Raw genomic sequence first — 135,094 nt, 5'->3', positions numbered from 1 at the left:
GCATGCATGTAGTCCTGTTTGCCTGGTGCTGCTCCTGGCATGTTCTCCTACACTCCTCATTAAACCAGGGGGCCTCGTTCCCTGATTTGATGGTAGTGGTATAGTAAGGGATATGCCAGGCCATCAGGTTACAGATTGTGGTTGAATACAATTCTGCTGCTGCTGATGGCCTACCACACCTCATGGATGCCCAGTTTTGAACTGCTAGTGCCACACAACATGATGGAGGGTGTCTTCAGTGTGAGGACCTTGTCTCCACAAGGACTGTGCGATGGTCACTCCAACCAATACTGTCATGGACAGGTGCATTGGTGACAAGTAGATTTGTGAGGACGAGGTCAAGCAGCTTTTTCCCTCATAAAATGAGAACAGAAAGTTCTAGAAATACTCAGCAGGTCTGGCAGCATCTTTGGAGAGAGAAGCAGAGTTACACTTTCAGATCTGTGACCTTTCACCTGTGTTCTGACGACAGGTCATAGACCTGAAATGTTATCTCTGCTTCTCTTTCCACAGATGCTGCCAGGTGTGCTGAGTATTTCCAGCACTTTGTGTTTATTTCAGAGATCAGGCATCCGCAGTATTTTGCTTTTATTTTAGGTTTTTCCCTCATGCTGGTTCTCTCATCTGCCAGACTGGGTGTGCAGCAGGTGGCATGTCCTTCAGGACCTCGGCACCTGAGTTAGTTGTGGTGCTACCGAAGGCTGAAGGAGATTATAAAGAAGGGGAGGGGCCATTGAGAGATTTGAAAACAAGGATGGGAATTTTAAAACTGAGGCATTGCTTTACTGGGAGCCAAAGGTGGTCAGCGAGCATAGGGGTGATGGGTGAACGGGACTTGGTGCAAATTAGGACACAGGCAGCAGAGTTTTGGATGACGTCAAGTTTACGGAAGGTTGAACATGGGAGTCTGGTCGGGAGTGCTTTAATAGTCAAGTCTAGAGGTAACAATGGTTTCAGCAGCAAACGACCTGAGGCAGGGGCGTAGTTGGGTAATGTTATGGAAGTGGAAACGGGCGGTCCTAGTGATGGCATGGATATGTGGTCGGAAGCTCACCTCAGGGTTAAATATGCAGTGTGATTCAGCCAGACAGTTGCCAGGGAGAGGGATGGTAGGTTAGTAGCTAGGGAGCTTGTGGTGGTGACCAAAGGCAATGGCCTTGGTTATCCCAATATTTAATTGGAACAAGTTTCTGCTCATCTGGTCATGGATGTCAGACAAGCAGTCTTATAATTTATAGACCAGGGAGAGGTTGTGGTGGATGTCACTAACTGAATCCTCACAAACAAAACTGAACAGAAGCTGTGTTTCACACCTTTTCTATAAATAGCTCAGCCTCCAAATGCAGTTTGCCTATTAGAGACCCTGCAAGTAGAATTTTCTTCCTCAGACACAAAACAGATCAGTGGTTAGAACAAAGTATATTCCAGTCTTATAAGAAAGATTCAGTACTTGAATTGTGATATTGCTGAAGTTGGAGCTGCTGATTACATGGAAACCCCTGTATATTGTCAGATTGTTAAAGTAATCCTTGACCTAGGGGGTTTACTGACCCACTGTCTTTTAATTGTAATGTTTCATGTTATTAGTTTTTGATATTTTGTGCATAACTTTTATTTTTAACAGTTTATGATGACAGTTTTTTAATGACTGCTTTTATCTTTAAATTGTAATGTTATCTGATATTTTATGTTTTTAGCAATAAAAGCAAAAGATTCAGTCAGGAAGCAGATCACCTGTTGCAGTTGGGATGCACTGATACCTGCCACATCCCCATTGGGGAGATTCAATTAAATAATTTTCAATGATGAGAGACTGTCATCAAGCTTTTTCTTCATTTCTAAAAAAAAAACTGCAAACTACTGACCATCCTTTTTTTCTTTCTTTTTCTTTTGGGCCTCCTTATCTCGAGAGACAATGGATACGCGCCTGGAGGTGGTCAGTGGAGTGACCTCTCCATGGCGCATGCCTGGGCAAATTTATGGAGGTTGAGAGTTGCCCAGTCGTCAAAACCCCCCGTGACCATCCTTTGCATCGATTGAATAAAGTAGCCCATGTGCTTACTTATTTAACCATTCTGAAGTTTCTCATTTCTGAAAGAGGCAACAAGTGCTCAATGATGAGAAAATAAAACTTTCTCTGCAAAACTTCAACAAAGATGGTCAAAAAATTAATTTCTAAACTGGGACTGAAGGAGTAAATTTCCATGGATACTTTTTCCCATTTTTAAGTCTGGATTTCAGCTGCTGGTAGAGTGGATGAGGGTTATGCAGTTTTAAAATCAATGTAATTCTGCACTTGAAGTAAAAGAAATGCTCAAATTTAATGATTAAATGTGTTCTACAGCAGTACCTGATCTCACTAATATATAAAAGGGCTGATTTTATGTGGAGAGCTTCACTGATGGTGGGTGCAAGCCAGAGAGTTAGGCCTTGGCTTCATATAGTCAATTTGTGGGCAGCATGCACAATTCGCAAGTCATGATTTTTGGGGTGAAGAAAAAGGCAAAACTAACTGTATTTACATAGATACGTTATTTAAATTAGGCTCCATGTTGAATGTCATCACTTCAGACAGGGCACCTTGCCCAATATTAAATTCACACAACAGCTCAACAGGTCTAGCCTGCTTTTCCTAAATTAGAGCAAGCTTGCTATTAGTTTAGTTTATTTGGTTATTTTTTTTTCTTTTTGGCAATGAGCATTTATCTACTTCTGCATTGAACATAGAACCATACAGTACAAGTGGCCATTCAGCCCACCATGCCTGTGCTTACTCTTTAAACAAGCTATCCAACTGGTCCCACTCCCCTGCTCTTTTCCCAGAGCCCTGCAAATTTTTCTTATGAAAGAAAAAGGCTTGCATGTTGATAGCACCTTTCATGACCTCAGAACATCCCAAAGTAGGAAATGTATCTAATTCCTTTTGAAAGTTCCACTACCCTTTCAGGTAGTGCATTCCAGACCATAAGAACTTGCTGTGTAAAAAAAAAGTTCTCATCTCCCCTATGGTTACTAACCCTTCTGCAAGTGGAAACAATTTCTCCTTATTTGCTCTAGTGAAACCCTGCACAATTCTTAACACCTTTATTAATTCTCCTCTTAAACTTCTCTGCCCCAAAGAGAACAATTCCAGCTTCTGCAGTGTCTCCAGTTCTGCATACTTTTTTCTCACCTATTTCTGCTAATGCTTTCAATTTTGTAGGCAAGACTTTCATGAAGTATTAGCATTGTCCCTGCACTGCAAGATGTAGCTGATGAAATTGGGAGGGGAGAAATCCCTTTGGTCATATCAACAGTGCTGCATAAATGGAAAGAGAAAAAGGTTGAATTCCTAAGACATCAAAGTCTTCAGGTTGAGTGATAGTTCAGGTTGCTCCTGTCAATACCTAAAGACCTTTGAGTAAAGAACTTTCCACCCTTATCCAAACATATTGGAGAAGGCCTGTCTTCACTACCACTGCTTCAGTGGATTTACATAGAATTTACAGCACAAAAGCAAGTAATTCAACTCAACTGGTATGTTTTTTTTAAATTTATTCATGGGATGTGAGCGTCGCTGGCCAGGCCAGCATTTATTGCCCATCCCTAATTGCCCTTGAGAAGGTGGTGGTGAGCTGCCTTCTTGAACCGCCGCAGTCCATGTGGGATAGGTACACCCACAGTGCTATTGACTTCGTAGCGGTTAGATACAACTGAGTGGCTTGCTAGGCCATTTCAGAGGGCATGTAAGAGTCAACCACATTGCTGTGGGTCTGGAGTCACATGTAGGCCAGACCAGGTAAGGACAGCAGATTTCCTTCCCTAAAAGGACATTAGTGAACCAGATGGGTTTTTACAACAATCGACAATGGTTTCATGGCCATTAGACTAGCTTTTTAATTCCAGAATTATTAATTGAATTCAAATTCAACCTTCTGCTGTGGTGGGATTTGAACCCTGTCCCCAGAGCAATACCCTGGATCTCTGGGTTACTAGTCCAATGACAATACCACTACGCCACCACCTCCTCTTAAATGTGCCGTTGTTTATGCTCCACAGAACCTCTGCTCAATTCTCTTCCTCTAACCCTATCAGTATAACCTCCTATTCTTCCTTTGTGATTAGCTTCCCCTTAATTACATCTGTAGTATTTGCTTCAACTACTCTTTGTGGTAGCAAGTTCCAAATTCAAACCACACTCTGGCTAAATAGGTTTCTCCTGAATTCCCTATTAGATTTTTTAGTGATTATCTTATATTTATGTCTCCTAATTTTGGTCTCCTCACAAGTGGAATCATCTCTACTTAAGCCTATCAAACCCTTTATAATCTTAAAGACCTTTATCAGGTCCCCTCAGCCTTCTCTTTTCCAGAAAAAGAAGCCCCCGTATCTTCAGTTTTTCCTGATATGTATAACGCCTCAGTTCTGGTACCATACTAGTATGTTTTTTTTTGCACCTTTTCCAGTGCCTCTATATCCTTTTTGTAATATGGCGACCAAGACTGTGCACAGTACTCCAAATGTGATCTAATTAAGGTTCGAAACAAGTTTAATAAAGCATCTCTGCTTTGCAGTTCTTTTTTTTAAATTCCTTCGGGGAATGTGGGTGTTGCTGGCTCGGACAGCATTTCTTACCCTGGAGAAGATGGTGGTGAGCTGCCATCTTGAACCACTGCCGTCCATGTGAGGTAGGTACACCCACAGTGCTGTTAAGAAGAGTGTTCCAGGATTTTGATCCAACGACAGTGAAGGAACGACAATATAGTTCCAAGTCAGGATGGTGTATGGCTTGGAGGAAAACTTGCAGCTGGTGGTGTTCCTATGCATCTTCTGCCCTTGTCCTTCTAGATGGTAGAGGTCGTGGGTTTGGAAGTGCTGTCTAAGGAGCCTTGGTGAGCTGCTGCAGTGCATCTTGGAGGTGGCACACTCTACTGCCACTATGCGTCGCTGGTGGAGGAGTGAATATTCGTGGATGGGGTGCCAGTCAAGCGGGCTACTTTGTCCTGCATGGTGTAGAGCTTCTCAAGTGTTGTTGAAGCTACACCCATCCAGGCAAGTGGAGAGTATTCCATCACACTCCTGACTTGTGCCTTGTAGATGGTGATCAGGCTTTGGGGAGTCAGGTGGTGAGTTACTCGCCTCAGGATTCCTAGCCTCTGACCTGCTCTTGTAGCCACGGTATTTAGATGGCTACTCCAGTTTAGTTTCTGGTCAATGGTAGCCCCCAGGATGTTGATAATGAGGGATTCAGTGATGGTAATGCCATTGAATGTCAAGGGAAGATGGTTAGATTCTCTCTAGTTTGAGATAGTCATTGCCTGGCATGTGTATGGCTCGGATGTTACTTGCCACTTATCAGCCCAAGCCTGGATACTGTCCAGGTCTTGCTGCATTTCTTCTCCTACTCCTCAGATACTGAAGTAGTCCGTGTGGTCCTGAACATTGTGCAATCATCAGTGAACATCCCTACTTCTGACCTTATGACTGAAGGAAGGTCACTGATGAAGCAGCTGAAGATCGTTGGGCCTAGGACACTACCCTGAGGAACTCCAGCAGTGATGTCCTGGAGCTGAGATGACTGGCCTCCAACAGGGCGGCGCAGTGGTTAGCACCGCAGCCTCACAGCTCCAGCGACCCGGGTTCAATTCTGGGTACTGCTTGTGTGGAGTTTGCAAGTTCTCCCTGTGTCTGCGTGGGTTTCCTCCGGGTGCTCCGGTTTCCTCCCACATGCCAAAGACTTGCAGGTTAATAGGTAAATTGGCCATTATAAATTGCCCCTAGCATAGGTAGGTGGTAGGGAAATATAGGGACAGATGGGGATGTCGTAAGAATATGGAATCAGTATAGGATTAGTATAAATGGGTGGTTGATGGTCGGCACAGACTCGGTGGGCCGAAGGGCCTGTTTCAGTGGTGTATCTCTAAAAATAAATAAAAAACCACAACCATCTTCCTTTGTGCTAGGTACAACTTCAACCAGTGGAGAGTTTTCTCCCTGATTTCCACTGACTGCAGTTTTGCTAGGGCTCGTTTGTGCCATACTCGGTCAAATGCTGCCATGATGTCAAGGGCAGTCACTTTCACCTCACCTCTGGAGTTCAGCTCTTTTGTCCATGTTTGAACCAAGGCTGTAATGAGATCGGGGGCTGAGTGGCCCTGACGGAAACCAAACTCAGTCACTGAGCAGGTTATTGCCAAGTATGTGTTGCTTGATAGCACTGTCGACGACACCTTCCATTACTTTGCTGATGATCGAGAGTAGACTGAAGGGGTAGTAATTGGCTGGGTTGGATTTGTCCTGCTTTTTGTGTGCAGGACATACCTGGGTAGATGCCAGTGTTGTAGCTGTACTGGAACAGCTTGGCTAGGGGTGTGGCAAGCTCTGGAGCACAAGTCTTCAGTACTATTGCCAGAATGTTGTCAGGGCCCATAGTCTTTGCAGTATCCCGTGCCTTCAGTCGTTTCTTAATATCACATGGAGTGAATCCTGAAGAACCAAGACAGCATGGAGTGAGCTTCGCCATCAGAAACTCTTTGCTCAGCATGATAGAGCCACCTTCAAATGGCTCAGAATGCATACTGCCCATCCGACTGCTCACCGCCTCTGGTCCTGTATACCTACTCAGCATCTATGCTCCATCACACTGCTCCCCACCTGAAGTTAAAGACAAATTCTACAAGGAACTCCATAATATCATTAGTAGCATTCCCAATACTGAACATTTGTTCCTGCTGGGGGACTTTAACACCAGGGTTGGGGCTGATCATGACTCATGGCCCTGTGACATTGACCACAAGTCGTGGGAGTCAGTTGCCAGTGATCGCCAGAGCTGGCGGACAGCCATCAAGGCAGGGCTAAAAGTGGCGAGTCGAAGAGACTTAGCAGTTGGCAGGAAAAAAGACAGGTGCAAGGAGAGAGCCAACTGTGTAACAACCCCGACATCCAATTTTATCTGCAGCACCTGTGGAAAGGTCTGTCACTCTAGAATTGGCCTTTATAGCCACTCCAGACGCTGCTTCACAAACCACTGACCACCTCCAGGCACTTACCCATTGTCTCTCGAGACAAGGAGGCCAAAGAGGAAGAAAAAAAGAATTGAATTGGCTGAAGACTGGCATCTGTGATGCTGGGGACTTCAGGAGGAGGCTTAGATAGATCATCCCACTCAACGCTTCTGGCTGAAAGTTATTGCAAATGCTTCAGCTTTATCTTTTGCACTGATGTACTGGGCTCCCCCATCATTGAGGATGGGGATAATTGTGGAGCTGCCTCCTCCACCCTTCACGACTGGATGTGGCAGAACTTAGATCTGACCCATTGGTTGTGGGATCACTTAGCTCTGTCTATTACATGCTGCTTCCACTGTTTGGCATGCAACTAGGCCTGGGTTGTAGCTTCACCAGGTTGACACCTCATTTTGAGGTATGTCTGGTGCTGCTCCTGGCATGCCATCCTGCACTCTTCATTGAACCAGGGTTGATTCCCCAGCTTGATAGTAATGGTAGAGTGGGGAAATAAGCCGAGCCATGAGGTTACGGATTGTGGTTAAGTACAATTCTGCTGCTGCTGATGCCCCACAACGCCTCATGGATGCCCAGTTTTGCATTGCTAGATCTGTTCGAAATCTATCCCATTTAGCACGTGGTAATGCCACACAACACGATGGAGGGTATCCTCAATGTGAAGACGGGACTTTGTCTCCACAAGGACTGTGCTGTGGTCATTCCTATCAATGCTGTCATGGGCAGGTGCATCTGCGACAGGTAGATTGGAGAGGACAAGGTCAAGCATATTATTCCCTCACCACCTGCCGTAGACCCAGTCTAGCAGCTTTATCTTTTAGGACTCAGTTGTGCTACTGAGCCACTTTTGGTGATGGACATTGAATTCCCTCATCCAAAGTACGTTCTATGCCCTTGCCATCCTCAGTGCTTCCTCGAAGTGGTGTTCAACATGGAGGAGTACTGATTCATCAGCCAAGGGGTGGGGGTCCATGGTAATCAGCAGGAGGTTTCCTTGCCCATGTTTGACCTGATGCCATGAGACTTTATCGGGTCCGGAGTCAATGTTGAGGACTCCCAGGGCAATTCCCTCCCCACTGCATATCACCCTGCCACCACCTCTGCTGGGTCTGTCCTGCCAGTGCAGCATATGTACCCAGGGATGATGGTGGCAGTGTCTTAGACATTGCAAGGTATGATTCGGTGAGTATGACTATGTCAGACTGCTGCTTGACTCATCTGTGGGACAGCTCTCCCAACTTTGGCTCAAGCCCCCAGACGTTAGTAAGGAGGACTTCTCAGGGTTGATAGGGCTGGGTTTGCCGTTGTTGCTTCCAGTGCCTAGGTCGTGCCGGGTGTCCATCCAATTTCATTCCTTATCAACTTTGTTGCAGTTTGATACAACTCACTGACTTGCTTGGCCATTTAAGAGCCAACCACATTGCTGTGGGTCTGGAGTCACATGTAGGCTAGACTAGGCAAGGACAACAGATTTCCTTCCCGAAAAGGGCATTCGTGAACCAGATGTGTTTTTATGACAATCGTCACCATTAAACTAGCTTTTAATTCCAGATTTATTAATTGAATTCAAATTCCACCTTGTGCCATGGTGTCTCTGGGTTACTAATCCAGTGACAATACCATTACACCACCACCTCCCCCCCAAGCTTTTTCTTTGCTCTTTTTTTATTGGCCTTATTAACCTGCGTCATTACTTTCAATGATTTGTGTATCTATACCCAACTAGAAAATTACTAGAAACCATTGTGAAGGACAAAATTCATTCCCTCTTGGAGAAGCATTGGGCTAATAAAGGACAACAAGCACAGATTAAATGGGGACCCCAGGGGTCAGTATTAGGAGCATAGATTTTCTCATTATATACAAGTGACCTGATCTTGGTATAGGAAATACAATTTCAAAGTTTTCAGATAATATAAAACTTGGCAATGTAGTAAACAGTGAGCAGGATAGTCACAGATTTCAAAGCATATGTGGGCAGGCACATGACTGATGCAATTCAATGCAGATCGGTGTGGAGTGATGCACTTTGGGAGAAACAACATGGAAAGGCCATATCACTGGTACTTTTTGAAGGGGTGCAAGGGCAGAGGAATCTGGGGATGCATATTCACAAATCTTTGAAGATGGCAGGCAAGTTGATCAGATGGTTGGGAAAACATGGGATACTTGACTTTGCAAATAGGGAAATTATATACAAAAACAAGGAAGACATGCTCAATATTTACAAATCTCTGGTTAGCCCTTAGCTGGTGTATTGTGTATAATTCTGGGCTACACACTTTAGAAAGGCTGTCTAGCCCTGGAAAAGGGTATAAAGGAGGTTTACCAGGATGATTCTAGGGATGAGGGTCTACAGTAATGTGGAGAGATTGGAGAATCTGGGATTGTTTTCTTTAGAGCAGAGAAGGTTAAGGGGAGACCCAATAGACATATTCAAAATTATGAAGCATTTTAATAGAACAAGTAACGAGGAACTGTTTCATCTGGCAAGTGAGTCGGAAACCAAAGGTCATAGATTTAAAATAATTGGCAAAAGAATTGGAGGGGAAAAGAGGAGAAATTTCTTCGTACAGAGGGTTGTTAAAATCTGGAATGCAGTATCTGAAGGGGTGGTTGAATCAGATTCCACAGGAACTTTCAAAAGGCACTTTGACAAGTGCTTGATGAGAACTAATTTACAGGATTATGGGGAAAAGCAGGGGTGTAGAACCAAATTGGACAACGTTTTAAAGAGTCGGCAGAGACAACTGGCCAAATGGCCTCCTTCAGCGCTGTAGGATACTATGATACCCCTAGATCCCTTTTGCCCTTCTACCCCATTTAGACTTATTTTCCAAGTAGTATGTGACCTCTTATTCTTCCTACCAAAATGCACCACCTCACATCTATGGAAAGTGAAATTCATTTGCCAATTACACACCCATTCTGCTGGATTATTAATATCTTATTGTATCTCGTCACAGTCCTCCTCGGTATTAACTATAGCACCAATTTTTTGTCATCCACAAATTTTGAAATTGTGCTTCCAATTCCCAAGTCCAAACTGTCACTGTAAATGGTGAACAGTGGTCCCAACACCAATCCTTTTACCACCATTTGATAGTCTGAACAAGTAATTTTAACCCCTACTCTGTTTTCTGTTTTGTAGTCAGCTTGTTATCCATTCTGCTATTTGTCACCTGATTCCACATAGGAGTTTCAATGACTAAGCGACACAACCGGTTTTAGGCTGATTTACAGAAAGGCACAGCTCTTCCCATAGCTGTGAAAGTCTCAAAAAATAAAGGTTCATCTGTATGTGGCCTTACTATATCCTCAGGATAGCCACAAGTATTTCACAGCCAATGGATTACTTTTGAAGCATAGCCACTATTATTTTGGAAAATGCAACAGCCAATTTAAGCACTACAATATCCCTTCAACAGATGAATGGCCAATTAATTTACCTTTTTTGTTGTTAAGGGAATGAATATTAAGTAGGATATTAGCAATATTCAAAGAAGCACAAAAGAATTTTCCTAAGGGATTTCTTTTTGGTCCACCTGAACAGGTAGGCCGAGCCTATAAGCACATTTCACATTCTCAGGATGTCTCAATTTGCTTTACAACTAATGAAGTACTTTTGAAATACTGGACGGAATTTTACATCCCCAAATGAGCGAGCTGGAGGAGAGTGGGGGGCATAAAATTGAGTGGGAGGCGGGGAGGGGGCCGCCCCCACTGCAATTTTACGCAGGGTGGCAGCGGCAAGAAACTGCCTGTCCGCCCCAGGCCAATCAAGGCCCTTAATTTTATTTTTTTTATTTAGAGATACAGCACTGAAACAGGCCCTTCGGCCCACCGAGTCTGCGCCGACCATCAACCACCCATGTATACTAATCCTACACTAATCCCATATTCCTATCACATCCCCACCTGTCCCTATATATTTCCCTACCACCTACCTATACTAGGGGCAATTTATAATGGCCAATTTACCTATCAACCTGCAAGTCTTTGGCATGTGGGAGGAAACCGGAGCACCCGGAGAAAACCCACGCAGACACAGGGAGAACTTGCAAACTCCACACAGGCAGGACCCAGAATTGAACCCGGGTCACTGGAGCTGTGAGGCTGCAGTGCTAACCACTGTGCCACTGTGCCGCCAATTAACTGGTGGCCGGATGGAGGAAGCCTCACAACCTGCCTGGTGAAGCCAGGCAGCCTTCTTGTGGGCTGGTTGGGGGGGGGGGGGGCCCTCTTGATCGGGCACCCTGTTGCCCACAGAGGGCCACCCCCAAAGCACAACACTTCCACCTCAACCCCTGCCACCCTAACCTCACCAGGGCCCGACCAGTTGTCCTTGGCGAGGCCCTAAAATCTTACCTTCGTTCTGGCGCCGCCCTTCATCTTGCTTGCAATGGCTGGGTCTAATCCTACCAGTGGACATCACTCCTGGGACGAAGACCTGCCTGCTCGCTGATTGGCTGGCAGCTCCATTAGGCAGGACTTTCTGCCTCAAGGGAGATGAAAGTTGCGCCCAAGACCAATTAAAGGCCTGGGGAACAAAAAGTCCCGGTCTGGCTCCCCAGGCCCAGCAGAGAAGGGCTCTCCACCAACTTTTCAGCCAGTGGACAGGGTCTCCCACCCAATGAAAAATTCCAGCCATAGTTTCTGTTGTAATATAGGAAACGTGGCAGCCAATCTATTACCGGCAAGGTCCCACCATCATGCTGAGATCATGGCTAGATAGTTAATTGAGGGATAAATATTGGCCAGGAGACTGAGAGAACGCCCTTGATCTTTGAATTGTATCATGGGATATTTACATCCATCTGACAGGGCAGACAAAGTCTTGGTTTGCTGTCTCATCTGGCAGATGGCAGCATTCCCTCAGTACAGCACTGAATGCCTACCTAGATTTTGTGCTCAAATTCTAAAGTAGGACTTGAATTGCAACCTTCCAATTTAGAGACAAGCATATTATAGAATTATACAGTACAGAAGGAGGTTATTCAGTCCATCGTGCCTCTGCTGACTCTATGATGGAGCTATCCAATTAATCTCACCCCTTGCTATTTCTGTAGCCCTGTAATTTTATGCCAGTTGAACCTTTTGTCTTTTAATTCAATAAGACCTTTGCCTCCACTACTCCTCCCTTTCCATTTCCTTTCCTGCTCCCCCTCTTTTACCCCTTAGCATCCTCCATCCCTCACCTCTCCATTTCCCCCCTCCCTTAATCTCTCTCCATCTGCAGCCCTCCACCTCTCTGTCTCCCCCTTTCCATCCACTACCTCCAGTCCTCCTTTTCCCTGTCCTTTAACTCCACTTGACCTAAACAATACACTTCCCAGTGGAAATGACACTGTGACGAGAGAGGGCACAGATTTAACATCTGGCAGGCCTCCCAATGATCTAAAGAGGATAGAGCTAACTAGGGAACACTAGGCAATTTTTGAGGGCTGTTGGAGACTCGAGCTACTATGCTCAGTCAAGGCTCATGATACCGATTCAAAACCCTCACACAGGAACTGAGCGCACATACGATCAGTCGAAGCCATTACCAAAGGGATGTGAAAACAATTAACTCATTGTTGGAACCACTCAGGCAGGGTGCTGCTCTACAGTCTAGTCACAGTCTCAAATATAATCAGGATGTGCTGCATGATGAATAAGAAAATAGATACCACATACCCTAAATATATCTCTTGATATATTGCGGAGCAACTCTACTCTTATTGTCCATGTATTTAGTAGTTAAGGATACTAAAAGGTGGGAAGTGATGTTTCATAAGAATCATTGCTGGTGCCGCTGTTGACAATTTACATAAACAGTTTGGACTTGAAATTGGAAGTACAATTTCAAAATTCATGGATGACACCAAGTTTGGGGGGGGGGGGGGGGGGGAAAGAGGTATAGTTGATACTAAATAAGACTAAAAATACAAGATGATATTAATAAACTTGCAGTGGGCTCACTATGACAGTAGTGAGGTAGCACAATAAAATTTCCATTTCCTACCTCCGACCAGGTGCCCCAGTAGGGAAAGGCACTCATCCAAAGTATTTAAGTTGACTTCAGGATTTTAGACAGGGGCAGCGATGTAATTAATGGGCGATAAAAAGTTGCACTCCGCCATAGATCCACCCTGCTTCCAATGTATTCCTAGGCATTAGATACCTGCTTCAGGTCGGGAAAAAGCAAACCCGGCCCAAGTCCCTCCGATTTTGCCCCGACCCGACCATCCCTTTACTTATCTTCCTGACACCGCAGCTGCAGTGGATGCTCAGTGACGTCACTCGTTCACTGCGCAGTTTCAGTTTTGTCTGGACTCCCAGCTCAGGTAAGTTTTTTTAAATTTCAATACTTACCAGCAGAGTATGTACCGTGCGTATCTGGGCCAACCTGCACTCGTCCCGAAAGATGGGCCCGAACTAGGTTCTGGTAGCAGGCCTCTACCAGGAATTAGAGGACCCATTTGTCTTAACACCCACTTACTATTCTTCACATTTCAAATATCAACCATACTGCAGATGTCACACAGCCCCTAATGCAAATTTGTTTCATGTTTTTTAAAAAAGAACGAGAATTACAGAAAAACTTTCAACAACAAAAGGTACCATAATTATTTTACCTTCCCATAAACAAAGCCGCTGTTCTGATATACAAACTGATCTACAACTAAGCTGAACATTTACTTCAATTCAGAACGGTTACACAGCTGCATTTTTAGCGATTGGTGACTGGACATATGGGAAATTGGGAGATTTGCAGATTGCTTCCATAAATGTTTCCATAGTACTCCATTATACCCCCGGTCGTCCATGAAAATCCTGCATTCTTGAGGGAGTTAGTCTGCCCCTAACTTCAGTAGCAGAGTAATGCATTGAATTTTATAGTCCAATCTTTTTGAACCGACATATCATCTGGCTTGCCAAAGGTATAATGTCGCTGCTGATTTGTTAAAATATATTGTCTGGTTGGTTGAAGTGAGAGCTGATTACGAAATTCAGTGGGTCATGAGGCCTCAGTTGAAGACGGTTCATTTCTTATTACCAGCAATTGATGTGCCAAAGTGACTGGCCTGACATGAGCAGAGGAGTCTATAGTGTTTAATGTATGACAAACCTGTGCATATAAAAACAGAATAAGGCAGAAACACATTGCAGGACTATCAGTATCTGTTAAGTGAAAGATTTGTTAACTCGTCATTGAATAGCTAGTCGTGATTGAATGCCTATTGTTGAGTGTTTTGATGAAATGCCTGTTCTTGCTGTACTTTGAACAATGAAATAGCAATTGAAATAATGTTTTCAATTATTTTTAGCTAGGATACTTTATAACTAAAAAACATGAAAATAAAAAGAATTGCCTTTATATAGTGCGCTAATATGTCCTAAGTACTTAACATACAATGAGCTATGAAGTGACATTTATGTGGGTAAATGAAGCAAAGTTTGCACAAGACCACACAACAAAAAAAAATGTAAATTAAACGTCAGTTTCCACATTGCTTATAGAAAAACACATGCACCAGGTCACTATCATTGATATAATAGAGTTTTAAGGACAGGGACCATTTTTAATGATGGAAGTTATTGTATAAGAGGCATTCTCATATTCGGATTTAATAGGTCGCCGCTTAAACAGAACAAGATTAACCTTGTGCAGCTTCTTGTATCTGATGAACATTTAAACATTTTAAATGCTGTGTACTTCTGAATAATTGTAGTTGCACCTCCTCTATTGTGAGATACTTCTGAAATTTAAATTTATTTATCTTATAGCTTGTACTTCCTGTAAGTGGTACACTTACTAATGTAACACTTCTTATCACAATATGACGTAAAAGCACGTTAAAGGCGCTGTATTGTTGTAGGTTTAAGACATTGTTATAAAATTATGTATTCGCTCGCTCACTCACTCACAGCGTACCGCGACTGGATATTTGATAATACAGTTGTTTTCAACTTCAATGCACGCTAGTTAAAATGGCAGGTATATTACCCGGGATGTAGTGCATGCCAGAATGCCCCCTATTGTTAGTAAGCAGCGCAAGCGCGGAACAGACTTTCTGTCGGCGATGTTCGTCCAGCCTTTCACGAGTTGGTCTGCTGTGGTGGTGCATGGTGGGGTGATGTGAAGGACGCATATGCGTCTACTGGCTAGTCCGCAGCAGGTAGGTAACGATCATTATGCTGCCGGGAATCAGCGTGCTGTTGGTATAATAGCTGTTTAGTGCGCCTACTATGAATGTCCATTTTGGCAGGAAGAATGAAAAAGAAGCATATCCTCTAAATGGTGAGCGAATGCAGAGGGATCTGGGTGTCCCAGTGCATGAATCACAAAAGCTATAGCAAGTAATTAGGAAAGCTAATAGAATGTTATCATTTTATTGTGAGGAGAATTGAATACAAAAGTAGGGAGGTTAATCTTCAGCTATACAGGGCATTAGTGAGACCACATCTGGAGTACTGTGTACAGTACTGGTCTCCTTATTTAAGGAAGGATGTAATTGCATTGGAAGCAGTTCAGAGAAGGTTTACTAGACTAATACCTGGAATGGGCAGGTTGTCTTATGAGGAAAGGTTGGACAGGCTAGGCTTGTATCGCTGGAGTTTAGAAGAGCATCAGGCGACTTGATTGAAACATATAAGATCCTGAGGGCTCTTGACAGGGTGGATGTGGAAAGGATGTTTCCACTTGTGGGAGAATCAAGAACTAGGGGTCACTGTTTAAAAAAAAAAATAAGGGGTCGCCCATTTAAGACAGGTGAAGAGAAATTTTTTCTTTGAGGGTCATGAGTCTTAGGACCTCTTCTTCAAAAGATGGTGGAAGCAGAGTCTTTGAATATTTTTAAGGCAGAGGTAGATAGATTTTTGATAAGCAAGGGGGTGGAAGGTTATTGGGGGTAGGCAGTAACGTGGAGTTGAGGATGCAGTCAGATCAGCCACGATCTTATTGAGTGGTGGAGCAGGCACGAGGGGCCGAGTGGCCTTTCTCCTGCTCCTGATTCGTATGTTCGTATGTACCAACTGGACATTGCTAGCAGAAACTCACTTAAACATCACATGCTGGGTCGGGAGAGAGTTGGGCTGAGTGTGTGTATAATGGAGGGTATGGCTATTCATACAGTCTTAGAGCTGTGGTCTTTATAAGTCTCTTTGAAACAGTTTATATTTATATAGCACATTTCACAACATTAGCATGTCCGACAGCAATTCACGGCCAATCAAATGCTTTTGATTATCGTCAGTGTTGTGATGCACGGCCTACTTGTGCGCTGCAAGGTGTCTCACAGAAATAAGATAATTGGTTAATCTGTCTTAGTGATGGTTGAGGGGTAGGTATTGGTCAGAACACTTTGAGAACTCCTTGGCTTATCCTCAGATAATGCTATGGGACCTTTTACATGAATATCAAAGGGCAGGCAGGATCTCAGTTTAAGGCCTCATTGCTATGAATACCTTCATGAATTACCAGCTTCACCTAAATTCCTTCCCACAGTCATAGTTTTACAGCACAGAAACAGGCCCAACGCAACGGCACTGACCATCAAGCACCCGTCCTAACTAATCCCATTCCCTGCACTTGGCTCATAGCCTTGTATGTTATGTGTTTCAATGGTTCATCTAAATACTACTTGAATGTCGTGAGTGTTCCTGCCTCTACCACTCCTTCAGGCAGTGTGTTCCAGATTCCAACCACCCTCTGGGTGAAAAAATTCTTCCTCAACTCCTCTCTAAACCTCCTGCCCCTTACCTTAAATCTATGCCCCCTAGTTATTGACCTCTCCGCTAAGGGAAAAAGTTTCTTCCTATCCATCCTATCAATGCCCCTCATAATTTTGTATACCTCAATCAGGTCCCCACTAAGCCTTCTCCGCTCCAAGGAAAACAACCCCAGTCAGTCTGTCTTCATTACTGAAATGCTCCAGCCCAGGCAACATCCTGGTGCATCTCCTCTGCACCCTCTCCAGTACAATCACATCCTTCCTAAAGTGTGGTGACCAGAACTGTACACAGTACTCCAGCTGTGGCCTAACTAGCGCTTTATACAGCTCCATCATAACCTCCCTGCTCTTACATTCTATGCCTCGGCCAATAAAGGCAAGTATCCCGTATGCCTTTCTAACCACCTTATCTACCTCTGCTGCTGCCTTCAGTGATCTATGGACAAGCACCCCAAGGTCCCTCTGTACTCCCTAGGGTCCTATCATCCATTGTATATTCCATTGCCTTGTTAGACCTCCCAAAGTGCATCACCTCATACTCCTCAGGATTAAACTCCATTTGCCACTGCTCCGCCCATCTTACCAGCCCATCTATATCGTCCTGTCGTCTACGGCTTTCCTCCTCACTATTTACGACACCACCAATTTTTGTGTCGTCTGTGAACTTACTGATCATACCTTCTATATTCATGTCTAAATCATTAATGTACACTACAAACAATAAGGGTCCCAGTACCGATTCCTGTGGTACACCACTGGTCACAGGCTTCCAATCGCAAATACAACCCTCTACCATCACCCTCTGCTTCCTTCTACTAAGCCAATTTTGAATCCAATTTGCCAAATTACCCTGGATCCCATGGGCTTTTACTTTCTTAACCAATCTCCCATTTGGGAACCTTATCAAAAGCCTTACTGAAGTCCATATAGACTACATCAACTGCTTTACCCTCGCCGACACCTCTAGTCACCTCCTAGAAAAATTCAATCAAATTTGTTGGACACGATCTCCCCCTGACAAAGCCATGCTGACTGTCCCTGATTAATCCCTCCCTCTCCAAGTTACAGTGTATAAGGTGTTTCTTTCTTTTTTCATGGTTGTGCACAGGCCATTCGGTTAGCCGTCAGATTAAATTCCATCCCAGTCAGTGCCACTAAACATTTTCTGTCCTGTATGAATAAGAGTCCAGCTTGTAACTCAATCCCATACAATAAACATTTTCACCCACAGAAATTCAAGTAACCGCCATACCAAACAGTCCCTTATAGAGCACTGTATAAGAAGATGTACACTGGATCGTCATACCTGAATGAATTCACACTCAATACAACCATTTAATGTTCTTTCTCTGGATAAAGCCACTGCATGTGGTACATCATTCAACATGACAACACATTCAGGGCAGAATTTAGTTTTTATATGCTTCTTATAACTTCAAGCTACAGCATATCTCAAGGCTGACTGCACTTGTTACTGGGCTTTGAAAGATCCAAACACCTGCTATTGCCAATAAATTGTTACTGGGAAGGACAAAGAGTTTGGCAATCTAAGAAAATAGCATGTCTCGAGAGCGATTGTCTGATAATTCTGATAATGTTAAACACGTGGTGGTTGAGTATGTCATATAATTGGATATGTATTGAACAAAGGGAGCCTAGCCATGAAGGTAATGCAATTAATTTGGACTGATCATGGCTGAGAAATGGAGGATGCAAGTTGGAAAATGTCCTGAAACACTGACCCAAGCAATAATACAGACAGACAAATTATCTTCTCCCATTCCATTTGAATCCAGTTCCAGAAGCAATGGTGGAGAGTGGCTGTTCATATTTAATATATTCACGCCCTAGATTTTGAACATAGCACCAATCCGAAGTCCTGCTGAATAGGACCGTGAATCTTCTAGTTGGTGCTGAGGTTTAAATGACCTGATTGTATTTGCCAGCTGTACGCCACATGCTGCACTCTCTATGTTCTTGTAACTCAAGGCTCATTCGTTCTTGCTGTCTCTCTCTTTTCCCTCCCCCTATATTCTGCACACCACTTGTTTTGTGACGGTGAGAATTCTTGTGGTGGATTTTCTTTTCAGCTGCCATGTTTGGATTGAAAATGGTCTACCAATTTTTCTCATCTTACCATTAGAATCGAGGGCATACTTTTACTGTGTGCCTTTCATTTCCCTCCCAACACTACTAAAGCCATGTGGTGAGATTTGGACAGTTCCCACTATTCAACTCCCAGCTGACTTGCATGTGTTTTGTTATTGGGGTTTATTTATTTATAGATACAGCACTGAAACAGGCCCTTCGGCCCACCGAATCTGTGCCGACCATCAACCACCCATTTATACTAATCTTACATTGATCCCATATTCCTACCACATCCCCACCTTCCCTCAAATCCCCTACCACCTACCTATACTAGGGGCAATTTATAATGGCCAATTTACCTATCAACCTGCAAGTCTTTGGCTGTGAGAGGAAACCGGAGCACCTGGCGAAAACCCACGCGGTGACAGGGAGAACTTGCAAACTGCACACAGGCAGTACCCAGAATCGAACCCGGGTTGCTGGAGTTGTGAGGCTGCGTTGCTAACCACTGCGCCACTGTGCCACCCAAGGGTTTAACCCCTTGGTGTTTTATTTGTCAAATAAACAGATAGTGACAGGTTTTCTTCTAGGTTTAAAACAGAATATCAATTATTTAGTTATCAATACGCCTTAACCCAAAATTGTCACAACCGCATCCAGTCGCATTCACTCGCACACACACATGCACAAGAAGAGACAGAGAGGAAAACGGGGTAAGCGATTATAAGTGGGTATAGGTTTCGGGGGGGAGTGGGGGGGGCCACAGTAAACCTATTGAATTCTCTTGGAAGTCAAGTTCTCGGTTGCAGGCCTGAGGTGTTTGTAGATTTCTCTCTTGGTTGAAAGTTCAGTTGAAGGCAGTGGATCATTTCTAATTCACTGTTGTATGAAGTGTAGATGTAGAATTCTGCAGCAGGTTGCGTCCCTTCTACCTTGCTGGAAACAAGCTTCTTGGATGCTGCTTTCTGGGTGTCTCTCTAGGCTTTTTAAGGTAAAGATGTGTTACAGCTCACCTTTGCTGGAAAGACGGGTAACTTCTTCCCTGTAGTGATCAACAATGGCCTAGGATATGGCTGTTTCACCTATCTTTGTTTTAGAAGACCCCATTCAATGCAAAAGGGCATCTTGATGGGTTAAGGATGAGAATAATCTGGTTATGATGTTTCCACTTCATGCCTTCTTTGTTTCAGAAGAACCCATTCAATTCAGGAAGTTTCAGTAGAGGAGTAGGATGGATGCAATTGACACCTCTTAGCTTTGAAGATTTCCTTTGTCCCTATCAGCTAGTTTGAATATATAAAGGCCAAGTCCTTCAGTGGTCATTATGGAGCATATTGTTCACTTTTTAAAAAAAGTGTCAGTTTTTGTCCATAATCTTTTATCATCGCAATTCTTGAATGCCTGACAACTGGTACTAATTCACCAGTGATGATGCTTGTTTTGGAGCTGTGTCTCGTTCACTCCACAAGATGGGAGCTTTGCTTTAGTCTGATTATTAATAAAATATCACACGATATTTAAGTCCATTCATCCAGTAATGGGTGACAATGTTTTGTACTGTAGGTTTTATTAGAGAAGTCACTGAGCATAAATTAGATTTTCCTGTAATGGATCAAGTTCTAATCTCACTTTTAAAATACACTTTCTTGATTTATTTTAAACTTCAACCAATCTGGATTTTTTTTCATAAAACCCAGCTGAAAAAAGTGGTTCAAATCAGAAAGAAAGATACCTCAAATGAATTCAGCTTTGTCAGATTTAGGCCTTGGTTACATTGAAGTCTCTTGGTGCTGTTTTTAATTCAGGTTCCAGAAGCCTGACATTTGGGAGCCAGCTGCTACCAGTCACAATCCATTATCCCAGTGCCGAAAGCTTGGCCAAAGACATAGGTTTTAAGAAGCATCTTAAGGGAGGAATGAGAGGTTTGGGGAGGGAATTCCAGAGCTTAGGACCTTGGCGGCTGAAGGGATGGCCACCAACAATGGAGCGATGAAAATTGGGGATGCTGAAGGGGCCAGAATTAGATGGACGCAGATATCTTGGAGGGTTGTGGGGTTGGAGGAAATTAGTGATGGGGAGGAGTGAGACCGAAGAGGGATCTGATGTTGAGAATTTAAAAATAGAGGTGTTACTTAACCAGGAGGCAGTGTAGGTTATAGGTGATGGGCCTTGGTGCAAGTTAGGATACAGACAGCAGAGTTTTGGATGGGCTTAATTTTAAGGGGATAGAATGTGGGACCCTGTCAGGAGTGTTTTTGAGTTGGCGAAGTCTGGAGTTAATGGGAATGAATGAGCGTTTCAGAAGAAGTTGAGCTGAGGCAGAGGTGTTGGCAGGCAATTTTAGAGGTGGAAATTGGCGTTCTTGGTGATGGATGGAAACTCATCACAGGGTCAGATATGACGCCATGGTTGCAAACAATCTGGTTCAGCCATACATTTGTCAGGGAGAGGAATGGAGCTGGGGCCTAGGGAACAGACTTTGTGACTGGGATTGAAGACGATGGCTTTGGTATTCCCAATATTTAATTGGAGGGAATTTCTCCTTCTCCAGTATTGAATATCAGATAAGCAGTCTGATAATTGAGACAGTGAGGGATCGAGGGAAGTGGTGAGGTACAGCTGGGTGTTGTTGTCATAAATGTACAAATTGACACTGTATTTTCAGATCATGTCAACAAGCAGCAGCATGTAGAATAGGAGGAAACACAGGATAGATTCTTGGACACCGGAGGTAACAAGTGGGAAGAGAAGTCATTGCAGGCAATTCTCTGGCTACGATTAGGTAAGAATGGAATCAGACGAGTGCAGTCCCACCTAGCTGGCAAACGGTGGAGACACATTGGAGGCAGGCAGCCAATTCTGGAATCCTGTGGCAAAATTCCTCTCTAGCTACTCATAGGTGATCAGATAAACCAGACCCAGTAGTTGTCCATAAATAATTTACTCTTGCCTTCTATTTGTCATGAATCCCTCCTTTTTGAAATACATCTAACACATATTGAAGCACTAAGAAATCAGTCTCTCAGCACCTCATCTGGGATTTAGTTCAACCGGGTGATCACTTTCTGGGAAAAGGAAACATCCGGCCTCACTCCCTACTTCATATTGTATGGGTGGATCCCAGTTCTAACCAACACCACTGCTTCAAACATAGTATCTGCATAATGCCTAATAAATGCCTGGCTAAGCTCCCTTCCAAGTATCTGTATTTACTACATGTGCAAACCACAGGCATCATGCTCAGTGATCTCAGGCCTTATTGTCCTCAGCATTTTCTCCAGTCGCTGCCCTCCTGAGGTGGGAGGGACTAAAACAGTACACAACATTCCAGATGAGGTTATACTACAGTTTTATATAGTTCATAATGGGATCCTGGTTTTGCATTGAATCTTTTGGGCAAGCTGTCACCTTGTTTGCTCATAGAACTGAAGGCAAACTCTTGACCTGGTTAGGAAATGGGCTGAGTGGCAGAAGATAATGAGGATAATCTAATTGCCTCAACTATTCATATGTATTAATGACTTAGACAGTAGGATAGAGAACCACATATCAAGTTTGCCAATGACACTAATATAGGTGACATTTTAAGCAGTGTCAATGGAAGCATAAAATTACAAAGAGATATCGATTGATTAAGTGAGCGGACAAAACTGTGGCAAATGGATTTCCATGTCAGCCACTTTGGACCTAAAAAGTATAGGTTAGAGTACTTTCTAAATCGTGAAAAGCTATAAACAGTAGAGGTTCAAAGAGACTTGGAGATTCAAGTACATAGATAATTAAAATGTCACAGACAGGTACAGAAAATAAAAAGGCTCATTTTTATATCTAGAAGCCTCGAATACAAGGGGGGGTAGAAGTTGTGCTGCAGGTATGTAAATCCCTGGTTAGACTACACCTGGAGTGATGTGTTCTGTTCTTGGCACCACACCTTAGAAAGAATCAATTGGCCTTGGTGGGAGTGCCATGTAGATTTACTAGAATTATATCTGGAATCCAAGCGTTACATTTTGAGAGGTTACACAAACTAGGGTTGTATTCCCTTGAGTTTACAAGGTTAAGGGGTGATCTGATGGAAGTTTTCAAGACATTAAGTGAACTATTGAATCATAGAATGGTTACAGCACAGAAGGAAGCCATTTAGCCTGTCGAGCCCTTGCCCACTCCATGCAAGAGTAATTTAGCTGGTCCCATTCCCCAGCCCTTTCCTCATAGCCCTGCAAATTTTTTCAAAAGCCATAATTGGATCAGCCTTTCAGACAGTACATTCCAGATCATAACTTCTCGGTGAATAAAAAAGGTTTCTCGTTGTCTTTGGTGCTTTTGCCAATCGCTTTAAATCTATGCCCTCTGGTTCTCAACCCTTGTCAATGGGAACAGTTATCTGTCTAGACCCCCCGTGACATTGAGTACCTCTATCTCCTCTCAGCCTTCTCGTTTCTAAGGAAATAAACCCCAGTTTCTTCAATATATCCATATAGCTGAAGTCCCTCATCCCTGGAACCATTCTCTTAAATCTTTTCTGCACCCTCTCTAAAGCTTTCACATCCTTCCTAAAGTTCAATGCCGAGAATTGGGCACACTACTCCACTTGAGGTCAAATCAGTGTTTTTTAGAGGCCCATTATAACGTTCTTGCTTTTGCACTCTATGCCTCTATTTGTAAAGCTCAGGATCCAAAATCCCTTTTCAACCACTTTCTCAACTTATCACATACCCGTAGGTCTCTTTGATTCTGGATCCCCTTTAGAATTGTGCCCTTCAGTTTATATTGCCTCCCCTGGGTTAAATTTTATCTGCCATGTGTCTGCCCATTCCACACCCTGTCTGTGTCCTCTTGACGTCTTGATAGGGTAGATAGAGAAACTATCCCACTGGTTAGGGAATATAGACTAGACAGCATAGTGTAAAAACTAGAGCCATGCCTTTCAGGGTGAATTTTAAGAAATGCTACTTCACGCAAAAGATGACAAGGGTTTGGAACTACCACAATTGGCAGTTGATGCTAGGTCAATTGTTCATTTTTAAATCTGGGGTTGAGAGATTTTTGTTAACCAAAGGTGTTAAGGGATATGGGGCAAAGATGGATATATGAATTAGGACACAGATCAACCATGATTTTATTGAATTGTGGAACATGCTTGACCTGAATGATCTCCTTTTCCTATGTTTGCTTTGGCTGTGGCTGCCTAACAGAGCCTGAGCCTTGAGGGAGTAGTCAATGATCACTCCCAAATCTCTCTCCCTCCAATTATCTTAAACTAGCACTCGCTTATGATAAATCCCATGCCCTTATTAGTCCCTGTCTGCATAAAAGCACACTCATCGAGTTCCCAGTCTTGGACCCATTTCTTCAATCTATTCAAATTCAGTTGCAATCCTCCATTCCAGCCTACTCAATTTTCCACACAATTTGGGTATCACCTGCAAATGTAATCACCTTTTGAAGGTGAGGAGAAATGTAGCAAAATAGATCAGTTTAAAAAGAAAATTCCAAAGTGTGGATGAACAATGGCTGAGGTCTCTGTCATTGAGGTGGAGTGGAGTTAGGCCAAGATGCATAATGGATGACAGTCAGAAGAGCATAAGGTTCAAGTGGGGACATAGAGCTGGAGGAGGTTGCAGAGCTTGGCTAATGTAAGAATTATGTAGGCTGACATTAAACAATGGTAGGATCTATGAACGTGGACAATAATTGTGGTTGCAGAAGGTGGCAAAGGGATCTGTAAATGAGGGTTATTATTGGGACTAGAGAAGGTTGCAGAGGAATCTGTAAATGGGGACATTTGGGGCTGAAGTGAGGCCCTGAACAGATCTATGCATGAAGGAGAGAGTAGGAGCTAGAAAAGGTTGCAGAGATGGGGTGGAGCAAGGCCACAAATGAACCTGTAAATGTAGATTTTTTTTTTTTCTTTTTATTCATTCCTGGGATGTAAGCGTCTTTGTCCATCCTTAATTGCCCTCAAGGAGGTGGTGGTGAGCTGCCTTTTTGAACTGCTGCAGTCCATGTGGTGAAGGTATATCCACAGTGCTGTTAGATAGGGAGATGAGGACTTGGTTGGTAGAAGTGAACAGAACATAAATAGGAGCAGGAGTAGACCATACAACCCCTTGCAGAAATAGGATGGAGCGAAGCCACAGATGATGGAAGCTGGAGAAGGTCGTAGAAATGGAGCAGTGCGTGACCACAGAGGGATTTGTAAAATAAGGACTTTTTTGAAATCCAGTATTATGGAGGATGAGGAGTACAATGGCAATTGGTATGAGGGATTCTGTAGGGGATGTGGTTGGTTGAATAAATTAATAAATTAGAGTTTGTGAAGAGTGAAACTGGTGAAGAAATTGTTAAAAGTTGAGCCTGGAGGAATCATGCCTGTGAACAAGGGTTTCAGCAGTAGAAGAAACAGGCAGGTTAGTTTGGAGGTGTAAATAGATGATGCACTGGATGTGAGGTTTCAAGTTCAGCTGGAATTGGAGGCAAAGGTACAAGGTTTCAGGTGAAAAGGAGAAAAGAATGGCTTTGGTTTTGCTGATGTGAACTGGAGAAAGTTCTGGTTTATTCATGACTTCATTAACCTGACAACTTACTGTCTAAACATGAAGAGTGACCACTACAGTAAGGTACCAGAAGCTTGTCCCAGAAGGAGTAAACACCTTCAGAGGTAGCAGTAGACTGAAAGTAAATGTGAAAAGAATGAATGAACTTTCTTTAAATAACAGATTTTTAAAATTGTTACCATCCAAACATAATTTTTTTGTGCATCAGGATATATTTTATATTTGGACATATCAAAATGATTAATATGCAGTTTGTGAATCAACATTGCTTCTCTAGTGGGACTGAGGGATAGTCAGATGAGATCAGTGCGAGTACAGGTGTTGCATGCATTGCACCCATCCAGAGCCATCAATACGTGGGAAGAGTGGTATTGGAAGATCTCTAACCTTGAATTTGAGATCCCATCTTGATAAGGCTTCTTACTTCATAACAATGTTACAGTTCCAGTGCGTTGAGCAAATGCATTTTCTGAATGGGGAGTGGGATGCAAATGCTGCATCTGCAATTTCTGAACAGTGCGTTACCCGTGTCGGTGTGATGTTATAATCATCAGGAGAGACAGTGACTGATAATTTTAGTGTTTTGGAGCAGACGACCTGTCTATAACTTGAGCCAAGGAATTTTGTTCGGAGGGAGTTGAGGATAAGGGAAAAAGTCAAGTGGCAAAGAAGCCAGGCTGTAATTCTATAACACTGCAGTTTCAAACTGCAGTAAGACCAAGGAAGGAAGCTTCATACGAATTTTCCCAACAAAGGATGTCCCTTGATGCTAAATCACAGCTTTTGTACTGTAAACCTGTACTCTATGATCAAGGTTTAATACCCTCAATCTTACATAGGACTCTTATATCTATTATAAAGGCATGTTCATTCCATCTGTCGGGGCTGGATTTAAACCCACTGCAGTCCTGTCATCTGTCAGACTACAGTAGGAACACTGTGTTTAGTAGATACAAACACGAGATAAAGAAAAGCAAGTTGTTATGAAAGTGCTTCCATTTTTAAAAACATTTTTTGAGGACTCGTGTTTTAGAATTGTGAAGATGGATTAATTGAAGCACTAAGAAATCAGTCTCTCCTGACTATAGGAGTTGTTTACAAGAGAGTGACATGTCAAAACTTATGGTGCTCAAGAGTGAGTTTTATTTGGCGGGTAACCATAAAGATGGGGCTAAAGTGTGGAGGGTCGAAGAGAATTCACAAATACTTTGGCCAAAGCATCTTTATTTTCCTTTAACCAGTGTGTGGGAGTGTGTGTATGTGTTGGGTATTTAGAAGGGAATATATTTACTGTCATATTTCAAACTGTGCAAAAGCTTTACATCTTTATTGACTGAGTCTTGTTTTATAATAAATTAATTGTTTATTAAAGAAACCTGGTTGGTGGATTTTATTCTGAAACTAAAATAGACAGAGTATATAAATGGCCATATCGGTAACTGGGTAAATGGTTAAATATATGTTGTGACCCATAGAGAAGTGGAACTGGAGAAAGACCGTGCACTCCTCCAGCCTCTGTTGTAACAAGTGACTGCTCCCCTATAAGTTATAATCAAAGGTGACAAACTTGGAAAGAGGTTAGAAACATTTTTTTTAAATTGATAATGTAAACCCAGATTTGTACTTCACAGTAACTTAGAGTAGGGCTACAGGATAGATAAAAATGACGAAGAAATAAAGTTAGAAGAGAAATTCTTCACTGGAAGAGTGGTAATTCAACGATCTGCCTGGTGGAATAGGATAGTTATAAAGTATGGGATATGTATTACAGGCAGGATTCTAACTGATCAAGTACAGGCTGGAATCTAATGATTCCAGTGGGTTATATGACCAGGAGGGAATTGCAGATGGGAGCGAGAGGGACGGGGGGTGGGCACCGGGAGCGAGAGGGGAGGAGGTGATAACGCGGTGGGGGACGGGGAGAGGAGGGAGACAGGCAGAGGAGGGGTGGAGCAACAGGTAGTCGGAGAGGGGTGGAAGGAGGGAAGGGGGTGCAGAGAGTGGGAAAGAAGGGGCCAGAGAGAGAAGAAGGGAGGAGTTGCGCAGAGACAGGGAGCGCGAAGGGCAGGCAGTGCAGGCGGGTGAGAGAGGGGCAGGCGGTGCAGGCGGGTAGCGAGAGGTGCAGGCGGGTAGCGAGAGGGGCAGGCGGTGCAGGCGGGTAGCGAGAGGGGCAGGCAGTGCAGGGGGCAGCGAGAGGGGCAGGCGGTGCAGGCGGGTAGCGAGAGGGGCAGGGGGCAGCGAGGGGGCAGGGGGTGCAGGGGGCAGCGAGAGGGGCAGGCGGTGCAGGCGGGCAGCGAGAGGGGCAGGCGGAGCAGGCGGGTAGCGAGAGGGGCAGGCGGAGCAGGCGGGTAGCGAGAGGGGCAGGCGGAGCAGGCGGGTAGCGAGAGGGGCAGGCGGTGCAGGCGGGTAGCGAGAGGGGCAGGCAGTGCAGGGGGCAGCGAGAGGGGCGGGGGTGCAGGGGGCAGCAAGGGGGCAGGCGGTGCAGGCGGGCAGCGAGAGGGGCAGGCGGTGCAGGGGGCAGCGAGAGGGGCAGGCGGTGCAGGGGGCAGCGAGAGGGGCAGGCGGTGAGGCGAGAGGGGCAGGGGATGCAGGGGGCAGCGAGAGGGGCAGGGGGTGCAGGGGGCAGCGAGCGGGGCAGGCGGAGCAGGCGGGTAGTGAGAGGGGCAGGCGGTGCAGGGGGCAGCGAGAGGGGCAGGGGGTGCAGGGCGGCAGCGAGAGGTGCAGAGGGCAGGCGGTGCAGCGAGAGGGGCAGGCGGTGCAGGGGGAGAGAGAAAGGGGGAGGGGAGGCGGCAGCGGAGGGGGAGAGAAAGAGGGAGGGGAGGCAGCAGCGGAGGGGGAGGGGAAGCAGCAGCTGAGAGAGAGAGAGGAGATGGGGAGGCGGTAGCGGAGAGGGAGACAGGAGGAGGGCAGGCAGCAGGGGAGAGGGAGGGAGGGAAGGGGAGGCGGTGAGAGAGGGAGGCAAGGGGAGGCGGTGGAGGGAGGAAGGGAGGGAAAGGGAGGCGGTGGGGAGAGGGAGGGAGGGAAGGGGAGGCGGTGGGGAGAGGGAGGGAGGGAAGGGGAGGCGGTGGGGAGAGGGAGGGAGGGAAGGGGAGGTGGTGGGGAGAGGGAGGGTGGGGTGGGGAGAGGGAGGGTGGGAAGGGGAGGCGGTGGGGAGAGGGAGGGAGGGAAGGGGAGGGTGGGGTGGGGAGAGGGAGGGTGGGAAGGGGAGGCGGTGGGGAGAGGGAGGGAGGGAAGGGGAGGCGGTGGGGAGAGAGAGGGAGGGAAGGGGAGGCGGTGGGGAGAGGGAGGGTGGGAAGGGGAGGCGGTGGGGAGAGGGAGGGTGGGAAGGGGAGGCGGTGGGGAGAGGGAGGGTGGGAAGGGGAGGCGGTGGGGGGAGGCAGGGAAGGGGAGGCGATGAGGGAAGGGGAGGTAGTACAGAGAGAGAGAGAGAAGGGAGGCGGTGCAGACAGAGGGGCAGGCGGTGCGGGGAGGGAGGGACGGGGAGGCGGTGCGGGGAGGGAGGGACGGGGAGGCGGTGCGGAGAGGGAGGGAAGGGAAGGCGGTGCGGAGAGGGAGGGAGGGAAGGGGAGGCGGTGCGTGGAGGGAGGGAAGGGTAGGCGGTGGGGAGAGGCAGGGAGGGAAGGGGAGGAGGTGGGGAGAGGCAGGGAGGGAAGGGGAGGAGGTGGGGAGGGGCAGGGAGGGAAGGGGAAGCGGTGGGGAGAGGGAGGCAGGGAAGGGGCGTCGATGCAGGGAGGGAAGGAAGGGGAGGTAGTACGGAGAGAGAGGGCAGGCGGAGCGGGGAGGGAGGGACGAGGAGGCGGTGCGGAGAGGGAGGGAGGGAAGGGGAGGCGGTGCGAAGAGAGAAGGAGGGAAGGGGAGGCGGTGCGAGGAGGGAGGGAAGAGGAGGCGGGGCGGAGCGGGAGGGATGGAAGGGGAGGCGGTGGGGAGAGGGGGGGAGGTGAGGGAATGGGAGGCGGTGGGGGGCAGGGAGGGAAGGGGTGGCGGTGGGGGGAGAGAGGGAGGGAAGGGGGAGAGGGAGGGAGGGAAGGGGAGGCGGTGGGGGAGAGGGAGGGAGGGAAGGGGAGGCGGTGGGGGAGAGGGAGGGAGGGAAGGGGAGGCGGTGGGGGAGAGGGAGGGAGGGAAAGGGAGGCGGTGGGGATAGGGAGGGAGGGAAGGGGAGAGGGGGGAGGCGGTGGGGGGGAGGGAGGGAAGGGGTGGGGGTGGGGAGAGAAGGGGAGGCGGTGGGGGGAGGGAGGGAGGGAAGGGGGTGAGGGAGGAAGGGAAGGGGAGGCAGTGGGGGAGAGGGAGGGAGGGAAAGGGAGGCGGTGGAGGGAGGGAACGGGAGCGGGGGGGAGGTGAGGGAAGGGGAGGCGGTGGGGGGGAGGGAGGGAAGGGGTTGCGGTGGGGAGGGAAGGGGAGGCGGTGGGGGTGCAGGGTGGGAGGGAAGGGGAGGTGGTACGGAGAGAGAGATTGAGAATGGCAGGCGGTCCGGGGAGGGATGGGCGGGGAGGCGGTGCGGAGAGGGAGGGAGGGAGGGACGGGGAGGCGGTGCGCAGAGGGTGGGAGGGATTGGGAGGCGGTGCGGAGAGGGATGGAGCGATGGGAAGGCGGTGCGAAGAAGAGGGAGGGAAGGGGAGGCGGTTCGAGGAGGGAGGGAAGGGTAGGCGGTGGGGAGAGAGAGAGAGGGAAGGGAAGGTGGTGCGGGGAGGGAGGGAAGGAGAAGGGGTGCGAAGAGAGAGGGAGGGAAGGGGAGGTGGTGCGCAGAGAGAGGGAGGGAAGGGGAGGCGGTGGGGAGAGTGAGGGAGGGAAGGGGAGGCGGTGGGGAGAGTGAGGGAGGGAAGGGGAGGCGGTGGGGAGAGTGAGGGAGGGAAGGGGAGGCGGTGGGGAGAGGGAGGGAGAGAAGGGGAGGCGGTGGGGAGAGGGAGGGAGAGAAGGGGAGGCGGTGGGGAGAGGGAGGGAGAGAAGGGGAGGCGGTGGGGAGAGGGAGGGAGAGAAGGGGAGGCGGTGGGGAGAGGGAGGGAGAGAAGGGGAGGCGGTGGGGAGAGGGAGGGAGAGAAGGGGAGGCGGTGGGGAGAGGGAGGGAGAGAAGGGGAGGCGGTGGGGAGAGGGAGGGAGAGAAGGGGAGGCGGTGGGGAGAGGGAGGGAGAGAAGGGGAGGCGGTGGGGAGAGGGAGGGAGAGAAGGGGAGGCGGTGGGGAGAGGGAGGGAGAGAAGGGGAGGCGGTGGGGAGAGGGAGGGAGGGACAGGGAGGCGGTGCGCAGAGGGTGGGAGGGATTGGGAGGCGGTGCGGAGAGGGATGGAGCGATGGGAAGGCGGTGCGAAGAAGAGGGAGGGAAGGGGAGGCGGTTCGAGGAGGGAGGGAAGGGTAGGCGGTGGGGAGAGAGAGGGAGGGAAGGGAAGGTGGTGCGGGGAGGGAGGGAAGGAGAAGGGGTGCGAAGAGAGAGGGAGGGAAGGGGAGGTGGTGCGCAGAGAGAGGGAGGGAAGGGGAGGCGGTGGGGAGAGTGAGGGAGGGAAGGGGAGGCGGTGGGGAGAGGGAGGGAGGGAAGGGGAGGCGGTGGGGAGAGGGAGGGAGGGAAGGGGAGGCGGTGGGGAGAGGGAGGGAGGGAAGGGGAGGCGGTGGGGAGAGGGAGGGAGAGAAGGGGAGGCGGTGGGGAGAGGGAGGGAGAGAAGGGGAGGCGGTGGGGAGAGGGAGGGAGAGAAGGGGAGGCGGTGGGGAGAGGGAGGGAGAGAAGGGGAGGCGGTGGGGAGAGGGAGGGAGAGAAGGGGAGGCGGTGGGGAGAGGGAGGGAGAGAAGGGGAGGCGGTGGGGAGAGGGAGGGAGAGAAGGGGAGGCGGTGGGGAGAGGGAGGGAGAGAAGGGGAGGCGGTGGGGAGAGGGAGGGAGAGAAGGGGAGGCGGTGGGGAGAGGGAGGGAGAGAGGGACGGGGAGGCGGTGCACAGAGGGTGGGAGGGATTGGGAGGCGGTGCGGAGAGGGATGGAGCGATGGGAAGGCGGTGCGAAGAAGAGGGAGGGTAGGGGAGGCGGTTCGAGGAGGGAGGGAAGGGTAGGCGGTGGGGTGAGTGAGGGAGGGAAGGGAAGGTGGTGCGGGGAGAGGGAGGGAGGGAAGAGGATGCAGTGGGAGAGGGAGGGAGGGAAGAGGAAGCGGTGGGGAGAGTGAGTGAGGGAGGGAAGGGGAGGCGGTGGGGTGAGTGAGGGAGGGAAGGGGAGGCGGTGGGGTGAGTGAGGGAGGGAAGGGGAGGCGGTGGGGAGAGGCAGGGAGGGAAGGGGAGGCGGTGGGGAGGGGCAGGGAGGGAAGGGGAGGCGGTGGGGAGAGGGAGGGAGGGAAGGGGAGGCGGTGGGGAGAGGGAGACAGGGAAGGGGAGGCGGTGGGCAGAGGCAGGGAGGGAAGGGGCGGCGGTGGGGAGAGGGAGGGAGGGAAGGGGCGTCGATGCAGGGAGGGAAGGAAGGGGAGGTAGTACGGAGAGTGAGAGAGAGAGAAGGGCAGGCGGAGCGGGGAGGGAGGGACGAGGAGGCGGTGCGGAGAGGGAGGGAGGGAGGGAAGGGGAGGCGGTGCGAAGAGAGAAGGAGGGAAGAGGAGGCGGGGCGGAGCGGGAGGGATGGAAGGGGAGGCGGTGGGGAGAGGGGGGGAGGTGAGGGAATGGGAGGCGGTGGGGGGCAGGGAGGGAAGGGGTGGCGGTGGGGGGAGAGAGGGAGGGAAGGGGGTGAGGGAGGGAGGGAAGGGGAGGCGGTGGGGGAGAGGGAGGGAGGGAGGGAAAGGGAGGCGGTGGGGATAGGGAGGGAGGGAAGGGGAGAGGGGGGAGGCGGTGGGGGGGAGGGAGGGAAGGGGTGGGGGTGGGGAGAGAAGGGGAGGCGGTGGGGGGAGGGAAGGAGGGAAGGGGGTGAGTGAGGGAGGGAAGGGGAGGCGGTGGGGAGAGCGAGGGAGGGAAGGGGAGGCGGTGGGGAGAGGGAGGGAGGGAAGGGGAGGCGGTGGGGAGAGGGAGACAGGGAAGGGGTGGCGGTGGGCAGAGGCAGGGAGGGAAGGGGCGGCGGTGGGCAGAGGCAGGGAGGGAAGGGGCGGCGGTGGGGAGAGGCAGGGAGGGAAGGGGCGGCGGTGGGGAGAGGCAGGGAGGGAAGGGGCGGCGGTGGAGGGAGGGAGGGAAAGGGAGGGCGTTTGGGAGAGTGAGGGAGGGAAGGGGAGGCGGTGCGGAGAGGGAGGGAGGGAGGGACGGGGAGTCGGTGCGGAGATGGAGGGAGGGAAGAGGAGGCGGTGCGGAGATGGAGGGAGGGAAGAGGAGGCGGTGCGGAGAGGGAGGGAGGGGAGGAGGCGGTGCGGAGAGGGAGGGAGGGACGTGGAGGCGATGCGGAGAGGGAGGGAGGGACGGGGAGGCACTGCAGGGAGGGAGGGAGGGAAGGGGAGGCACTGGGAGGAGGGAGGGAAGGGGATGCGGTGGGGGGATGGAGGGAAGGGGAGGCGGTGGGGAGAGGGAGGGAGGGAAGCGGATGCGGTGTGGGGAGGGAAGGGCAGGGAGGGGCAGGGAGGTGGTGCGGAGAGGGAGGGAGGGACGGGGAGGCGGTGCCGAGAGGGAGGGAGGGAAGGGGAGGCAGTGCGGATAGCGAGGGATGAAGAGAAGGGGAGGTGGTGCGAAGAGAGAGGGAGGGAGGGAAGGGGAGGCGGTGCGAGGAGGGAAGGAAGAGGAGGCGGTGCGGAGAGGGAGGGAGGGACGGGGAGGCGGTGCGGAGAGGGAGGGAGGGAGGGACGGGGAGGTGGTGCGGAGAGGGAGGGAGGGAAGGGGAGGCGGTGCAAGGAGGGAGGGAAGTGTAGGCGGTGGGGAGAGGGAGGGAGGGAAGAGGAGGCAGTGCGGAAAGGGAGGGAGGGAAGAGGAGGCGGTGGGGAGGGGGGGGGGAGAGGGAGGGAGCGAAGGAGAGGCGGTGGAGGGAGCGAGGGAAGGGGGTGAGGGAGGGAGGGAAGGGGAGGCGGGGAGGGAGGGAGGGATGGGGAGGCGATGGGGGGAGGCAGGGAGGGAAGGGGCGGTGGTAGAGAGAGAGAGAAGGGAGGCGGTGCAGAGAGGGAGGGAGGGACGGGGAGGCGGTGGGGAGAGGCAGTGAGGGAAGGGGAGGCGGTATGGAGAGAGAGAGAGAAGGGAGGCGATGCAGAGAGAGGGGCAGGCGGTACGTGGAGGGAGGGGCAGGGAGGTGGTGCGGAGAGGGAGGGAGGGACGGGGAGGCGGTGCCGAGAGGGAGGGAGGGAAGCGGAGGCAGTGCGGATAGCGAGGGATGAAGGGAACGGGAGGTGGTGCGAAGAGAGAGGGAGGGAAGGGGAGGCGGTGCGAGGAGGGAGGGAAGGGGAGGCGGTGCGGAGAGGGAGGGAGGGAAGGAGAGGGGATGCAAAGAGAAAGGGAGGGAAGGGGAGGCAGTGCGAGGAGGGAGGGAAGGGTAGGCGGGAGGGTGGGAAGGGGAGGCGGTGGGGAGAGGGAGGGAAGGGGAGGCGGTGCGGGGAGGGAGGGAGGGAAGGGGAGGCGGTGGGGAGAGGCAGGGAGGGAAGGGGAGGCGGTGGGGAGAGGGAGGGAGGGAAGGGGAGGCGGTGGGGAGAGGGAGGGAGGGAGGGAAGGGGAGGCGGTACGGAGAGAGAAAGAGAAGGGAGGCGATGCAGAGACAGGGGCAGGCAGTGCGGGGAGGGAGGGACAGGGAGGTGATGTGGAGAGCGAGGGAGGAACGGGGAGGCGGTGCGGAGAGGGAGGGAGGGAAGGGGAGGCAGTGCGGATAGCGAGGGATGAAGCGAAGGGGAGGTGGTGTGAAGAGAGAGGGAGGGAGAAGGGGAGGCGGTGGGGAGAGGGAGGGAGGGAGAGAAGGGGAGGCGGTGGGGAGAGGGAGGGAGGGAGAGAAGGGGAGGCGGTGGGGAGAGGGAGGGAGAGAAGGGGAGGCAGTGGGGAGAGGGAGGGAGAGAAGGGGAGGCGGTGGGGAGAGGGAGGGAGAGAAGGGGAGGCGGTGGGGAGAGGGAGGGAGAGAAGGGGAGGCGGTGGGGAGAGGGAGGGAGGGAGGGAAGTGGCGGCTGTCGGGGGAGGGAGGGAGGGAAGGGGAGGCGGTGGGGAGTGCGAGGGAGGGAAGGGGAGGCGGAGAGGCAGGGAGGGAAGGGGAGGCGGTGGTGAGAGGGAGGGTGGGAGGCGGTGGGGTGAGTGAGGGAGGGAAGGGGAGGCGGTGGGGGAGAGGGAGGGAGGGAAGAGGATGCAGTGGGAGAGGGAGGGAGGGAAGAGGAAGCGGTGGGGAGTGAGTGAGGGAGGGAAGGGGAGGCGGTGGGGTGAGTGAGGGAGGGAAGGGGAGGCGGTGGGGGAGAGGGAGGGAGGGAAAAGGATGCAGTGGGAGAGGGAGGGAGGGAAGAGGAAGCGGTGGGCAGAGTGAGTGAGGGAGGGAAGGGGAGGCGGTGGGGTGAGTGAGGGAGGGAAGGGGAGGCGGTGGGGGAGAGCGAGGGAGGGAAGGGGAGGTGGAGAGGCAGGGAGGGAAGGGGAGGCGGTGGGGAGAGGGAGGGAGGGAAGGGGAGACGGTGGGGAGAGGGAGACAGGGAAGGGGAGGCGGTGGGCAGAGGCAGGGAGGGAAGGGGCGGCGGTGGGGAGAGGGAGGGAGGGAGAGGGAGGGCGTTTGGGAGAGTGAGGAAGGGAAGGGGAGGCGGTGCGGAGAGGGAGGGAGGGAAGAGGAGGTGGTGCGGAGAGCGAGGGAGGGAGGGACGGGGAGGCGGTGCGGAGAGGGAGGGAGGGAAGAGGAGGCGGTGCGGAGAGGGAGGGAGGGACGGGGAGGCGCTGCGGGGAGGGAGGGAAGGGGAGGCACTGGGAGGAGGGAGGGAAGGGGAGGCGGTGGGGGGATGGAGGGAAGGGGAGGCGGTGGGGAGAGGGAGGGAAGCGGAGGCACTGGGAGGAGGGAGGGAAGGGGAGGCGGTGGGGGGATGGAGGGAAGGGGAGGCGGTGGGGAGAGGGAGGGAAGCGGAGGCGGTGTGGGGAGGGAGGGGCAGGGAGGTGGTGCGGAGAGGGAGGGAGGGACGGGGAGGCGGTGCCGAGAGGGAGGGAGGGAGGGAAGGGGAGGCAGTGCGGATAGCGAGGGATGAAGGGAAGGGGAGGTGGTGCGAAGAGAGAGGGAGGGAGGGAAGGGGAGGTGGTGCGAAGAGAGAGGGAGGGAGGGAATGGGAGGCGGTGCGAGGAGGGAAGGAAGAGGAGGCGGTGCGGAGAGGGAGGGAGAGACGGGGAGGCTGTGCGGAGAGGGAGGGAGGGACGGGGAGGTGGTGCGGAGAGGGAGGGAGGGAAGGGGAGGCGATGCAAGGAGGGAGGGAAGTGTAGGCGGTGGGGAGAGGGAGGGAGGGAAGAGGAGGCAGTGCGGAAAGGGAGGGAGGGAAGAGGAGGCGGTGGGGTGAGGGGGGGGAGAGGGAGGGAGCGAAGGAGAGGCGGTGAAGGGAGGGAGGGAAGGGGGTGAGGGAGGGAGGGAAGGGGAGGCAGAGAGGGAGGGAAGGGGCGGTGGTAGAGAGCGGGAGAGAAGGGAGGCGGTGCAGAGAGGGAGGGAGGGACGGGGAGGCGGTACGGGGAGGGAGGGATGGGAAGGCGGTGGGGAGAGGCAGGGAGGGAAGGGGAGGCGGTATGGAGAGAGAGAAGGGAGGCGATGCAGAGAGAGGGGCAGGCGGTACGTGGAGGGAGGGGCAGGGAGGTGGTGCGGAGAGGGAGGGAGGGACGGGGAGGCAGTGCCGAGAGGGAGGGAGGGAAGCGGAGGCAGTGCGGATAGCGAGGGAGGGAGGGAAGGAGAGGGGATGCAAAGAGAGAGGGAGGGAAGGGTAGGCTGTGGGGAGAGAGAGGGAGGGTGGGAAGGGGAGGCGGTGGGGAGAGGGAGGGAAGGGGAGGCGTTGCGGGGAGGGAGGGAGGGAAGGGGAGGCGGTGGGGAGTGGCAGGGAGGGAAGGGGAGGCGGTGGGGAGAGGGAGGGAGGGAAGGGGAGGCGGTACGGAGAGAGAAAGAGAAGGGAGGCGATGCAGAGAGAGGGGCAGGCAGTGCGGGGAGGGAGGGGCAGGGAGGTGATGTGGAGAGCGAGGGAGGGACGGGGAGGCGGTGCGGAGAGGGAGGGAGGGAAGGGGAGGCAGTGCGGATAGGGAGGGATGAAGCGAAGGGGAGGTGGTGCGAAGAGAGAGGGAAGGAAAGGGAGGCGGTGCGGAGAGGGAGGGAGGGAAGGGCAGGCGGTGGGGAGAGGGAGGGATCGAAGGTGAGGCGGTGGGGAGAGGGAGGGGGGGAAGGGGAGGCGGTGGGGAGAGGCAGGGAGGGAAGGGGCGGCGGTGGGGAGAGGGAGGGAGGGAAAGGGAGGGCGTTTGGGAGAGTGAGGGAGGGAAGGGGAGGCGGTGCGGAGAGGGAGGGAGGGAGGGACGGGGAGGCGGTGCGGAGATGGAGGGAGGGAAGAGGAGGCGGTGCGGAGATGGAGGGAGGGAAGAGGAGGCGGTGCGGAGAGGGAGGGAGGGGAGGAGGCGGTGCGGAGAGGGAGGGAGGGACGTGGAGGCGATGCGGAGAGGGAGGGAGGGACGGGGAGGCACTGCAGGGAGGGAGGGAAGGGGAGGCACTGGGAGGAGGGAGGGAAGGGGATGCGGTGGGGGGATGGAGGGAAGGGGAGGCGGTGGGGAGAGGGAGGGAGGGAAGCGGAGGCGGTGTGGGGAGGGAAGGGCAGGGAGGGGCAGGGAGGTGGTGCGGAGAGGGAGGGAGGGACGGGGAGGCGGTGCTGAGAGGGAGGGAGGGAAGGGGAGGCAGTGCGGATAGCGAGGGATGAAGGGAAGGGGAGGTGGTGCGAAGAGAGAGGGAGGGAGGGAAGGGGAGGCGGTGCGAGGAGGGAAGGAAGAGGAGGCGGTGCGGAGAGGGAGGGAGGGACGGGGAGGCGGTGCGGAGAGGGAGGGAGGGAGGGACGGGGAGGTGGTGCGGAGAGGGAGGGAGGGAAGGGGAGGCGGTGCAAGGAGGGAGGGAAGTGTAGGCGGTGGGGAGAGGGAGGGAGGGAAGAGGAGGCAGTGCGGAAAGGGAGGGAGGGAAGAGGAGGCGGTGGGGAGAGGGGGGGGGGAGAGGGAGGGAGCGAAGGAGAGGCGGTGGAGGGAGCGAGGGAAGGGGGTGAGGGAGGGAGGGAAGGGGAGGCGGGGAGGGAGGGAGGGATGGGGAGGCGATGGGGGGAGGCAGGGAGGGAAGGGGCGGTGGTAGAGAGAGAGAGAAGGGAGGCGGTGCAGAGAGGGAGGGAGGGACGGGGAGGCGGTGGGGAGAGGCAGTGAGGGAAGGGGAGGCGGTATGGAGAGAGAGAGAGAAGGGAGGCGATGCAGAGAGAGGGGCAGGCGGTACGTGGAGGGAGGGGCAGGGAGGTGGTGCGGAGAGGGAGGGAGGGACGGGGAGGCGGTGCCGAGAGGGAGGGAGGGAAGCGGAGGCAGTGCGGATAGCGAGGGATGAAGGGAACGGGAGGTGGTGCGAAGAGAGAGGGAGGGAAGGGGAGGCGGTGCGAGGAGGGAGGGAAGGGGAGGCGGTGCGGAGAGGGAGGGAGGGAAGGAGAGGGGATGCAAAGAGAAAGGGAGGGAAGGGGAGGCAGTGCGAGGAGGGAGGGAAGGGTAGGCGGTGGGGAGAGAGAGGGAGGGTGGGAAGGGGTGGCGGTGGGGAGAGGGAGGGAAGGGGAGGCGGTGCGGGGAGGGAGGGAGGGAAGGGGAGGCGGTGGGGAGAGGCAGGGAGGGAAGGGGAGGCGGTGGGGAGAGGCAGGGAGGGAAGGGGAGGCGGTGGGGAGAGGGAGGGAGGGAAGGGGAGGCGGTGGGGAGAGGGAGGGAGGGAAGGGGAGGCGGGGAGGGAGGGAGGGATGGGGAGGCGATGGGGGGAGGCAGGGAGGGAAGGGGCGGTGGTAGAGAGAGAGAGAAGGGAGGCGGTGCAGAGAGGGAGGGAGGGAAGGGGAGGCGGTGGGGAGAGGGAGGGAGGGAAGGGGAGGCGGTGGGGAGAGGGAGGGAGGGAAGGGGAGGCGGTACGGAGAGAGAAAGAGAAGGGAGGCGATGCAGAGAGAGGGGCAGGCAGTGCGGGGAGGGAGGGACAGGGAGGTGATGTGGAGAGCGAGGGAGGAACGGGGAGGCGGTGCGGAGAGGGAGGGAGGGAAGGGGAGGCAGTGCGGATAGCGAGGGATGAAGCGAAGGGGAGGTGGTGTGAAGAGAGAGGGAGGGAGAAGGGGAGGCGGTGGGGAGAGGGAGGGAGGGAGAGAAGGGGAGGCGGTGGGGAGAGGGAGGGAGGGAGAGAAGGGGAGGCGGTGGGGAGAGGGAGGGAGAGAAGGGGAGGCGGTGGGGAGAGGGAGGGAGAGAAGGGGAGGCGGTGGGGAGAGGGAGGGAGAGAAGGGGAGGCGGTGGGGAGAGGGAGGGAGAGAAGGGGAGGCGGTGGGGAGAGGGAGGGAGAGAAGGGGAGGCGGTGGGGAGAGGGAGGGAGGGAGGGAAGTGGCGGCTGTCGGGGGAGGGAGGGAGGGAAGGGGAGGCGGAGAGGCAGGGAGGGAAGAGGAGGCGGTGGTGAGAGGGAGGGTGGGAGGCGGTGGGGTGAGTGAGGGAGGGAAGGGGAGGCGGTGGGGGAGAGGGAGGGAGGGAAGAGGATGCAGTGGGAGAGGGAGGGAGGGAAGAGGAAGCGGTGGGGAGTGAGTGAGGGAGGGAAGGGGAGGCGGTGGGGTGAGTGAGGGAGGGAAGGGGAGGCGGTGGGGGAGAGGGAGGGAGGGAAAAGGATGCAGTGGGAGAGGGAGGGAGGGAAGAGGAAGCGGTGGGCAGAGTGAGTGAGGGAGGGAAGGGGAGGCGGTGGGGAGAGCGAGGGAGGGAAGGGGAGGCGGAGAGGCAGGGAGGGAAGGGGAGGCGGTGGGGAGAGGGAGGGAGGGAAGGGGAGGCGGTGGGGAGAGGGACAGGGAAGGGGAGGCGGTGGGCAGAGGCAGGGAGGGAAGGGGCGGCGGTGGGGAGAGGGAGGGAGGGAGAGGGAGGGCGTTTGGGAGAGTGAGGAAGGGAAGGGGAGGCGGTGCGGAGAGGGAGGGAGGGAAGAGGAGGTGGTGCGGAGAGCGAGGGAGGGAGGGACGGGGAGGCGGTGCGGAGAGGGAGGGAGGGAAGAGGAGGCGGTGCGGAGTTGGAGGGAGGGAAGAGGAGGCGGTGCGGAGAGGGAGGGAGGGACGTGGAGGCGATGCGGAGAGGGAGGGAGGGATGGGGAGGCGGTGGGGAGAGGGAGGGAAGCGGAGGCACTGGGAGGAGGGAGGGAAGGGGAGGCGGTGGGGGGCTGGAGGGAAGGGGAGGCGGTGGGGAGAGGGAGGGAAGCGGAGGCGGTGTGGGGAGGGAGGGGCAGGAAGGTGGTGCGGAGAGGGAGGGAGGGACGGGGAGGCGGTGCCGAGAGGGAGGGAGGGAAGGGGAGGCAGTGCGGATAGCGAGGGATGAAGGGAAGGGGAGGTGGTGCGAAGAGAGAGGGAGGGAGGGAAGGGGAGGTGGTGCGAAGAGAGAGGGAGGGAGGGAATGGGAGGCGGTGCGAGGAGGGAAGGAAGAGGAGGCGGTGCGGAGAGGGAGGGAGAGACGGGGAGGCTGTGCGGAGAGGGAGGGAGGGACGGGGAGGTGGTGCGGAGAGGGAGGGAGGGAAGGGGAGGCGATGCAAGGAGGGAGGGAAGTGTAGGCGGTGGGGAGAGGGAGGGAGGGAAGAGGAGGCAGTGCGGAAAGGGAGGGAGGGAAGAGGAGGCGGTGGGGTGAGGGGGGGGGAGAGGGAGGGAGCGAAGGAGAGGCGGTGAAGGGAGGGAGGGAAGGGGGTGAGGGAGGGAGGGAAGGGGAGGCAGAGAGGGAGGGAAGGGGCGGTGGTAGAGAGCGGGAGAGAAGGGAGGCGGTGCAGAGAGGGAGGGAGGGACGGGGAGGCGGTACGGGGAGGGAGGGATGGGAAGGCGGTGGGGAGAGGCAGGGAGGGAAGGGGAGGCGGTATGGAGAGAGAGAGAGAGAAGGGAGGCGATGCAGAGAGAGGGGCAGGCGGTACGTGGAGGGAGGGGCAGGGAGGTGGTGCGGGGAGGGAGGGACGGGGAGGCAGTGCCGAGAGGGAGGGAGGGAAGCGGAGGCAGTGCGGATAGCGAGGGAGGGAGGGAAGGAGAGGGGATGCAAAGAGAGAGGGAGGGAAGGGGAGGCAGTGCGAGGAGGGAGGGAAGGGTAGGCGGTGGGGAGAGAGAGGGAGGGTGGGAAGGGGAGGCGGTGGGGAGAGGGAGGGAAGGGGAGGCGTTGCGGGGAGGGAGGGAGGGAAGGGGAGGCGGTGGGGAGAGGGAGGGAGGGAAGGGGAGGCGGTACGGAGAGAGAAAGAGAAGGGAGGCGATGCAGAGAGAGGGGCAGGCAGTGCGGGGAGGGAGGGACAGGGAGGTGATGTGGAGAGCGAGGGAGGAACGGGGAGGCGGTGCGGAGAGGGAGGGAGGGAAGGGGAGGCAGTGCGGATAGCGAGGGATGAAGCGAAGGGGAGGTGGTGCGAAGAGAGAGGGAGGGAGAAGGGGAGGCGGTGGGGAGAGGGAGGGAGGGAGAGAAGGGGAGGCGGTGGGGAGAGGGAGGGAGGGAGAGAAGGGGAGGCGGTGGGGAGAGGGAGGGAGAGAAGGGGAGGCGGTGGGGAGAGGGAGGGAGAGAAGGGGAGGCGGTGGGGAGAGGGAGGGAGAGAAGGGGAGGCGGTGGGGAGATGGAGGGAGAGAAGGGGAGGCGGTGGGGAGAGGGAGGGAGGGAGGGAAGTGGCGGCTGTCGGGGGAGGGAGGGAAGGGGAGGCGGTGGGGAGTGCGAGGGAGGGAAGGGGAGGCAGTGCGAGGAGGGAGGGAAGGGTAGGCGGTGGGGAGAGAGAGGGAGGGTGGGAAGGGGAGGCGGTGGGAAGGGGAGGCGTTGCGGGGAGGGAGGGAGGGAAGGGGAGGCGGTGGGGAGTGGCAGGGAGGGAAGGGGAGGCGGTGGGGAGAGGGAGGGAGGGAGGGAAGGGGAGGCGGTACGGAGAGAGAAAGAGAAGGGAGGCGATGCAGAGGGAGGGGCAGGCAGTGCGGGGAGGGAGGGGCAGGGAGGTGATGTGGAGAGCGAGGGAGGGACGGGGAGGCGGTGCGGAGAGGGAGGGAGGGAAGGGGAGGCAGTGCGGATAGGGAGGGATGAAGGGGAGGTGGTGCGAAGAGAGAGGGAAGGAAAGGGAGGCGGTGCGGAGAGTGAGGGAGGGAAGGGCAGGCGGTGGGGAGAGGGAGGGATCGAAGGTGAGGCGGTGGGGAGAGGGAGGGGGGGAAGGGGAGGCGGTGGGGGGAGGGAGGGGGGGAAGGGGAGGCGGTGGGGGGAGGGAGGGAGGGAAGGGGAGGCGGTGGGGAGAGGGAGGGGGGGAAGGGGAGGCGGTGGGGGGAGGGAGGGAGGGATGGGGAGGTGGTGGGGGAGGGAGGGAAGGGGAGGCGGTGGGGAGAGGGAGGGAAGGGGAGGCGGTGGGGAGAGGGAGGGAGGGAAGGGGAGGCACTGGGAGGAGAGAGGGAGGGAAGGGAAGGCACTGGGAGGAGGCGGTGAGGCAGGGATGGAAGGGGAGGCGGTGGGGAGAGGGAGGGAGGGAAGAGGAGGCGGTGCGGAGAGGGAGGGAGGGAAGAGTAGGCGGTGCGAGGAGGGAGGGAAGAGGAGACGGTGCAGGGAGGGAGGGAAGAGGAGGCGGTGCGGAGAGGGAGGGATGAGGGAAGGGGAGGCGGTGCGAGGAGGGAGGGAAGAGGAGGCGGTGCAGAGAGGGAGGGAGGGACGGGGAGGCGGTGTGGAGAGGGAGGGAGGGAAGGGGAGGCGGTGCGGAGAGGGAGGGAGGGAAGAGTAGGCGGTGCGAGGAGGGAGGGAAGAGGAGACGGTGCAGGGAGGGAGGGAAGAGGAGGCGGTGCGGAGAGGGAGAGATGAGGGAAGGGGAGGCGGTGCGAGGAGGGAGGGAAGAGGAGGTGGTGCAGGGAGGGAAGAGGATGCGGTGCGGAGAGGGAGGGGAGGCGGTGCGGAGAGGGAGGGAGGGAAGAGGAGGCGGTGCGGAGAGGGAGGGAGGGAAGAGTAGGCGGTGCGAGGAGGGAGGGAAGAGGAGACGGTGCAGGGAGGGAGGGAAGAGGAGGCGGTGCGGAGAGGGAGAGATGAGGGAAGGGGAGGCGGTGCGAGGAGGGAGGGAAGAGGAGGCGGTGCAGAGAGGGAGGGAGGGACGGGGAGGCGGTGTGGAGAGGGAGGGAGGGAAGGGGAGGTGGTGCACAGAGAGAGAAGGGAGGCGGTGCAGGGAGGGAGGGAGGGAAGGAAGTGGAGTCAGTGGGGAGAGAGCGAGAGTGGGAGGGAAGGGGAGGCGGTGGGGAGAGGCAGGGAGGGAAGGGGAGGCGGTGCGGAGAGAGAGAGAGAAGGGCGGCAGTGCAGAGAGAGGGGCAGGGAGGTGGTGCGGAGAGGAGGGAGGGACGGGGAGGCAGTGCGGGGAGGGAGGGATGAAGGGAAGGGGAGGTGGTGCGAAGAGGGAGGGAAGGGAAGGCGGTGCAAGGAGGGAGGGAAGTGTAGGCGGTGGGGAGAGGGAGGGGGAGAAGAGGAGGTGGTGCAGGGAGGGAAGAGGAGGCGGTGCGGAGAGGGAGGGAGGGAAGAGGAGGCGGTGCGGAGAGGGAGGGAGGGAAGAGGAGGCGGTGCAGAGAGGGAGGGAGGGAGGGAAGGGGAAGCGGTGGAGGGAGGGAAGGGGAGGCCGTGCGGGGAGGGAGGGAGAAGGGGAGGTCGTGCGGGGAGGGAGGGAGAAGGGGAGGCGGTGCAGAAAGGGTGGGAGAGTTATGGGGTAATGGGTATATTTGATGCTGTTCCTCAAGCTTGCATTGTTGTTCACTGGAACACTGTCGCAAGCCCAGGACAGAGATGTGAGCATGAGGATGTGGGGCAATGGTGGGGGTGGATGGTGTTGAAATGGCAAGCGACAGGAAGCTCGGGGTATGTTTTCGGACTGAGAGAAGGTGTTCTGCAAAGTGGTCACCCATTCTGCGTTTGATCTCCGCAGTGTAGAAGGGACCGCATTTTGAGCAGCAAATACAGTATACTAAATTGAAAAAAGTCGAAGTAAATCGCTGCTTCCCCTGAAATGAGTGTTTGGGGCCTTGGATAGTGAGGAGAGAGCAAGTAAAAGGGCAGGTATTACACCTCCTGCAATTGAATGGGAAGGGGACGAGGTGTCGGGGGTAATGGCGGAGTGGACCAGGGTGACACGGAGGGAACGATCCCTTTGGATTGCTGATGGGAGGGGAAGGTGCGTTTGGCAGTGGCATCACGCTGGACATAGCGGAAATGGCGGTGGATGATTAATCCGGGATAGTCAGCATCGATTTGTTATGGGAAGGTCGTGTCTTACTTACTTGATTTGAAGTTTTTAGGGAATTAACAGGGAGGATTGATGAGGATAATGCAGTGGATGTGGTCTACATGGATTTTAGTACGGCATTTGTCAAGGTCCCACATGGCAGACTGGTCACAAAATGAAAGCTAATGGGATACAGGGGAATGTGGCAGGTTAGATCCAAAATTGGCTCAGTGAGAGGAAACGAAGGGTAGTAGTCAGTGGATGTTTTTGCGAATGGAAGGCGGTTTCCTGTGGCATTACACAGGGCTCAGTGTTGGATCCCTTGCTGTTTGTGGTATATATTAATGATTTGGACTTAAATATGGGAGGCATAATTGGGAAATATGCTGATGACACAAAAATTGGCCATGTAGATTATAGTGAAGAGGATTGCTGTACACTCCAAAATGATATCAGTGGCTCAGTTGAGTGGGTGGAAAAGTGGCAAATGGAATTTAATCTGGGGTAATGTATTTGGGGAGGGCAAATAAAGCAAGGGAATACACAATAAACGGGAGGATGTTGAGAGGGGTAGAAGTAAGACCTTGGGATGCATGTCCACAGGTGCCTGAAGGTGGCAGAACAGGTAGATAGAGTGGAGATGAAGGCATATGGAATGCTTTCCTTTATTGGCCAAGGTGTAGAATACAAAAGCAGGGATGTAATGCTGGAACTATATAAAACACTGGTTAGGCCACAGCTGGAGTATTGCGTACAGTTCTGGTCACCACATTACAGGAAGGATATAATTGCTTTGGAGAAAGTACAAAGGTGATTTACAAGAATGTTGCCAGGACTTGAATGGTGCAACTATGAGGAAAGATTGGATCGGCTAGGGTTGTTTTCCTTAGAACAGAGGAGGCTGAGGGGTGACTTAATTGACGTGTACAAAATTATGAGGGGCCTAGATAGATTAGACAGGAAGGACCTATTTCCACTAGCGGAGAGGTCAATTCCCAGAGGGCACAGATTTAAGGTTTTATGGTAGAAGGATTAGAGGGGACGTGAGGAAAAACTTTTTCACCCAGAGGGTGGTGGGTGTCTGGAATTTACTGCCAGGAATGGTGGTGGAGGCAGAAATCCTCAACTCATTTAAAAGATACCTGGACATGCACCTGAAGTGCTGTAACCTGCAAGGCTACGGACCAGCTACTGGAAGATGGGTTTAGATTGGGTGGCTAGTTTTTTTTGGCTGGGGCAGACACGATGGGCTGAATGGCCTCTTCCTGTGCAATAATTTTCCGATGGTTGTGATTGGTCTTCTCATTTAAAGCTTTACAAAAATGGACATTTGTTGCTGTTTTGTTAACAGATAATTTTTTAATGCCTTTATCTTTCTGAAATTGTCTCACCTGCCCTCTATGTAAGACATTATTTTGACTAAAAGATTGATAAAGAAAGTAAAATTAGAGTACGAGAGGAAGCTAGCTAGAAATATAAAGACAGATAGTAAGAGTTTCTACATTTGCTGATGACCCAAAGATAGGTAGGAAAGTAACTTATGAAGAGGGCATAAGGAGGCTACAAAGGGATCTGGATAGGTTAAGTCAGTGGGCAAAGACCTGGCAAATGGAGTATAATGTGGGAAAGTGGGAAATTGTCCATATTATCTTACTGGTGAGAGATTGCAGAGCTCTGGGTGTCCTAGTGCATGAATCGCAAAAGGTTAGTATGCAAGTACAGCACGTAATTAAGAAACTAATATAATGTTATCGTTTATCGCGAGGGGAATTGAATGCAAAAGTAGGGAGATAATGCTTCACTTATACAGGGCATTGGTGAGACCATATCTGGAGTACTGTGTACACCATTGGTCTCCTTATTTAAGGAAGGATGTAAATGTGTTGGAGGCAGTACGGAGAAGGTTTACTCGACTAATACCTGGAATGGGCAGGCAGTCTTATAAGGAAAGGTTGGACAGGCTAGGCTTGTATCTGCTGGAATTTAGAAAAGTAACAGGCAATCTGATTGAAACAAATAAGATCCTGAGGGGTCTTGACAAGGTGGATGTGGAAAGGATGTTTCCTCTTGTGGGAGAATCTAGAGCTAGGGGTCACTATTTAAAAATAAGGGGTCGCCCATTTAAGACCGAGATGAGAAATTTTATCTCTCTGAGGGTCGTGAGTCTTTGGAATTATTTTCCTCAAAAGGCGGTGGAAGCAAAGTCTTTGAATGTTCTTAAGGCAGAGGTAGATAGATTCTTGATAAGCAAGGAGGTGGAAGTTTATCGGGGGTAGGTGGAATTGTGGAGTAATCAGTTCAGCCATGAACTTATTGAATGGCGGAACAGGCTCGAAGAGCCGAGTGGCCTACTCCTGCTCCGAATTCATTTGTTCGTATGTGGCCCTGCTACGCGAAAAGGTTGGACACCCCTGATGTAAACTAATGGACATCCAGGAATGGGTTAAGGCCTATATTATTAATTGAGCTCTTTCAGTGGTTTATGTGAAGATATATGGATACTTAGTAGTGAGATTTCGATTATACACTGAAGCATGCCCAATTTGCATATTTAAAGAGGATTGAAATATTGCAGCTCGAGTCTGTCACAGGTTGTTTACAATTTTGTGTTCTATCTGACCCAAGCTGAGCTTTTCCTCTATCACAGTGGCGCAGTGGTTAGCACCACAACCTCACAGCTCCAGGGACCCGGGTTCAATTCTGGGTACTGCCTGTGTGCAAGTTCTCCCTGTGACCGCGTGGGTTTTCTCCGGGTGCTCCGGTTTCCTCCCACTGCCAAAGACTTGCAGGTGATAGGTAAATTGGCCATTGTAAATTGCCCCTAGTGTAGGTAGGTGGTAGGGAATATGGGATTGCTGTAGGGTTAGTATAAATGGGTGGTTGTTGGTCGGCACACTCGGTGGGCCGAAGGGCCTGTTTCAGTGCTGTATCTCTAAATAAATAAATAAACATTGCCTACTATTACTTTCATAGCACCATCTGTCTCCACATCTGCCTCTGCCCATCGACAACCAAAAGCCTCATCCATGCATTTGTAACTTCCAAAGTCCACTATACCGATATCCTCCGGCCCACATTCTTTTTCTCCAGCCTCTAGAAACTTCAGCTCATCAAAATAACTGTTCTCCTTATCCTATTCCACACCAGGTCATGTTCAGTCATTGTCCCTGTCCTTACTGACCCTCATGGTCTTCTGGTCCCCAACAGCTAAATTTTTCATCCTCATGTTTAAATTTCTTCAAGAGCTTGCCACACCCTTCTCTGACATTCCCTAATGCTCATCCACCCCAAACACTATGTTTTACCACTCCTTTTGTGGACATACCTTTTGCTGCCTAGGTGCCATACACTGGCAATCCTTCCATGTTAACCTCCCTCTTCTCTTGGGCTCTACTTAAAAATCCCTCTCTTTGATCAAGCCAATGCTCACCCCTCCTAGTATCTCCTTTGTCTCGGCATTCATTCTTGTCTGATTACGCCTCCTGTTTTTGAGGTGCATTCCTATGTTAAAGCCACTATATAAATGCAAGTTGTCACTCAAGGCCCCCACCTGCCAAGAATGAGGCACATTAATTTTGTTATGGACATTGATTTTTAAACTGTTACTGGAGTGAGGGAAGGACTTGTTGAACAGATCAGCTATGGCTGGAAAAGATATTTGCATATTAATTAGACGGTGTTTGGAAGAACAAAGCAACCATTCCCTGACATTCAACCCACAATGGACTTTTGATCACCAGACGTTGAAGGTGGGGGAGTTCACATTCCAGTTTGACTGCTAAGATGGCCGAATACACAAATGGACATGGTCAAACCAGCTAGTCACTTGACTAACCTGCTGGGCAACCTGAATTTTTTGAATTTGTACAAACAGTTTGGGCAGAAAGCTGTTTGCTGCTGGATTGATGAGATCTCTCTCCTGTCTGCTCCCATCTCTTTCTCCCAAGCCTCTGAATCCACTGAAGACACATGAACCCAAAGAGAGAAAAGTCTCCTACGGTGAACAAGGTTTAAGAAGAATACTGAGCCCCAACAAAAAGCAAGATCTACCTACAATCAATCTTGGCCACTATCCCCTATTTGTGAAGCCCAGGATGCTATATGCTTTATAAACTGCTTTGTTAACCTGTCCTACTACCTTGAAAGATTTATGTACAAACACTCCCAGGTATTTCTGTTCTTGCATCCCCTTTAAAATTGTACCATTTAGCTTGTATTGCCTCTTCTCATTCTTCCTACCATAATGTATCACCATATGCCATAGATTCATTACGGTACAGAGGAAAGCCATTCAGCCCATCGAGTCCATGCCAGTTCTCCGTGGAGTAGTCCAATCTCCCATTTCCTTGAAATCCCCATAGCCCTGCAAGTTCAGTTGCTTCAAGTACCTATCCAATTTCCTTCTGAAATCATTGATCGTCTCAGTTTCCACCATCTTCCTAGGCAGCAAATTCCAGATCATTAGCACTCGCTGTGTAAAATAGTTTTTCCTCACATTCCCCCTGCATCTCTTGCCCAAAATATTCCATCTTTGTTCCCTAGTCCTTGTGCCATCAGCTAATGGGAACAGCTTTTCTTTGTCTACTAATGAAGATTATGTATTTCAGTGTTTTGTTAGCTTTTTTAAAGTGGTTTGCCACATTGTCAATGTCCACTACTTCCCTGTCCCAAGGGTATGGATTTCAAAGTTCTTATCTTATTTACACCTCTCACTTGTGTTGCCTCATCCTATATCTGCTGTCTGCTGCACACTTTGCTTCTCTGATTCTGGTCTGGTGTGCGTGTAGCCTCCCTCTGCTCCAAACAACAGACCTGAGGATTGGGAGAAGTTTAGAATTCAGCAAAGGAGGACCAAGGGATTGATTAAGAAGGGGAAAATAGAGTAGGAGAGCAAGCTAGCAGGGCACATAAAAACTGACTGTAAAAGTTTCTGCAGGTATATGAAGAGAAAAAGATTGGTGAAGACAAATGTAGGTCCCTTACGTCAGAAACAGGAGATTTTATTATGGGGAGCAAAGAAATGGCTGACCAACTAAATGCATATTTTGGTTCTGCCTTCACAAAGGAGGACATAAATCAAGTGAGTCCCTCGAGTAGTATAGGCGATGTAGGAGTACACTTAAGGCAATTAGGAGGGCGAAAAGAGGCATGAGATTTCCCTGGCAGATAAGATAAAGGAGAATCCTAAAAGATTCTCGAAGTATATTAAGATTAAAGGGTAGCAAGGGAGAGAGTAGGTCCCCTTAAGGATCAGTGTGGCAATCTATGTGTGGAGCCACAGGAAATAGTCGAGGTCTTAAATGAATACTTCTTGTCTGTATTTACCGTGGAGAAGGCCATGGAAGCTAGTGAATTCAAGAGAGGGAACAGCGATATCCTGAAGCGTATCAACATTACAAAGGAGGGGGTGTTGCAGGTTTTGAAGTGCATTAAGGTGGATAAATCCCTAGAGTCTGACTAGGTGTATCCTAGGATGCTATGGGAAGCAAGGGAGGAGATTGCTGGGGCCCTGGCAGAGATTTTTGTATCATCGTTAGCCACGGGTGAGGTACCGGAAGATTGGAGGATAGCTAATGTTGTGCCTTTATTTAAGAAGGGCAGCAGGGATAAGCCAGGGAACTACAGGCCGGTGAGCCTTACATCAGTGGTGGGAAAGTTATTGGAAGGGATGCTGAGAGACAGGATTTATATGCATTTGGAAAGGCAAGGTCTGATTAGGGATAGTCAGCATGGCTTTGTGCGTGGGACATCATGTCTCACGAATTTGATTGAGTTTTTTGAGGAGGTGACCAAGAGGATTGATGAGGGCAGGGCGATGGACATTGTCTACATGGACTTTAGCAAGGCCTTTGACAAGGTCCCGCATGGAAGGCTGGTCCAGAAGGTTCGAACACATGGGATCCCGGGTGAGCTAGCCAATTGGATATAAAATTGGCTTGGTGATGGGAGGCAGAGGGTGGTAGTGGAGGGTTGTTGTTCAGATTGGAGGCCGGTGACCAGTGGTGTGCCGCAGGGACCGGTGCTGGGCCTTCTGTTGTTTGTCATATGTATTAATGACTTGGATGTGAAATGTAGGGGGCATGATTATTAAGTTTGCAGATGACACCAAAATTGGTAGTATAGTGGACAGTGAAGATGGTTGTCTAAGGTTACAACAGGATATAGATCAACTGGGAAAGTGGGCAAGGGATTGGCAAATGGAATTTAATGCAGACAAGTGTGAAGTGATGCATTTTGGGAAGTTAAACCAGGGTAGGACATATACAGTGAATGGCAGGGCCCTGGGGAATGTTGTTGAGCAGAGAGACCTTGGGGTGCAAGTACATAGTTCCCTGAAAGTGGCAACGCAGGTAGACAGGGTGGTGAAGAAGGCGTATGGCATGCTTTCCTTCATCGGCCGAGGCATTGAGTACAAGAGTTGGGACGTCATGTTACAGTTGTACATAACTTTGATTAGGCCGCATTTGGAGTACTGTGTGCAGTTCTGGTCGCCGCACTACAGGAAAGATGTGTTTAAGCTAGAGAGGGTGCAGAAAAGATTCATAAGGATGTTGCCTGGTTTGGAGGGCTTGAGTTATAAAGAGAGGTTGGATTGGCTGGGTCTGTTTTCCCTGGAGCGAAAGAGGCTGAGAGGGGACATGATAGAGGTATATAAAATTATGAGAGGCATAGATAGGGTAGATAGCCAGAGTCTGTTTCCCATGGTAGGGGTGACTAAAACTGGTGGGCATAGATATAAGGTGAGAGGGAGGAGGTTTAAAGCGGATCAAAGGGGTACATTTTTCACACAAAGAATAGTGGGTATCTGGAATGAGCTGCCTGAGGAGGTGGTGGAGGCAGGAACAGTAGCGACATTTAAGAGGCATCTGGACAGGTACTTGAATGAGCAAGGCATAGAGAGCTATGGAATTAATGCAGGCAGGTGGGATTAGTATAGATAGGCATTATGGTCGGCATGGACGCGGTGGGCCGAAGGGCCTGTTTCTATGTTGTATGACTCCATGACTCTACTTAATCAGATTAGCATGCTGTAGGGTTAATCCTCACTTTATGGTAACGACCATTGGCTGGATGACACCGATAAACACTGTCAGTTCTAGAGCAGAGCCATTCTACACCCATCTGCAAACAGCAGTTGTGGATTGTTTACTCTTTTGCAGTTTTTATCTGATGTACAGTTTGTTTTCCCTTTTTATTCGGGATCTGGATCAAGTACATAGCAGGCCAGGCTCAGTCCACAATTGCATAGGGTCCCACCCACTTCAGTTCAAAGGCATGCTCCTTTCTTATATAGTTTGGGACTATGACCACGTCTCAAACCTGATGTTCAAATGGCTGAACCTTTTTTGTCAAAATATTTTTTGATTTGTTGTTAGCTTTTCCCAGTGTGCCAGACCACAAACTCGTTCATCTTCTGAATATGTTCGATCATTGACTCTAGCCATTTCTGATTGGCCATCCCTTGTAAGAGTGGGGTGAAAGATGAAATGAAAAGATTGGCACGCGTATCATTAACTGTCCCATCATAATCTGGTAAATTGAAATACGTTTGTTGCTTTGAGGGGTTGCTCTCATGGCCATCAGGCATATGAGTAACATGTTGATTCTTTGCGTGGGGCAGTCTGCACAGTCTGGGCGGCACAGTGGCGCAGTGGTTAGCAACGCAGCCTCACAGCTCCAGCGACCCGGGTTCAATTCTGGGTACTACCTGTGTGGAGTTTGCAAGTTCTCCCTACGTCTGCATGGGTTTTCGCCGGGTGCTCCGGTTTCCTCCCACCACCAAAGACTTGCAGTTGATAGGTAAATTGGCCATTATAAATTGCCCCTAGTAGAGGTAGGTGGTAGGGGAATATAGGGACAGGTGGGGATGTTGTAGGAATATGGGATTAGTGTAGGATTAGTGTAAATGGGTGGTTGATGGTCGGCACAGACTCGGTGCACCGAAGGGCCTGTTTCAGTGCTGTATCTCTCAATAAATAAAAAAAAATTTTGAGCATTGTTTCAAAGGTTTAGTTGCCCCTGTTCACCACCCCCGATGAATGCAGGTGATGCACAACATGCAACTTATGAGTGATTTTCATGAGTTGTTGGAATTCTTAAAAGATTTTCCCAGTAAAGTGCAATTCCTGGTTGCTATCTACCTGGATTGGGATTCCCCATCTGCAGACCACCTCACACAACTGTTTTGCTGCTGTGAGGGCAGTGTTCACCTTACAGGGGAAGGCCTCAATCCATTTTGTGAATTTGTCTATCTGGATCAGAAAATATTTGTAGCCCGAGGGTGCTATGATGAGAGGGCCTATAAAATCTACCTGAATGTGTGTCCAACACCTGTCCGGCAGGGAAGGTCTTTGCAATAGTGCCCAGTTGGAATGATTACCCGAGTAATGCTGGAAAGCTGGAAGACACCTCTGAGTTTCTGGTCTCAAACTCCTTCATGGCCCAGGTACCTAAGTCATGGTGGATAATTTAAAGGTGGCCTTTGCTGAATAATGACCCCCTACGTAGTGAGTATGCAATAGTTCAAATAATTTGTTTCCCCATAGCTGGGGGTACACAGGCAATGCAAAACCCATGGGTACTACCATACATAAGGTGGGTGTCAGAGTGCCAGTTACATCCTGATAGCGGGAGGTGAGTTAGGCCCAAGTGGTCAGAGCCAGAAAAGACCGACCTTGCTGATGATATGCAATGACAATTGATTAAGGATCATATGTGGCGTGCCAGAAGGCTAGGTCACTGGCCAAGCTTCCAGATGATCAGATAGTGGGTCACATGGCACCTGTAGTGGCCTGCTTTGCGGCCTTGTCTGCATTGAATTACCCTTGGCGTGCAAGTTCTGTGGAGAGGGAGTGTGCTGTAACTTTGCCTACATAGCCAGGCACTGTTCACTGTTGGGAGAACAAAAATTACTCCACATAAACAATGGTAAGGACAGTGTTGATAGCATAGGCACTGTCAGACCAATGTTAATGTTTTGAGAACTGGTAACTTGGATGGCAGTAACAAGTGCAGCCACCTTGGCATATTGTGCAGAGTGAGAAATGCACCTGCACTGGATAATCTTGTTACCAGACCTGGTATACAGTTTGCCAACCCTGTGATCGATGATCTGTCAATGCAGATGTCGGTGCCTCTTTAATCGGTTCTGCCAGACTGAAGGCGCGTGAAAGTCCAATGGGGGGAGTGGATATTCATACAGCAGTCCATCATTCAGAAGACGCTGAGGCAGCAAAGTCGTCTGTTTGGAAGTGACTTCCAGGTCACGTTGGGTCATATCTAATGGCTCAGCCAAGCTGATGACACCAGTGTGTCCCCTGCTCAGAGCAGCAGGTTTAGGGGAGTATGTGGATTGTGCAGTATCGCTCTGTTGAACCACATGATGTCGGTGAAGTGTTTGACAGCCCAGAATGTGGCTAACAAGTGTCTTTCGTAGGCAGAGTAAGTTAGTTCAGCACCCCCCCGCCTGAGGAATTTGGAGGCATATACAATTGGTAGTAGTCTGCGTTTTCTTGGCATAGGATGGTAGCCAGGCCCCACCCTTCCATGTGGAAGAGCTTGTCAGGATTAGGTGAGATAAGACACCTGGCTTGGGCAACAGCTTTCTTGAATTATGCTACTGCTTCCATGCACTTTTCAGTCCAGCAGGTTGGACCGGCTTTCCATCACCTTTCAGTAGCTCATACAGTGGTCCGACAGCCTCTGCAAATGGAGGAATGAAAATCTGCTGATACCCCACCAGTCTGAGAAAAGAACGCAGGACAGTCTTTGAGGTGGGCAGGGATAGACGCTGGATTTTCTCAACATTATCCCTGGTCTGGACTGATGCCGGACAATCCAATCTGGCCACCTAAAAAGATGACACAATCTTTCACCACTTGGGCCTAATGCGGATGAACCTTCAATCTGGCTCTCAGATGTAGCCGCAATAGTTCTTGTAAAAGGGTTTAATGTTGGACATGGTCTGTGGTGGCAAGGCAGAGATCATCAACATACTGGAGCCAGCAGGAGTGCCCCTGCCTTACATTTGTCGAAAATAGTGGCATTATGGAACCCTTGCGGCAGATACGTCCAGATATACCTCTGGTCCTCAAAGGCGAATGCAAATTTTGAATTGATTCTCTTGTTTTTTGGGATACTCCAAAAACCAATGGAGATATCCATGATGGCGAACACAGTACTGCCACTGGGAATTTGGGAAAGTAGGATGGGTGTCTCTTGGATCACCAGGGCACACGTGGGGGTGACTGAGTTAAGTTTGCAGTAATCAGTCGCCAGCTGCCAACTGGCCAAATCCGGGAGTTAATAGTGAATGTGCCTTTGTGAACAGTATCCTGCTTTAAAAATCCCTCAATGGTGGCTGGAATATACAGTATACTCTTGGCTTGGTAAGAGTACTGTTTAATGGGAACATGTTTCAGGTCCAGTCATTTTTCCATGATCATATTTATGGGTTGTACACCCATAATACACCCAACATTGACTCTATGATTGCCTGTACCTCTGGATCATCAGAAGTGGCTAGTCTGTACTCCTCTGATTTTTTTTTTTAATCGCAAATACAGAGTGTATGCTAGGCACAGGAGTAGGCAGTTTATTTTTAAGGTTCCACCAGATACAATTCTTGGCATAATCAATTACTGCCTGATAACTATTGAGCACAGCGCTACCCAATAATCCCTGTCTATTTTGCATGGCCATATAAATGGGTGACTGGACTGTGACTTGAACATGTCAGTGTCTAACTGTAGAGGAAGAGATCCGAGGTCACTACGCCAGTAACTGCCACAATACGCAGTTGAGACAGCAATGGTGATCAGTGCTATTCCCCCAAGACAAATGGGTCCTGTCCCTGTCAAGCAGTGGCTAGAGAGGATGGAGGCAACAATAGGGCGCGTGCAGATTAACTAGGAGGTTTGGCTGGTTGTCACAGTGCATCAGTTGTCTGGATTGAATTGGCAAAGCCTGATAAAACTTAGGGCACACTATCTGGTTGGAGGAGCTGATGTCGTCAAACATGAATTGTTGATGGCCTCCAGTATCAGCAGTGTGGATTACTGGTCTCCCACCACCATTATGTTGTAATGGGGAGGTCATCTCTCCCTGAGAGACCTGCTGAAGTCACTGGGTACCTTGAGCCATTTGCCTGGGTTGCTAATGCACTGTGGCAACCAGTCAAACCTCCTAATTAATCTGCATGCGCCCTATTGTTGCCTCGATCCTCTCTAGCCACTGCTTGACAGGGACATGACCCATTTGTCTGGGGGGAATAGCACTGATCACCATTGCTGTCTCAACTGCGTATTGTGGCAGTTACTGGCGTAGTGGCCTAGCCGGTAGCAATAAAGCAGTGCACCGGGGCACCCTTCCCTGGCGCAGGTGTTTAAAATGGTCCTGATCTCTGGCTGGGTAGCAGGTCCTTGATAGCTGCTACTTTATCTTTAAGTGGGTGCTCTGGGAACAGTAGCACAGTTCTACTTCCAAGCAGTTCCAGAATGGGTGCGCAGTTGTACCCAGGGTGTATTTTGTGGTGATGTAATTACCCAGCGCATTACAAACTAATGGTTGGAGACCATTCAAAATGAGGGTTTTGAAGCCTGTGAATTAAACTGGTTCCTTCTGTCATCCCTAGTGCGCCAGAAGATGTCATGGAGCTTATCTGTGAAGGCATTTGTGCTTTCAGCAGGACCCTGCTTGGTATTGGCCAGGACTTGGTGGAAGTCAATGCCCTCCTCCTCACACTCTGCACAGGTCAGCCTCAATATCCTCAACCGTGTCCTCGCCCAGGATTTCCTAGTCCATCTCGTTTTAACTCCGAGAAGCACACAGCCAGGATGACCTGTTTAAGGTCGTTCCCTTATAGTTCTGGATGAGTGACCTTAAAACTCCTCCGCTTTTACATGAGGTCAAGGGAGCTGGAGTTCAGGTCCACCATTCACAGGTTGTCTTTTAACATCTGACCTCAACAGAGGTAAGGAACGTATGCGTAAATGTGGTGATCTCTCCCTCGTCATCAGTCATCATGAATGATTGGCCATTGGCCCCCTTTTGGTCAGACCCATTCCTAGGCTGCTGTGCCGATCTGGCTTGGGTGACCACACATATTAGTGTTTTCTCATTTGTCTTGTCATGCCTGCTAAAAGGAGGCAGAGCAGAGATGGTGAGGTTCTCAACTACGTTGATCCAACAAGGGCTGGGGTCTACTGCTCTGGTTTTGGAGGTAGCAGCTGCAGTTGCCTGCTGTTGTCCAATTTGTGCCTGAAACCATCGGATTTTAGCTCAAGGCGGAGCATGGTCTGCTCTGGGGGAGTTGATGGTTTGGTGCCGATCTAACTCCCTCACAGCCCTCCTTGCATCTTCTAACTCCTCACCTAGTCTGCTATTTTGTGCCTCTAACTCAATGTTTTGTTCCAGTACGCATATCACGTGACCTACCATGCACTTCCAGTTCCTAGTGTAACTGCAGGATGGCAATGTTGTTCTGCCAACCTTCACTTTCCTTTTGTAACATGTCTACCTGTTCCTTCAATACTTTATCTTTATTTTTTCCTATGTAATTGTAAGGCTCACAAGTGTGCCCCATAGGCCAACTTATCTCGGCCTTTTTTTAAAAACTTATGTTAGTGTTTCTGGACGTCCTCAGAGAGCCTGCCGAGAATGCAATCATAATTCCCATTACAGTCCTCTAAAATCCTTAGGGTGTCTGTCACCCCAGGCATGTCTGTTTGTCTGCTAGGCTACCTATCAACTGTTCGCTGTAAAATGCCAATGCTGTTGTAGCTCTGATTTCACTTATTTGAATTACTCGGTGCGCTCTCTCTCTTCTTCGCACTCCCGCCCCCCCCCCCCACCCCCGGCAAGGTTTCCTACCCAGTCTTAGCAATGATCACGTGGTTAACCGAGTCTGTCAATTTTGACAAACCAAGGCTCCCACTCTGACACCACTGTAAGATTTGATCACTGGCCACAGATTACCCAAAAAGGTCAGTAGTTGCAAGCTGTTTCAATTGAGGAGTCACAGTTCAAATGCAGCACATAATCAGAATAGTGTTACGGCCACATGGTGTGACGTTGATGACTCCCACTATTCAACTCCCCACCTGACTGCAGCAAATGTATTTGTATTAAGAGTTTAACCCCTTGGTGCTTTATTTTTCAGATAACCAGACAATAACAGGTTTTCTCCTTCAACTCCACGCACTTCCTTCAAGTAAAAGGTGTTGCTATGGGTACCCGCATGGGTCCTAGTTATGCCTGTCTTTTTGTGGGATATGTCGAGCATTCTTTGTTCCAGTCCTACTCAGGCCCTCTCCCCCAACTCTTTTTCCGGTACATTGATGACTGTATCGGTGCCGTTTCCAGCTCCCGCCCCGAACTGGAAAACTTTATCAACTTTGCTTCCAATTTCCACCCTTCTCTCACCTTTACATGGTCCATCTCTGACATTTCCCTTCCCTTCCTCGACTTCTCTGTCTCCATCTCTGGGGATAGGTTGTCTACTAATATCCATTATAAGCCCACCGACTCCCACAGCTACCTTGACTACACTTCTTCGCACCCTACCTCCTGGAAGGACTCCATTCCATTCTCCCAGGTTCTCCGTCTCCGACGCATCTGCTCTGATGATGCTACCTTCCATGACGGTGCTTCTGATATGACCTCCTTTTTCCTCAACCGAGGATTTCCCCCCACTGTGGTTGACAGGGCCCTCAACCGTGCCCGGCCCATTCCCCGCACCTCTACCCTCACCCCTTCCCCTCCCTCCCAGAACCGTGACAGGGTTCCCCTTGTCCTCACTTTTCACCCCACCAGCCTCCATATCCTCCGCCATTTCCGCCACCTCCAGCGTGATGCCACTACCAGTCGCATCTTCCCCTCCCTTCCCCTGTCAGCATTCCGAAGGGATCGTTCCCTCCGCGACACCCTGGTCCACTCCTCCATTACCCCCACCACCTCATCCCCGTCCCATGGCACCTTCCCCTGCAATCGCAGGAGGTGTAATACCTGCCCATTTACCTCCTCTCTCCTCACTATCCCAGGCCCCAAACACTCCTTTCAGGTGAAGCAGCGATTTACTTGTACTTCTTTCAATGTAGTATACTGTATTCGCTGCTCACAGTGTGGTCTCCTCTAAATTGGGGAGACCAAGCGCAGACTGGGTGACCGCTTTGCGGAACATCTCCGCTCAGTCCGCAAGCAGGACCCTGAGCTTCCGGTTGCTTGCCATTTCAACACTCCCCCCTGCTCTCATGCTCACATCTCTGTCCTGGGATTGCTGCAGTGTTCCAGTGAACATCAACGCAAGCTCGAGGAACAGCATCTCATCTACCGATTAGGCACACTACAGCCTGCCGGACTGAACATTGAGTTCAATAATTTCAGAGCATGACAGCCCCCCATTTTACTTTCATTTTTAGTTATTTTTTCTTCCTTTTTTTACATTCTTTTTTACATTTTTTACAACCTTTTTTTTTTTGCATTTATTTCATTTCATCTTAGTTTGTTCAGTTTGCTTACCCACTGATTTTTTTTCAGGTTTGCACTTGCTGCTGTTCAATATTCAGTGTATTAACACCTAATCTGTACTAATGCTTTGTCTTTCAACACACCATTAACATATTGTTTGCCCTTGCTCCGTGACCTTTTGGTCAGCTATGTGGCCTGGTCCAATCTAGACCTCCTTTGTTATCTCTTGCCCCACCCCCACCTCACTTGCTTATAACCTGTGACTTTTCTAATATTTGTCAGTTCCGATGAAGGGTCACTGACCCGAAACGTTAACTCTTTCCACAGATGCTGCCAGACCTGCTGAGTGGTTCCAGCATTTCTTGTTTTTATAAAAGGTTTTCTTGTCGGTTTTAAAAATAGAAAGTCTATTGTTTGTTGATCAATACGCCTTATCCCAAAATTATCTCAGCCTCATTCACTCGCGCGTTGTCACGGATCTAATTATTTTTCTCCTCAGATTTAAAAACAGTGTGTGTGCCTTTAAGACTTTGTCAAAACAGTACACCTTTAAGGGAGAGAACATTCTGGAGAGACAGTGTGCCACAGCTGCATTTTTTGTTACCCTGGGCAACAGCAGGAGAGTTCACATGGTATGATTCCACTTTGTGTGTGGAACTGGTAGAAACTGGCTGAAACCAGTTAGTTCTGAGCGACTTTCCAGCGAAGAAAAGGAGCTGTTTTACTTTCTCTCAGAAATTTTTTACAAGGCGCTACAAGCCAATTCCCTGAGTAAAGAAGAAAAGCCACCTTTGTTGAGAAACCGTTTGAATTGCTGTGCACATCGTTCAAAGAACTGTTTAATGCTTGCTGTAGCTGAAGAGTTTAATGCCTATCTTCTGATGGACTATTTTCATCAAATCCACATTAGAAGACCTCATTCATCTGGAACGTAACCTACTAAAACTTAAGTTTATTTATTCTTAAGAGACAGCTAATTTTTAAAAACTCAGCTTTTAAAGCCGGTTAACTGTTAGTTTTTGAATGTATGTGTGTGAATGGAGAGTTAGATTAAAATAAGAAGTTATAAGATCTTTAGACACAAGTTTATCTCAATAGTGTTTAAGATTTAGTTTTTTAAATCGCACAATGGCCCAGGACATGGCTACTTCACACCACCTTTGTTTTAGAAGAAGACATTCAATTCTAGAATGTTTATAGGATTGGTGTAAGATGAGTTTCATGAACAATTTTTGACTTTGAAAATTTGTCCTTTGTCTTTGTCAGACTGTTTGGATGCACAAAAGGCTAATCCCCTTTTCTTTAGCCATTTTGGACCATTGTTCACTTTTTAAAATAAAGGTTTTATTTTAAAGACAATGCTGGTTTTTTCATGACTCTTCAGAGTTAGTCTGTGACTGTTGTATCATCGCACTTCTGATGTGCGTGACAATAGACACAGTAAACATACGATTCATAACAGGTGAGAGCAGTATACTGGCCCCGGATCAGATGGACAGACGACGAGGTGGAACATTTGATCTGTACAACCAGCAGTGATGAACTCTTCTTGGGCCATGTCTCAAGCTGTCTGATGTGTTGAGCTGAAGCTAGCATGGATCCATCTCAGGGAGCTGCTCTCCATTTGTTTTCCTTCCCGTTGTGACTGCCTGTTTATGTACCTTTATGTTGGGGACAAGTGGTTATCTCACATCAATCATTCATTTAATTATATTTGCCCAGTCAATTGTCCAATTACAGGGGAATAGATACCCAAGGCGGACCCCTCCTAACCTAGACTTATCTCTGTATGGATATCTTATTACCTTCTCCCATACAGGGTTTAGGTTCATTTCCCAACCTCTTATCAGGCCCAGCTCTGGCTCCACAACAGCCTGTTTCTACGTTACGTCCTTGACCACATAACAGACCTTTGTGGAAAAACCTCATCTAACGTGATTAACACAGTTCTGTATCAGCTCAGGTAGATTGCTGAAGAATTTCCCTTAACTTGCTTGCGATCCAGACCTGAGCCCATCACTTGTCTTCATTTTTGCTTTTTTCTAAACTTTTCTCTTTACCCCTCCTAGATCCCTCTCTTCTATCATCAAGGAGGGAGAAATTCAGGGAGGAGGTTGAGGGGTGACTTAATTGAGGTGTACAAAATTATGAGAGACCTAGATAGAATAGACAGGAAGGACCTGTTTCCCCTAGCGAAGAGGTCAATTACCAGGAGGCACAGATTTAAGGTGATTGGTAGAAGGATTAGAGGGGACATGAGGAAAAACTTATTCACCCAGAGGGTGGTGGGTGTCTGGAGTTCACTGCCAGGAACGGTGGTGGAGGCAGAAACCCAAAATTATTTTAAAACATACCTGGACATGCACCTGAAGTGCTGTAACCTGCAAGGCTATGGACCAGGTGCTGGAAGGTGGGATTAGATTGGACGGCTAGTTTCTATTTTTTTTCTTCACGGCTGGCAGGGACGTGACTGGTTGAATGGCCTCCTTCTATGCCATAATTTTTCTACGGTTCTATGTCTTTCAATTCTTCCCTCTCCGGTACTCTGCTCTCCCAGTTCCCTACCCCCAGCTCTTCAGTACCCCTCGACTTTTCTGCTCTTTTGCTGCTGTCCCCTCTATGCATCTCCCACCAGAATATCCATTCACGTGTGAACAATGCCCTTGTCATCTGTGAACGTATTGTGGGCAATTGCATCAATATCATGGCCTTAACCGAAATCTGGTTGACGGGCGAAGGCACCTTTTTCCCCTTAATGAAGCCTTCCCGCCTGGCTATATCTTCCACCACTTGCCCCGCTAACAGCGCCACGGTGAGGTGTGGTGCTTATCACCAGATCACACCTTGGCCTGACTCCCTAGTCCTCTGGCATCTTCTCCTCCTTTGAGCGTCTCACTTTGTTCCGCCCCCTCACCTCTCATTCAATCTCATTGTTCTCAGCCGCCCTCCCATTTATGATGACTTGCTTACCAAGATATCTTCCCCACTTTCCTCCTTCAGCCTCTGCAGCAAATGACTTCTCATCCTCGGTGATTTCAACCTCCATCTCAACTCATCATGCTCTGTCTCCACTGAGTTCACTGCCACCTTCTCCTCCCTGAATCTCTACCTCCATGTAGTCACCCCAATCTATATTCACAGCCACCCCCTTGGCCTTGTTAGTCCCATCGCACCAATCTGCAAAAGAAAATTACTGCGGATGCTGAAAATCTGAAATAAAAACAGAAGGTGCTGGAAGTACTCAGCAGGTCTGGCAGCATCTGTGGAGAGAGAAAAATAAGCTTAACATTTTGGTGGATGACCTTTCATCCTTCTGTATCTGCCCCTGGAAAAAACTATCCCCCCAATTCACCAAAAGCTGCACTGTTAATTGTGTATCAATCATTTGATTATATGCAGGGGGAGGGTGTTAATTGGGGTCTTCCTTGAGCACTTATAAGCAGACATTTACTGAGACTGGTGGAGGGTTTTGAGTGAGGAGCTACAAGTTTGTCATCCTTTGACTGTGCACAATAAATGTGAAACTGAATAAAGATAGGTTCTGGCATCATCTTCCCATAACCAGCTTTCTGGGGTTTAACAGCACTTTCAAAATCTTAACTTGCCTTGCCTCTGGCCGTCCTTTCAGCACAATATTTCTGCAGCTACTGATTTGCTGAACTGCACCCTCACGTCCACCTTTGATGCCCCAGTCCCCAATAAAACCATTACTCTCTCGCCCTGGCCATTCCACCCTGCCCCGCCCCAAAACCGTTATGGCCCGCACCTGTGCTCCCTTAAGTTCAAGGGAAGCAAACAGTGGACAATTGGTTCAGCCATCCACTGCCAGATCTTGACAGACCACATAAATCACTATCTGGTCCTGGTCTCATCTGCTAAAGTTGCTCACTATTCCAGTATCATCTTGGAATGCAAAGATAACCCTAGGCTTCTTTTCTCTACTGCAAACCATTTTCTTAAATAAAAACAAAAAAATGCTGGGAAATACTCAGCAGGTCTGGCAACATCTGTGGAGAGAGAAGCAGAGTTAACGTTTCAGGTCAGTCACCGGTCATCAGAAACATTTTCTTAAACCCATCTCCCCATTGTCCTCCACCCTCATCAACAATAAGTGCGAGGAGCTCATGTACTTCTTTGTCACTACGATCAACACCATCTGATCAGCTACCTCTGACGTGTCTCTTCCTTCCACTAGCCCACCGACCTGACTTCCTATAATATTCCCCCCTGTCCTCGCCCTGAATTCTCATCTTTCTCTTGTTTCACTTCTATCTTTCCCTTATGCCCTACCCGAGCTCACCTTGTTCGTGAGACCCACCTTCTGCTCCCTCAACCCTACTCCCATTAAAATGCTGACCACGCATCTTCCCCTCCTGGTTCCCACGTTAGTCAATGTTGTTAATGTTTTCTCTGTTCAGGTGTTTCCCTTTCTCTAAATCTGCCATCATCTCTCCTCAAAACCTACCCATGACTATGCAGTCCTTGGAAACTACCACCCCGTCTCCAACCTCCTTTTCCTCTCCAAAGTCCTTGAATGTGTTGTCGCCTGCCAAATACATGCCCATCTTTCCCAGAAGTCCATGTTTGAATCCCTCCAATTCGGTTTCAGCTGCTGCCAGAGTACTGAAACCCGTCTCATCAAAGGAGCAAATAACAGCCTTTGTGATTGACAAAATTAGGCTATCACTCTTCATTTTTCTTGACCTCACTACAGCCTGTGTCATGGTTGACCATACCATCTTCATCCAGTGCTTCTCCACTGTCCTCCTGCTGGGTGGGACTGCTTTCGTCTGGTTCCATTCTTATCTATCTAATTGTATCAAGAATATGACTTGCAATGGCTTCTCTTCCTGCTCCCACACCGTTACCTCTGGGGCAATCCTTAGCCCCCTCCTATTTCTCATCTACATGCTGTCCCCTGGCAGCAGCATCTGAAAGCACAATGTTAGTTTTCACATATATGCTGACGACACCTAGTTCTACCTCACCACCTCTCTTGACTGCTCCACTGTTGCTAAATTCAGACTGCTTATGTGACATCCAGTACTGGATGAGCAGAAATTTTCTCCATTTAAATATTGGGAAGGCTGAAGCCATTGTTTTTGGTCCCCATTCCAAACTCAGTTCCCTGGCTACTGACTCCATCCCTCTCCCTGGCAACTGTCTGAGACATAACCAGTCTATTCGCCATCTTGGTGTTGTATTTGAGCCCGAGATGAGCTCCCAATCACACATTCATATCATCACTAAGACTGCCTTTTACCACCTCCATAACATCACCTGACTTTGCCCCTGCCTCAGCTTATCTGCTATTGAAATTCTCATTAATGCTTTTGTTACCTCTAGACTTGACTATTCCAATGCACTCCTGTCTGGTCTCCCACATTCTACTCTGTCTAAACTTGAGGTCATCCGAAACTCTGCTGCCCAAATCCTTACTCACATCAAGTCCTTTTCACTTATAACCCCTGCTCTTGCTGACCTACATTGGCTTCCGGTCAAGCAACATCTTGATTTTAAAATTCTCATTCTTATTTTCAGATCCCTCATAGCCTTGCCCCTCCCTATCTATGTAATCTCCTGCAGTCCCTACAACCCTCCCAGATGTCTGCATTGCTCTAATTCTGACCTGTTGAGTATCCATGATTTAATCGCTCCACCATTGGTGGCTGTACCTTAAATTAGGCCCTAAGCTTTGGAATTCCCTCCCTACACTTCTCCAGCTCACTTACCTCTTTTCAACACTCCTTAAAACCTACCTCTTTGACCAAGGTTTGGTCATCTGACCTAATATCTCCTATGTGGCTTGGTGTCATTTTTTGTTTTTAATGCTTCTGTGAAGCGTCTTTTGATATTTTGTTAAAGGCACTATATAAATATAAGTTTTTATCATACCATTATTTCTTGCACTTCCACTATCATTTGTGAAAAAAATTGCAAAATATTTAATATTTATACCATAGCTTCATCCTGCACAATTGGACTTCCTCCTTTATTTCTGCTTTTCTTCAACCATTCTTTTACTTATGTGCTTATAAAAGCCCTTACTATTTCCTTTTATGCTGCCATTTTGAAATTCACTTTTAGCCCTTCTATTCTCCGCTTTCACCTCTACTGCACTTACTATATTTCTTACTATCATTCTGTCATGTACCTTTCGTTTAAGTTTCAGTTTAATTCTAGTCTCTCTATCCATGAAGCTCTATACTTTGCTCTCGCCCAGTTTTAACCTTTAGTATGTTTTTATTTTGTACTTTATGCCCAAGATTGCATCCATGGCCCCCTTCTATTACTCATCTGCAACATCCTAAGGCACAGCTCAGGCTCCACATGTACACTGATGACATACGGCTGTACCTGTCCACCATCTCTCTCCATCCTTCTTCTGCATGTGTTGCCAGCCAAATGGTCTGAAATCCACTCCTAGGTGCACTGCAATTTTCTCCAGTTAAACATTGGAAAGGCGAAAGCAACGGTCTCTGTTTCTTGTCGCAAATTCATTTCCTCACCACCAATTCCATCCCCCTTCTCCACCACAGTCTCAGGTTGAAGCCAACAGTTTGCAACCTTAACATCTGATTTGAACCTGAGCTGAACTTTCAACTCCATATTCTCTCCATCACAACGACCTCCATCTTTGTTGCATCGGCTATCTCTGCCCTCGCCTCAGCGTATTTGCTGCAACACCCTCATCCATACTTGTATCTCGCCTTCACACACAACTATTTTGAAGCTTTCTTGGGCAGTTTCCCATCCTCCCAACCCTGTAAACTTCAGCTCATTCAAAATCTGCTGCCCACCTAACCTGCACCAAGTCTCACTTATTATTCTTCTGTTCACTGCTCCATTAGCTCCAGGTCCTCCAACATCTCCAATTTAAAATTCTCATCCTCGCATTCAGATCTCTTCCTGACCCCTCTGTTCCTACCTCTGTAACTCCAACAGGTCTGCAACTCTGAGCCCTTTTCCTCCAACTGTAGACTCTTCCTAATTCCCAACTTCGCTTTGCTCCACCAGTGGTGGCGATGCGTTCAACCATTCTAGGTCTAAGCTCTGGAATTCCCTCCCTAAAATCTCCAACACTCCTTGCCTTTAAAATCTTCCTTTAAAATGTACCTCTTTGCCCCAAGCTTCCAGTCACTCTCAATATTTCAATAAATAAAAGCAAAATACTTCAGATGCTGGAAATCTGAAATAAAAACAAAGTGCTGGAAATACTCAGGTCAGGCACCATCTGTGAAGAGAGAAGCAGAGTTAACGTTTCTGGTCTATGACCTTTCAACTCATAATATTTCCTTCTTTGGCTCTGTCAATTTTTGTCTGCTTATGCTTCTGTGAAGCCCTTTAGGACATGTTTTCTATATAGCTGTATGTGCATCTCATTTTTGTTGATTTGGAGCCCCTTTTGTTGTCGATTTGTGCTGGATCAGGGATAGATTTGGTGCTGCAAATTTACACTTACTGTAAAGTATAGGTTTTAGGCAGACAGTGGAGACCTTAATGCCATCAGCCAAGTTTGCACTTTAACTTGGGTCCCAGAGGTATCGAAGATAGTGTCTTACCCACTGCACCATATGGTCCTTTCAAATGGAAATTTAAGGGCACAGTATCTTGACATGGGTACAATTGCCATCTCTGGTTGGAATTATTTTTCTGGAACTTTTATCATGTCCTTCCATCTCCAATTGCCCTATCCTCCATACTCCAGATATTCTTCGCCTGACATGTCCATCTTCACTGTGCACCCCCTTCCTACCCCTGGGAAACAATTAGACTTTTCACTGATTTTTAGCTGTCAGTGAAATAGTCTTTTTTCCCCCATCTCCAATAATTTATATGCAATTATTTTTAATGTCCCACAATTTTTCTCCCTGGTTGCCTGTAGCAGTGAGTGTCCTGGAGATTAATTCCTGAGACTCCTAAGACAGTCCTGGAGGGTTGGCAACTTTCGATGCGGCATCTAAAGTGTGGAGAAAAAGTAAATATGGGGAGGTCAAAATGTGGAGAAACATGTTTGATATAAATGTAATGTAAGTGTATAATGTGTGCAAGATGGAAAGCTGTGTAGGCTCTCAGCCCCTGCAGAAATCGACAGCAGAGGGAGGAGCTAACAAAGGAACAAATCACTTCCTGGGTTAAACTAAAAAAAAAGCAGGGTTTGGCTGTCAGCAAGCACATCAGGATACAAAGCAGCCAGGAGGAAAAAACAATGTACAGATTCTGCAGGTCGTCGAGTGTAGATTTTGCATGGGAACCAGTAGCTATGGAGTACAAGTAAGAAAAGAACAAAGAAGGAAACGAATTTAAGAAAAAAAACAAGCAGGAAGATCCAGGCCTTTAAACAAAAGGAGTCGGGGCAGGAGAGATTAGGTAAGTCTAATAAAGGAGAGAGGAGCATTGGAAAGAACAAACAGATTGATGCCAAATACAAAGGGCATGAGCTTCCAGGAATGATAACAAACAATTGGGCTTTGCATTCTGTATAAAGAAAGCAGTCATTGGAGAGGGGAGGGCCCAACTGAAATATATAAAATATTAAAAATAAACCAGGAAAAGACGAGAGGGCAGTAATAGAAACTAGAAAAAAGTACATTTTAATAAGGTTTCTCGTGATTCCGTTTTCAAATTTACTTTTCACAAGTAAAGTGTTTGGAATAAGCTGCCAGATAGGGTAATCAAGGTAAAAACACTGAGGCCTTTCAAAATAGTCATGCTGTGATTGGAGAGTTAAAAGAGAGATGGACGTGTGGCTTTCAATGTTATCAACATTTCCAATTCATGAAATGGATCAGGTAGATGAATTAAATGTGGTGACCATATTATGATATGGTTAAGGTCCTAATAGAAAGGGGGGAAAGGTTAGTACAAAAACAAGAGCAACCAGATTTTTTAAAATTCGTGAACTAGCTAAGGTGAGTGAATGAGAAATTAGTGCATGGGATTTTTAAAAGAGACTGATGTTGCAGAATAAATATCTATCATTTAAAGCGAAAAGGAGACTACTTCAAGTTTCAACATGCTGTGGATAAAAGAGACTAGAAATTAAAACTGAAGGAAAGGGTATTTGTAGCCGAAAGGTAAGAGTAAAAATGAGTGAGAAAATGAGTAACAAAGTTAAGAATGAGATAAGGAAAGCAAGGTGGGAGTATGACAATAGAATCACAAAAATATTAAAGAATAGTAAAGTATTCTCTGAATATATCAGTAAAAAGAAAATTATTAAATGTGGAGGGTCTCAGAGGAGAGCATGGTGATGTAGTAGAGGATAGAGGGTGAGTGGAGGATAAGCAGAAATTGATAATTGAAATTGATTGCAACAAATACTTTATTTCAGTGTTTATGAAAGAGAAAGATGTTGGGGAGGAGCTAAATCCTGAATTGGTTAAAAGTGGGTTGAAATATATTATCAGAGGTGAAATAAAATTAGTTAAGCTAAAGGAGGGCAAAGTGACAGGACCTAACTGGGGGGATAAATCGAAAAATCACATGGGAAATGGGAGAAGAAATATTTTCCTGGAAATTATATTTCAGGGTTCTTTTGAGAGTTTGTGTAAGGATGACTGGAGAATGGCCAATGTAATAATCATTTTCAAAAAGAGAAACAGCTAACCTAAATAATTACAGCCAGTTATTTTAATGTTTGTGGCTGGGAAAATTTTAGATCCTTTAATTAAAGATGAAATTACTAAGTACCTAAATGAAGGAAAAATAATTAGAAGCAGTGAACATGGATTTCAGAACGGAAGGTCGTCTTACAAATCTGAAAGTTCTTTGAAGAGGTGACCAATGTATTAGATGGGGGAAATTGACTTTCGGCAAGCCTTTGACAAGGTACCACACAAGACTGTTGGAGAAGATTAAGGGGTAAGGAATTAGGGGAAGGTAGCAAATTGGATTAAAAATTAATCAGAAAGGAAAAGACAGAGAGGCTGAGTTCTGTTCCAGGATCACTTCTCCTCACTGTGTACGTTTGTACTTATATATACATATGGCTAGACGGAGTGGTCTTGCAAACGATAATAAAATAAGAGGCACAGTAAATAAGGGGCATGGCAGTCTGGATACAAAATTGGCTAAGGGACAGAAAAATGGAAGTCTTTTTCAGACTGGATGGAAGTGTACATAGGTGTTTGCCAGGGATCGGTGTTAGGACCACTGCTCTTTTTGATGAACGTTAATGACCTCGACCTGGGTGTACAGGGCATAATTTCAAAGTTTGTCAATGACACAAAACCCAGAAATGTAGTAAACAATGAGGAGAATAGGAACAGACTTAAGGAGGACATAGGCAGTGAAATGGCAGGCACTTGGCAGACAGAATTTATCGCAGAAAAGTGGGAACAAAGAACAGCACAGGAACAGGCCATTTGGTCCTCCAAGCTTGCGCCGATCTTGATGCCTGCCTAAACTAAAACCTTCTGCACTTCCGGGGACTGTATCCCTCTATTCCCATCCTATTCATGTATTTGTCAAGATGCCTCTTAAACGTCATTATCGTACCTGCTTCCACCACCTCTCCCGGCAGCAAGTTCCAGGCACTCACCACCCCCTGTGTAAAGAACTTGCCTCGCAAATCCTCTTCCACCCTGAGAAAAAGCTTCTGACTATCCACTCTGTCCATGCCGCTCATAACTTTGTAAACCTCTATCATGTCACCCCTCCACCTCCATCGTTCCAGTGAAAACAATCTGAGTTTATCCAACCTCTCCTCATAGCTAATGCCCTCCAGACCAGGCAACATCCTGGTAAACCTCTACTGTACCCTCTCCAAAGCCTGCACGTCCTTCTGGTAGTGTGGTGACCAGAATTGCACGCAATATTCTAAGTGTGGCCAAACTAAAGTTCTGTACAGCTGCAGCATGACTTGCCAATTTTTATACTCTATGTCCCGACCGATGAAAGCAAGCATGCCATATGCCTTCTTGACTACCTTATCCACCTGCGTTGCCACTTTCAGTGACCTGTGGACCTGTACGCCCAGATCTCTCTGCCTGTCAATACTCCGAAGAGTTCTGCCATTTACTGTATACCTCCCACCTGCATTAGATCTTCCAAAATGCATTACCTCACATTTGTCCGGATTAAACTCCATCTGCCATTTCTCCGCCCAAGTCTCCAACCGATCTATATCCTGCTGTATCCTCTGACAATCCTCATCACTATCTGCAACTCCACCAACCTTTGTGTCGTCTGCAAACTTACTAATCAGACCAGCTACATTTTCCTCCAATTCATTTATATATACTACAAAGAGCAAAGGTCCCAGCACTGATCCCTGCGGAACACCACTAGTCACATCCCTCCATTCAGAAAAGCACCCTTCCACTGCTATCCTCTGTCTTCTATGACTGAGCCAGTTCCGTATCCATCTTGCCAGCTCACCTCTGATGCCATGTGACTTCATCTTTTGTACCAGTCTGCCATGAGGGACCTTGTCAAAAGCTTTACTGAAGTCCATATAGATAACATCCACTGCCCTTCCTTCATCGATCATCTTTGTCACTTCCTCAAAAAACTCAATTAAATTAGTGAGACACGACCTCCCCTTCACAAAACCATGCTGCCTCTTGCTAATAAGTTTGTTTGTTTCCAAATGGGAGTAAATCCTGTCCCGAAGAATCCTCTCTAATAATTTCCCTACCACTGATGTAAGGCTCACCGGCCTATAATTTCCTGGATTATCCTTGCTACCCTTCTTAAACAAAGGAACAACATTGGCTATTCTCCAGTCCTCTGGGATCCCACCTGTAGCCAGTGAGGATGCAAAGATTTCTGTCAAGGCCCCAGCAATTTCTTCCCTTGCATCCCTTAGTATTCTGGGGTAGATCCCATCAGGCCCTGGGGACTTATCTACCTTAATGCTTTGCAAGACACCAAACACCTCCTCCTTTTTGATAATGAGATGACTGAGACTATCTACACTCCCTTCCCTAGGCTCATCATCCACCAAGTCCTTCTCTTTGTTGAATACTGATGCAAGGTACTCATTTAGCACCTCGCCCATTTCCTCTAGCTCCACACATAGATTCCCTTCTCTGTCTTTGAGCGGGCCAACCCTTTCCCTAGTTACCCTCTTGCTCTTTATATATGTATAAAAAGCCTTGGGATTATCCTTAATCCTGTTTGCCAATGACTTTTCATGACCCCTTTTAGCCCTCCTGACTCCTTGCTTAAGTTCCTTTCTACTGTCTTTATATTCCTCAAGGGATTCGTCTGTTCCTAGCCTTCCAGCCCTTACAAATGCTTCCTTTTTCTTTTTGACTAGGCTCACAATATCCCGCATTATCCAAGGTTCCTGAAACTTGCCAAACTTATCCTTCTTCCTCACAGGAACATGCTGGTCCTGGATTCTAATCAACTGACATTTGAAAGACTCCCACATGTCAGATGTTGATTTACCCTCAAACAGCCGCCCCCAATCTAAATTCTTCAGTTCCTGCCTAATATTGTTATAATTAGCCTTCCCCCAATTTAGCACCTTCACCCGAGGACTACTCTTATCTTTATCCACAAGTACCTTAAAACTTATGGAATTATGGTCACTGTTCCCGAAATGCTCCCCCTACTGAAACTTCGACCACCTGGCCGGGCTCATTCCCCAATACCAGATCCAGTACGGCCCCATCCCTAGTTGGACTATCTACATATTGTTTCAAGAAGCCCTCCTGGATGCTGCTTACAAATTCTGCCCCATCTAAGCCCCTAGCACGAAGTGAGTCCCAGTCAATATTTCTTCTTCTTTCTTCTTTTGGGCCTCCTTATCTCGAGAGACAATGGATACGCGCCTGGAGGTGGTCAGTGGTTTGTGAAGCAGCGCCTGGAGTGGCATTGGGGAAGCTAAAATCACCCATCACTACAACCCTGTTACTTTTACATCTTTCCAAAATCTGTCTACATATCTGCTCCTCTACCTCCCATTGGCTGTTGGGAGGCCTGTCGAAAACCCCCAACATAGTGACTGCACCCTTCCTATCCCTGAGCTCCACCCATATTGCCTCGCTGCACGACCCCTCCGAGGTGTCCTCCCGCAGTACAGCTGTAATATTCTCCTTAACAAGTAATGCAACTCCCCCACCCCTTTTACATCCCCCTCTATCCCGCCTGAAGCTTCTAAATCCTGGAACATTTAGCTGCCAATCCTGTCCTTCCCTCAACCAAGTCTCTGTAATGGCAACAACATCATAGTTCCAAGTACTAATCCAAGCTCTAAGTTCATCTGCCTTACCTGTTATACTTCTCGCATTGAAACAAATGCACTTCAGACCACCAGTCCCGCTGTGCTCCGCAACATCTCCCTGCCTGCTCTTCCTCTTAGTCTTACTGGCCTTATATCTACATTTTGGTAGGAAGAATGAGGAGAGGCAATATTATCTAAATTATACTATTTTAAAGAGCGTGCTGGAACAGAGACACTTGGGTGTATATACAAATTTTTGACGGTGGCAGAACAAGTTGAGACGGTGGTTTTTAAACAAAAAGCTTTATTGATAGAGGCATAGAGTACAAAAGCAAGGAAGTTATGTTAAATCTTGAGAAAAACCAGAAGCAAGATGGTGCACAGAAAAAAATTAAGATGATTAGGAAAGTATTCTCCAAATATCAGTAATAAAATCGTTAAATGTGAGATCGAACCTCCTGAGAGGAGAGGATAGTAGAGGATAAGCGGAATTAACTAGTGTTTCAGAAAACACTGAAAATATTTGTTAGCAGGTCAGGCAACATCCGTGAAGAGAGAAACAGCTAACATTTCAAATTGATGACCTTTCGTCAGAACAGTTCTGATGAAAGGTTATTGACCTGAAACAGTAACACTTTTTCTCTCTCCACAGATGCTGCCTAGCATGAATATTACCAGCATTTTCTCTGTATATTTCAGATTTCCAGCCTCCGCATTTGTAACAAGTATTTCACTTCAGTCTTTACAGAAGCAAGGAATATTCGAGAGAAGATGCATCCTGATTGGTTGAGTGAAATGAGATAATATAAATAAAAGGAAAGCATTAGAGGTTAGTTAAGTTAAAAGAATGGGAAATGGTGGGACCTGACAGGATATTCCCAAGAATCCTAAAGGAAATTGGATGGGAGGGGGGGGGAAGGGAAATCGTGAAGACCTGAGAACTTAGACTAAAAGTGAATGTGTGTGGGAAGACTGGAAAGTAGCCAATGTAATACTCATTTTTAAAAAGAAAAACAGATCTAACTGTTAACCTGGATAATTACAGGACAGTTTTTGTGCTAGAGAAAATTTTGGGATCATTAATTAAAGATAAAATGACTAAGTATGTAGATGAAGAGAAAATAATTATCAGCAGGCAACATGGATTTCAAAAAAGAACATAATTCTTGCCAAAACTGTGAAGAGATTGGATATGGTGATGACACGGCCTCCAATGGTGGAGCAGTGGAAAGCAGAAATGTGCAAGAGGTCAGAATTGAAGGAATCACAGTGGTTGGAAGTGGATAGCAGTGTCCCGTGGGTCTGTTCTTAGGCTGCTTCTTTTCACTGTGTACATCAAAGATTTGGACACAGGGCTAGAGAAAGCATAGGAACAGGAGTAGGCCATTTAGACCATCAAGGCTGTTCCGCCATTCAATGAGATCATGACAATGTACCCACTTTTGCCCCATATCGCTTAATACATTTGGTTAACAAAAATCTATCAATGTCAGTTTTAAAATTAACAATTGATCTAGCATCAATTACCATTTGCAGGGAAAATTTTTTCCAAATTTCTAACGTTCTTTGGTGGGGAAGTGTTTCCCAATTTCACTCCTGAAAGGATAGTTATAATTTTTAAACTATTCCCCTAGTCCTAGACTACCTAACTATGGGAAATAGTTTCTTCCAATCTACCCTATCCCCCTTATTATCTTCAAGACTTTGATCAAATCACCCCTTAACCTTCTAAATTCCAAGGAATACAGCCCTTGTTTTGTTTATTCTCTCATTGTAGCTTAACCCTAGGAGTAACATAGAAACATAGAAAAATAGGAGCAGAAGTAGGCCATTCAGCCTTTCGAGCCTGCTCCGCCATTTCATACGATCATGGCTGACCATCCAAACCCAGTACCCTTTTCCCGCTTTCTCCCCATATCCCTTGATCCCTTTAGCCCTAAGAACTATATCTAACTCTTTCTTGAATATATTTAATGATTTGGCCTCAACTGCTTTCCGTGGTAGAGAATTCCACAGGTTCACCACTCTTTGGGTAAAGAAATCTCTCCTCACCTCAGTCCGAAATAGCTTACTCCTTATCCTTAGACTGTGACCCCTGGTCCTGGACTCCCCGGCCATCAGGAACATCCTTCCTGCATCTAGTCTGTCCAGTCCGGTTAGAATTTGTAGGTTTCTATGAGATACCCTCTCATTCTTCTAAACTCTAGCGAATACAAGCCTAATCAACTCAATCTCTTTTCATACGTCAATCCTGCCATCCCAGGAATCAGTCTGGTGAACCTTCGTTGCGCTCCGTCCATAGCAAGAACATCCTTCCTCAGATAAGGAGACCAAAACTACACACAATACTCAAGGTGTGGTCTCACCAAGGCCCTGTATAATTGCAGCAAGGCATCCTTGCTCCTGTACTCGAATCCTCTCGCTATGAACGCCAACATACCATTTGCCTTCTTAATTGCCTGCTGCACCTGCATGCTTACTTTCAGCAACTGGTGCACAAGGACACCCAGGTCTCGCTGCACCTGCCCCTTTCCCAATCAGATAATCTGCCCTTCTGTTTTTGCCACCAAAGTGGATAACTTCACATTTATCCACATTATACTGCATCTGCTATGTATTTGCCCACTCACTCAACCTGTCCAAATCACACTGGAGCTTCTCAGCATCCTCCTCACAGCTCACACTCCCACTCAGCTTTGTGTCGTCTGCAAACTTGGATATATTACATTTAATTCCCTCATCTATATCATTACTATATATTGTGAATAGCTGGGGTCCTAGCATTGATCCCTGCAGTACCCCACTTGTCACTGCCTGCCACTTGGAAAAAGACCGCTTTATTCCCACTCTTTGTTTCCTGTCTGACAACCAGTTCTCTATCCATGTCAGTACGTTACCCCCAATCCCATGTGCTTTCATTTTGCACGCTAGTCTCTTATGTGAGACCTTATCGAAAGCCTTCTGAAAGTCCAAATACACAATATCCACTGGTTCTACCTTATCTATTCTACTAGTTACATCCTCAAAAAATTCCAGTAGATTTGTCAAGTATGATTTCCCTTTCGTTAATCCATGTTGACTTTGTCCGATCCTGTCACTGTTTTCCAAGTGCTCTCTGCTATTACATCTTGTATAATGGACTCTAGCAATTTCCCCACTACTGATGTCAGGCTAACCAGTCTATAATTCCCTGTTTTCTCTCTACCTCCTTTTTTAAATAGTGGGATTACATTACCTACCCTCCAATCCATTGGAACTGTTTCAGAGTCTATAGAATTTTGAAAAATGACCAGCAGCGCTTCCTTAAGTACTCTGGGATGTAGATTATCAGGCCCTGGGGATTTATCAGCCTTCAATCCCGTCAATTTCACCAACACCATTTCCCTACTAATACTGATTTCATACAGTTCCTCCTTCTCACTAGACCTTATGTTCCCCAACATTTCTGGGAGGTAATTTGTGTCCTCCTTTGTGAAGACAGAACCAAAGTATGTATTTAATTGGTCTGCCATTTCTTTGTTTCCCATTATAAATTCTCCCGTTTCTGACTGTAAGGGCCCCCCCACATTTGTCTTCACTATTCACTTTCTCTTCACATATCTATAGAAGCTTTTACAGTCAGTTTTTATGTTCTCTGCAAGCTTACTCTCATACTCTATTTTACCCTTCTTAATCAATCCCTTTGTCCTCCTTTGCTGAATTCTAAACTGCTCCCAATCCTCAGGTCTGCTGCTTGTTCTGACCATTTTATATTTCTCCTCCTTGGATCTAATATTATCCCTAATTTCATTTGTAAGCCACGGTTAAGCCACCCTTCCTGTTTTATTGTTGCGCCAGACATGAAAGAACAATTGTTGTAATCCGTCCATGCGCTCTTTAAATGCTAGCCATTGCCTATCCACTGTCAACCCTTTTAAGTAACGTTTTCCAATCTATCATAGCCAACTCGCGCTTCATACCTTCATAGTTTCCTTTATTTAGATTCAGGACCCTAGTCTCGGAATCAACTCTCTCACTGTCCATCTTAATGAAGAATTATATCATGTTATGGTCGCTCCTCCCCAAGGGACCCCGCACAACAAGATTGTTAACTAATCCTTTCTCATTACACGATACCCAGTCTAGAATGGCCTGTTCTCTAGTTGGTTCCTCAATGTATTGGTCCAAAAAACCATTGCGTACGCACTCCAGAAATTCCTCCTCTACAGTCTTCTTGCTAATTTGGTTTACCCCATCTATATGTAGATTAAAGACACCCATAATTACAGTTGCACCCTTATTGCATGCGTCTCTAATTTCCTGTTTAATGCCATCCTCTACATCACCACTGCTGTTTGGGGGTCTATATACACCCCCCACCAATGTTTTCTGCCCCTTGGTGTTCCTTAGCTCCACCCATACAGATTCCATATCCGGATTCTCTGAGCTAATATCCTTCCTCACTATTGTATTGATTTCCTCTTTTACTAACAACGCTACTTCACCTCCTTTCCCTTTTTTGCCTGTCCTTCCTAAATATTGAATACCCCTGGATGTTCAGTTCCCATCCTTGGTCACCCTGCAGCCATGTCTCCGTAATCTCAACTATATCGTATCCATTTACATCTATTTGCGCGGTTAATTCGCCTACCTTATTGCAAATGTTCTGCGCATTGAGACACAATGCCTTTATACTTGTCTTTTTAGCATTCTTACTTATCTTAGCATTATTTCGCACTATGGCCCTATTTGTTTCTTGCCCTTGATTTCTATGCCTTCCACTTTTGCCTTTTTGTTTCCTGTCTTTCGTTTCTGTCCTTGTTTCCTCCTCCTCGGTCTCCCCGCTCAGGTTCCCATGCCCCTGCCATTCTAGTTTAAATCCTCCCCAGCTGCACGAGCAAATGCCCCTGTGAGGACATCGGTTCTGGTAATGCCTGGGTGTAACATTCTCGCTTGTACAGGTCCCACCTTCCCCAGAACCGGTCGCGATGTCCCAGGAATCTAAATCCCTCCCTCCTGCACCATTTCTGCAGCCACGCATTCATCTGGTCTATTCTCCTGTTCCTATACTCACTAACACGTGGCACAGGAAGTAATCCTGAGATTACTGTCTTTGAGGTCCTGCTTTTTAATTTAGCTCCTAACTCCTTAAATTCATCTTGCATGACTTCATCTCTTTTTCTACCTATGTCGTAGGTACCGAGTAGAGGTATCAAACTGGTAAATCTGTGCTGTACTCCCTCCAAGGTCAATATATCCTTCCTAAGGTGTGGTGCCCATAACTGCTCGCAGTGTTCCAGGTGTAGTCTAACCAGGGCTTTGTATAGCTGCAGCATGATTTCTACCTCCTTGTGTTCTAGTCCTCTGGGTATAACGGCCAGCATTCCGTTAGTCTTTTGGTTATTTTCTGTGTACCTGGTCCCCCGAGTCTCTTTGGACCTCCACTGTTTCTAACTTTTCACCATTTAGAAAGTATCCTGTTATATCCATTTTAGGTCCAAAGTGAATGACCTCATATTTGCATATATTGAAATCCATTTGTCCTAGTTTTGCACATTCACTTAATCTATCATATAGAACATAGAACATAGAACATACAGCACAGAACAGGCCCTTCGGCCCACAATGTTGTGCCGATCCTTTGTCCTCTGTCAAGGACAATTTAATCTATACCCCATCATTCTCCTTTATCCATATACCTATCCAAAAGCCTTTTGAAAGTCCCTAAAGTTTCTGACTCAACAACTTCCCCGGGCAAGGCATTCCATGCCTCGACCACTCTCTGGGTAAAGAACCTTCCCCTGACATCCCCCTTATATCTCCCACCCTTCACCTTAAATTTATGACCCCTTGTAACGCTTTGCTCCACCCGGGGAAAAAGTTTCTGACTGTCTACCCTATCTATTCCCCTGATCATCTTATAAACCTCTATCATGTCACCCCTCATCCTTCTCCTTTCTAATGAGAAGAGGCCTAGAATGTTCAGCCTTTCCTCGTAAGACTTATTCTCCATTCCAGGCAACATCCTGGTAAATCTCCTCTGCACCCTCTCCAAGGCTTCCACATCCTTCCTAAAATGAGGCGACCAGAACTGCACACAGTACTCCAAATGAGGCCTTACCAAGGTCCTGTACAGCTGCATCATCACCTCACGGCTCTTAAATTCAATCCCTCTGCTAATGAACGCTAACACCCCATATGCCTTCTTCACAGCCCTATCCACTTGAGTTGCAACTTTCAATGATCTATGCACATAGACCCCAAGGTCTCTCTGCTCCTCCACATGCCCAAGAACCCTACCGTTAACCCAGTATTTTGCATTCATGTTTGTCCTTCCAAAATGGACGACCTCACACTTTTCAGGGTTAAACTCCATCTGCCACTTTTCAGCCCAGCACTGCAACCTATCCAAGTCCCTTTGCAGACGACAATAGCCCTCCTCGGTATCCACAACTCCACCAACCTTTGTATCATCTGCAAATTTACTGACCCACCCTTCGACTTCCTCATCCAAGTCGTTAATAAAAATCACAAACAGGAGAGGACCCAGAACTGATCCCTGCGGCACGCCACTGGTAACTGGGCTCCAGGCTGAGTATTTACCATCTAAGACCACTCTCTGCCTTCTATCAGTTAGCCAATTCTTAATCCAACTGGCCACATTCCCCACTATCCCATGCCTCCTGACTTTCTCCATAAGTCTACCATGGGGGACCTTATCAAATGCCTTACTAAAATCCATGTACACCACATCCACTGGTTTACCCTCATCCACTTGCTTGGTCACCTGCTCAAAGAATTCAATCAGGCTTGTGAGGCAAGACCTACCCCTCACAAAACCGTGCTGACTGTCCCGAATCAAGCAGTGTCTTTCCAGATGCTCAGAAATCCTATCCCTCAGCACCTTTTCCATCAACTTGCCTACCACCGAAGTAAGACTAACTGGCCTGTAATTCCCAGGGTTGTTCCTATTCCCTTTCTTGAACAGGGGCACAACATTTGCCACCCTCCAATCACCTGGTACCACCCCCGTCAGCAGAGAAGATGAAAAGATCATTGCCAGCGGCTCTGCAATTTCATCCCTTGCTTCCCATAACATCCTTGGATATACCCCGTCAGGCCCGGGAGACTTGTCTATCTTCAAGTTATTCAAAAACCCCAACACATCTTCCCTCCTAACGAGCACTTCCTCGAGCTTACCAGTCTGTTTCACACCGTTCTCTTCAGTAATACACCCCTTCTCATTCGTAAATACCGAAGAGAAGTACTCATTCAAAACCTCACTTATCTCTTCCGGCTCAACACACAGTCTCCCGCTATTGTCCTTGACCGGACCTATGGTCCCCCTAGTCATCCTCATATTTCTGACATACGCGTAAAAGGCCTTGGGGTTTTCTTTTATCCTACCCGCCAAGCATTTTTCATGCCCTCTCTTAGCTCTCCTAATCCCTTTCTTCAGATCCTTCCTGGCCAACTTGTATCCCTCCAGAGCTATGCCTGTGCCCTTTTTCCTCAACTTTATATACGCATCCTTCTTCTTCCTAACAAGACTCTCAACCTCTCTTGTCAACCACGGTTCCCTCACATGACCATCCCTTCCCTGTCTGACAGGGACATGCTTATCAATGGCCCCTACTATCTGCTCCTTGAAAAAGTTCCACATTTCGACCGTGCCCTTCCCTGCCAGCATATGCTCCCAACTTATGCTCCTCAGTTCCTGCCTGACAGCATCATATCTACCCTTCCCCCAATTGTAAACCTTGCCCTGTTGCACATACCTATCCCTCTCCATTACCACAGTGAATGCTACAGAATTGTGATCACTATCTCCAAAGTGCTCGCCCACCAACAGCTCTATCACTTGCCCTGGTTCATTACCTAGTACCAAATCCAATATTGCCTCCCCTCTGGTCGGGCAGTCTACATACTGAGTCAGAAAAGCTTCCTGGACATACTGCACAAACACTACCCCATCCAAACTATTCGATCTAAAGAGTTGCCAATCAATATTTGGGAAGTTGAAATCCCCCATAATTACTACCCTGTGACTTCTGCTCCTTTCCAAAATCTGTTTCCCAATCTGCTCTTCCACCTCCCTGCTGCTATTGGGGGGCCTATAGAAAACTCCCATCAAGGTGACTGCTCCTTTCCTGTTCCTGACCTCAACCCACAGTGCCTCAGTCGGCAGATCCTCCTCGAAAATTCTTTCAGCAGTTGTTACACTATTTCTAACTAACAATGCCACCCCCCCACCTCTTTTACCACCATTCCTAATCTTATGAAAACATCTATAACCAGGTACCTCCAAAAACCATTCCTCCCCCTCACCTATCCACGTTTCAGTGATGGCCACAACATCGTAGTCCCAAGTGCCCATCCACGCCTTCAATTCACTCACCTTATTCCTGATGCTTCTTGCGTTGAAGTATACGCACTTTAACCCTTCTCCGTGCCCATCTGTCCTCTGTGACAGTGCTACCTTCCCCAATACCTCACTACACTCTTTGTCTTTCTGAGTGGACCCACTGGTCCCTGGATTACAAGTCCGGTTCCCATCCCCCTCCCAAACTAGTTTAAACCCTCCCGAACAGTACTAGCAAACCTCCCTCCCAGGATATTGGTGCCCCTCTGGTTCAGATGCAGCCCGTCCTGTTTGAACAGGTCCCATCTTCCCCAGAATGCAGTCCAATTATCCAAGAACTGGAAGCCCTCCCTCCTACACCATTCCTGCAGCCACGTGTTCAGCTGTGCTCTCTCCCTATTCCTAGCCTCACTATCACGTGGCGCCGGCAACAAACCAGAGATAACAACTCTGTCCGTCCGAGCTTTCAGCTTCCAGCCTAACTCCCTAAACTCACTTCTAACATCTGTGCCACCCTTCCTTCCTACGTCGTTGGTGCCAATGTGCACCACGACCTCTGGCTGCTCCCCCTCCCCTTTAAGGATCCTGAAGACGCGATCACAAACATCACGGACCCTGGCACCAGGGAGGCAACAAACCATCCGTGCGTCTCGCCTGCGCCCACAGAACCGCCTGTCCGTACTCCTCACCATCGAGTCCCCGATGACTAGTGCTCTCCCATTCTCCCTCCTTCCCTTCTGAGCCACAGTGCAGGACCCCGTGCCAGAGGCCCGGTCACTGCAGCCTGCCCCCGATAGGCCGTCCCCCCCAACAGTATCTAAAACTGTATACTTGTTGTTGAGGGGAACGACCACAGGAGATCCCTGCACTGACCTCTTCCCACCTCTAACTGTTACCCAGCTGCCTTTGATTTGTGGAGTAACGACCTCCGTGTAGCTTCTATCTATCAACCCCTCAGCTTCCCGAATGATCCTCAGTTCATCCAGCTCCAGCTCCAATTCCCTAACACGGTCTGATAGGAGCTGGAGACGGATGCACTTCCAGCAGGTGAAGTCGGCAGGGCCACCGGAGGTTTCCCTCACCTCGAACATTCTGCAGGAGGAGCAAGACACTACACTGGCTGCCATTTCTTTTATTCAATTACCCCTTAGTTAAGTACAACTATAGATATTAACAAAAACAGTAAATAGCTTACCTGTTCAGTCCTTTTTGGCTAGAGGAGGAGGGTAAAAAGGGTCTTATTATTAGGTTAGAGGAGGAGGATGGGCGGGAGACACTACATGTGTAGTGGCTCGGGTTTACTCAGCTCCGCACCTTTAAGGAAAATACCTACCCAGGAGTCCTCGCTGCCGACCAGCTTCCGGTTCCTCCGGCGCCAAAAGAAACTCAAAGACAAGGAAAACAGTAAGTAAAACAGTAAGTACTTACTTTTAAAACACAGCTCCTGATGCCTTCACTCACCCACCGAAGAGTCGCTACCTTCTCCTGCTGCTCCGCCGGGAAATGAGGCCGAGTCCACGGAGCTCCGCACCTTTAAGGAAAATACCTACCCAGGAGTCCTCGCTGCCGACCAGCTTCCGGTTCCTCCGGCGCCAAAAGAAACTCAAAGACAAGGAAAACAGTAAGTAAAACAGTAAGTACTTACTTTTAAAACACAGCTCCTGATGCCTTCACTCACCCACCGAAGAGTCGCTACCTTCTCCTGCTGCTCCGCCGGGAAATGAGGCCGAGTCCACGGAGCTCCGCACCTTTAAGGAAAATACCTACCCAGGAGTCCTCGCTGCCGACCAGCTTCCGGTTCCTCCGGCGCCAAAAGAAACTCAAAGACAAGGAAAACAGTAAGTAAAACAGTAAGTACTTACTTTTAAAACACAGCTCCTGATGCCTTCACTCACCCACCGAAGAGTCGCTACCTTCTCCTGCTGCTCCGCCGGGAAATGAGGCCGAGTCCACGGAGCTCCGCACCTTTAAGGAAAATACCTACCCAGGAGTCCTCGCTGCCGACCAGCTTCCGGTTCCTCCGGCGCCAAAAGAAACTCAAAGACAAGGAAAACAGTAAGTAAAACAGTAAGTACTTACTTTTAAAACACAGCTCCTGATGCCTTCACTCACCCACCGAAGAGTCGCTACCTTCTCCTGCTGCTCCGCATCTACACTGCTTACAATGCTACCTATCTTAGTGTCATCAGCAAATGTGGATATGTGACTTTCTATCCCATCATCTAAGTCGTTAATGAATACAGTAAATTATTGAGGCACCAACACAGATCCTTGTGGAATACCACTAGTCACATCCTGCCAATGAGAGTACCTGCCCATTATCCCTACTCTCTGCCTCCAATTTCCTAATCAGGTCAATAATTTGCCTTGATTTCCATTCAGAGTAGTGTCCACATTTGCAGACGATACTAAAATGGGAGGCATAGTGACATTCTAAAAATCAAAGGAAGCTACAATGGGGTATTGCTAAGATGGTGGAAAGGACAAAAAAGTGACAAATTGAATTCATTGGTACATGGTTTTAAAAAAAATTAATTTAATTTGGGGGGGAAGGCTGAATAATGTTAAAAAAGCAGAGTTTTTTTTGAAGGTTCAGTGTTATAAGGCATTAAAAGCAGCACCTCAAGTAGATAAGGCCATAAAAAAAAACTAATGAAATCTTGGGTAGAAGGTGCATGGAGTATAACATTCAGGATGTTTGGTGAATTTGTATAAAACTGTAGTAAGATTAGGGTTGGAGTACTATGTGCACCTTTAGGCTTCACACTCTTAAGAGGGATGTTGAGACATTAGAGAGAGTAAAGCACCGTTTCAGTAGGTTACTGCCTGGTATGAAGGAATACAAATATGAAGAAAGACGTGAAAAATTGGGATAATGTTTGTTATAGCACAGGAAAGTGAGGGATAGGACAGATTGGATAGAAACAGATTATTATTCTAATGCTGAGGGGACACAGATGGAAAATTAAATGCAAGAGATTTAGGACAGAGAACAAGGGAAACTTGTTTACACAAAGGTTTTTGAGGCTGTGCAATGCATTATCAGAGTTAGTGGATAGATTGGATAGGTAGCTGAAACAAAGGGAAATAAAATAACATGGTAACTGGGCAGGGATATTGGATTAGGGCTATTGTTTATGTGGAGAATAAACAGCACGGATTGGTTGAGCTGTATGGCCTGCTTCTATGTAATTTGATGTTTCTCAATCCCCTCTAGCTAGTTCTGAAGCTGCTGAGGTCTCACGGCTAGATGACAATAAATGGTGGAATTTGCATTGAGTTTGGAACCTCTCAAGGATGTTCATGATCAGACCCCTCACCTTTAACCAGTTGCAGCCATGAGGGTCTCAGCAGGAACCTAGTACCACTCTCCAAAGCAGCATTCCACAAACTTTGGCCCAGCTCAAACAATTTTCGATATGCAGCCAGCTATCGTGCTGAATTAGGAATTTCAGGACTATGTTTGCATTCAAAGTTGAAGCCTCCACATACAATAATCGTTTGTCTAATGAGGTCTGTTCACGTCTGTCTGCAGATGCAGATGTGCAAATACCTGTAGGTGGGCAGTGAGCCCTCATGCAGCCTGGCCTGCCTGGGTTTCCTTTTAGTAATCTTCCCTTACTCCCAAACACCGGAGGTAGCAGGATTCTTATAGAGAAACACATTGTTGCTGCAACAAGAGCTTCTTCTGCCCTGTTCTCCCTCCCGACCCTTGGGAAATTTGAGTCATTTGCAAATGGGGTAAAGGCCTGGTGTTGCAAATCCTCACTTTTTCTAGCCTATAACCGGTATATGGGGCATTAAGTACAGAAAACTCAGCCCAAGTATGTTTGTGAGAACAGGATCAATCTCAGCAGTGATATTCCACAGTTTAAGTAACTTTCGGATACTAACGTCAAGGCTCACCATGGAGAATGGGCCACTTGGGAAATGTAATAAGGTAACCGGGTAACTCCAGCAACGAGTCAACATCTTCAATGAGGACAGGAGAAAACTAGTGAGAAAGAAAGCTACACAAAAAAAAATGCTATCTTGCATGAGCAACACATTAAGCTGTGGTCTACAGGGGCAGTGGTTCTTGCTCATGGGGGTGTTCCTAATCGCAGTGCTTCATTGTAAACAGAATCCCTTACTCTTCACCCCAGTGAGAGACTGGGAATAGTTAGAATGAGAGGGGTTCCTGGGAAGTCTTCCTTGTGACTCTCTGATTAATTAAACCATTTGCTGATTTATCAGGCAATCTGTATGGGTTTCAGTTCCCTTGCTCCTTACAATGGTTCTTGGACCCCAGAATTACAAGAACAAAATACCCGTGACAAAACGGATTTCAGCTCAACCTAAGTGTGTTCGTTTATTGGACCAACAAAACCACAGTACAAACCCCTCTATGATTTGACTGAAACTTACAATCACCCACAGGCCTGGTGGTTTCCGATGTTGATTGTAGGCCTGGATCTGGACTCGACTGGTCCCTGTCCGTCTTCACCTCACTGCAGTGCCCACGTTTAGATGTTGTCCTTTCTTATAGTGTTCCAGTCATGCTGTCCCACACCTGGGCCTCAGGCCGTACTATCAGTTATCAGCCTGCTGAGCTGCCTGGCTTTTCTCCACTCCTTATCCTGGTTTTTTCAATCTCCTGGGCTATGCAGAATGAGGAGGTCAGAGACAACTCCTCCATCTCCTCCCCTGCTGTCCACACAGCATAAAGATAACGTGATTTCCATCACGGTGATGGGCACTTAGCTCATGGCATTGTTCAGGTGTTAATGTGTTTTCCATTCTTGCCAGGAACTGACCGTGATGCATAATTTCAGTTAACTTCTGGCATTGTCCAGTTGTTAATGTCCTTCCAGCTGAGTAAGGGTTTGTTGACTTATTCCTCCTATGCATCGAAGTTAACTGTTTCATGTCCTTCAGTTCACTCACTGTGATCGACCTTGCCCAGACTGAAAAAGCCTCCAAATTTTTTGGAATTAAGAGAAAACACATTTGTCACACATGACAATATTACAGTGGCCCAGGTCTCAATGCTAAAGTTTTACTCTGAGCCGTTAAAAGAAAAAAATTGGAAATTACTTCAAAAATTGTTTGACTTGTGCATACGGTCAACATTTAGAACAAAATAGAATACGTAATTATTCTGGTGTGTGACACTGAACAGTTTCATTTTTTTCTTTGGAATCTTAAATACTTAATGAATTAAACAATGTGTGGATATAATTGTTTAATAAATTAGAATGATAAATGGAGAACATAGCCAGCCAGGATTATTAAGAGGACCTCTTAATATTTTATTACCAAAGCAAATGCCCTACTTTAATTTGCTATTTACCACTATTATTTTGAAAGGTGATTGCTCAATTTTAATAGCAACAATTTTTACTTGGATATACATTCATACAGCACAAGCTTGTGGGTTCACACCCCACTCGAAGATTCGAGCACACAAACTAAACTTACACTTCAGACAGATTCTGAGTTTTCCAGTGGGCTTTTAAAAAAAAAAGTTGCCAGAAAACCCCGAATCTGTCTTCTGAATTTGGGAAACGGCTGTTCCCAATGTCAGCAGTGAAACTGGCTTGCGCTGTTTTTTAAAATAACTGACCAACTATCTTCTGAGTGTTCCACTCTCTGCAAATGTCAGAGAGAGAGAGAGAGAAAAAAGGGGACAGAGAGGAAGGGAGACAGAGAGAGAAAGAGGGGAAGACACAGTGGGGGAACAACACAGAGCGGGGATACAGGCAGAGAGAGAGAGAGAGAGAGACAGAGTGATCAAGATCACTCCTGACAGAGGGACATCTATCCGGAATACTCCACACCGCTACAACAAGTGTGCAGGCAAACATTGCCAACTGTGCAAGCAAAAAAAATGCCAGGTATCTCACAAAATCAGTGTCCAACATAGTGACGAGAAATTGTCAATAAATTAATCTTCTCATTTAAAGCTTCTTCACAAAAATGTACATTTGTTGTTTTGATTAATAGATGAATTATTACTGCCTTTATCTTTCCGAAATTGTATCACCTGCCCCCTATGTAAGACAAAAATTGTAATGTGCCTCCCCACCCCGATACAAAAAGGTTGGACAATCGTGATCAAGAAGATAGAACATGTTTTCAAGGAACAGTGGTCCAAATGTAACTAAAAATGGAGACAAGATTTGTGTCTGCAGTTTCCTGCACAGTATGTTACCAGTGCCAGCTGTTAGAGGAAATGATTGTGGGATAATAATTTTGTATTTGGGACCAGAGTGCCAGCAAGGATTTTCAGCCAGTAGATCTTATGTAGAAGGACCTTTAAGGAAATGAAGAAAGAATCCAATTAGATGGGAATCTAGACCATAATTCTAAAAATGTGGAGAAAATTGCATGTATCACAATGTAGGACAACTGTGCGCTCAAAAGGAAAAAGCAGTGTATAATGTGTGCCTGCACATTAAATGGAAATCTATATTGAATTGCAGTGTCAGCCTGTCAGACTTGTGGAAGTTAGGCTGCAGGAGAAGGAACTAATTACTTACTGAGTTAACTGAACACAGGAATTAAGGGTCAGTTGGCACATTGAGCTGCAAAGTAGGCAGGAAGGAAACTTGATGTATGGATTTTTCAGGTTGGGAAAGTGGAGAATTCTCAGGGGATATAGTGGCTATGGAGCAAGAGTAAGAAAAGGAAACCAATTTAAGGACCAACAGCTCAGATTCTTCAAACAAAAGGAAGTGAGCTGGGAGACAGAAATTGACTAAGATTAAGAAGTGAAAGGCCAAAGAATGTCAAATGAAACACAATAGAAGAAATCTACACAAGTTAAAGTTAATCTGATACTTCAAAATTCATTGATCAGACCACAGTATGGGTGTGTTTACAATCCACGTTCAGCAACAGTGCAAAGCCATTTCAGCTTTGTACCAACGCTGCACTGGCGGTGTAACTCCATAGGCAGGACCTAACCTGATTCTGGTATCACACTCAAGCAAGGAGCAACTATGAACTATAAAAATGAATTAACCTCCAAAAAAATGGACACTTTTGCTACCAGACAAAATGGAGTAAGAGGTCAGGTGAACCTCTCCTGTACTGCGAATATACATAGTGACTGCTAGAAATTGAATCCATCATGATGTCTAGACCAGTCTTGAAGAAAGCACTAGAAATGCTAATGGCCCCACTCAATGTTAATGGCTATCTTTTTCAACCAGTTGGACTAACAATGACCTTTGCAGTCATCGAGTCTCCAGAACCAAACTCTGGATAATAGGTGTGACCAAACACCACTTTAACAAGATGAGCAACATTCAAACACCATTGTCTAACAATGGCCATATGTTCAGAAATATTGTATGAAAACACCAGGGGAGAGTAACTTTGGGCACCTGATAGAAACCAAGACTGATGAGGTGTTTTACTTAAATAAAAACTTCGACGCAGAAAGCCAGAGCAAAGCAGAGAAAGCCAGGAGCTGAGAGAGATCTATTGCAGCCAGGAAGAAGACCCTGCCGAATACCATCTTTATGAAACTACCTAGAGGCAGAGACGAAAAGGTGACTTTTGAAAACTCCCCATCTGAGAGATTGAAGATGGATTTTCATCATCGGACTATAACTGATATTTAACCAAAGAAGTCTGCAGCCAAGCAACCGTCCACCTAAAACTGTCCAAAGATTGATTCCAGTGAAGCAGGAGAAAAGGAAGAACAGGGCTGCATTGTTTCAATTTTACTCCTTGGAAAACAAACAAGGTTTCACAATGAGCTCTTTTTTAAAAAAAAAACACCAGACTTAAATGTATGCTATCCTTTAATCTCTACCCTTGTGTGTGTGCATGTATATGTGTTTGGGTGAAGTTGTAGATTTTGGGTTTTTGTTTAATAAACATTTATTTTTGTTTAAACCTACGAGAAAACCTGTCATTTGTTTATTTATTGACCGTTAAACTGCTCAAGGGTTAAAACACAATTCTAATTTTAAAAAAACACTCCGGTCAGTTGAGAGGTGAAAAGGGAAAGCACCCCTATCATTTCCTATCTGTCCATAACACTGGGATATTAGAATATTACCCCTGCAGGGGAGGGGGTAACATAACACACTGGTTTGACACCACATTTACTGTAAATGCAGTGCCTGGGTGCTCATCGTGCACCTATTCTGACAGGCAGCCACCCATTTTATGCAAGAAATCTAAGCCCTGAAACTGTGGGGTATGCTCCTGCTACTCAGTGATCAGTTCCTGCTCTGCCATATTTCCACGATAGTGGAGCAGGATAGTGGATATTCAGGGCTCTAGTATTTTCCTATAAAGTACATGTGGGGATGGGGTTTAACTGCATTGGGTGTGGTCAGGACTTTGGCACTACTTTGGTCCTGGTACTTGGTAGACCTGATTTTCACAGGACTGTGGTGGGGCTACTGGGATTTGACAGCATGGGGAGTGCCCTTTATTCTGGCACATTTGTGAAGGAATACCTGGGTTTGGAAGAATTTAAGAGTGGAATATTGGGCTTGGCTCACTTGAATTTCTGGTGTCTGTGAATATTAAAGGGAAGAGCAGGGCATGAGCCTTACAGCACAGAAGGGGAAGGGAATCCTGGGTCTGGCAGCTCTGGAAAGCAACCTCCAATGCAGGTACTGGTGTTTTGTGAAACCTATCTCTTTGACCAAGTTTTAGTCACCTGTCCTAATAGCTCCTCCTTTGACTTTGTTAATTTTTGTCAGATTATACTCCTGTGAAGTACTTTGCAGCTTTTTACTATTTCACAGGTTTACATAAAGTTTTTGTTGTTGTATCTGTATTTCTAAAGGTCTCTTTCTGTTCCTGTGGTTTTTGTGTTCCTGACAGGCATTAAAATTAGAATTTTACATTTTCCAGTTATGAACCAAAGATAGATGGATGATAAGTGTTTCTGCTTTCAATAATTGAACTCTTTTTAAAAGAACTCAAATTAGACTGAGAAAAAACACCAAGGGCTGACATTTACCAGCCCTTCGACGTCAGGAGTCGTGACGGGGTGGGGCGGGGCATGACCCCCGACACCGAGGAGGCCCCACCGCATTTTACCAGCAGCAGCGAGGCCTCAGTGCGGGCAGCAGGGCCTTCATTTAAATATTAAAATTAATTAAGATGCAAATCAACTTACCTTGTCCCAGTAGCCGTCCCACGCCGGTTTTACAGCCACCAGCCGCAACTGGCACGCCTTCGAAACTCCATTTGCAGTACTGAGGCGCGACACTGGTGGGGAGGACTGAAATTATCAGGGCGGGCAGGAGCTTGGAAAACACTTTTTATTGGCTGTGGGAATGGTGGGAAGGGGTTGAAGGGCAAATGTGACGAGGTTGGAGGCGCTGTTCAACCTGCCATTTGATCTTGTGTGGAGGAAAATTCCTTCTTCTGAAGACTTGAACGCATGTGAGAGCAGCAGGGAGAAGAAGATCCCAAACAGCCCTATTTCATGCCACTCAGGATAGGAAAGGGGTCTGATGAGGCCCCGCTATGCTGAATTGTGCCTTTCATATTGTCATGGAATGAGATGACAGCTTTGGTGGACATCCGATCTTTGCTAGTAGTCTGAAGGGACCACGTCTGCTGATGAGGTCAACGGCTTTGGTAAGACCTACGAAAGCAACGTAGAGGGGCATCTGTTGTTCGCGGCATTTCTCCTGCAGCTGGCGAAGGGAGAACAGCATGTCAAAGGTGGATCTCTCTGCTCGAAAGTCTCACTGTGCCTCAGGTTAGACAGGCTCAGCCAGCTTCTGCAGTCTGTTTAAAACGACTCGAGCGAAGACTTTCCCCACTATGCTGAGCAGGGAGATTCCACGGTAGTTGTTGCAGTCACCGCGGTCACCTTTGTTTTTATAGAGGGTGATGATATTGGCATCGCGCATGTCCTGTGGTACTGCTCCCTCATCCCAGCACAGGCAAAGCAGTTTGTAGAGTGCTGAGAGTATAGCAGGCTTAGCGCTCTTAATTATTTCAGGGGTAATGCAATCCTTCCCAGGGACTTTTCCGCTGGCTAGAGAATCAATGGCATTACTGAGTTCCGATTTTTTTGGCTGTACGTCCAGCTCAGCCATGACTGGCAGAGGCTGGGCTGCATTGAGGGCAGTCTCAGTGACAACATTCTCCCTGGAGTACAGTTCTAGGTAGTGCTCAACCCAGCGGTCCATTTGCTTGCGTTGGTCAGTGATTGTGTCCCCTGATTTAGATTTGAGGGGGGCGATCTTCTTGATGGTTGGCCCAAAGGCTCTCTTAATGCCATCATACATTCCTCTGATGTTTCCAGTGTCTGAGGCCAACTGAATATGACTGCATAGGTGTTGCCAGTAGTCATTTGCGCAGCGCCTGGCTATTCTTTGTGCAGCTGTTTTAAGTGCTACGGATGTTAACTCGCTGGGGGCTTTCTTGTAGTTCAGCAGTGCAATGCGCTTAGCGGCTATGACAGGTTCCAGCTCTTCAAAGTGAGATTGAAACCAGTCTGCATTCCGCTTCACGCGTTTGCCATAGGTGGTCATAGATGACGTCTCTGATGTGGGCCCACTTGCTCTCTGCATCCCCTGTGGGAGTGTTTTGAAGGGCTTTTTCAAGTGAATTTAGACATTTTTGAAACAGCTGTGGATAAGAAATCCTGCTCGTGTTGATGCGTGGGTGGCCCTTCTGCTTGGAGTGATGCAGCTTCTTTGGTCTGAGTCTAACCTTGCTGCACACCAGGGAGTGGTCGGTGTCGCAGTCCGCACTTTGGAAGCTGCGTGTGGTTTGAACGCTGTTTAAAGAGGCTCGCCTTGTGACGATGAGGCCCAGCTGGTGCCAACGACGTGATCTTGGGTGCCGCCAAGAAACCTGGTGACAGGGTTTATTGTGAAAGAACGAGTTGGTGATGCAGAGGTTATGATAGGTACACAACTCAAGCAGTCTCTGTCCATTCTCATTCATCCTTCCAATGCCATAGTGCCCAAGGTAGTCTTACCACTTACCACTGCTGGAAGTATAGGTGTGAGGGTGGAAGCTGGCGAAATGACATAACACAGTGACCCAGTAGCCTAGCCTGCTGACACACTATGGAATCTGTAGAGAAGAGCAGAAAATTGGGAGTAAAATAAATTATTGTTTTGTTTTACAGAAGGAACATACTACACAGAACAGAAAGGAAGAATGAACACTGCAGTTAGAGGCACATCACTGGCCGAAGAACAATTCCATGTAAGTGACTCGGGGGAAAGTGTTAAGTTTCTGACCAGTCTAACTCAAACTGAAAGCAGTCAGAAAGGAAAACTGTATTCAACAAACTCAGCTGGTCAGGGAACCAGTGCTATGCCACCAGAACTGAAACCATTCAGCAGCACCATTGAGAAGAGCATTTTGGAAGATGCAACCATTGGAGATTATTCACTGCAGGAGATGCAGAGACCTTCAACTTGTGGGGCTGGTAATAAGCTGACCACATTTCCAGAAGGTTCTGTGCAGGATGAAAGTTTTAAATGCTCCCATTGTGAAAAGACCTTCAAAGAATTATCTTCATTTACTGCGCATCAGCGCATCCACAAGAATGAGAACCCATTGAAATGTAAGGTATGTGACAAGGTCTTCATGCATTTGTCGAGTCTCCTGAAGCATCACCGTATTCACACAGGTGAGAGGCCATTCAAGTGTGAGGTGTGTGGAAAGGCCTTCTCGGTATCATCAAGCCTCTTGCAGCATCAACGCATCCATACAGGTGAGAAGCCCTTTCAGTGCGACGTCTGTCAGAAACGCTTCACCGAATCCTCTTCGCTCAGAACACACCAACACATCCACACGGGTGAGAAGCCATTCAAATGCTCCGAGTGCGGGAAGGGTTACAGCAGGTCGTCGCAGCTGCTAATCCATCAGCTCACACACACGGACGAGAAGCCTTTCCAGTGTACCATTTGTCTGAAGGGTTTCATTCAGTTCACCCATCTCACCAATCACCAGCGAGTTCACACTGGTGAGAAGCCATTCCAGTGTGACCTCTGTCAGAAGCGTTTTGTCTCCTTCTCCTCACTTGCATCACACCAATACATCCACACTGGTAAGAAGCCATTCAAGTGCGAGATGTGTGACAAGACCTTTACGCAGTCATCAAACCTCCTGAAGCACCGGCGCATCCATACCGGTGAGAAACCATTCAAATGTGAGGTGTGCGACAAGACCTTTACTGTGTCCTCAAGTCTCCTGAAGCACCAACGCATCCACACGGGTGAAAAGCCTTTCAAATGTGATGTCTGCTCAAAATGCTTCATTGATTCCTCTTCTCTGACCAGGCACCAGCGCATCCACACAGGAGTGAAACCATTCAAATGTGAGGTGTGCGAGAAGGTGTTCACGCTATCATCAAGTCTCCTGAAACATCGGCACATGCACACCAGGTAGAAAACCTGCCACTGTGACAACTGCCAGAGATGCTTCACCATCTCCTCTTGGCCAGGATGTGGCAGCACAGCCACACAGGAAGGAAACCATTCAACAGCTTCACATTTAGGAAGAATGAACACTGCAGTTAGAGGCACATCACTGGCCGAAGAACATACAGATAGCATTCATTCAAGTGTGACTGTCTCAGATTTTTTCACTGACTTTTTCTAGCATCAGCACATCACCATGACCGAAAAATTATTTGACTATCAGAGGGTAGCATTTCCGCTCATTTGCATTAGTAATATCACCGCAAATGAGGCAGAATCGACTGAATCAGTGCAGAATATCGGGGAATTTTATCTTTGACTAATGCCCAAATCCACTTGTGTTTGTGTTTTCTGCAATCTTCTATGTTGGTTCAAGATTCAGTTTGCCAGGATGAGGCCCACAAAACTGACCATGTCCCCACGTAGAAATTGCGAGATTATGCGATTGCACTGGTTCACAAATGAAAGCTCTTCAAATAATGCTCATTTTCTCAGGTGCACAGGCACTAGTAGGCAAGCTTTAATTTTTTTTCATTTCAAAATATGAAAGTTAGCAAGAAACAGACAGGTGTACACAAATGAAACTATTAAATATTACAGTTTTTTAAAGTCATTTTCAGTGATTTTAAATCAGATGACTCAGGTGGATTACTGGGCAGCCTCATTAAAATGCTTATTTTTGCTGATGAACCTATTTTCAGTTGTATTAATAGAACTGCAGCAAGTGACTACTTAAATACATTAAGGAATACTTTTTAATGGAAAGAAAAAGTAGAAGAAACAATTATGTTCTGTTTTGCTGCCAGATTGCGCTGGTTTATGGAAGATTTAACATTTGTAATTATGCAAATAAATGTTAGTAGAAACTTGAACTGTAACCTACCCAGTGCAATTTCAAGCACATTTTGTGTGCAATTTCCAGATTGCCCTACGCCCAGGTGTTTGCCAAAGCCTTCATCAGCCCACTCTCTACAGAATCGATAAAGGTGAGGAACCTTCCTGGATCATCTATCAGAATCACTAAAGAAAGACTTGCATTTAAATAGCCCCTTTTATGATTTCAGGACCTCCCAGAATGCTTTGAAGTGTAGTCACTGCTGTAAAGTAGGAAACAGCAGCCAATTTCTAAGCAACAAGCTCCCACCAACTGCAATGGAATAAATTACAAGATCATCTGTTTTAGGTGTTCGTTAGGGATAAATGTTGGGACAGAGAAATTAACACCAGTGCTGCTAAACCTGGGATCGTCATCCCCTTCTGTGTTATCAGGCCCACGTCCTTCTCTGACCCAATGGCATGTCAACATGGGAGAAGTCTTTCAAGTGGCACATCTAGTCACAAGTCCTTCATCCACTTGCCAACCACCTTAATTGTGGAAGTTGCAAGAGAAAGTTTAGCAATTCCTCAAAGCATGCAAGATATAAGAGGGCATCACAGTTGATCTTGTTGACGCCCTATTATAACACATGGGAACAGATAGAATCATATTCCAGTAATGTCAGTGCCTTGGCGGGGAATGCGAAACATCAACACATTGAACTTAAAACAAAGGAAGAATGTGAGCATTGTCGTGTAGAGGAGCAGATGGCACTACAAATGCTTGGCTGTCTGCTCTGCTCTGTTGCTGATGCATGTCTAGTTCCTGCAGTATTTGCTTGTTAGAAGCAGGAAGTGGATCTTTAATTTCTGACTGGATTAAACCAAGTGTGAACAGTTATTAATTAATTGCAATAGTCTTTTATTATGTCAGTGAAAAAAGTGTTTGTCTTTAATACAGATCCACTCTTGAATGTAACAGATTATTAAAGGAACTAAACCCAACTATCAAAAGTTTTTTTTTGCTTATGTGGATTTTCTTCAGCTAAAAGGTAATAGATTTATGAAAAATTTAGCATGGAAAGTCATTGAAGGAAATTGTATAAATTAGTCCAAGACACAAGCAGTGTTTCTAGAGAGATTGATGGATTTGGTGACGTATTCTCCTCCATTTGGTGGCCTACAGTACATTCCCAGTAGCATAAAAGCTCTTCTTCTGTTCCTTAATTCTAATCAAATAGATTCTATCTTTGACTCCTCAACTACGTTACCCTCTCCAGTGCTATAATAGTTTCTTTGACCAATGCTGCCAAACACTTCCTTTTTTTTCCCTTCCCTATCTTTCCTTGAATACCTTGTAGCCAGAAGTTCCCAATCTTCCCTTTCTTTGAGCCAGGCCTGTGTTGTTGTCACTATATCAGGGTGGCGCAGTGGTTAGCACCGCAGCCTCACAGCTCCAGGGACCCGGGTTCGATTCCGGGTACTGCCTGTGTGGAGTTTGCAAGTTCTCCCTGTGTCTGCGTGGGTTTTCTCCGGGTGCTCCGGTTTCCTCCCACAAGCCAAAAGACTTGCAGGTTGATAGGTAAATTGGCCATTATAAATTGTCACTAGTATAGGTAGGTGGTAGGGAAATATAGGGACAGGTGGGGATGTTTGGTGGGAATATGGGATTAGTGTAGGATTAGTCTAAATGGGTGGTTGATGTTCGGCACAGACTAGGTGGGCCGAAGGGCCTGTTTCAGTGCTGTATCTCTAATCTAATCTAATCTAAACCCAACTATCAAAAGTTTTTTTTTGCTTATGTGGATTTTCTTCAGCTAAAAGATTTATGAAAAATTTAGCATGGAAAGTCATTGAAGGAAATTGTATAAATTAGTCCAAGACACAAGCAGTGTTTCTAGAGAGATTGATGGATTTGGTGACGTATTCTCCTCCATTTACATAGGAAACATGTCATGTAGACTTCTCATGAACATTAGCAAGTGAATGCAAATACAGCCCATGATAAAAAGGTGGGTAGATGAGTTTCAGCTGTGAAAAGGGATGAGCTTGCTGGACTGCCTGCGCAGCGTCCTTTTTGTCAGCCTCCAGTTTGAGCAATTCCAGTTGGTGCAAAGTTCATCCTCTCCCAGTTGTAGCTTTCTTTATACCTCTAGTTTTTCTGTTCAGATTTATTTCTTTGCCCTAGGAATCCCATTGTTTGCTTCAGATTCAACTTCTGACCACTCTCTTTATCACTTTTTTTCCTACTGTATATGCTGCACCAGACAGGGATGTACCATCCATAAGAGCAAAGCTCAGGATCCTGTAGCTCCATTGTCTTCATCCATCATGATGAGGTGAAGGTAAAGAACAACCTGCCTATGTCTTTATGGGATGTGGGCATTGCTGGCAAGGCCAGCATTTGTTGACCACCCTAATTGCCCTTGACAATTGAGCAGCTTTCCAGGCTATTTCAGAGGGCATTAAAGGGTCAACAACGTTGCTGTGAGGCTGTAGTTACATGTAGGCCAGTCCATGTAACAACAACAGATTTCCTTCCCTAAAGGACATTAGTGAACCAGATGGTTTTTACAACAATGAATGATAGTTTCATGGCCCCATTACTGTGACTAGCTTTCAATTCCAGATTTTTATTAATTAATTGAATTTATATTCTACCAGCTGCCAAAGTGGGATTTGAACCAATATTCTCAAGGTATTAGCCAAGGTCTCTGGATTAGTAGTTCAGCAACATTATCACTATGCCACCATCTCCTGCAGGCTCATTAGTGCTAACTATCTCATATATACTCAAGTGGTCTACTTGTTTGCATTGCAAGAAGACTAAATGACCAGCAAAGGTCATTATCCCGAGTCCTGTTTGGTTGCCTGATCTACTCAAGGTGAGCTATGCAGCTGGCAGAGCAGTTCGTCTATCTGTTGGTGTGGGGTATCTGGTCTCCCTCCTGTGTTCATTGGCACTTCTTTACCTAGAATGTTTCAAAATGCTGATCATGTAACCAAATTCTTAAATCATCTTGAACTCTTTCCAAAAGTTTGTCCCTTAAGATCAGGTCACAAGGACCTTTTGTATGCTGTTACATTTCTACTCTCAAACCAAAGCTTCAATATTCAATTCAGTGAATGGAATAAGTAGATCTTTCCTTAATTTCTTAAAATTTTGCCTGTAATTTTCAGGCATTAAATCATACATTTCAAGAATCACAATGCTTTCCAACAACATATTTTGTGCTGCCACTGGACTGACAAGAAAACAATGCTTTATCACTTAGTGATGTTAAGAGATGACTTACCCACATATTTTCGCTCCACTTAATGGTGAAAAGCTAAAAATCTTGGCAGGAAGTACAGTATTGTACCAAGGTGGTCCAGAACAGTCCAAGGAGACTGGAGAAACTGAGGGGAACAAACAAATCTCTGCACAGCTGCAGAGGGCTGGGGAAGTCCCAAAAGTCCCACAGGGGGCAATAGAGTTAGAAGAATTTAAAAGGGCCTAGATAGAGCCAAAAATATTTAAAGGAGCTAAGATAAAAGCCACAAAAGCTGAAGGAAAAGTACCAGAGATATGGTTAGCTGAAATTTTTTCTAAAGATTTAAATAAGGACAAGGAAAGTTCCCAAACAGGAAAGCCAAGAGTGAAGGAGCTGCCTCACCTAGTTGAAGTGCCACAGGGGAGTGCAGTGGCAGCTGGACAACTACCTGTGAGCAGTAGTGTCCCAGAGGACATGTGGCAGATTAGGGAAAAACCTATGTCTGAAGGAAAAGGGAAGGTAACATGCCCTAGAGTGAACCACACTTGCGAAAATCACAAGAAAACTAAAAGTGAGCTCAGTGTAGATCTACTCACTGAAGAATTAAACGATCAGGTTTCAAATCCAAAACTAATCAAACCCAAAAATTTAGATTCAGAACTCAGCAAGAACAAGGGGCAGGAGGAAATTTCAGATGCCTCACAGGGGCTAAAGATCAATTTATCACCCACTATCACACTAGAAATATGAACTATCAATGTGCCAGAACCTGAATGCTTAAAGCCATGTATTGTGGAAGCAATAGTTAAGGGGTTAAAGCTTGTACAGACAGGGAACCTTGCAGCCAGCAGTATCAGAAATTTGCATACTACAAGCTTCACCAACAATCACATGGTCCTGGAGATTAACGTTCCCAAAGTAGTACAAATGGATGCGAGAGAAGCTACAACTCCATTTGACAACAGGCAACCAAAAGAAATGCAATTTTTTAATGATACCTCATCCAAAGGAAGGATGATGAAAAAACTTAAACTTGAACAGGAAATGTCTATTACAAGCAACGCCAGTTATAGCAGTTCTAAGATAGAAAAGTGAATGAAATGAAAGTACAGTAGAGTGACTCTATATCTTCTTTCTTTCTAAAGAATGAAATGAAATCCAAAGAATTTCATCCTTTCCCTTTTGGGGGAGTTGTCATACACACCAAGAAGTGTGATGATACAAAAATTATGAACAATATCTGAAGAGTTATAAAAACTGACTTTGTCTTTTAAAAGTGGACCTTTCTTTTAAAAAGTGAACAATGCTCCAAAATGGCCACTGAAGGGGAAAAAAGCAGTCTAGAGAGAAAAAGAAAAGAAAAGCAACATTCAGAAGCTTATTTCCAGCAAACCAGAAGGCACATGCCTTGCTGTAGAATTCTGCATCTACACTATACAACAGTGAACTAGAAGGGATCCACTGACTTCAACTGAACTTTCAACCAAGAGAGAAATCTATAATCACCTCAGGCCTGCAACTAACAAGAACTTGATTTTGAAGAGAGTTCAACCTCCCCGGAAACCTACCCCCAGTTACAATCATTTTCCCCCTTTTTCCCTCTCTAGCTGTCTCTTCTTGTGTGTGTGTGTGCACGAGCGAATGCGTGAGTGGATGTGGTTGCAACAATTTTGGGATAGGGCATATTGATCAATAAACAATTGATTTTCTGTTTTTAAACCAACAAGAAAACCTGTCATGTCTGTTTATTTAACAAAATAAAATACCAGGAGGTTAAATCAGAATAACAAAATACACTTGCTGCAGTCAGGTGGGGAGTTGAACAGTGGGAACAACCAACATCACACCATGTGGCCGTAACTCACCCTTTAAAGGTACTTTATGGACTGTGTTTTGTGATGTTCAGCAGTCATGAAAAATGCTATATAAATGCATGTCTTTTTTTCAGTCATTTAAGAGAAAATTGGATGGAACAATGGGGGACTGTGGGTTGCTTATGGATGAATCATGGTAGGCTAAATAAATGGAAAGGCAGATATTCAACTTTGACATGCGGTTGTTACAACAAGTTACATTAATTTCAAAAACAAACAATGCCTCTTTGAGGAAAACAAATAGGAGGGGAAGGTAGCAAGTGGAACAAGGAAGCTCGTTGAGGGTTTGGTGGCCTCTGGCCACCTTAACCCGGAGGGAAATCTGGGAGAGTGGATGAAGGTCTAAGGGTGGGGTAAGTGACAACACAGCAAAGGGGAAATGAGGATACAGGATGTAAATGAGTAGTTCAAAAGGGCAGAAGTAGGGGCAATGATAGAATTGAAGGGGTAATATGAAGAGGAATGGGTAATGAGTAATGGGAGAATGAAAGTGTAGAGGACATAATGGAAATGAGAGCGAGGACACATGTAATTGAGAGAGGAAGTTGCTACAGGCCACATTTTCCTTCCACCACCCCCAAACTAGCCTGTAGCTGTATGGTGGTTCCTTTGTCTGCCACAACACCCACGAGTTCCCATTCAAAATAAAAAGAAAAGAAAGTGAGGGAGGGAAGCAAAAATAAGAGTTAAAGGGAGAGAAACAGAAGAGGACAGACTGGGAGAAACAGAAACATGATGACATGAGAGACAGGTAAGAGATTGACCATATCTTTGACTTAACTCTGTGCAATTGGCCAGTATACCTGTTATTAAAATCCTTGTTTATGGTGCACACCTCCTTCCCACAAATAGATATGGCCTTTTCCCAATGTAAGTGCAATGGTGAAGCACTAGCGATGACAATATACAAACATACGAATTAGGAGCAGATGTAGGCCATTTGGCCCCTCTAGCCTGCTCCACCATTCAATAAGATCATGGCTGATCTGTTTGTGTCTCAAATTCCACACTCCCATCTACCCCCGATAACCTTTGATTCCCTAGCCTAACAAGAATCTATCTACCCCGCCTTAAAATTATTCAATGACCCCACCTCCACCATCTTCTGAGGCAGAGAGTTCCAAAGTTGCACTACCCTCTGAGGGAAAAAATTTCTCCTCATCTCTGTCCTAAAAGGGGGACCTCTAATTTTAAAATAGTGCCCCCTAGTTCTGGATTCACCCACAAGAGGAAACATCCTTTCCACATTTACCTTGTTCAGGATCTTATATAGTTCAATCAAGTCTCTCCTCGCTCTTCTAAACTCCAGTGAAAACAAGCCCAGTCTGTGCAACCTTTCCTCATAAGACAACCCGCTCATTCCAGGTATCAATCTAGTAAACCTCCTCTGAACCGCCTCCAACACATTCACATCCTTCCTTAAAGACTGCATTTGTTGACAATGCGATCGGTAGGTGGCGCTGTTTTGGCACAAGCGCAAATACAGCATGTGCCACTAAAACGTCACAGCTTGCGACTGTAGCAGCTGCCAGGACTAAAGATGGCGCTGCTCAAAGAATCACACAGATGAAACTAAACAAACATGTGGCAGCATACAATGGCCTGAGTGAGAGAGTGGAGCGGGCCGGGGAGAGCAGCGCGGGGGCCGGGGAGACCAGCGCGGGGAGAGCAGCGGTGACGGTGACAGCAGCGGGGGAAAGAGGGAGGGGAAAGAGGGAGGGAGGGGGGGAAAGAGGGAGGAGGGGTAAAGAGGGAGGGGGTAAAGAAAGGGGGGAAAGAGGGAGTGAGGGGGAAGAAGGAGGAGGGGTATAGAGGGAGAGGGGTAAAGAAGGAGAGGGGAAAGAGGGAGGGAGGGAGGGAGGGGGAAGAGGGGTAAAGAGGGAGGGGGTAAAGAAGGAGGGGGGAAAGAGGGAGGGGGGAGAAAGAGGGAGGGGGAGAAAGAGGGAGGGAGGGAGGGGGGAAAGGGAGGGAGGGGGGTAAAGAGGGAGGAGGGGTAAAGAGGGAGGGAGGTAAAGAAGGAGGGGGGAAAGAGGGAGGGGGGAAAGAGGAGGGGTTCAAAAAGAGGGAGGGGGAGAGCTGGTGGGAGAGCTGGGGGAAGGGGGAGGAGGGGGAGAGGGAGGGGGGAGGGGGGGAGGGGAGAGAGTGGTGGGGGGAGGGTGGGGGAGAGTGGGGGGGGGAGCAGTGGAGCGGAAGAGGAGTGCCTTTTTCTGTGCATGCACCATAAACACAACAGCAAAAGACGGACCGGCCAGTCCCTGGACCCAGCGACACCAAGGTCTTCGCACGCTCGCTCCCCGCGGATCTCTACGGCCTCTCGCTTCCGGCCCTCTCCATTCAGCCGTTCCCTCCAGCTGCGGATGCCCAATCCAGTTGCTTTCTCCCCTACCCAGTTGCTTTCTCCCCTACTTCTCCACAGTACTTCAGGCATTGCAACTGTCTGGTCCCTGCATTTTGCATGCTCCCTCTCCCCCTGCATGCAAAACAAAACCTCAACAATTCTGGGTTTAATTATTGAGAAGTTTTATTAAGTTCATTAAGCATCCGAGGAACTGCTGTGCATGGATACATGAGTGTTGTGTCCAGCATTCCCGTGAGACAGACAGGCTGAGTCTCTGCTTTGCACAGCTAAAGAGATTGTTCCTGGAGAGCTTTGTGGTGAATGAATGCTTGGCTCTCTATTCCACTACTGTATTGTCCATGTGAAAAAGGCAAAGTCACAAGAGTCTGAGCTCAGTCTATTCTTGGTGAATGTTCCCCAAGCGCATCCCAATGTGCATTCCCAATTCATCCATAAATGCAATGTTCCTTTCCACATCGTGATGAGCTCCGCAGCATGATCCAGTTGCCTTCGTTGCTTGAATACTGACCTTAAGTCTCAAGGATTGTTTTCTCGACGGCATGTTTTACATGAAAAGAAATAAAGCAAATCAGAGTCAGAGCTTGCCTCCCTCCATCCACTGAAATTACTGTTGTGCACACCTTTTTAAGTTCTGCAGTGAAGGCACCAATTGATAACGTCGCCAATGAAGCACTTATTACCCACCTCAGATGCAGGAATCAGCACATCCTTGCGTCCTCTCCCGCACTGCCTCCTTTGCTTGAATGCTGTCCTTAAGTGTCAAGGATTGTTTTCTCAAGGGCACGTTTTACATGAAAGGAAATAATGAAAGAACATGAGTGTCAGAGCTTCCCTCCCTCCAATGAAATTACTGTTGCGCATGCTTTGTGTTCTGCGGTAAAGGCATGTACTGATAACACCGCCAATGAATCACTTAGTACCCACCTCAGCTGTAGGAGTCAGGATGATGTAACTGCCCCTATCTCGTGATGGTTCAATGCTGCTCTCAGGGAAAACATGAATGATGTGAGGGTGCTGGAAAAAGAAGCACATTTCTTTTGGACTATGAACATAAAGCAGGCCATTTAGCCCAGCTGTTCCCTGCTAGTGGTTATGCTACTCGTGCGTCTTCCCATCCATTCCCATTTAATCCTGCCTACTACTATCAGCATCACCTTCCATTTCTTTCACTCTTACCTACCTTTGCCTTAAATCAACACTGAGGATGGAGAATGGTGTGGCTGCACTCCCACCTCACCAGTTGTGTACGCAGCAAGAGCATTCACATTTGTGCTACCACTGGACACAGCATGCTTGTTTCTTTTAGTGCTCAGTCTCTTCTTGCTGAATGTTCCCCAAGTGCTTGACCCCTTTGGACGCCATCTCTGCTTGACAGGCAGCAGCTGGCAATTGCGGAGTCTCACAAGACTCTGCATGGTTGTTTCAAAGGCGGATGGGGAAACAGGTGGCTGTGTGTCCACGTGCACTGCTCGGATGGGTGCAGGAACAGGTGGCTGTGTCTCCATGTCCACTGCTTTGATGGGTGCAGGAACAGGTGGCTGTGTGTCCATGTGCACTGCTCTGATGGGTGCAGGAACAGGTGGCTGTGTGTCCATGTGCACTGCTCGGATGGGTGCAGGAACAGGTGGCTGTGTGTCCATGTGCACTGCTCGGATGGGTGCAGGAACAGGTGGCTGTGTCTCCATGTGCACTGCTCTGATGGGTGCAGGAACAGGTGGCTGTGTGTCCATGTGCACTGCTCGGATGGGTGCAGGAACAGGTGACTGTGTCTCCATGTGCACTGCTCTGATGGGTGCAGGAACAGGTGGCTGTGTGTCCATGTGCACTGCTCTGATGGGTGCAGGAACAGGTGGCTGTGTCTCCATGTGCACTGCTCTGATGGGTGCAGGAACAGGTGGCTGTGTGTCCATGTGCACTGCTTGGATGGGTGCAGGAACAGGTGGCTGTGTCTCCATGTGCACTGCTCTGATGGGTGCAGGAACAGGTGGCTGTGTGTCCATGTGCACTGCTTGGATGGGTGCAGGAACAGGTGGCTGTGTCTCCATGTGCACTGCTCTGATGGGTGCAGGAACAGGTGGCTGTGTGTCCATGTGCATTGCTTGGATGGGTGCAGGAACAGGTGGCAGTGTGTCCATGTGCACTGCTTGGATGGGTGCAGGAACAGGTGGCTGTGTGTCCATGTGCACTGCTTGGATGGGTGCAGGAACAGGTGACTGTGTAACTGAACAGCAAGGAGAGGGTACCGCAGGTGGGGGAAGTTGAGCTTTGAACAGGCAGGCGTATGTATGGTCCATCAGATCATTAGGCCAGGGGGTGAAACGCTCAGGATCCATGGATTGTGGCACGCGACTGATGTCCAGCGCATGGCCACCTCCATCCGAAGGTGCCTCCGGGCAATTGTTGGGCAAATTAATTGGCTCCATCTCATCAGCCAGTCCTTGCTGCCAGCGGAGAGTCTGTCGCCGCAGCCAGTCCAGTTTCCTCATGAATGATGCTGTTCCACTCTGCAGAACGGCCTGTTGTAGCTGGTACCATTGATCTGAAAGCAAGCGGTATTTTTCATTGTAGCTGAGGAGCCTTGGCTGTTCCTCTGTAATCACAATGGCAGCAGCCATGCCTGTCGTCATCGGTGTCTGAGATGCACGCCAGCGGCAGTTGGGGGCAAGCCTCTCCAAAGACAGACCCAGATGCCTCTGCACAACAATAGCATGTTTGCAGGGCAACAAAGTCTGAATGGAGAAGATGCAGCTGCAGGTAGCCTGGCCATCATGTATCTGCAGTGTGTACTGTTTGGCACCAGAAATCACAGTCACTGTGCCTTCATCCTGCTCCTTGACAATTACTCGCTGAATGTGGCTATGATCCTGATGCATCAGCTTCATAGCATGACTGGTGAATCCCGTGTAAAATGATTGTAGATCTGCTGGTGCCTCTGCGATGCGCTTGAAAGAGGCTCCCTGCAGGAATGTGTAATAGGCAGGCTCCCGATCCAGGACACTATTGTGGAAGATCAGCGCTGAGATGCATTCTTTCATGGATGAGGAGGAGTGGAGCAGGTGCTTTATCTTGCCATTCTCTGACTCAATGCGATTGTTGGTGTTGTTCCCAAACATTAGGAATTTACCGCGTGAACATGATGCCCACATCTCCTTCTGTGGAATCCAGTTTGTAAGCAGGTAGTCCTGCAGGGGTGGGTAGAGATGTCCAATCCTTTCTACACAACTTGTGAGCTTCTCCTCTAAAAGTGCATGAACCATTTCCTTGCAGATCATAAACAACTGATCCCTCAGTTCACCATTCAATGGGTAGCTGCTGATCTTCCTCCTCATGCTCTGCATCACATGGAACTGACAGAGGAGAACAGTTGCAGCTGGGAGATGCTTCCTGATCGCATTGATCTCATTGATGTCTTTATCCACAATGGCTGATCTCACTCAGCAGGCACTGGATCCCATGAAATCGACAAAAACACCCACAATCTCGTCCAGCATCTGAGCCGTCTCATTCCTCACCATGGCATAGAACACAGCCCTGCCCCTACCAACATTGTCCTGCACCATCACTTGGTACAGAGGGTAGCCGCATTTGTTCACCTTGTACGTTCCGTCCATGATCAGCAGTTCAGGAAAGGCCTGCATGTGAGCCTTCATGGCTGGTGTCATGAAGGCAATATAAAGGATGCTGCTTCCCTGCAGGCCAACCCGTACTGCAGCCCCGTCCTGCTGAATCTTCTCCAGCGTATCACACAGCACATCCATGTTGTCATCCCCAGTTTTGAGCCGGGATTTTACATTTCTAATGTCACTAAGGGTCACGGACTTATTGAATGAACGCTTGATCCTTCAGCTGTTTGTTCCCAGCCTGCAGCTTGACCAACTCTTCTACCTTCTGCCTTTCATCGTGGTTCAGTTGTCGTCTCCTTGCATAGAAGCGTAAACATTCTGGATGCAAAACATGACCGGTATGTACAAGATGGTAGGAGCTGACACACAGTTTGTTCTTGCTCGTATTGAATTTCACACTGATGAAGACCTCACAGCCCAGGGCGAGATACCTGAAAAGTTACACAGACATTCAATGAGCACGCCCCAAGTGCCTCGTGCCCTCACCAAAGTGCCAGCCATCCCCAGGTGTGTTGCTGGCAGCAGTTTACATGTGCACCATGACAAGGTCCCAAAATCCGGTGCGCACCTGTTTCACAGTCCAGAGGAGGTTGCGCAGAGGTGGTCGCCCAGCCATTGCTCCATCCAAGAAATCACAACAAAGGCAGTCCGTAGACACGGGGGTGGTATGCGCGTGGCTTTGTGGGCACAGGATCTCACTGACGAGATGTATTGATACTGCAAATTGAATCTTGGTTCAATGCGCATCAAGGAACAGCTTTACAGGACTGACAAGCTACACAAGTGGAAATGTAGTGACCGCAGCACCTACCTCTGATTCGGTCTCACTCCAGTGGAACGGATGCGTGGCTGCCCATAGTGTACACAGCACAGCCTCACCGAGGCATACTTAAAGCAGATGGGAATTTCGACTCGCCGTCTCTTGTTCTCCCTCTCAAGCGTATGGGTGCTCACTTTTTTAAATAGACTCCCCGTTGCCTGTAAGCACAACAGCAAAGCGCATTTAAATAGCATTGTTAACATAGTGAAACATAACAAGGCACATCACAGGATGTGCCTGCAGACCATGCTACCTGTTGAAACATCTCAAGTTTACTGCTGAAGTCGTTATAACACTCGAACTCCTGGGTTGTGAAGGTGGCAAGGAACTGCTCTGTGGAATCTACTGAAGTTGCCATCATCGAAGTTTGAAGTTCAGGAAGGCTATTAAGGGACCACACGGGAAACATGAGATGAGATAAGAAATACAGAATGCACTCCATTGAAACGTTACAAAGATGAAAGTGACCGTTTAGATGGAAGGTTGTTCGCTGGACTGCAGCACATGTACTGCCTGCACACAGCAACTTACAACAGGGACTGGAGCACATGCAGTGCCCCAGCCAATGGAAATGTTTTCAGAGCAACTTACAACAGGGACTGGAGCACATGCGGTGCCCCAGACAATGGAAATGTTTTCAGAGCAACTTACAGTGCCCCAGACAATGGAAATGTTTTCAGAGCAGCTTACAACAGGGACTGGAGCACATGCGGTGCCCCAGACAATGGAAATGTTTTCAGAGCAACTTACAGTGCCCCAGACAATGGAAATGTTTTCAGAGCAACTTACAACAGGGACTGGAGCACATGCAGTGCCCCAGACAATGGAAATGTTTTCAGAGCAACTTACAACAGGGACTGGAGCACATGCAGTGCCCCAGACAATGGAAATGTTTTCGGAGCAGCTGACAACAGGGACTGGAGCACATGCGGTGCCCCCAACAATGGAAATGTTTTCAGAGCAGCTTACAACAGGGACTGGAGCACATGCAGTGCCCCAGACAATGGAAATGTTTTCAGAGCAACTTACAACAGGGACTGGAGCACATGCGGTGCCCCAGACAATGGAAATATTTTCAGAGCAACTTACCTTGGAACAATCTCCTCTGTCTAATAAAAATGAAGCAAATCTCCAAAACGACTAAATAATTGAGATAAAATGCGAGAAAATGCCCGACGAAACCTCTCCTCCTTCCACTTTCAAAAACCCGCGCCGAAGCTTTGACGCATGCGTGAATATCGGAAGATTGACGCATGCGTGAAAATCGGAAGATTGCAAGAAGCGCATGCACAGAGGCCAACTTGGCGCGTTGCCCGAGGAAGACGACGTTACGCGATGACGTCATCTGCGCATGCGCAAACTGGTCCTGGCAAGCCGGACTGCAGCGCATGCGCAGAGAGCAGGAGACCATCTGCGCATGTGCGCACCGCGGCACAGCCTGATGACGTCAGCGCTGGCAAGCATTGTCATGAATCACTTTGTTCCTTAAATAAGGGGACCAAAACTGCACACAGTATTTGAGATGTGGTCTCACCAATGACCTGTATAACTGAAGCATAACATCCTTACTTTTATTTTCAATTCCTCTTGTAAAGGATAGCATTCCTTTTGCCTTCTTTATTACCTGCTGTACCTGCACACTAACTTTTTGTGACTGATGTACTAGAACAACTAGATCCCTCTGCACCTCAGAATTCTGCAGTCATTCTCCATTTAAGTAACACTCTGCTTTTTTATTCTTCCTGCCAAAGTGAACAACTTCACATTTTCCCACATTATACTCCATCTGCCAGATTTTTGCCCACTCACTCAACCTATCTATATCAGTCTGCAAGCTCCTTAGGTCCTCTTCACAACATATTTTCCTACTTATCTTTGTGTCGTCTGCAAATTTAGCTACCATGCCATCGCTCCCCTCATCTAAGTCATTGATATAAATTGTAAAAAGATGTGGCCCCAGCACAGACCCCTGCGGGACTCCACTCATCACATCCTGCCAATCAGAAAAGGACCTATTTTTGCATACTCTCTGTTTTCTGCCAGACAGCCAATCTTCTATCCAGGCTAATATGTTACCCACTACACCATGAGCTCCTACATTGCACAATAAGCCTTTTATGTGGCACCTTGTCAAATGCCTTCTGGAATCCAAGTACAGTACATCAATGGGCTCCCCTTTATCTATGGCACATGTTACCCCTTCAAAGAACTTCAGTAAATTGGTTAAACATGATCTCCCTTTCACAAAGCCATGCTAACTATTCTCGATTACCTTGTGTTTTTCTAAGTGCCCTGCTATAGCCTCCTTAATGATCGATTCTAACACCTTCCCCACGACAGGTTAACTGGCCTATAGTTACCTATTTTCTGCCTCCCCCCCTTCTTGAACAGAGGGGTTATATTTGCTATTTTCCAGTCTGATGGAACCTTTCCAGAATCTAGAGAATTTTGAAAAATTAACACCAATGCATCTACTACCTCACTAGCCACCTCTTTTAAGACCCTAGGATGAAGTCCATCAGGACCCGGGGAATTGTCAGCCTGCAACTCCATCAGTTTGGTCAGTACTGCTTCCCTGGTGATTGTAATTTCTCCAAGTTCCTATCTTCCTTCCACTTCCTGATTTACAGTTATTACAGTTATTTGTATCCTCTATAGTGAAGACCTAAGCAAAATATTTGTTCATTTCATCCACCATTTCCTTATTTTCTACTATTAACTCCCCATTCTCAGTCTCTAGAGGGCCAACACTCACTTTACTTATACTTTTCCTTTTTAAATACCCATAGAAACTCTTACTATCCACTTTTACATTTCTAGTTAGATTCCTTCCATACTCTAATTTCTTTCTCCTGATGAACCTTTTAGTCATTCTCTGCCGTTCTTTATATTCTTGCCAATCATCTGAACTGCCACGCATCTTTGCGCAATTACATGCGTTTTTCTTAAGTCTGATGCTTTCTTTAACTTCTTTAGTTAACCACGGATCGTGGGTCCTCCCCTTAGAATTTTTTTTAATCATAAAAATATACTTATCCTGAGTATTCTGAAATATTCCCTTGAATGTCTGCCACTGCTTCTCTATTGATCTATCTCCTAGCCCAGTAACCCAGTTCACTTCAGCTAGTTCAGCTTTCATGCCCACATAGTTGCCCTTATTTAAATTTAAAATACTAGTCTGAGATTCACTCTTCTCTCTTTTAAACTGGATGTAAAATTTAATCATATTGTGGTTGCTGTTACCAAGAGGTGCCTTTACTCTGAGGTCATTAATTAATCCGGTCACATTGCACAAAACTAAGTCCAATAAAACCTGCTCTCTGGTTGGTTCCAGAATGTGCTGCTCTAAGAAACTATCTCAAAATCATTCTAGAAATTCCTCATCCAGGCTACTATTGCCAATCTGACTTTTCCAGTTTAGATGTAGAGTAAAATCACCCATGATTACTGCCGTCCCTTTATCACAAGCACCCGATATTTCTTCGTGTATACTTGGTCCTACATTATGGTTACTGTTAGGGGGCCTGTAGACCACTCCTGCTAGTGACTTCTTTCCCCTACTATTCCTCATCTCCACCCAAACCGATTCTACATCCTGACCTCCTGAACCAAGGTCATCTCTAACTATTGCACCAATACCATCCTTGATTAAGAGTGCTACCCCTCCACCTTTACCTAGCTTCCTATTCTTTTTGAATGTAATGTACCCCTCAATATTCAGGACCCAATCCTTGTCATCCTGCAGCCACGTCTCCGTAATCTTCTCATGCATGAGACTCTCATGCATGTCTGTGCGCTTGTGTTGAATTAGATTGAATGAGTTCCTGAAGTCCTTCTTGTAGGTAGAGAGCTTGAATGGTTTCTGTCTACTGAGTATATGTTTGGTGTGTCACCATGTTGGATGACTGGCTGAACTCTTCTGGGCAGTCAGGACACTTGAAGGACCTCTCACCTATATGCGTAACCTTGTGCCTGCAGAGGTTGGATGAGTGCTTGAATCTCTTTCCATAGTCATGGTACTTGAATGGGTTCTCTCTCGAGTATGTATTGCTAATTGCATATTAATTGTATTTAATTGTATGAAGGTGGTGGGCATTTACTGGAGTTTCACTTGTGCCATGATAGAAAGGAACAGAGCTGAAACTGTGGTTGTTGGGTAAGGAGGTGCATGTTTGTAATTATTATCTCTGTAAATAAATGCTTATAAGAGTGTGTAAAGATTGGATTCAGTTCTATCCTTCACCACTTGCTTTCTCGTATATAATATGGTAACAGCAGATGGCTGCCTAACGGTGAAGGTTGGAAACCAAGACAAATTTTTCAGACAGAAAACCAAAATCCTAGTGGCCATAGTGGTAAATAGCAGAAAGCAAGTGTAAATTGTTGGGGTATGATTACCCTCTGATGTTCTCGGAGTCTGACCATATGACCAGTGGAAGAATGAAGTGCCTATGTGGACACAGTTTACCTTGGTGTTTGTCACTTCCTACCAGAAGTAAAATCAGAAGTAAAGTATTTTGTGAGCTGGATGCCATCAGTTGGATATGATGAAGGTTTGGACATTCTATTAGAGATCTTGGATGAAATAAAGACGGCAGAATAGTCTCACAACAAAAGTGGAAGTCCTCATGACTGTGGCGGCCAATGATCTTGAGATAAATTACTAAGAGAGGCAGAACAAAGAGAGATAGTTGGAGAGAGTTTGGGGTTTATTCTGAGGTACCAAATAAGGAGCAACCAGCTTTATCACATAAGTGGATTTGTACTGAAAAAGTTCTTGTAGATGGGACTTATAAGGCTAAAGTGAGGCTAGTTGCTAGGGCTTTAGAATAGCAACTGAATGATACAGATGTTAGAGTGGATTGCCCCACAGCTGGAAAAGTAATCTTAAAAATCTCTTTAGCTTTTTTGGCCACATATTCATGGGAGTGTAGGTCAATCGCCATAAAAGCTACATTTCTGCAGGGCGATACCTTTCAGAAAGAAGTGATGCTAAAACTGCCAAAAGAGGCAGGAGATGCTGAAGGAAAACTATGAAAACTAAACAAATGAGTCTATAGCCTGAATGATGCTTCCAGAGTCTAGTAGTTTTTGGTTAGATCTGTTTTGCTGAAAATACATTGTGTTCAACTAAAAACAGATCCAGCAATATTTTATTGGTATCATAAATGGAAACTTTCAGACATCTTCATGGTGCATGTTGATGATTTCTTATGGGGTGCTACTGCAGAATTTGAGAAATGTGTTATTTATAAGATTAGACTAGAATTTAAAATTGGGAGTCAGGCTTGTGAGCTTTTAAATATATTGATTTAGATAGTAAGTAAACTAGGTCTGGAATAACTTTAAATCAACCTGCAAGTCTTTGGCATGTGGGAGAAAACCAGAGCACCCAGAGGAAACCCACACAGACACAGGGAGAACTTGCAAACTCCACACAGGCAGTACCCAGAATTGAACCCGGGTCGCTGGAGCTGTGAGGCTGCAGTGCTAAGCACTGCGCCACTGTTGATGTGTTGGAGTCAAGTACTTGGATGAAACACCCTAAAGTAGAGAATGCTTTAAGGGAAAATAAAACATTAAGAAAGTTAAATATGGATAATGTCTATTTAATTTCCCATCCTTAAGTGACTCAAAGAACATGATACCAGTCATTTTTAGTGATGCTTCACTTACTAATCTTCCTGATGGGTATTCTTGTGCAACTAGTTTAATAATATTTCCAATGGATGAGAATGGGAAATGTTGTTTTGCTTCGGAAGCTGAAACACTGGCTATTATGGAGGTTGTGGATATCGGATTGTCAAATATTTTAACTGAGATTCTGTACAATGGGCATACTATAGATAGTATACCCATTGAATGTTATGTAGATAATTGTTCATTGTGGGATAATGTACCCTCTATAAAATGTGTGTGAGAAAATGTTATGGATTGAACTCGCTCGCTTAAAGCAAATGTTGGAGAGAAAGAAAATCTTTAAAATTAAATGGATAGATGCAAGTAATTAACTGTCAGGTTGTTTGACAAAAAGAAGTGCATGTCCGAAGAAATTGTTAGGGGTCCTTGAGGAGGAACGTCTCATGATGTTATGTTTTGTAGGGAATATGGAGGTTTTTGATTTAATTTATTATGGAATTTTAGTTGTACATATATACTCTGATTTTGTATTTAAAGAGATAATAGCAATCTGTTAATTGGATATTAATTGTATTCAATTGTATGCAGATTCACATGCACCCCTTTAAAAAGGAACAGATTGAAAATCTTGTTGGAGGTGCATATTTTTAATATGTATCTCTGTAAATAAATGCTTATAAAAGTGTAAAGATTGGTTCCAATTCTATCCTTCACCACCTGGCTTTCTGGATTATAACACATACATTCATGCTTGTGGAGGTTGCAATTGTGGTTGAAGTCCTTCCTGCAAATGGAACATGAGAAGGACTTCTCCCCTATGTGCACCTTAGAAAAAAATTGAGATTGCAGGAATGATTATAACCTTTGCTATACTCAGGGCTGTGTAGAACTTCTACCATCCTGGTGAATACTGTTGATAGTCTGACCTGGAACAGCTCAAGGTGATCACATCACTGAATATCTCTATCGATTGAAGAATGGAGTCTGGTTGTTGTGTGTCATTGGCTACCCTTGAATAGACAAATAATAATGATTGGGTTCTGCTTGCTGGTGAAAATCTCTGCTCTCACCTACCAGTTTTTTTGCAATATTTTTCCAACATGCGATTCAATACATTTTCAAACCATCCCATTGGACGTCTTAAGCAAAAAAAAAATTATGCTCACCTTCTTCTCCCTAAGACCATAGACTTCCCATTCTTGATCATGCTTCCAAAATGCTGAGGCTAGACTGACACTTAAGTGAACTAGTTAAAGCTTACTTTACTGTCAGAGGTGCCACTTTCAGCTGAGATGTTGAACTGAGGCCCATCTGCTTGCTCAGCTGGATGTAAAATATTTAATGGCAGTATTTAATGAAGGGTAGGGAAGTTTTCCTTCTGTGCTGGCCAATGTTCCTTCCTCAAATCAACACCACCAAAATCAGATCCCCAGGACCTGATATTCTACATCCCAGAGTATTGAAGGAGGTAGCTACGGAGATAGTGGATGCATTGGTGATCATCTTCCAAAATTCTATAGATCCTGGAGCGGTACCTGCAGATCTGAAGGTGGGAAATGTTACCCCACTATTTAAGAAGGGAGGGAGAGAGAAAACAGAGAACTACAGACCTGCTAGCCTTACATCAATAGTAGGAAAAATATTAGAATCTATTCTAAAGGATATGACGAACGGACACTTGGATAATAATGACTTGATTGGGCATAGTCAACATGGATTTATGAATGGGAAATCATGTTTGACAAACCTGTTGGAGTTTTTTGAGGATGTTACTAACAAAATTGATAAAGGGAAGTCAGTGGATGTAGTAAATTGGATTTTCAGAAGGCTTTTGATAAAGTCCCCCACAGGAGGTTGGTTAGCAAAATTAAAGCACGTGGGATAGGCGGTAAAATATTGGCATGGATTAAGGATTGGTTAACAGGCAGAAAACAGACGGTAGGAATAAACAGGTCATTCTTGCAATGGCAGGCGGTGACTAGTGGGGTACTGCAAGGATCAGTACTTGGGCCCCAGCTGTTCACAATATATATCAATGATTTGGATGTGGGGATCAAATGTAATATTTCCAGGTTCGCAGATGACACAAAACAAGGTGGGAATGTGTATTGTGAGGAAGATGCAAAGCGGCTACAAGGAAATTTGGACAGACTTAGTGAGTGGGCAAGAACGTAGCAGATGGAATATAATGTAGAAAAATGTTAGGTTATCCATTTTGGTAGGAGGAACAGATGTGCAGAGTATTTCTTAAATGGTAAGAAATTAGAAGGTGTAGATGTACAAAGGAACCTGGGTGTCCTCGTCAATAAGTCACTGAAAGCTAACATGAAGGTGCAGCAAGCAATTAGGAAGGCAAATTATATGTTAGCCTTTATCCCAAGAGGATTTGAGTACAGGAATAGTGAAGTCTTGCTTCAATTGTATAGAATCTTGGTTAGACCACACCTGTAGTAGTGTGTGTAGTTTTGGTCCCCTTACCTTAGGAAGGATATTATTGCCATAGAGGGAGTGCAACGAAGGTTCACCAGACTTGTTCCCGGGCTGGCGGGACTGTCCTATGAAGAGAGATTGGGGAAACTGAGCCTGTATTCTCTAGAATTTCGAAGAATGAGAGGTGATCTCATTCAAACCTACAAAATACTTAAAGGAATAGACAGAGTGGATGCAGATAAGATGTTTCCCCTGGCTGGGGAGTCTAGAACCAGGAGACACAATTTCAAAACAAGGGGGAAGCGACTTAGGACAGAAATGAGGAGAAATTTCTTTACTCAGAGGGTTGTGAATCTTTAAAATTCTGTACCCCAGAGGGCTGTGGAAGCTCAATTTGTATGTTTAAAGCTGAGATTGACCGATTTCTAAATACAAATGACATAAGAGGATATGGGGATGGTGTGGGAAAAAGGCATTGAAGTGGATGAACAGCCATGATCGTATTGAATGGCAGAGCAGGCTCGATAGGCTTAATGGCCTACTCCTGCTCCTATGTTCCTACATTCCTAGATCACCTGGCCAATCACTTACTTGCTGTTTGTGAGACCTTGCTATACGCAAATTGGTTGCCATATTATGTGCTTATTTCCAGTCCCCAACGCAAACTCCATTCCCTAGCCACCAACTCCATCCCTCTTCCCAGCCACTATCTGAAGCTGAGCCAGACTGTTCGCAACTCTTATTTGACCCTGAGCTGAATTTCAGACCCCATATCATTTCCATCAAAAATGCCACCAACTTCCACCTCCATAACACTGCCCACCTCTGCTGCTGCCCCAACTCATCTCTGTCCCTGGCCCAACTCATCTGTTGCTGAAACCCTCATGCTTGTTACCTCTAGACTTGACTACTCAAATGCTCTCTTGACTGGCATTCCACTTTGCACCCTTTGTAAACTTGAGCTCATCCAAAACTCTGCTGCCCATATCCTAGCTCGCAACAAGTCCCATTGACCCATCATCCCTGTGCTTGCTGACCCTACGTAGGTTCCCTGTCAGGCAACAACCTGAATTTAGAATTCTCATCCTTCTTTTCAAATCTCTCCATGGCCTCTCCCTTCCCTACATCTGTCACCTCCTCCAGTCCTACAAGCCTCCTGAAATCTCTGTGCTGCTCCAATTCTGGACTCTTAATTTCATCACTCAGCCATTGGCTGCCATGCCTTTAATTGCCTAGGCTCCAAACCCTGGAATTCTCTCCCTAAATATCTCCATCTATTTCTGCTCCTTTAAGATACTTCTTAAAACCTACCTCTGACCAAGCTTTTGGCCACTTGTCCTAAGGTTTATGTGGCTCAGTGTCAAATTGTGTTTGATAATGCTCCTGTAAAGTGCCTTGGTACTATATAAATGAAAGTTGTTGTTGTTGCCTCTATAATTACAATGATTGGATTGCCTTTTGAAACACAATGCATCGACTGTGAAATACTTTGGAACATTCAAAGGAACTGATAAGGATGTGATAAAATGCCATCAAGATGCAAGTTCTTGTATTCTTCTTTGTGAACAAAGGACCAACTTTTTCAAATAAAAGTCTGTTTTTTCCCCACTTTTGTGTTTTTTGATGTGGAGGTATTAGTTGCATTAGATATTTGATGATTTTTGATCACTGGCAAAGCAATTCTCAGAATCGTTAAGCCAGTGAACTTTCATCTGGTTTTCACTTTGCAAAAAGTTGTTAGCTAATGTGGAGAAAAAAAATCAGTGTGGACCTCATGGGGAAAATGGCCTGTTTATGTGTTGCTATATTCTATGGTTTTGAATTTGGCCTAACCATCAGCCTCAAGAAAACGAACATCATGGGGCAGGATGTCAGAAATGCTCCATCCATCAATATTGGCGACCACGCTCTGGAAGTGGTTCAAGAGTTCACCTACCTAGGCTCAACTATCACCAGTAATCTGTCTCTAGATGCAGAAATCAACAAGCGCATGGGTAAGGCTTCCACTGCTATGTTCAGACTGGCCAAGAGAGTGTGGGAAAATGGCGCACTGACACGGAACACAAAAGTCCGAGTGTATCAGGCCTGTGTCCTCAGTACCTTGCTCTACGGCAGCGAGGCCTGGACAACGTATGCCAGCCAAGAGCGACGTCTCAATTCATTCCATCTTCGCTGCCTTCGGAGAATACTTGGCATCAGGTGGCAGGACTATATCTCCAACACAGAAGTCCTTGAAGCGGCCAACATCCCCAGCTTATACACACTACTGAGTCAGCGGCGCTTGAGATGGCTTGGCCATGTGAGCCGCATGGAAGATGGCAGGATCCCCAAAGACACATTGTACAGCGAGCTCGCCACTGGTATCAGACCCACCGGCCGTCCATGTCTCCGTTATAAAGACGTCTGCAAACGCGACATGAAATCGTGTGACATTGATCACAAGTCGTGGGAGTCAGTTGCCAGCATTCGCCAGAGCTGGCGGGCAGCCATAAAGACAGGGCTAAATTGTGGCGAGTCGAAGAGACTTAGTAGTTGGCAGGAAAAAAGACAGAGGCGCAAGGGGAGAGCCAACTGTGCAACAGCCCCAACAAACAAATTTCTCTGCAGCACCTGTGGAAGAGCCTGTCACTCCAGAATTGGCCTTTATAGCCACTCCAGGCGCTGCTTCACAAACCACTGACCACCTCCAGGCGCGTATCCATTGTCTCTCGAGATAAGGAGGCCCAAAAGAATATTCTATGGTCTATTGTAGATTTATGTGTATGATCTGTGCAAGACTCGTTTGGAGTGCATAGACATGTCATTTTTGCACATGATCACAATTTAATGAGGTTATGGTATTTTGCAGGTACATTTATTACATTATACATACATCTGTATACCTTTTTTATTTTCAATAGGATTCTCCCTAACTTTCAGCTATTTCCTCCCTGCATGCTCATACCACACACTATACCTCTACCATTCTATCTGATAGATGGCCTGATTCCCATTCTTCCACTAATGCCTCATTGACACACATCACAGAAAGATTGTAAAGGAATTGTTAGCAGGGGGCCATTCTCCTTGTAATTTTCCCTCCTGTTCTGTATGAGGAAACTGTTGTATGATTGCCTTTAAGAGTGATGTCCCTTTAAGATCTTAGTATGTGAATGAGTCAAGTACCCGGACACAGTCATGTAACTCAGAGCCACTCTGCAACTGGAACATCTAGAGGCAGGTTCTGTAAATAGTTCACTGTGTACTGTAGATAACTGTTTAACTGTAATAAACCTGCTTGGGATATTCAACCAACTGGACTCTATGCATCTCATTTATGTTGCATCAGACAACATAAAATAACTCATTACATCATGGCAGCTGTGGGGAGAAGACAAAGTCTGAGATTGAAGGCCACAGGTAAAACAGCTCCAAAAACGACCATTCCGACAGCCACTAGAGGGAAAGTTAAAAAAATACTGGCACAAACAGTTAAAAAAGAAGAACTTACCTCAAGCTGGAGAAGACAGCACAGAGCAATAGGCTGCAAGGAAATTGGGTGAGTCATTGTGCCAACAAACGAGGGATACTGCTTTAAAACAAAAGCTTTGAAGTCCTTCAAAAGATAATTTTTTTTTCAAAGCTCTGTGTAGAAAGAAAAGGTGAAGACCCAACTGGGTGGCAGGGTGAGTTGTGAGGAGGATGTAAAGAGGCTTCAGGGTGATTTGGACAAGTTGAGTGAGTGGGCTAATGCATGGCAGATGCAATATAATGTGGATAAATGTGAGGTTATCCACTTTGGTAACAAAAACAGGAAGGCAGATTATTATCTGAACAGCTATAAACTGAGAGAGGGGAATATGCAACGAGACCTGGGTGTTCTCGTACACCAGTTGCTGAAGGTAACCATGCAGGTGCAACAGGCGGTAAAAAAGGCAAATGGTATGTTGGCCTTCATAGCGAGAGGATTCGAGTACAGGAGCAGGGATGTCATGCTGCAATTATACAGGGTTTTGGTGAGGCCACACCTGGAATATTGTGTGCAGTTTTGGTCTCCTTATCTGAGGAAGGATGTTCTTGCTATAGAGGGAGCGCAGCGAAGGTTTACCAGACTGATTCCTAGGATGCCAGGACTGGCGTATGAGGAGAAATTGAGTCGGTTAGGATTATATTCGCTGGAGTTCAGAAGAGTGAGGGGGGATCTCATAGAAACCTATAAAATTCTAACAGGGTAGATGAAGGAAGGATGTTTCCGATGGTGGGGGAGTCCAGAACCAGGGGTCATAGTCTAAGGATACAGGGTAAACCTTTCAGGACTGAGATGAGGAGAAATTTCTTCACCCAGAGAGTGGCGAGCCTATGGAATTCGCTACCACAGAAAGCAGTTGAGGCCAAAACATTGTATGTTTTCAAGAAGGAGTTAGATATAGCTCTTGGGTCTAAAGGGATCAAAGGGTATGGGGTGAAAACGGGAACAGGTTACTGAGTTGAATGATCGGCCATGATCATAATGAATGGCAGAGCAGGCTCAAAGGGCCGAATGGCCTACTCCTGCTTCTATTTTCTATGTTTCTATGTTTCCCGAGCTGATTGAGGTCGGCGCCACTACATCAGGCATCCGTTAGAAAAAAGCATGGGAAAACCCGATCATTGCAGAGCCTTCATCCACGCAGCTAAAGTTTTAAAAATGCATTAAACTACTCAAGCATGAGTAGGAGCTTCCATTCATGGAGCCACAGTAAAGAAAACATTAAAACCACTTGAGCATGAAAACATAAACTTAAAAAAAACCATGTACTGCCTATTGAACAGCTGTGTAAACAGAATAGGCTTAACTGCTGGAAGCAAGTATAATAGTATAAATAACAGAGAGTCTTATAAAGGGGAAACAGTTCATATTCATAGCACAAGTCTTAAAGTAAGTTTTAAAGCAAAGAATAGCAGAAATATGTATACCAAATTTCCCAACATGAACTGGAAGGCCTTGGGTATTACAGTGGCGCAGTGATTAGTACCGCAGCCTCACAGCTCCAGGGATACGGGTTTGATTCTGGGTACTGCCTGTGTGGAGTTTGCAAATTCTCCCTGTGACTGGGTGGGTTTTCGCCGGGTGCTCTGGTTTCCTCCCACAGCCAAAGACTTGCAGGTTCATAGGTAAATTGGCCATTGTAAATTGCCCCTAGTGTAGGTAGGTGGTAGGGAATATGGGATTACTGCAGAGTTAGTATAAATGGGTGGTTGTTGGTTGGCACAGACTCGGTGGGCTGAAGGGCTGGTTTCAATGCTGTATCTCTAAATAAATAAATTATGTCTGAGTTCTAGCTGTTCAAACAAAGAATGCAGTAATTCTTCACAGACCAACTAATAGTAGAATCAGAAAAACAGACTGTAAAAATACTAAGAGCAGTTGAAAATGAGGGATTACACAGAATCAATACCTCACACTTATCTGATGAGGACCAGAAAGATCCTGAAAAGATATGGAAAGTGCTGGAAGATCAACTCCGATTAAGAAGTGAATTTTAGAATATACCGCCTGGAATTGATGTCCTACAGGCAACAGCCACAGGAATCAACAGACCAGTTCATCAGTAGATGCCGTAGTAAGGGCAACAAATGCGACTTCTCAGAAACTGAACTGTCGGACCAAATAATGGAGCTAGTGATTGTATCGATACCCATTTAAGCGTTTCAGAAAGACTTCTTGGGGAAAAAGTAAGGTCTATTCTGATGAAATGTCACTGACCTGAAACGTTAACTCTGCTTCTCTCTCCACAGATGCTGCCAGACCTGCTGAGTATTTCCAGCACTTTCTGTTTTTATTACAACATTGATGTGCTGCCAGAAGATGGCAGGAAATATGAAGCCACTGTAGCTGGACAACAGCACCTGCAAGCACTAGGTGCAGCCAACAGTATTGGCAACATAACCAGGTCGAAAAGAGCAAGCAAGCTGTGTGGTAAGTGCAGTCTGTCCCACTCATGGAGAAATTGCCCTTCATTTCATGACCTGTGCAAGGTGTGCAGTATCAAAGGACACTGGGCCCGCCTATGCAAGTAATCTGGCTTCAAAGTCGTGGAACCCAGACAAACAGACGACAGGCACAACAACAGGGCAACAGCAGCAAGGAGAGCGCCAGAGACCTGCGGAAGCGCAAGCTGATGCAGGAAGTCCACAGCAAAACAGACCGGAGACAAAACTCAATGAAAAATAATTCTCAGCCAGAAGACGAACCTGACACATCATGTTGATGAAGTCAAACAACTGGAAGCTTTAGCCAGTATTAACATCACATGCCCAAAGAAAGCTGGCCAAAATACACTCTGGGTTAAGATTGACACTGACACCAGCACAAATATCCTACCAGTCCGAATACTCAAATATACTTACTGGAGTCGCTGGAAATCAATGATACAACTGACAACTGCCAAGTTATCTGTACATAACCGGTCACCTATCCCTTGCAGCGGCATACTAACAATGTAATACAGCTATGGCAAGTTGGCATGGAAACCACAAATGTTCTACCTCGTAGACACGAGTGGAGCAGCAGTGGTGGGACCACCAGCATGTAAGGACCTCAACATCATAACCATCCACGAGAGCATTGCCAAGGGAAATTCTTCAAGGACTGGAACCCACTCGCAGACTCTGACCAGCATCAAATGGTGCAGTCTGGAAACCCAGCAACAGCACAACTATGCCTTCACTTCTGCTCTCTAGAGAACTACCAGCACCACAACGAGCCAGAACAGAGGTATCTTCATGAGACCAAGTACCCCTCCCCCAACAAGTCCTCGACCTTGAGCCCCAGACCTTCAGACATGGAGGATGAGGAAAGGCGAAGAGACACGCAATGTCCTGCAGAGGCACAGGAGGAATGAGTTGAAGCATTATCTGAAAGCTCTTCGAGATGAGGTGCCGGAACTTTCCAAGTATGACAAGGCCTCAAATGTGGTCATCTTGAGGATGGCAACAGAGTATATTAGCAGGCTGAATGCAGAAAGGGAGAAACCTCAGAAAAAACAATAATGGCTGAGACACATATCACAAAATGATATGTGGGCTATTAAGCTTCAGCACGCTTAAAGTTTATAATCTCTATACCTGTGTAAATTATTTTGGTGTTATCTAATTGTATGAGTTTTTACTTTTAGCATACCAGACATCTTCGGAAAGAAGGTGGATGGTGTATGGTTGCCTTTAAGAGTGATGTCCCTTTAAGATCTTAGTATGCTAATGAGCCAAGTATTAGGACACAGTCATGTGACTCAGAGCCAGAGTCACTGCAACATGTTGTAGTGATGTGGAGTATTCTGGTTAGATGTCCATCTGTCAGGAGTGATCTTGATCACTCTCTCACTCTTTCTCTCTGTGTGTGTCTCTCTCTCCCTCTCGCTCTCTCTGCCCCCTCTCCCTCTCTCTCTGTCCCTCTCTCTCTTTTTACTGCCCTCTCTGTCTGTCCCCCTCTCTTTTTCTGTACCCCCGTCTCCCCCTTTCTCTCTGCCCCCTCTCTCTCATTTTGTCTACTCCCCTCTCTATCTGTCCCTCTCTCTCTCTGTCTGTCCCTCTCTCTCACTGTCCCCCTCTCTCTCTCTTTCTCTCTCTCTCCCCATCTCTCTGACAATTTCTGACAGTTGTAGGAAGCGGAAGCGCTCAGTTTTGTGGTTGGCAACTTTTTAAAAACATTGCACTGTCAGTTTCACAACTAACAGGTGTTTGGATCTGGAAGAGCAGTTTCTGAACTTTAGACAGATTAGGGGTTTTCTAGTTGGCTTTTAAAAAAAGTCAGAACTCGCCGGAAAACCCCAAAGCTGTCCGATGTTCAGAAACTGCTATCCCCGCTCTGAGCACCTGTCAGCTGTGAAACTCAGCGTAATTTTTTTTAAAAGCCAGTCTGAAAGAAGAAGACAATGGAAAATTTCTCATCTCTGAAATACATCTGTGGGCCAGATGGAAACCTTTGGCGGGCCGGATCCTGGTCTGTGGGCTGTATGTTGGACAATCCTGTTGTAGAGGATTCTATAGTCAGAGAGGTAAATAGTTCCTTTTGTAGACATGATCCAGAGTCCCAAATTGCATATGTCCCAGGTACCAGGATTCGAGTCATCACAGAGGGAATTAAAAAAATTCTTGAATCAGCAGGCAAGCAGCCAGAGCTCCTTAGGGCAACAAATGACAGAGAGAGTAGATTTGAGATTCTGCAGAGGGATTTTAAGGAGCTAAATTATAGATTAATAAGCAGAACCCCCAGGGTAGTAATCTCTGATTACTCACGATGCCACAAAAGATTATGAGAGTCAAAGCATGGCTGGAAGGTTGATGTAAAAGCACCTGTTCAGATTTCTGGAGATCTAAACTGGAAATCTTCTTTGGCCTCCTTGTCTCGAGAGACAATGGGTAAGCGCCTGGAGGTGGTCAGTGGTGTGTGGAGCAGCACCTGGAGTGGCTATAAAGGCCAATTCTAGAGCGACAGACTCTTCCACAGGTGCTGCAGAAATTTTTTTTTGTCGGGGCTGTTACACAGTTGGCTCTGGAAATGTTTAACAGGAAGTGGGGAAAGATTTAAACTAGTTAGGGGGTTTGGAGGGGAAAAGTCACACTGTCAAAAAATGTGAGAAAAAAAACAGCAGGATTTATGGGAAGGGGGGCAGTTACAGGTTCTGTACACTAATGCACACAGCATAAGAGTCAGAAGTTTAAAGGGTAAAATGTAATAGCTATTGCAGAGACTTGGCTACAACCTGAACATGATTGGGAATCAAATGTTCAAGGCTTAGGACCTTGAGAAATTCTAAGGTAACGTTGGTCAAATACACAATTACTGTTCTGAGTTCTGATAAAAGTTCACAGACCTGAAATATTAATTCTGTTTCTCTCTTCACAGATGCTGCCAGACCTGCTGAGTACTTCCGGCACTTTCTGTTCTCAATTCAGAGTTCCGGCATCCACCGTATTTTGCTCTTATTTTAGGAAAAAATGTTGAGTCTATGCCCAATACCACAGTGCCAAAACTATTGAGTTGGTTTCCACTTTATGAGTTGCCAGAGGTATTGGTGTCAGATAATGGTCCACAGTTTATCTCAGAAGAGTTTGAAATATTTCTGAGTGAGAATGGAGTCAAACACACTCTAATACCATCATATTACCCAGCATCGAATGGTGCTGCAGAAAGAAGTGTACAAATTGTGAAGAGGTCTTTGCAGATTTATTTGCCAGGTGACAAGCTAGGCAGTAATTTACATGTTTCTTTTCAACACAGGCTAGACAATTTTCTGTTTTCTTGCAAAATAACCACATAGTCTACAACAGGTTGATCACCTTATGAGCTAGTGTTTAAACATGTTCCTAGGACAAGGTTTAGTTTGCGTAAGCCTGATATCAATAGCAAAGTAAGAGAAAGGCAAGACAGAGTGAATTTGAGTCATTATACTCGAGGCATGAAACTTAGAGAGTTCAGTGCTGGTCAGAAGGTCATGGTGAAAAACCATCGATGTGATAAGGAGAAGTATGTGTTTGGAGTTGTAAAAAGACTAGGTGCAGTCACATATCTAATGAGGATTGGAGAGAGACTCTGTCAGTGTCATGCAGATCATTTACTTGCAAGAGGAAATCTGACAAAGGGAGAGCATGACAAACCTCCTATAGTTCAACTTCCTATAATCCCAAGTGAAAGTCAGAAAGAAAATGCAAGTCACAAAGATGCAGAAAGTTTGCTGGTATCATAGAATCCACCAGCAGAGCAAAGTGAGTCAGGGTTTTTGATTAAGACTAATCAATCAATTCCACAGTCTCAAACCGTTAAGTGAAGTTGGTAGTTAAAGTCAAAGTTCAGGATTGACACAGTCTGAGATGTTGGGAAAGCAGAGTCAAGCTAATGGAAATGGAAGAAGATACCCAGACAGAAAGAGAAAGAAGCCAGATAGGTTAATTGAAAGTATGTAGGAAGAAAGGATCTGTTTTGGGGCCACTGCTGTTTGTCATTTTTATAAATGACCTGGAAGAGGGTGTAGAAGGGTGGGTTAGTAAATTTGCGGATGACACTAAGGTCGGTGGAGTTGTGGATAGTGCCGAAGGATGTTGTAGGGTACAGAGGGACATAGATAGGCTGCAGAGCTGGGCTGAGAGATGGCAAATGGAGTTTAATGCGGAAAAGTGCAAGGTGATTCACTTTGGAAGGAGTAACAGGAATGCAGAGTACTGGGCTAATGGGAAGATTCTTGATAGTGTAGATGAACAGAGAGATCTTGGTGTCCAGGTACATAAATCCCTGAAGGTTGCTACCCAGGTTAATAGGGCTGTTAAGAAGGCATATGGTGTGTTAGCTTTTATTAGTAGGGGGATCGAGTTTCGGAGCCACGAGGTCATGCTGCAGCTGTACAAAACTCTGGTGAGACCGCACCTGGAGTATTGCGTGCAGTTCTGGTCACTGCATTATAGGAAGGATGTGGAAGCTTTGGAAAGGGTGCAGAGGAGATTTACTAGGATGTTGCCTGGTATGGAGGGAAGGTCTTATGAGGAAAGGCTGAGGGACTTGAGGTTGTTTTCGTTGGAGAGAAGGAGGAGGAGAGGTGACTTAATAGAGACATATAAGATAATCAGAGGGTTAGATAGGGTGGATAGTGAGAGTCTTTTTCCTCGGATGGTGATGGCAAACACGAGGGGACATAGCTTTAAGTTGAGGGGTGATAGATATAGGGCAGATGTCAGAGGTAGTTTCTTTACTCAGAGAGTAGTAGGGGCGTGGAACGCCCTGCCTGCAGCAGTAGTAGACTCGCCAACTTTAAGGGCATTTAAGTGGTCATTGGATAGACATATGGATGAAAATGGAATAGTGTGGGTCAGATGGCTTCACAGGTCGGCGCAACATCGAGGGCCGAAGGGCCTGTACTGCACTGTAATGTTCTAATTCTAATTCTAAAGAAGAAATAAATTGTTCTTTTCATAACTTTTTATCAAGTGATGACATTTTTGTTAAAGATATACTGGTGTTGAGGAAACACAACTTTTTTAAACATGTAAATTACTCTGGAAATATTGGTTATATAAGTTTTAGTTGTGATTACAGTAACAGCAAATATACAACCCAATCTATTAAATTTCAGGTACTATTATGTACATGTACCATTTTACACTTTAATGTATAAGTTGTTCTTTTTAAGTGGGGAGGGAGTGTAGTATATGTAAATCTGAGCATTATGCTCTCTGTTGGGGAGGTATAAATAAAGTTCAACAATTGCTGTTTACAGTCAGACCTCATGTTAGACTTACTCAGTGAATACACACACAGGTATAGCATGGGTATGTTGCAGATTACAGTTCTGGTATTTCACCAACACTAGTGACAGAATGATGCATACTGAAATACAAGTAAAGGCAGTTTGTTCACAGTGTCACGGTCCTGTAGTTTTTTTGGAGTATGCGGTTTGCCTTTAAGGCTTGCTTTAAGAGCCGGCAAGCCTTAGGAGTTATAGGAAGGTGCATTTTCGTTGCCTTAGAAACAGCCATTTGGAGACTACAATTCAAAGGGTGCATTCTCGATACCATGGAAACAGCCACTGGGAGTGATCCTGATGCGATACATTTGTTACAATTCAGTTTTGAACAGGCAGTTGAAGACAGTTTGTCTTAACTGAACACAGACACAGAAGACACAGACAGCTGTGGTGTCAGCACTGAAAAAGAGCTCTCAACCATTTAAACTGAAGGAAATGGGACTTTTGTCTGTTTAATTATTATCTCTCAAAATTCTGAAAAGTCAAGCCAAGACAGAGATCTCTGGTAATTTAAATTGAAGAAAGGAAAGTTGGACTGTGACAATCTTTTATCCCTCAAAAACTCTAAAGTCAGATTGATTCTGTTGAAAGTGTTTGCAAGTCGTTAATTGTTGAAATTCGCTGGACTTCGAACAACATTCTGCGAGGACTTCAAACAACATAGGACTGTAAATTTGCAAGGACCCTAATTTTTTTATTTTTAACTGTTCATAGTGTTTAAGAATTTAGTTCTTTTAATTAAAGAGTTAATTTGTTGATTTAAAGACACCTAGTTTGGTTAGCCTCATTCAGGGGTTAATAGATGGTACAATTTGGAAAGTTTTAAATGATATGCTAGGCGATCTGTGGAGTGACGGGATTGAATTATCAGTGCGTCTCTCCCACCACAATTAGAATCGTATATTTTGATTGGGGGATTTGACAGGAGCGGTCAGTCGTAACATATTTTTGGGGGCTTGTCCTGGAATTTGAATAACATATTAATTGAAGGCTCACTCAAGATTTGAATCACATATTAATTGGGTTTCTGGATTTGAATCATATCTTAATTGGTGGCTCGCTTGCAGCTGAATCATATTTAATTCGGTGGCTCGGGTCTGGGATCAAAATCAGACTAATATCGAGGGTTCACATTTGGAATCATAGTAATTACTCATCTCTGGGATAACATATTTAAATTGGGGTCTTGCGTTTTGCATCAGATTAATTGCTCTTGAATCTGGGATCTTATCAATTGGAAACTTGATTGTTGGGATTTAAATCTGACACCAATTACAAAGAAATTAAAAGAACCAGGTCTCTTGTAGAATAAGGTACAATCTATACCATTGTTCTGGCATTAGTGGGTTGTAGCAGAGTTTTTGGGAAAGCAGCATGTTTCCCTGAGTGACTTGATAACTTTAACTAAGAACAAATTAAAAGAATTGGCAGCAAAATTGGGGTTAATACGAGGGGCAATACGAGGAACAAGAAAGCAAATACGAAAGACATGAAGGTAGTAGGTCTAAGAGTGATGCAGTGGTATTGGCTAGGATTCAGTTAGAAATAAGAAAACTTGAACTCTAGAGAGAAAGTGAAAGAGAAGATAGGGAATTTAGGTTAAAAGAGATGTAACTAAGACGAAAGGGTAGTCTTAAATCCAGGGAAAATTCAGGTCAGGAAGAATCTGAATTTAGATCAGAACCCAGAGTTGTTTAAATTTATACAGGCTCTTCCTAAGTTCATGAAAAGGGACTTAGAGGCATTTTTCATATCTTTTGAAAAAATAGCCAAACACATGAAATGGCCGAAAGAAAGCTGGACATTGCTTATTCAGGGCAGGTTGGTAGGCGGAGCTCATGAAGCTTATGCCATGCTATCTGAAGAGGCTTCTGCAGATTAAGAGATGGCATAAAAGTCTATTCTCTCTGCGTATGAGTTAGTCCCTGAAGCTTACCGTCAGAAGTTTAGGAATTTACGGAGATTTACTGGGCAGACATGTTTAGAATTTGAGAGGGTGAAGCAAATGAATTTTGATCATTGGATACGGGCATTAAAGATAGAAACCACATATGAGAACCTTCGAGAATTGATTCTCTTACAACAGTTTAAAAACTCCATTCATTCAGTAGTGAGAACTCATATAGATAACCTGAAAGTTTTGAAAGTTAGGCATGCAGCAGAGATTGCTGATGATTTTAAGCTTGTGAATAAGCCAACCTATTTTGTCCATCACCCCCATAAACCCGAGAAGGATAGAAAGTGGGAGAGTGAAAGAAAGGCAAGTAGCCAGGGACAAGAAGGAACAGCTGGGAATGCCCAGGATCACCTCCTCAGGTCAGGAAGGAAGGTGCTGAGGGTAGAAGTGGGGTTCGCAAGCCAAAGTGTTATCATTGCAACAAAGCAGGTCATCTTCATTCAGAGTGCTGGAAATTGCGAGGTAAACCCATAGGACTTGGGGTACACAATGTTAGTGCAGAGGAAAAGACTCTGACTGAGAATATAGCAGACCAGGCTATAGCTATAACGACAGCTGTGAATGTGAAACCAGATACTAAAACTAAGAGGAGTGTAAAGATTAAGAATAAAATACCTGAGAGTTATAATGATTTTTTGTTAAAGGGGAGAGTAACTCTATATCCTGTAAGTGAGGCAGGAAAACCTATCATTATACTCAGGGATACAGGAGCAACCCAAACACGCTTGCTGGGGAAAGATATGAGGTTTCCACCAGAGAGCACCTTGAACGCTAAAGTTTTATTTAATGGAATTGGTGGGCTGTGTATACCCATACCTTTGTATAAGGTACACCTAGAGAGTGACTTAATAACTGGGGTAGTAACTGTAGGTGTTGTTCACAGTTTACCAGTAAAAGGAATTGATCTACTCTTAGGAAATGACTTGGCAGGATCAAAAATATCAGTTTCTCCGATGGCTACAGAGGAATCATGTGAAATTAAGGAAACAGAGCAATTACAGGAGCAAGTTCCGAGAATATTTCCTGAGTGCGTAGTTACCCGAGCAAAGGCTAAACAGGATCAATTGTTGGAGGTAAAACGGGCACCACAAATAGATAATCAGGCATCTGAAACCTTATTTGGGGATTTAGATAATCCAAATGAGATGTTTAACAGATTGTCCATTATTGCAGCACAGCAAGCTGATCCAGAGATCTACCAAATAGCACAGACGGCTCTGACAGAAGCTGAGGTGAAAGAAGGCTATTATATGACAAACGGTGTTTTGAGGAGGAAATGGAGACCGCCTCATGGACCTGCCAACGAAGACTGAACAGTTGTTGAATAGATAGTGGTACCACCTAAATATCGACAAGGATTATTAAGGTTAGCAAACGACATTCCTTTTGCAGAACATAGAGGAATTCACACATAAGCCAACACTATTACTGGCCAGGTCTTACAAAGGATGTGAGGCAATTTTGTAGGGCATGTCACACCTGTCTAATGGTGGGAAAACCACAACCTACCATAAAACCAGAGGATGAGGTATTAGTGTTGTTACCATCACAGCGAGAACCATTAAAAGCACAGTTCAGTGGCCCACGTAGAGTGATCAAAAGAGTGGGTAAGCTGGATTACTTGATTGACACCCCGATCGCCGGATGAAGAACTGGTTGTGTCACATTGATTTGCTCAAACCATATTGCTGCGGGAGGAGGATAAGCCAGTACAGGAATGTCAGGTAATCGGGATTGTGGAGAAGGAAAAGGATAGTGACAATGAGGCAGAAGTAGGCCTCGGAAATTCTCAGATTGAACCTCCAACTATCCCATTAGCGAATGCAGAATGGCTAGGAAATGAAACAATAGGCTTTTACACTTAGTGGCAACACAGCGTGAAGTCCTAACCAGGGTTTTCACAATGTTTCGAAAGGTTTGTAGGGATAAGCCAGGATGTACAACCTTAGCCACACATGATGTGGGTATCGGGGGAGACATTTCTTTAAAATGACATCCTTGTCACTTAGGTCCAGACAGACAGGCCCAAGTGGAAGCAGAGGTACATTGCATGCTGAAGGGCAGCTGAGATGAGCCTAGTCAGGACAGTTGGAATTTGCAGATGGTCTTGATGACTCAAACTTGCAAGGACTGTAGAAAAGTCACTGTGGTAAAGAAGGCAGACTCCTACCCAAATTCTCATTTAAAGGACTGTATGGACAAGGTGGGCAACACAATGTGTCTTCAAGAGACAGATGTGTTGGATGGATACTGTCAAATTCCTTTGACACCCCAGGGTAAGAAAAAATCAGCTTCTGTTACACCGGACAGGGTTTTCCAGTGTCAAATGATGCCACATAGGTTAAAGGGTACTCGAGAAACTTCTCAGAGAATAGTAAACCCAGTAGTGGTCAGTGCTCCTAGCTGTGCAGCTCACCTGGATGAGGTGATGGACAATAGGGAGACTTGGAAGGAAAACACAAAACAATTTGAAGACTATGCTTGGAAATTCAAAATGGGTTAATTGGAACAACCTTTTGAAAATATAAAGCTGAAATGTTCTGGTGGAACTTGTTGCTGTAGTGTAAACATTTTTTTTTAGAAATGTGTATATCTGTAATGCGTGGAAAAAAAAGTTCGCTTTTTTTCAATTTGTTTTTTTTTTTATTACCCACTGCAATGAAACGCATTTCAGGAATGGTGTTTCATTCCGCTAGGGGAGGAGGTGTCATGGTCCTGTAGTTTTTTTTGGAATATGCGGTTTGCCTTTAAGGTTTGCAAGGGATCAGTATTGCTTTATGAGCCGGCAAGCCTTAGGATCTATAGGAAGGTGCATTTTCATTGCCTTAGAAACAGCTATTTGGAGACTGCGATTCGAAGGATGCATTCTCGATACCATGTAAACAGCCACTGGGAGTGAGCCTGATGCGATACATTTGTTACAATTCAGTTTTGAACTGGCAGTTGAAGACAATTTGTCTTAACTGAACACAGACACAGAAGACACAGACAGCTGTGGTGTCAGCACTGAAAAAGAGCTCTCAACCATTTAAACTGAAGGAAATGGGATTTTTGTCTGTTTAATTATTATCTCTCAAAATTCTAAGAAGTCAAGCCAAGACAGAGATCTCTGGTTATTTAAATTGAAGAAAGGGAAGTTCGACTGTGACTATCTTTTATCCCTCAAAAAAGCTCTAAAGTCAGATTGATTCTGTTGAAAGTGTTTGCAATTTGTTAATTGTTGAAATTCACTGGACTTTGAAAAACATTCTACAAAGAATTTGAACAACATTCTGCGAGGACTTTGAACAACATTCTGCGAGGACTTCGAACAACATTGGACTGTGAATTTGCAAGGACTCTAATTTTTCTATTTTTAAATGTTCAAAGTGTTTAAGAATTTAGTTCTTTTAATTAAAGAGTTAATTTGTTGATTTAAAGACACCTAGTTTGGTTAGCCTCATTCGGGCGTTACTAGACGGTACAATTTGGCTGGGTCTTTCTTTAATTTGGAAAGTTTAAATGATATGTTAGGCAATCTGTGGAGTGACGGGATTGAATTATCAGTGCATCTCTCCCACCACAATTAGAATCGTATATTTTGATTGAGGGCTTTGACAGGAGCGGTTGGTCGTAACAACTGCAGTGGGAAAATAACAAGCCCAAGGGCTAATGAGGGACTATCAGCCGCTACTGGTGTCATGAAAACATAATAAGTCGAATAATGTTTAATCCATTGGCTGGAAACCTGAATTAAATTTAGAAAAAGAAACAGCTAAAGATGACCACTCCAATTTGTATCACTGTACTTCACATTCCAATGCAAAATGCATTTACCCCGCCAGTAAAATGCGGCGGGGCCTTCTCAGGGTCGGGGGTCGTGGCGGGTCGCTCCTGCAAATATTTTACGGGCCCCCACACCACAACCCCTGACATCGAGGGGCTAGTAAAATTCAGCCCAATGTATGGAAATCTTGGAAGTGCTGAGATATTTTAAAGTTCTGTAAATAAACCTGTTGTTGACTTAGAACTAGTCCCATCTCTGCATTGCTCTGAGATATATAAAATATTCAGCAAACTGGCGAATGCATAACAGAATCCACAGAATAATAACCAGTTCTCTGGGGAAAAAAAAGTCATTAATTACAAACACCAGTGTAATTATGTAAAAAGGTGCTGACACGACATAGTAGCTCTTGCATTTATATAGTGGCTATCTCACCTAAGTGTTTCAAAGTATTTAATGTGAAGAATTATTTTTGAACATATTATCAGTGTACAATTAACTGCTCATGTATCACATAGGATGCTATTTTCAGCAACTCAGCTGAGTTAATCACTAACAAAACTTACTCCATGTAAGCCAGAAGGTAATTGCTGTGCATAAAGCCCACATTCCAATAAATAGATTAAATGTCCCAAAATAGAGCCAAACAATTCAATAAATAGTGCATCAGCTGTATCTTACACAGAAAAAGGGAGATTCTTTTGTTTTTTCTAGAACTTTCCTGTTGCGCTTATTGAATACTTACTGACCTAAATATTGATGGATATTTAATGTATATAAAATCTGTACAGATCCACTGATACCCTTACTATTTCAATTTTGTAGATGATGATGACATCTGAACGGTGGTGAAGGGATGGGAGAGATAAAAATAAATCAGATATTGGATGACATCTTCATCAGCCAATTAACTGTAGTGCAGGGCATCCAGCAGCAACCCACATTATGTCAATCATGATTCTTAGCCAATCAATGTGAGTTCAGATCTCCTGACTTGCAGTTCACACAGAAAAACATAGTACAATTTTTTTTATCCAGAGTAATTTGAATATGGAATGCACAACTACAAGTAGCTATAAAGGCTGTGACTATTACATTTACAAGGAAATTGGTTATGTATTTGAAAAGAATATAAAATGATATGAGGAAACAACAGGGAAATGTGATTCTAGCAGCTTCAGTTTAAGACCTAACACTGGCACAAAGGGCTGAATAGCCTCCCTCTGTACTGTAGTTTATAAGATTTTATAGGCATTGCAGAGTAGTCATTGTATTAAAGTTGCTACCAGGCCATTAAAACAATTGCCTATAATATGACCGAGTGAGTGCCAAAGTGTTTTACAACCAATTAAGTACTTTTGAAGCGCAGTCACACTTGTAGGAAACATGGCAGCCAGTTTGCACACAATAAGGCCAGCATTTTACGCCACCCCAGTGAGCCAGATGGTGGCAGGGCGGGGTGGGGGGGTGCTGTGGGTGGTGGCATAATCTAAAAATTTGAACCAATAAAAACTTGTATTTATATAGTGCCCTTAACGTAATAAAACAACCCAGGCCAATCAAGGCCCTTAAATTGCTAATTAACAGCCACTTAAGGGCCTTTGCTTGCCTCCATGCGGATTTTATGCGTGGCAAGCAGGTGTCCTGGAGCTGGGAAAGGCCGCCTGGCGAAAACTAGTGGCATGTCAGCATCCCGTGGGTGGGCCCTGACAATCGGACAACACAGGATGCCCGATTGAGGGCTGCCCCAATTTGCCCAACCCCCAGGAGCCATGACGCCCCTCCTTCCCCTGAAATGGCCACCCTTGCCTCGCCGGGGCACGACCAATTACCCCTGGCGTGGCAACCCAAACTTACCTGGACTCCTGGCTACATGTCCTTGGCTGGGCTGCAGTCCTAGCAGTGGCCACTGCTCCCAGTGGCGCTGTTGGGACTAAGAGCTGCCGGCCCACTGATTGGCCGGCAGCTCAATGAGGCGGGACTTCCTCCCTCAAGCGATTAGAAATCCCACCTCAGAACAATTAAAGCTGTAAAATGCGGGATGGATCCCCAGTCTAGACGGAAGTGGGTTCGCCACCGACGTTTATGTTGGTGGCCAGCTCCCGCCTGCCTAACGTAAAATACAACCCTAAGTTCCTACAAACAGCAATGTGAAAATGACCAGATAACTCTTTTTAATGATGTTGATTTAAGGACAAATATTAACCAGGACATTTTGAAATCAATGCCAGCTGTGCATTATAATCAACAATACAGTGGTTGCTTTTTTGATGCACAGTTACATAAAATCATGTTCTTTTTCCTTAAAGATGTTGTTCATTATACCACCTTTAATGGAATTTAATTGTAGGTATTGGAGATTGTGGGAGTTATAGCATTAAATGAGATCTGTAACATAAAGGAAATTGGGATAAAAATACTACAGCTCCTGTACTACCTCCTGGTATTTTGGCATTTGCACAGTACTGAACAAACAGCTGGGAGATATAAGAGGGACAGAATTCTTCTGTGCACTATTTGAAGCAAAATCATAACCACATTCTTTATAAACCGGATTAAAGTTTTGTTAAAATAACTTATGCAGAGAATCTTTCCCCACTGCTGGCAATGGAAATGGCATCATTTTCAGAAGGAAATTTGGTTATAGTGTCTCTCTGTCCCTTCAAACTAATTGACATTATTTAATCCAAACCATTTAATCCAAGCTTATTTTCTGAGATTGCTCAATTGTGGCCTGTCGAGCTTTCAGAGATTCATCAGAGTTAATGAATAACAGGAAATAGCCTTTCTTTGTCAAATTTCTAGGGACAGATTTGATAATCTTTACCAAATTCAGATCTGATAGAACTTTGTCAAGGAACTGCAATTTGCAGTGGATGTCCACCAAAGGTTGGCTTTTCTTCATTTTCAAATGGCTCAGAAATTCCATTCACTTTGAGCTTACCTTGGTGGAAGAGTGTGAAAAGTGAATACTTAACTGGTGTTACAAGGAGAGATTACACAGATTAGGGTTGTAGTCCCTGGAATTTTAGGGTGATTTGATTGAAGTTTTCAGGATATTAAGGGGAACAGATAGGGTGGATAGAAACTATTTCCGCTAGTTGGGAAGTCTAGGACTGGGGGCATAATCTAAAAATTTGAGCCAATAACAACTAGTATTTATATAGTACCCTTAACGTAATAAAACAACCCAAGGCGCTTCACAGGAGCATTATAAAACAAAATATGAGACTCTGGCATGTAAGGAAATATGAGGACAGATGACCATAAGCTTGCTCCAAGAGGACAAAAAAGTTTAAGAAGTATCTTAAAGGAAGAAAGCATGTGGAGAGGCGGCGAGATAGAGGGAGAGAATTCCAGAACTTAAGGCCCAGGCAGCTAAAGGCACAGCCACCAATGGTTGAGCGATTAAAATTGGAGATGCTCAAAAGCCCAGAATTACAGGAGTACAGATAACTCAGAGGGTTGTGGGGCTGGAGAAGCTTACGGAGATGGTGAGGGGCAAGATTGTTGAGAAATTTGAAAACAAGGATGAGAATTTTAAAATCAAAATGTTTCAGGAGCGAAATTAAGAAACATTTCTACACACAAAGGGTGGTAGAAGTTTGGAACTCTCTTCTGCAAATAGCAATTGATGCTAGATCCATTGTTAATTTTAAATCTCAGATTGATAGAATTTTGTTAAACAAAGGTATTAAGGGACGTTTGGCAAATGGAGTACGGTCACACTGCAGCCATGATCTCATTGAATAGTAGAATAGGCGTGAGGGGCTGAATGGCCTACTTCTGTTTTTATGTTTAATGTCAATGCAGATTGCTTACAATGAATGAGTGACACTGACCACTTATATTGAGGTCTCATATAAATCGTTCTTAACTTGTGTTTTGTCTACAATGCTGATTTTGCATTCAGATGGCAAATAAAGGGAAGATCTTCCAGCCTTTAGGTTTTTAACTTTTTTTTCATTAATAAAGATGCCAGATCTATTTCCAATTAAATCATTCAACTGGTAATTCCTGACAGTTTGTCAAAACAGTTCTACTTGTGTAAAGCTACACACAGTAACCCTACTGTATCGAAAAGCCATGTCTTTGATGTAGTGACTGATAAAATGACTATAAAGTTATTTTCCACTTTTAGAAAATACTGTTTATCCATTGTGAGTCCTTATTAATTCTCAAGAATTGATGCCTTTCCCAAGATAATCAATAACTTGTCCACAGTTTTTCTAAAATATGGATCCATTCATGCAGTTTTTTCTTTGGCCATGTGGATACGCAGGTGGTTGCCAATGACAGAAGAATTGACAAATTTCTTGCCACAGATATTGCATTTGTACGGCTTTCCACCCGTATGCATGCGCTGGTGTGTCATCAAGATGGCAGCAGTGCGGTACAGCTTCTTGCAAACCAGACACCTATAAACCAGCTGCTGGGTGTGGATACGTTGATGCACTTTCAGGCTTGAGTTTGAAGTGTATTCCTTGCCGCACACAAAGCATTCAAAGCGCTTCTTCTTGGACTGAAGAGTTTGGGTAATGGGTTGAGACATCTTCCCGAGGCAGCTTTACTCACAATCTTTGCACAGGAGGGTGAGGGGTCTTCAGTTACGTAACTAATAATTCTCTTATTTTTAATTGAAGAATTCAAACTTACTTCTCTACTGGGAACACTGGGAATTTGGGATTGTTTCCTGTTCTGCAGAGAAGCTAATTTCTTTCAAGGACTTAGAATCAGAATTTTGGAGTTTTAACTGAGTTATACAGCCTGCAGTAAAAAAAGAAAAGCACACATTTTTGTTATATAGCTAGAAACAGGAACTAGACATTCCTTCTTAGTTAACAAGTACTTTACCCAAATATACAGGATAATTTAGATTTCTCCCAGTGGTTTCCTGGGAGAAATATGCCCATCGTGTGGTTCTGAGCTATATATGCCAGAAAGAATGTTCACCTGTACTGAGTTTCCTGATCACACCTGGTAAAGTAACAGGCCTCAGTCCATCTAATCTAAGAGGCTTAAAATCTGACAAGATTTCTGTTCCTAACTGCTATTCAGTGATTCATGCAAGAAAATGTGGGTTGGATGATTGATTTTGATTGTGATGCACTTTCTGGCTAAACAGTACTTGCTCTCTAGACTCACACATGATCACTTCTGGAAGTTACCATATGACTCAGCACCTCCAGTAGAGAGGATAAGGGGGGAATTGGAAGGAAGGAAAGAGCATGATGATTAGCAAATTAATTATCTGTTCTGTACACGGAGCTCAGCTTCATCGTACAGCTTCATATTCTATATTACATGCTCTTCTTTTCTTTCTA

The 135,094-nt window shown here is 46.8% G+C and overlaps 1 protein-coding gene across 3 annotated transcripts; it reads left to right on the top strand.

The window, feature by feature from the left end:
• The first annotated feature begins 15,084 nt into the window (after window positions 1-15,084).
• Window positions 15,085-93,800, top strand: LOC137376775 (zinc finger protein 271-like). Of its 3 annotated transcripts, none has more exons than XM_068045781.1 (2): window positions 15,085-15,163; window positions 90,674-93,800. In XM_068045781.1, exon 2 carries the CDS (start codon window positions 90,706-90,708, stop codon window positions 91,942-91,944), a length of 1,239 nt encoding a protein of 412 aa, XP_067901882.1. In that variant the 5' UTR covers window positions 15,085-15,163; window positions 90,674-90,705; the 3' UTR covers window positions 91,945-93,800. The 3 variants fall into 3 exon arrangements, with proteins under 3 accessions (XP_067901882.1, XP_067901881.1, XP_067901883.1); XM_068045780.1 differs by lacking the exon at window positions 15,085-15,163 and adding an exon at window positions 66,195-66,418; XM_068045782.1 differs by lacking the exon at window positions 15,085-15,163 and adding an exon at window positions 71,960-72,054.
• Window positions 93,801-135,094: the final 41,294 nt, after the last annotated feature.

This window comes from Heterodontus francisci, chromosome 13, assembly GCF_036365525.1.
Source record: "Heterodontus francisci isolate sHetFra1 chromosome 13, sHetFra1.hap1, whole genome shotgun sequence".
NCBI lineage: Eukaryota > Metazoa > Chordata > Chondrichthyes > Heterodontiformes > Heterodontidae > Heterodontus > Heterodontus francisci.
Note: the sequence above shows the minus strand (reverse complement) of the source record. Positions and strands in the feature narration are given on the sequence as shown.

Excerpts from the sequence above, each read along its gene's own strand:
- LOC137376775 (XM_068045781.1), top strand. The coding sequence starts at position 90,706 with ATGAACACTGCAGTTAGAGGCACATCACTGGCCGAAGAACAATTCCAT.